This window comes from Capra hircus, chromosome 13 (genome assembly GCF_001704415.2).
Source record: "Capra hircus breed San Clemente chromosome 13, ASM170441v1, whole genome shotgun sequence".
NCBI classification, from domain to species: Eukaryota; Metazoa; Chordata; class Mammalia; order Artiodactyla; family Bovidae; genus Capra; species Capra hircus.
In genome coordinates this window covers 61,650,825-61,793,208 of record NC_030820.1, presented here as the reverse complement: position 1 = coordinate 61,793,208, position 142,384 = coordinate 61,650,825, and the positions used below count along the sequence as shown (strand labels likewise).

General features: G+C 49.2%; 4 protein-coding genes across 6 annotated transcripts; all 4 read right to left on the bottom strand.

Annotated features, from left to right (window-relative positions):
* Positions 26,442–38,927, bottom strand: LOC106502777. Of its 3 annotated transcripts, none has more exons than XR_001296430.2 (4): positions 37,832–38,927; positions 31,449–31,540; positions 28,511–28,624; positions 26,442–28,065 (listed from the first exon to the last, which is right to left on the bottom strand). XR_001296430.2 is itself a non-coding variant. In XM_018057717.1 (4 exons), exons 1-4 carry the CDS (start codon positions 33,005–33,007, stop codon positions 27,898–27,900), a joined length of 411 nt encoding a protein of 136 aa, XP_017913206.1. In that variant the 5' UTR covers positions 33,008–33,051; the 3' UTR covers positions 26,442–27,897. The 3 variants fall into 3 exon arrangements, 2 of the variants coding, with proteins under 2 accessions (XP_017913206.1, XP_017913207.1); XM_018057717.1 differs by lacking the exon at positions 37,832–38,927 and adding an exon at positions 32,971–33,051; XM_018057718.1 differs by lacking the exons at positions 28,511–28,624; positions 37,832–38,927 and adding an exon at positions 32,971–33,051.
* Positions 62,637–88,465, bottom strand: BPIFB4 (BPI fold containing family B member 4). The gene is made up of 16 exons (XM_005688391.2): positions 88,352–88,465; positions 87,284–87,346; positions 86,266–86,785; positions 85,211–85,315; positions 84,319–84,462; positions 83,088–83,151; positions 82,563–82,623; positions 81,463–81,554; positions 79,494–79,697; positions 78,132–78,185; positions 75,398–75,568; positions 73,182–73,249; positions 71,123–71,165; positions 68,860–68,923; positions 66,328–66,404; positions 62,637–62,660 (listed from the first exon to the last, which is right to left on the bottom strand). Exons 1-16 carry the CDS (start codon positions 88,455–88,457, stop codon positions 62,637–62,639), a joined length of 1,860 nt encoding a protein of 619 aa, XP_005688448.2. The 5' UTR covers positions 88,458–88,465.
* BPIFB3 (BPI fold containing family B member 3) lies at positions 96,720–111,602 on the bottom strand. The gene is made up of 15 exons (XM_005688390.2): positions 111,491–111,602; positions 110,617–110,773; positions 110,072–110,176; positions 109,487–109,627; positions 107,991–108,054; positions 105,903–105,963; positions 105,151–105,242; positions 104,836–105,015; positions 103,415–103,468; positions 101,437–101,607; positions 100,518–100,585; positions 99,074–99,116; positions 98,234–98,297; positions 97,553–97,629; positions 96,720–96,749 (listed from the first exon to the last, which is right to left on the bottom strand). Exons 1-15 carry the CDS (start codon positions 111,600–111,602, stop codon positions 96,720–96,722), a joined length of 1,419 nt encoding a protein of 472 aa, XP_005688447.2.
* BPIFB6 (BPI fold containing family B member 6) lies at positions 120,625–135,374 on the bottom strand. Its single transcript, XM_018056898.1, has 15 exons — positions 135,258–135,374; positions 132,844–132,943; positions 131,654–131,758; positions 131,059–131,208; positions 130,837–130,900; positions 130,386–130,446; positions 129,493–129,584; positions 128,398–128,574; positions 127,227–127,280; positions 126,696–126,869; positions 125,878–125,945; positions 122,949–122,994; positions 122,298–122,361; positions 121,826–121,902; positions 120,625–120,818 (listed from the first exon to the last, which is right to left on the bottom strand). The coding sequence occupies exons 1-15, from the start codon at positions 135,355–135,357 to the stop codon at positions 120,786–120,788; spliced, it is 1,365 nt and encodes a 454-aa protein (XP_017912387.1). The 5' UTR covers positions 135,358–135,374; the 3' UTR covers positions 120,625–120,785.

The following is a 142,384-nucleotide window of genomic DNA, read 5'->3' as shown; positions in this document are numbered from 1 at the left end:
TCTTTTTCTAGTGCACTTTGCCAGATAATTGTTTCTAAATTCTATCTTGAGGACAAAGTAGACCCAGGCAACATGTGAAAACCTGAAGCCCCCTTGTGAGTTATGAAATCTAGCTAAAGGTTTTCCATTTCTTTTACATTTTCAATGGAGCAATATTAATTTGGTTTATATTTTGGTTAATGTTTTCTATTATTTTTCTCTTCTTTATTTCAAATACTCCTCCTGTACTCTTTATTGTATTCTTTGAGTGGTAACTTAGGGCTTAATTTATTCTTCTTTTTCTAGTCCTTTAAGGTATAGAGATAGGTTGCTTATTTGGGTTTTTCTTGCTTCTTAATATAGGCATTTATTGCTACTCTTTTTCATATTTTAGATTCTAAACAAATGAGTACTGGGGGTGTAATGTACAATGGATGACTACAGCTAACACAGTGATGTATGATATATAGAAACATTAAGAGAGCAAACTTAAAGAGTTCTCATCACAATGAAAATGTGTTTTTCTTTTTCATTATTTTTTATTGTCTCTATATGAGAAGAGGAATGTTACCTTAATCTATTGTCATAATCATTTCATAACACACAGAAACAAACTGTTGTCTTCAACTGATACACTGATGATGTCAATTATTTCTCAGAAAAAAATAGGAGAAAAAAAGTTTTTTAAAAAGTGTAAACCATAATCATGAGAGCTGACACTTTCTGAACCCTCTGTCTATACTGGACAACAATGACAAGGTAGCTTGGGTAGAACTGCCCGACTCTTAGCGACCCCATGGACTTCAGCCTACCAGGCTCCTCCATCCATGGAGTTTTCCAGGCAAGAGTACTGGAGTGGGGTTCCATTGCCTTCTCCTGGGTAGAACTACCAGCTGGAAAACATGATCTCTTAGTTGGGAAAACATTGAGGAGTGGCCCCCACTTACCAGGAGACAGCTCCTGAGCAGAGTCTTAGAGCTGAGGGGGATTGAGAAGCTGGAGGGAGAGAAGGCGTGATGACCAGGGGGATGGAACAGCTTGGACAAAGGCTCAGCTCTGACCCAAGTGGGCTACTGCTCAAGAGAAGTCCTGAATTCTGAGACCTCCTTGTGTACTGTTGTGGGAGTTGGGATTGTCACAAAATATAGACAGAAAGGAAAACTCTTATCCCTTTGCTATGACCAGCTCTAGAACAGACTGACTTCACATGAAATCAGCTAGCTTTGCCTCTGATCAGCTATGTGACCCTGGAGAAGTCATTTCACCTCTCCTTTTAGAGATTTAGTAATCAAACATTCCCCAAGAGCCATTCACTGCATCAATCAGTACAAATTAGAATCAAATGAGATACAGTGCATAATGATTGAATATGGGATTTCTCAGCACTGTTTGACAGTAATTCCAGTGTGCAGAAGCTGACATTCATTTGCGCTCACCAGTGTCAGACTCTGGTAAAGCACTTTCCACTCTTGACTCATTTAATTCTCACATCAACACAATGAGGGAGGTTTTACTGTTAATTCCATTGGGCAGGTGAGAGGACTGGTTCTGAGAGGGCAAGTAAGTTGCCTGTGATCACGCAGCTGGCAGCAGCAGAGGCCAGGTCATGCTCCGCTCTGTCCAACCTCTCACCTCACGTGTGTCAGCAGCCCCGGCACAGCCTGAACTGAGGTCTCTTGAGAGAGCTGGTTCAAGGCCCCCAGTTGCCCCAGGGGTTCAAGGCCCCCTGTGGTGGCTTGACCTTGTGGGACATCCTTCAGACAGAAGGCCCTTGAGTGAAGTAGCCACTGCTACAGGCCTCTGTGTGACCCTAGCCTCTCTTACCCCGAGTCTCCCTTGAGAACGACAGTGGTTCTTCCCTCACAGAATTGCACACAACACTGAGATTGCTCCTTGGGAAAATGGGCAAATGTTCCCTGGGCCTTTTGGCAGGAAAATCAGATGGCCTCCTGGAAAGGAGAGGCTGGGGGACCCTGAGGTGACAGCCTGGGTCAGTCCTCTGTAGCAGTGACACAGTTGTGAGTAAGGAGTGCTCTGCTTCCCACTCCAAGGCCAAGGGGAAGCTGAGGACCTGCATGTTGAGGAGACAGAAGGGCCATGAGAGGAATCTCATCAGTCCTGGGTGAGAGAGATCAAGGCCAGGACAGCGGGACCTGATTGGAGCTGGGGAGAGGTGGTTGAGTACTGGAAGACGGGGCGTCACCTCTCTGAACAAGGGATCCCACTGCCATGGGTTTAAATCCTACCCCTGCCAGTTGTTACCCTGTCACCTCAATGATTCACTTGTCCTCTGTGAGCCTCAGTTTCCTAATCTGTTCAGTGGGGACAAGAGCAGTGTTCCTAGAAGAAGGGTGCTGTCAGGGAGTCATGAGGACAGGTGTGCTGGTGAAAACAGCCCTCCATCATGGTGGTGGTGTTAGAAGAAGCAGAGTGAGGCTGCCTCTACCTGACCTTGGGTCACTTTCTTGCCCATCTTGGGCCACAGTGGTCCCACTTGAAAGACATGGAAGTGGGGTTGGATAATCCCAAAATTCCTGTCCAGCTTTGGATCCAGGTCTCTGCTGGCCTGATTGCCCATACCTCACCTTTCCTGAAATCCCAGTGGAAGGAATGCCAGGACCACACAGGAGGTGCAGAAATGGCTTTTTATTGCTGGGGGTGGAGGGCGAGGAGCATAGGGTGTCCTGACTGCGAGGAGGTGTATCTGAGAATGTCCTTGACTGGGCTCAGTTGTCACTCCTGGGCGATGGTGGTAGCACCGACCGTCCCAGAGGGAGATGGTACAGAGATTCAGTCAAGTCCCTGGGAACCAACCTGGAGGGAGACCCCGGTGTGAGGCATGGGCATCCCAGAGACCTTACTGGTTCCTGTGTTCACCAGGCACAGCAGCTGGAGTACCTCCCCCCTAACCCTGCGAGCTCAGAGGCTCGGGGAGGGACTGGCACCAGTGGTTTGGGGTCTTTCTCCGGCACCTGGCACTGAGCCCTCCTCATCCCCTCACCCTCCCACCCCCTCATCTTAGCAACAATGGCCAAATTGAAAAGATTGATCAGGGCCCAAAGGAGAAAGGGTTCAGGGCTCAGTGTATGATTGGAATGGATCAGACTGAGATACAGGTCAGCTCTCTATCCATGACCAGTGTCAGAGCTCAGTCAACAACTGCAGTCAAAGCTCAGTCTGACTGTTCTGGACTCTGTCAGGAAACAGAATTAAGTGCAGTCTGAGTGTGTGACTGAAGGTCAGGACTCGATGTGACCAACATCAGGCCTCAGTTTGCTACTAGAGAAAGAGGAGAAGCCAAGCTTTGATTCTGCTTCTCCACAGGCCCGTGTGTGCGTGCATGTGTGTGTGCATGTGTGTGGGTGTGCATGTGTGTGCATGTGCATGTGTGTGTGCATAAGCGTGTGTGTGTGTGTGTGGGTGTGCATGTGTGTGCATGTGCACATGTGTGCATAAGCGTGTGTGTGATTTACTGAAGCATGCGTGTGTGTGTGTGTGTGTGTGTGTGTGTGTGTGTGTGTGTTGGAGGGGGTGTTCATCCTCCCTCAGCCCAGGGCCCAGAGGCCAGCCCTCACCAGCAGGCAGACTTTGCAGCAGTTTTCCTCCTCTGTTCTATTCATTTTCATGTTGGGGTTTATAAACTTCCTCTGAAAGAACAAATCAGTAGCAGTCCTCAGCCTCCAGCAATGGAAGGCTGAATAGAAATCAGACATGCCACCGTCCAGTGGGTCACACTTGACAGCCATGGGACCTCTTACAAGTCACTCCATCTCTCTGAGCTCAGTGCATCTGTAAAATGGGTATGATGATACTACCCTTTAACATTAGCATCCTAGAACCTTAAAGAATCTAGACTTTTAACATTCCAGAACCCTATGCTCTTAGAAACGTTGACCTCTGGAATCTGAAACTTTATAGAGTTAAATGGGGCCCCAGGAACCATAGAGAAATGTTTTTGTGTTTTCTACAGTTTTGTGTATCTACAATTCCCTGTGGATGTTGTTAAAATGTTAATTATTGAGCAGCAGGTCTGGGGTAGAACCTAAGAGTCTATATTTCTAAGATGTATTCATGGGAGGTCAGTGCTGCTGGTCTGAGGACCACAGTTTGAGCATGACTCAGGTTCAGTAAATCACAGAACAACATGGGGGATCTTTTTTAATAAAGCCAGATTCCCATCTGCCTTCCAGAGTGACTATGATAGAATCTTTGGAATTTGGCGCACATGGTACATTCAGTTTTTAATATGATGCTCATGGATCTGAACTAAGGTATGTATAGTTTTTGTATTTAAATGAATTAAAATTGTGTTCAATGAAGAAAAATATTAGCTATAAGGCCAGCTGGCAGTCTGTGGGTATGGTAAATGGTTCTAGTGTGGGACCCAGTGATTTCAGCTCATGTCAGGCCCCTGCTCACCTCCTCCCCAGGCCAGGCTGAGTAAAGGTGAGCAGGTAGCAACTGGCTGGCCCAAAGGAAGTTGGCCTCTCAGAAAGGAAGGTGCCAGAGAGCAGAGCCCACCAGGGAAAGTCACACCTGCCCCCACCAGGCCTGGCTCTGTACCTCCAGCCATGGGAGACTCACCTCATAGTGTGCTACCTGGGACAACACCTCATTCATGAGACTGATTGCAAGTCCACAACCCTGTTGAGCAGTCCAATGTACCTGGAGAAGAGAGGAAACTGATAAAGCTCAGTGAAGTTGGCAGAGCAGCCAAGCAGGAGTAGTGGGAAGAGGGTGGAAGATGGTGGAGCATCTTGAAGTCAGGTGACTTGAGCCTCTACCCAGGGAGATCGTCACTTAGAACCCCATGATTGACAAGCAGTAGCTCATGAGACATTCCCACCATGACTACAGCCACCCCAGTAGCTCATAAGAGACTCATCACAACCCTGAGATCTCTTTCATCCATCCATCCATTGATCTATCCAGTTATCCATTCTTCCACCCATCCATTCTTCTATCCATCCATCCATTCTTCCATCCATCCAGTCATCCATTCATGGCAATCCACTCCAGCACTCTTGCCTGGAAAATCCCTTGGATGGAGGAGCCTGATAGGCTACAGTCTATGGGGTCACAAAGAGTCGGACACGACTGAGCGACTTCACTTTCACTTTCAAATATGTGCTCAGAACCAAGCCTGACTGGGGACACAGTGATGAGCAAAACACAAGCAACTCCTGGTACCTAAATACTGCGTTGGCTAAAAGGTTCATTTGCAGTTTTCTGTAACAGCTTATGGAAAACCCAAAAGACTTTTTGGCCAACCCAATATTAAACATGTTTTCCTAAGGCTGGCTCCTTTCCATTTTTGGCTCTCAGCATCACTGTCACCTCCTAAGGGCAGCCCTCGTGACTGTCTAAAGGATGGCTTTGTGTCATAGCGCCCTGTTAGGTGTGCTATTCTGCCCAGGGATGATTGCAATTGAATATTTTCCCTGTGGGCTCTTTACTGCTGGACTGAATGCTTGCCTGTCTATGTTTCCCTCCAGAGACTAAGTTCCATGAAAACAAGCAACTTGCCAGCAATCACCAGCAAATTCTCCAGAGCTCTCAGTATGGTGCCTGCCTGGCATGGAGCAGATGCTCCACACATTTTGGTTGGAGGAAAGAATGGAGTAAACATGCAATTAAATATATAATAACAACTTGTGACAAGTAGAATCTTAAGCGAGTGAAGAGGAGGAACCTTGTTTCAGACCCTAAACGATGCGGCATACATGGAAATGGGATGCAGGAAAGGTGCCCTAGGTGTCTGCGCAGCCATGCATAGGTCTTGAGTGGAAGGAGTCTTGTCTGAGCCACAGAGCAAAAGCTAGCATCTCTAGAGCAGCGAGGGCAAGGTGTGGATCTAGACCAGGCAGAACCCAGATGACCCTGGGAGGACCTGAGATTCCACCCAAAGTAGAGAGAAAAGCCCCCAGAAGGTTTGGAGCAGCAGAGTGGAATGCCATTTCACAGATACAGACACTGAGACCTGGAAGGCAGAATGGTTTCCCTGCCATGATAGACTAGGCAGTGTCCAACAGGGCTCAGGCATTTGGACTTACATCTCAGTCTTTCCAAATGATGGTAGGCTACAGAGCCTGTCTGTGGTTCTGGGGGTCTGTAGGCAACCAGTGATCGGATCCCTTGTTCAGGCAGGATGAACTGACCTCTGCTCATGGCTCAGCATTGTTCTCTGCCAAGGACAATCTATCCCAGCCTTCAGCTTCCAGACCATTTCTTCTCTCCCAGCCAAGACCAGGATCAGCCTTTCTCTTTCCACCCTCTTCCCTGGGCTAAACATGCTCTATCAAGCACACAGTTTAAGACGTAGATTTAAATGAAGATGATTCAGTTTTCAAGATCTCATTTTGGGAATTTCCCAGTGTGTGGAGGATGATTTGGAGACAATCTGAATTAGAGCCCATAGTAGGCATTTACTACTCCTCTTTCCCTTCCTAACTAGAGGCAAGAAGCTAAACACAGTGAATTATTATTATTATCACCATAATTATTGAGGGACATTATGTATTTATGAGAAGGGTCAGTTCTTCAAGTAGACAAAACAATGTTAAATGTGCAAGCATCTAACAACAGAGCTTCAAAAAGAATAAAGCAAAAACAGATAATGTTGAAAGGTGAAATACACCAATTCTCAGTTATGGTTAGAGAGGTCAACACTCCTGTCTCAGTAAGGGGAAGAACCAAGACACAGAAAGACAGCATGGATATTATTATTACTGAGAGCTTAGTATGTGCCCAGCTGCATGCTAAACACTCGCATTTTATCATTTGGACAACACAGGAAGCTATGTTCAGTTCAGTTCAGTTCAGTCACTCAGTTGTGTCCGACTCTTTGCAATCCCATGGACTGCAGCATGCCAGGCCTCCCTGTCCATCACCAACTCCCGGAGTTTACCGAAACTCATATCCATTGAGTTGGTGATGCTATCCAACCATCTCATCCTCTGTGGTGCCCTCCTCCTGTCTGCAATCTTTCCCAGCAATCTTTCTCATTTTCAAATGAGTCAGTTCTTCACATCAGGTGGCAAAAGTATTGGAGTTTCAGCTTCAACATCAGTCCTTCCAATGAACACCCAGGACTGATCTCCTGTAGAATGGACTGGTTGGATCTTCTTGCAGTCCAAGGGACTCTCAAGAGTCTTCTCCAACACCACAGTTCAAAAGCATCAATTCTTGAACACTCAGCTTTCTTTATGGTCCAACTCTCTCATCCATACATGACTACTGGAAAAACCATACCCTTGACTAGACAGACCTTTGTTGGCAAAGTAATGTCTCTCCTTTATAATATGCTGTCTAGGTTGTCATAACTTTCCTTCCAAGGAGTAAGTATCTTTTAATTTCATGGCTGCAGTCACCACCTGCAGTGATTTTGGAGCCCAAAATAATAAAGTCAGCCACTGTTTCCCCATCTATTTCCCATGAAGTGATGGGACCAGATGCCATGATCTTAGTTTTCTGAATGTTGAGCTTTAAACCAACTTTTTCACTCTCCTCTTTCACTTTCATCAAGAGGCTCTTTAGTTCTCCTTCACTTTCTGCCATAAGGGTGGCATATCTGAAGTTACTGATATTTCTCCCGGCAATCTTGATTCCAGCTTGTGCTTCATCCAGCCCAGCGTTTCTCATCATGTACTCTGCATATAAGTTAAATAAGCAGGAGGCTATGAGTTAGATATTATTACCATCCTCAGTTTACAGATGTGAAAACTGAAGCTTCTAGAGGCTAAATTGATTCCAAAACCACAAGACAGTGGCAAAGCTAGTTTGACTCCAGAGTCTGACCTCTTCTTTACCATACTCTGCTCCCTCCCAGGTAAGGAATAGGGCTGAAATTAAGGGTCCCAACTCCTCTGAGCTCCCCGCTCTGCTGAGATGTGTGGACCTGACCTGCCCAGCACGGTGAGCGAGATGCTGTGTTGGTCATTTCTGCATTCTGCCATGACCACCGTAGAGACACCAATATCATCAGTTTTAATGCTGACAGTAACCTGGAGGACCAAGTTGAGGCCCAGGTGGACAATCTCACCCAAAAGATGCCTGTAGGAAGTAAGATTTACAGTGAACAGAGATGGAGAAGTCCCTTCATGTTGCCCACTTTAGTCTCTCTCTTGTATGGACATTATATGGGATGTCTATTGACAAGGACAGGGAAGTCTGTCCATGGGGTCACAAAGAGTCTGACAAGACTTAGTGACTGAACAACAAATGGACAATGTCAATATTGTCTGTATTCTTTATGGAATCAACATTCTTACATTAGGAGTTTCTTCTCCAGGTTATAAAGTTTTGGCTCATGTGAAATTTCTGTAGAGTATCACACCAATGAATAAAAAAAAATAAGAGTTAACACTTCTTAAGCAACATGTTACATTATATATTTACAAAAAGTATTTTACCTGTGTTAATCCATTTAATCTCGACAGCAATACCATGAAAAAAAGCACTGTCATTATCTCTGTTTTCAGAATGAGGAAACATGGTATAGAAAAGTTTAGAAACTATCTCAAGATCTCATCACTAATGAATGATGAAGTCATAGTGTACTTTTACACATCCTCATTTTCCGATCTCTTTGGATCTTCAAAGTAATTAAAATACTTAGAAATCATATTTTATATGTAATTTTCAGATGATCTTCATTACATAATGTACACTGCTATATGGCCCATACTAGTCACTGCTATTTAAAGAGAATCTTGAGAGACAAAATGATGCTGGAGGAAATTTGCCAAAGAGTTACATGTTCACATCTTCTCAATTCTCAAACTTTATTAGATAAGTGTTATAACTTTGGAAATATATTTCATGGAGGAATTTTTTAACAGAGATTTGGTTATGGGCAAAGTTTCTGAGAACATTTTAAAGGTTGGATTTAGGAGTTGCACAGACCTCCTTATTTTACAGATTTGGAGACTAAGGCAGTGGCTGAAAAATGCCTGATTCCAGGTTGGAGATCTATTGGCCATCCCAAACCTCAGATTCTAAGGCATACTCATGGTTTCACATTGACTTCAGCAGTGATGGGGATGCTCCACTTCAGTGGTGTTTTCAGAAGTCGCTTCTAATGTGATATCCAGGATATGAAGGTTACTGATATTCACCCTGTGCATAAACCACATTCATGCTTGTCATTCCTCCTGACAGCCATTGCTGGGCTCTTCTCTATGCCAGTGTTGTGCTGAGCATTTGAGCCTCATGGACCTTGCCTGCTTTGGTCTCATGAGAAGCCTGCTCAGGGGTTGCATTCTCTCCATTGGATGGTATGGCAGACTGAGGATCAGACAGCTGTGATTTCCCTCAAGACTCCAAGGGTGAATATGTGCCAGAGCCAGCATGTTTATTTAAAATTGATACATAGGTGCTTTATAAAGTTGTGCTAGGTTCAGGTGTGGGGCTTCCATGGAGGCTCAGAGAGTAAAGAATCTGCTTGCAATGCCAGAGACCTGGGTTCAATCCCTGGGTCAGGAAGATTCCCTGGATAAAGAAATAGCAGCCCACTCCAGTATTCTTTCCTAGAGATTTCATGGACAGAGGAGCCTGGTGGGCTACAGTCCATGGTGTCACAAAGACTTAGACACGACTGAGCGACTAACACTTTCACTTCTCATTAGGTTCAGGTGTGCAGCAAAGTGACTCAGATACATCGATACAGGTACAGAGGTATTTTTATTTCAGATTCTTTTCCCTTATTGGTTATTACAAAATATTGAGTACAGTTCCCTGTGCTATAGAGTAGGTCCTTGTTAGTTCTCTATTGTATATATAGTAGTGTGTATATATTTAGCCTATCCCTTCTCCAGCAGATCTTCTCTACCAAAGAATCGAACTGGGGTCTCCTGCATTGCTGGTGGATTCTTAACCAGCTGAGCTACCAGGGAAGCCCTCTGCAAGAACACACAAGGTTTATTCCTCTTTCTATCTTTGACATTAAAATTATGTCCCCAAAGAGATGAATTCTATTTTCTGGAACAAAGATCTCCAAATGAACAATCAACTCACCCTATAAGCCTGTTCACTACTTTTAAAATTCCAGAAATGAATTCTTCCAACAAGTTCTTAGTATCCTCAGTCATCTCCTGGGCCTCCTCAGCAGTATTGGATTCCTGGGGCAACATGAAATCAGTCTTCAATTGCTGAAAGATAGCTGCAAAAACAGTCTCCATTTAGTGTGGAACACAAATTATGAAGCAGCTCCTAGGCACCAGGTACTAAATGAGACTATTTGCCTATGTCATTTCATTTAATCTTTGTAATAACTCCACAGAATAGGTATTACTATTATCTGCACTTTCAGATGAGGAAATAAAAGATCAAAAGTTTAAGAAATGGATCAAAATCACACAGATAGGAGGCCTTGTTCTCTCTACGCTGCCTTCACGCTAATACATACTCAGTATTTATCAACAAGGCAATCAACCAACTGAGCAGGCAATAGGTATTGATTGCACATTGGCTTCTAGTAATGAAGCACTAATGAGCTGGTCATACAAACAAAGTAAACCTAGAATAGAACAAGAAATGGAAAATCAAGAACCAAAGAAAATATATGGATCTAAATTATGAAAGTGGTAAATTGGGGTCCCTGGATGACAGCTTTGCATAAAGCCTCGAAAGAGATGACTCATAAAGGAGAACAAACAAGGACAGAGAGTCCTAATGGACAGAGAAAAGAGGGAGTTGATAGGGGAAGTGACTTGGCCAAGGTAGAAAGGCACATTTGAAAAGTATTAAGAAAATCTCTGTAGAAAATACTTCAAGTGAGAAACAACAAGGAAACAAGTAGCTCAAAGAATAATAAAAGGCTGCAAGAAAAGTATGTAATCAAAGTACTGTAATGTGGCTCTGCAATGGACAGTATTTAGTTAAAATGATGCAGAGATGGAAACTACATCTGGTCCCTTAACTTATTAGGTGACTTTGATGCAGATATTTCTGCTTCTGAGCTCAGTTTTATCTGCAATGAAATTGGAACGTGGGTCCCTCCTGTGTCTTTAAAGTTGCCAGGCTTCCCTGGTGGCTCAGATGTTAAAGAATCTGCCTGCAATTCAGAAGACCTGTGTTCAATCTCTGGGTTGGGAAGATCCCCTGGAGAAGGAAATGGCAACCCACTCCAGTACTCTTGCCTGGAAATTCCATGGACAGAGGAGCCCAGCAGGCTACACTCCATGGGATCGCATAGATCCGGACATGACTGAACGACTATCACTCAGTCACTCTAAAGCCCTGGTAAGTTTTGAAGGGGAGTCATTTTCAGAAGTGAGTTTCTCCTATAAAGAATGCTTAGCAATGTGTAGTAATGTTTCCAAAAAGTGAAAAGAAGACCAAGTTCTTTCACAAAATCAGAATTACAAGGAAATACGATTAACTAAAAAGGCAGGTAATTTTAAAGCTACCTAGGCTAGGTGGGAATCCCTTTCCAATTAGTTAATACAAATTACTAAGAAAATTGAATGATGCAGCAGAAAATGTGATACAAATTAAATAAATATTTAAGTTACAATACATAAATGGCTAATAAAATATGAAAAACATCAGTGAATTCTTTCATAGAGAAATGCTGAGATGAATTATAACCTTACATCTGTGAGACTGGAAAAAATTTCAGTTGACCAAACCAGTGCTGCCAGGGAAGTAGAAAAAAAGATACTCTCACGCATGATTGGAGAAACTATTAACATAGGGGATTATTTGTCAACAAGTGCTGTAATTTAAAATATGCATAACTTTTGAACTTTTGAAATGTCACTTTTAGGAATTTATCCTATGAATATATTAGGAAAGTTTACCACAATATAAGATGCAAATTGATATTCAGTTAAGAAATACCTGTTTCCAGAAAAGTAATGAACAAATGGACCAGGAACCAGTTAGTCACCTCTCTTAGATGAGGAAACAGTGGAAACAGTGGCAGACTACTTTTTTGGGCTCCAAAATCACTGCAGATGGTGATTACAGCCATGAAATTAAAAGACGCTTACTCCTTGGAAGGAAAGTTATGACCAACCTAGATAGCATATTGAAAAGCAGAGACATTACTTTGCCAACAAAGGTCCGTCTAGTCAAGGCTATGGTTTTTCCAGTGGTCATGTATGAATGTGAGAGTTGGACTGTGAAGAAAGCTGAGCACTGAAGAATTGATGCTTTTGAACTGTGGTGTTGGAGAAGACTCTTGAGAGTCCCTTGGACTGCAAGGAGATCCAACCAGTCCATTCTAAAGATCAATCCTGCATGTTCTTTGCAAGGAATGATGCTAAAACTGAAACTCTAGTACTTTGGCCACCTCATGTGAAGAGTTGACTCACTGGAAAAGACTCTGATGCTGGGAGGGATTGGGGGCAGGAGGAGAAGCGGACGACAGAGGATGAGATGGTTAGATGGCATCACTGACTTGATGGAGATGAGTTTGAGTGAACTCCGGGAGTTGGTGATGGACAGGGAGGCCTGGCGTGCTGCAATTCATGGGGTCGCAAAGAGTCGGATACGACTGAGTTCCTGAACTGAACTGAACATAAGTAACAGCCCCTGCTGGCAGCCTTGGGTAATACAGGCATAGTATTTAGGAAGCAAGCTCCTAGGTGCCACTGATCATCCATTGTTGACTCATTGTTGATCATCCATTGTTGATCATCACATTGTTGTACTGTCAAGGCTGTCAAGTCCTTTCTCAACACCAGATTTCAGCTTCCTCAGAACATCCTTGCCAAGACTGTCAAGAAGAGATGCTGAGGTCCCGGCAAGCAGGCCACACAACAGAACAAGTTTCCAAAGCTGAAACACCTCGTCCTGACACCTGGACAGTCATGGGAGGATCAGGAGTGAGAATTACCCACAGGGAAACGGGATCTCGGATGAGCACCTATCACTCTTACACTCAGCAGTCCTTGAAGATAGACGTGGTTATCTCCTCTCTTACAAATGCGCAGCCCAGGTCAGGAAGCCAGAGAAACTTACTTGCCCAGAGACAAACAACCAGTGGATGAAGGAGCTACCATGTGATAAGTCACGCTTGACTCCAGGTCAGTTCTCTTTACTAAATGTCCTTTGCACATGCTGGTTCCTCTGCCTGGAACACTTTCCTCTTCTTTCCATTTTTAGCTGAGTGCCTTCTTACTGATTTTCCAGCTTCAGTAAGACATCATGTCCTCTAGACCTCTCCCCAGAGTCTAAGTTAGGGGGCCCCACTCCACCATCTTGCTGCCTTCATTCACTGTTCAGAGCCCTTGGTACCAATTAGTGACAAGTTTGCTCCCTTTCCCACCAGGATGTGAATTCTTTAGAGGAAGGACTGTGACTTATTTCATGGTTGAATTCCCAACTCATAGTAGAAAATCTGTACCTAATACAGTACAACAACATAAAGTTAGCTGAATAAAAGTATGAACAGATAAATGGGCACCTCATCATGATGCTGCATTCGTCATCAATTTGACATTTCTCCTAATTAAATCTATTTCTTAATTTGCTCTATTCAAAATATTAGCTAATTCAAGTGGCCCACCCCTCTGCCTCCTGCCCCCAGGGCCTTCTAAAGGGCTTCCCTGGAGGCTCAGATGGCAAAGACTACCATGCAGGAGACCTGGATTTGATCCCTGGGTCAGGAAGATCCCCTGGAGAAGGAAATGGAAAACCTCTGCAATATTCTTGCCTGGAGAAATCCATGGATAGATGAGCCTGGTGGGCTACTGGCCATGGGGTCCCAAAGAGTAGAGAATGATTGAGGGACTAACACTTTCATTTTCATCCCTATGCCTCTCGTCCCTAAAACCTTCTGTAGGCCTCCATATCGAGCGACATTAACAGGGAAACCCACCAGTCACAGGTTTGAAGAAAAATATTTAAAAAGTCCTTACTTCTCTACATGGCCTCCTGGAATTCTGCTGGGTGCTAAGGGCCCTTAACTTATATTGGTGCCAATGGGGTGAGAAGCTGCCCCCAGAATCAAGCTGTGGGTGGATCCAGAGCCATCCAGAGTGAACAGAGAGACTTCCAAAGCAAAGGTCACCCAGCATACTTGAACTGGATTGCTATGGAGAGGACTTTTTGCCAAGACTAAGAGCAGGTTCCCATGGAGCTTCCAGCTACCAAGATGGTGGCCATGTGGGTGGGGGGCTGGGGTAAAAACTGAGAATGGATGAATTGGAGAATATTCTGGTAGAAGGATCCATAGTGATCATCTAGCTTAATTTTATCAGCATTTGGAAACAGCTTAGAACGGGAAAGCAGCCAGCCCGTAAGACAGAGATGGAGATGGGGCTAGGCTTGTGGTCCATAGCATCAGGATAAGTGACCAGTGAAGTCATTCTTCCCAGACCTCCTTTTATGTCTGAGTGCTCTCCATAATATCCCTCCCAGTGAAACCAGTCTCAGGACAAATGTTTGCAATAACAGGTTGCTTCACCCTCCCCATCTGCCCACTCCATTTAGTCAGTAGAGTTTCTCCTGAGAGTGAATATAGTCTGCCTCCATATATATCCTCATATATGCGGTATCTCCCTGCACACTTGCCCCTAGCCCCTCTACTCTCAGTGCAGCTGCCAGAAGTTAAAGCTCTCACCTTAAGCCAAAGTCCCCATCATGGCCCCTGTGTCATCTACTCACTGCCACCCCAAACTCACCTACCTCTCTCTCCATGGCCCTACTGTCTTCCTTCTTTTCCAGAAAAATACCAACATCATTGCTGGCTTTGCCCTCTGCACAGACCATTCCCTCTTTATAGAACTCTGCTCTTGAAGCCAGTGTGAGTTTGATCCTGCCATTCAAACTCACAGTAAGTCCTGACTTAACACATATAAGTCCTGACACAACACATTAAGACTTACATCACCTCCTCCCTTTAGACGACAACTCCAGGGTCAACTAACCACATAGGAAACATAAAAGACATCAAAGCCACAGGAGATCTTGGAGTTCCACTTAACCTCCGAGCTGGGAAGACTAGGGTCCACAGAAGGAGAAGGACACATCCAAAACTCCATGTGAATTAATGAAACTTATTCTTCTCTTCCATTGGATATCTTTTAGGCTTGTTGAAATTTTCTGCTTGGTAATACCTTTTTATTTTTATTTTTTCTTTTTAATATGAATCTATTTATTTTAATTGGAGGTCAATTATTTTAAAACAAAAGATTAAATAAAATTATCTAAAGTTTATTTAAACTACAGATGCCTGAGCTCCTCTCTAGATATTCAGGGTCAGGGGCTCTGGGATGGCTGGCCAGAAAAGGAAGCAACTGAACTAGGGTGGCTCAAAGGTACTTTTGACCTTGAGTTCTAACTGTTGTGACCCCCACGCCATCTTCTGGAAACCCACTCTGCCTAGACATGACCCTCACCACCCTTCCCAGGACTTCCTAGGTGGCTCTCATGATAAAGAATCCGCCTGCCGTGCAGGAGACCCAGATTCTATCCCTGAGTTGGGAAGTTTCCCTGGAGAAGGAAATGGCAACCCACTCTAGCATTTTTGCTTGGAGAATTCCATGGACAGAGGAGTCTTCTGGGCTACACCCCATGGCGTCAAAAAGAGTTGGACATGACTGAGTGACTAACATAAGTACGCAAGTATAAGTACAGGTGGCCAAAAAAGGAAGCAACTGGACTAGGGTGGCTCAAAGGTACTTTTAACCTTGAGTTCTAAGAGCTGTGACCCCTACGCCATCCTCTGGAACCCCACTGCTGCCTAGACATGACACAATCCTAGGTGCTTATCCTGCTTCATCTTGTTTCACCTCGTCAGCAACCATGCAGGGGTGTTACTGCACTTATTTCTTGACCGAGGAACATGAGATTCATAGGGGAAGATGACTTTCTCGACAGGAAGGATGAGAGCTGGGGAGTTCACCCAGTTCTGCATCCTCTGCCACTGAGATTGGCTGTTCCTACTCTCAGCCTCTGGGGGCAGCAGCGAGTCGCACTCTTTGGCCCCAGAATCCAGAACCCCGTAGGGGCAGGCAAGCGCCTGGCCTGGGCTTGGCACTGCAGGTGTTCCTTCATCCTTGGCGCTCATGGCAACCCCCTAAGGAGGTTTGGAAGCCCCATTTTCCAGTCGAGGAAACTGAGGTTTAGGAAAGAAAGGTGACTGGCCCAGGTTTCACAAGAACAGGAAGCTAGTGTTTGCATTCTCAGGGAAGGACTTTCACTCAGATCACGTCGGGGCCAGCTGGTGGGGCAGGAAAGTCGCACTTGAATACCGTGTTTAATCCTTGACTCTGACTGAGCTGGTTGTAATGCCTGGTGCACTGGGCCTATGTCAACTCAGAACTCCCAGTCCAGGAAGCCCAGATGGGTGCCCACGTGGCATTAGGCTGGGGGCACCAGTAGAGAGCTTCGGGTCACCCAGAGTCAGCCTCCTCCGTTTACCCACCTGCACCTCAGCAGGGACCTGTAACCCTGTCCTTGACATGACTGCGGCCAAGACAAAGTAGGGATACGGCCAGAGGCTTGGGGAGCTAGTGTTCCTCATACTGACTGTGGTCCCATCATCAGAGCACAGGGCAGGTGCCCAAGCCTGGGCCTGGGACATAGTGGACCCCATCCAGCCAAGCCTTGGACTGGTCAGCAGACTCGCAGGTTGTCTGTGCTCAGTTCTGCAAACTCTGGGTTCCTCTTTCACTTGTTGTGGACACAGAGCTGGGGGCTGTGCTGAAATCTTCTGAAGAGAGAGTTCCCGACCCAGGACCACAGCCCAAGGGACCAAGTGTGATGTAGTGAGCTCGGACATGATGTTGGCCCCAGGCTTCAGCTGCCTCACTGTAAAATGGCAAAACAACTCCATGCAGAGTGGCAAAATGGAAATTCAGTTCAGTTCAATCGCTCAGTTGTGTCTGACTCTTTGCGACCCCATAGACTGCTGCACACCAGGCTTCCTGTCCATCACCAACTCCCAGAGCTTGCTCAAACTAATGTCCATCCAACTGTTTCATCCTCTGATTCCCCCTCTCCTCCTGCCCTCAATCTTTCCCAGCATCAAGGTCTTTTCCAATGAGTCAATTCTTCGCATCAGATGGACAAAGTGTTGGAGCTTCAGCCTTAGTATCGGCCCTTCCAATGAATATTCAGGGTTGATTTCCTTTAGGATTGACTAGTATGATCTCCTTGCAGTCCAAGGGACTCTCAAGCATCTTCTCTGACATCATGGTTCAAAAGCAAAATGGGAATTACAATACCCCAAATCTGGGGTTGCGCAGACTGGGTTGGAATCCTCTTTCTGCCTGTTGCTAGCTGTGTGGCCGGGACAAGGAGCTTCATCTCCCTGAGCCTCAGGTCCCCTAAGTGTGAAATGGGACTAACTATGGGCCTCTCCTCCCAGGGGTGCTGCGAGAAGTGGTGGGGTAATGTGTGTAGGCCCCTGGCAGACAGTTGCTACAGTGATGGTGATGATTACAATTGTTGCTGGTGTCTGGTCACCTCACTCCCCTCCACCTCCGGTTTCTCGTCTGTTTATGACCCCACTGCACAGGGTTATGGAGAGGCTGTAGTGGGTAGATTAAGTAGCCACTTACGCTTAATCAATCGCAACTGCTTTTCCTATTTTTGCATTCACTAAAGACTAAGTGAGCTTAAATGGCCTCAGATCTACAGTATACATATGTCTGCAAATTCTGGCACCCTTGGGTGCTAATATATAGCCCTTGGCCCAGTTGGTTTCTCACTCTGCCCATTTCCCTTCTGAGGCCAAGTTAGGGAGTCTTAAGTAGGACCTTGATTGACTGTAGGGCCTGGATGGAGCTTTCTGCCAAGATGCCCTGCCAGGAAGCTCCTGGGCTTGGAGGGGAGGATGATTGGCGATGCCTTCCATAAATTCAGGAGGAGAGAGTGGAGACACTGCATGTTGGCCAGTGTAGGACCAGGTCATCTTTAAGGTCCCTGCAGCCAGTGTCACCACATGCTCCTGGAGGGTGGGACCCTGGGACTTGCCTGGTGCTGGAGGAAGAAGGAGACCCTGATCTGAGTTCCACACTTGGTTCTGTTAATAACCTGCTTTGTGACTCTGATCAAGACGTTCATTTTCTCCCATGATCTCCATTTCCTCTAACAGCAAAATGAGCAGTGGGTCTCTGCTAGACAGCTGACACTTGAGGGCTCTGAGAGGTGACCAGGCGCATCTGGGGCTACATTGCCCCATTCCCACCAGATGGCGCACCTGGCACTCTTGCTTTGCAGGAATCCCATCCGCTCCTCGGGCACAGTGATAACTGCCCACTCTCTGAGGCCATGAGGACCAGGACCACAGGACATCACCCCCAGGACCTGACACGCACATGCTCAACAATTCTATTACAGCCTGCAGCAGCATTTTTCTTTATTGCTGATTAAGGTGTACATATTTAGAAATGCATGCATTTCATTTATAACAGCACAATAAGCTTGCTTTTAGAGTCATCCTTGGGTGTGCCTCCCAGTCTTTTCTCTTGCTGGCTGTGTGACAGAAGACAAGTGCCCTAACATCTCTGAGCTCTGTTTTTGTTGTTGCTAGTGGTGGTAGATATAAACTATAATTCTTTTTTAAAAAATTTTTACTGTAGGAAAAGTCACGTAATATCAGTTCAGTTTAGTTCAGTCCCTCAGTTGTGTCTGACTCTTTGTGACCCCATGGGCTGCACCAGGCTTCCCTGTCCATCACCAACTCCCGGAGTTCACTCAAAGTGATGTTCATCACGTCGGTGATGCCATCCAACCATCTCATCCTCTGTCATCCCCTTCTCCTCCCACCTTCAATCTTTCCCACCATCAGGGTCTTTTCAAATGAGTCAGTTCTTCACATCAGGTGGCCAAAGTACTGGAGTTTCAGCTTCAGCATCAGTCCTTCCAATGAATATTCAGGACTGATCTCCTTTAGGATGGACTGATTGGATCTCCTTGCAGTCTAAGAGACTCTCAAGAGTCTTCTCCAACACCACAGTTCAAAAGCATCAATTCTTTGGTGCTCAGCTTTCTTCATAGTCTAACTCTCACATCCATACATGACTACTGGAAAAGCCATAGCTTTGACTAGAATATAAAACATACTATTTTAAACACATTTAACTGTACAGTTCAGTGGCACTAACTACATTCACATTATTGTACAACTCTCACCATCATTTGTCTCCTGAATTTTTCACCTTCCTAAACTGACACTCTGTCCCCATTAAGCACCAACTCCCTATTCCTTCTCCCAGCCCCTCCGTTCAGTTCAGTCTTATCTGACTATTTCTGACCCCATAGACTGCAGCACACCAGGCTTCCCTATCCTTTGTTATCTCCCCCAAGTTTGCTCAAATTCATGTCCATCGAGTTGGTGACGCCATCCAACCATCTCATCCTCTGTTGCCCCTTTCTCCTCCTGCCCACAATCTTACTCCTGGCATCTACCTATGTATTTTCTAACTCTATAAATTTGACTATTCTAGGTACCTTGTATAAGTGGAATCAAATAGTATTTGTCTGTACCTAACATATATTGGAATGCCGTTTTCAGATTAGCTTATATGTATATGTCTCAGAGAAGGCAATGGCACCCCACTCCAGTACTCTTGCCTGGAAAATCCCACGGACAGAAGAGCCTGGTGGGCTGCCATCTATGGGGTCACACAGAGTTGGACACGACTGAAGTGACTTAGCAGTATATGTCTTACAAGCAGATTGTACCTTCTTCTTTTTATCCCCTGTGCTATACAGTAGGTTCTCATTAGTTATCTATTTAATTTTATTTATTTATTTATTTTTGCTGCAGGTTAGTTCCTGGATCAGGTATTGAACCCTCACCTCCTGCACTGGAAGCATGGAGTCTTAACTACTGGACCACCAGGGAAGTTCCTCGTTAGTTTTATATACCTAGTATTGCACATATGTCAATTGCAATCTCCTAGTCCATTGCTCCAGTACTTTGGCCACCTCATGGGAAGAGTTGACTCATTGGAAAAGACTCTGATCCTGGGAGGGATTGGGGGCAGGAGGAGAAGGGGACGACAGAGGATGAGATGGCTGGATGGCATCACCGACTCAATGGACGTGAGTTTGAGTAAACTCTGGGAGTTGGTGATGGACAGCGAGGCCTGGCGTGCTGCAATTCATGGGGTCGCAAAGAGTCGGACACGACTGAGAGACTGAACTGAACTGACTGAGTCCATCCCACCCACCTCTTCCGCTCTTGGTAACCACACGTTTGTCCCCTACATCTGTGTCTCTATTTCTGCTTTGCAAATAGGTTCATCAGCACCATTTTTCTAGCGTCCACATGCATGCACCTATACACAATGTTTGTTTTTCTCTTTCTGACTTACTTCACTCTGCGTCACAATCTCTAAGTCCATCCAGGTCTCTGCAAATGGCACAATTTCCTTCCTTTTTGGCCTGAGTAATATTCCATTGTATTTATGTACTGCGTATTCTTTGTCCATTCCTCTGTTGATTGACACTGAGGTTGTTTCCATGTCCTGGTTATTGTAAATAGTGCTGCAGCGAACACTGGGGTGTATGTATCTTTTGGAATTGTGGTTTTCTCCAGGTGTGTGCCTGAGAGTGGGGTTTCTGGGTCTTATGGTAACTCTATTCTTAACTTTTTAAGGAACCGCCATTCCGTACTCCATAGAGGCTGTACTAACTACCAACTTACATCCCACCAAGAGTGTAGGAGAATATCCTTTTCTGCACTCCCTCTCCAGCGATTATTGTTTGTAGATTTTTTGATGGTGCTCATCCTAACCAGTGTGAGGTGTTACCTCATTGCAATCTTGGTTTGTAGTTCTCTAATAATTAGTGATATCAAATATCTTTTCACATGCCTTGCGACCATCCATATGTCTTCTTTGGAGAAATGTCTATTTAGGTGCCCTGCCCGTTTTTTGATTGGATTGTTTGTTGCTTTGATATTGAGTTGCATGAGCTGTTGGTAGCTCTGGGTTTGTTTGTTTGTTTAACTGTAAAACAAGAATAGGAATATCCTCTACCTTAGTAGGGCTGCAGGGGAACTAAGTGAGGACAGGTCAGTAGAGAACCCAGCCCAGTCCTGACTAGAGAAGATACTCCATGAATAATAGTGAACGTCACCATTACTTTGTTGTTGTTTAATTCCTAAGTCATGTCCAATTCTTTTGCAACCCCATGGACTGTAGCCTGCCAGGCTCCTCTGTCCATAGGATTTCCCAGACAAGAATACTGGAATGGGTTGCCATTTCCTTCTCCCGACGCCAGGATCGAATCCGCATCTCCTGCATTGTCAGGGGGATTCTTTACCACTCAGCCACCAGGGAAGCCCGTCATCATTACTATTACTGCAATTAACAGTAGTGAGTGATGACCTGATGCAGCATTCAGGAGCCCAAGAGAACAGTGAGGGCAACAAGGGGCAGTGTGTGCAATTCTTAAAAGTACGATAGGCCTGGGCTCAAATCCTGGCTCTGCTACTTACTAGCCTTATTATCTTTCTCTTTCAGGGACTTAACTTCCTTACCTGTAAAGTGGGCACAATGGGTGTACCTACATAATTGAACTGGTCTGAAAGATATACAGTTAACATGTCTAAACCTGGACACAGAGTCCCTAAAGATGTGCCTTCTTCTTCATCCGCTGGAGTGGGAGCCCCGCAAGGCAGGGATCTCGTCTGTTTTGTTGCCTGATCTGTCCCCTTGTGATCACAATGCCTTTTGATCATGGCTGATGAACACATGTTCCCTGATGTGTTGTTGCTGTTATTATAACTCAGAGATCATTGACCCTGCCCATGGGTGACTTCCCTGAGGGAGAGCATGTTGCTCTGTTTTCAAGTACTTTCCGTGCCTATCTATCTCTCCCCAGACACTGGGCACTTCTGCTGCATTAGAACCCACCCCTCCCTTCTCTCCGGTCCCTCCCTGTTCCAGTGACCACTGGTATGTATAGTGGTAAGAACATGGACCTGGCTGGCCGGGGGCTTCTCTCCTCATTGATGGGCTCCTCTGAGCCTGTTGCATCTGCTCTGGGAGCTAACACCAGGCTCAGTATTTCTCCAGGCTGCTGTGTCTGTGCAACAAGAAGATACCAGTCCAGGGCCAGCACAGTGCGGGGTGCATCGGTGCCCATTTCTGCCCACTTTCCATACCCTGGAGAGCAAAGGGCACAGGTGGGCAGGGAGGCTGTTTCCCTCAGAGGCCATCTGAAGTCCAGGCAGGTTCATCCAGGCCATCCTGGAGACAGAAGTGATGACAGCTCCTCCCGTGCATCCTGTCTCTTCATCCCTCTCCGGGAACAAGGAATTTCCTTGCACGGAAGATATTTGCTTTTCAGGGCCAAAAGCACCAGCCACGAGGGTCGTGAGATGAATTTCTCATTGAAATTTTCCAGTGAAGCATGAAGGATTAGCTGTCCTAGGACTAGGACATCCTACCCCTGGCATGACAGCTAATCCTCAGCCAGGGCAGCTTCCTCATCCCACTGACTCAGCCCTTAAGCTCTGAGCTGGTATCTTTTTCTGAACACAGCTCAGCTTCCTGGCAAGAAAGATTCTAGAAGGTCATCCAGGCTACCGAGACCAGAGAGGGCAAGTGTGGGGTTGAGGCTTCACAGAGGCAGAGGCAGGGCTGGCTGAGGCTCAGGGTTCCCACTCAGCTCCCAGGTTTCACCCCCAGGCACCCCCTCCCCAAACCCTGACTAACACAGAGGTTGACTTACAGAAGTGCACCCTCCTCCCATCCACCAAATGTAATTTCTTCACTTTGCTATGAAAAGAAGCTGAAAGAACTGTCATTTTGCTTTTGAAATCAACCAGACAGGAACAATTCATCCAATTTATAAAAGACTCCCGTTTCTCACACTTGAATTGCCTCCGCAGGAATTCTTGACAAATACAGAAATCAAGGTAACAACTATTTTCAAATGTATTGTAATTTTCATGGCTGCTAAATATAACAATTAATAAAGCTGTCATAATGTTACAGTCTGAAGACCTTTAATTTAAACTTCGAGCTGTTTTGACATTTTTCTGGTTTTGAAGGTAACACATTTTATTTTTTCAGCTTGCAAACATTTTCCTAAACCCTAGGCTCTGTGTCTGGAACACCTATTGGGTTAAACAGCTCTCCCAGGTGTCGGGCCCTAGAAAATGCACAACTGCTTCTCATGGACTGATGGATGGACAAGGAGGTCTCATCCCCCACCCCCAGGCTCTTCTTCCTCCTGCTCTGTGAAAAGCCCCTTGAGCACTTTGCCCAGACCTCCCAGAGAAGAGTCACTACACAGTTGAAAGGGAAGTTCAACGGGTCTGGCTCCTTCCCAAGTCCCGTGAAGCCCAGACACCTTTTCTCTTCCACCCTTGGGTCCCCCAGATCTGGCATAGGATCTGACTCAGAGTAGGAACCAAATGATGTTTGGGGGAGGAAAGAAGAAAGAGAGGATGGAAAGAGTGAGAGGAAGCAAAGGAAGAAAGAGCAAAGGAAAGAGAGAGGGTGTGGGAAAAGGGCATCAGCCATGCCCCGTCTGACCAGATCACTGAGGGCAGAGACCGCAGAGGACCTGGCTTGGCTAACCAGCACTAACGGTCTCAATGTGTGAATGAATGAATGGACGAGAGAATGAGGGCAACAGCCCACTGACCTCCCAGAATTGGACCCCTTGTCTGTCTTCTCCCTGCATCATCTTCCAGATGTCTCCTACTAAAGAGAACTGGATCCCACGTCCATCTATCTAGTCACTCATTCACTTAACAAATGTTAATAGTTTTGTGCTGGGACCAGTCATCCACTCAATAACTGTTTGTTGAGCACCTACTGCATCAAGCCCTGTGTCAAAGATGAATGAATCTTTGACCTCGTCCCAGAGATGGGCCAGCCTCCAGGGCAACAGAGGAGTCATTGAGGTCAGCTCATAACTAGTAGGAAAGCGGGATCTCATTGTTTCCTCCTCCAAACCACCAGAGGCAGGTAATAGTTTGTCCCCATTTTATAGACAAGGAAACTGAGGCACAGAAAGGTAAAGTAAATTGCTCAAGGCCACCCACCCAGTAAGTGGCTGGGATTTGAACCTAGGTAACCTGGTCCCAGAGTCCATGCTCTGAGACATTTACAACACACTGTCATTGTCACCTTAATGATTGGCATCTGTCTTGGACTGTCTGAGCCCTCTAAGGATAGGAAGCACTCTGATTCATTCATTTTTTTGTTTCCTTGGCATCACTCAGCCCAAGTTTTGTTCAGGGGAGGCACTCCATAAGAGTTTGTCGGTTGAAAGAATGTGTATTAGCCCTTTCCCCCCTGCTAGGCTGGGGCTCCTTCAGGTCAGGGACCCTAGTTCTGCCATCTTTGTGTCCCTGGCAGCCACCTAGGGCCTGGTTTGAGGTGGTTTTTGTTCAGTCACTGAGTCATGTCCAGCTGTATGCAACCCTATGGACTGTAGCCTGCCAGGCTCCTGTGTCCTCCACTATCTCCCAGAGTTGATTCAAAGTCATGTCCATTGAATCGGCGATGCTTTCTAAACATTTCATCCTCTGCCCCTGCTTCTCTTATTATCTTCAGTCTAGGTCCCAATGAACACCACATTGAATTAAAGCAAAAAGAGTAAGCTAATCAACAGACCAATTGGCTGACTAGAGAATGTAGAGGAAAGATCCAGAATTCCATCCATCCATCCTTCCTCCCACCCTTCCATCCACCCACTCATCCTATCATCCATCCATTCATCATATATTTTTGGAACTTCTGTTCTGGCCCTGCCCCAGCCAGGCTCTGGGGTCCCAAAGAGCACTCATCTGTGTCCCAGCCCTCAGCACCCATCAGCAGTCAGTCCTTTCAGTCACTCAGTCGCATCTGACTCTTTGTGACCCCATGGACTGCAGCATGCCAGGTTTCTCTGTCCTTCACCAACTCCCAGAGCTTGTTCAAACTCATGTCCATCAAGTCGGTGACACCATCCAACCATCTCATGCTCTGTCATCCCCTTCTCCTCCTGCCTGAAATCTTTCCCAGCATCAGGGTCTTTTCAAATGAGTCAGTTCTTCACACCAGGTGGCCAAAGTATTGGAGTTTCAGCTTCAGCATCAGTCCTTCCAATGAATATTCAGGACTGATTTCCTTTTAGGACTTCCCTGGTGGCTCAGATGGTAAAGTGTCTGTCTACAATGCGGGAGACCTGGGTTCGATCCCTGGGTTGGGAAGATTCCCTGGAGAAGGAAATGGATTTCCTTTAGGATTGACTGGTTTGATCTCCTTGCTGTCCAAAGGACTCTCAAGAGTCTTCTTCAACACCACAGTTCAAAAGCATCAATTCTTCGGCGCTCAGCTTTCTTTATAGTCCAACTCTCACATTCATACATGACTACTGAAAAAACCATAGCTTTGACTACATGGACCTTAGTCAGCAAAATGATGTCTCTGCTTTTCAATATGCTATCAAGGTTGGTCATGGTTTTTCTTCCAAGGAGCAAGCATCTTTTACTTTCATGGCTGCAGTCACCATCTGCAGTGGTTTTGGAGCCCAAGAAAATAAAGTCTGTCACTGTTTCCATTGTTTCCCCGTCTATTTTCCATGAAGTGATGGGACCAGATGCCATGATCTTAGTTTTCTGAATGTTGAGTTTTAAGCCAACTTTTTCACTCTCCTCTTTCACCAGGTGCAGGCAAACATGACAACTATTTTCCCCAAAGCAGGTAACGTTCTTGAACATGTTCTGTACATTGAAAACCTGATGCAAATGGTCAGAATTTTCCCTCTTGCTGCCTTAGCTGCTGTCCCTGGCAGAGCCTGGTCCTGAGGACAGCCTTTCAGAAACACTGAATTGAGTTTAACTGAGCATTTTGGGACTTGAACGAAGAAACCATACAACATTATGATGTAGTTGGAGATAGTACAGATAATACAAAAGACCGATGTTGGCAGAATCCCCAAACTTGGGGCATCTGTGAGTATATTTGTCTCCCACGGGCTTTTGACAATTAGCCAGACCTCAGCTGGAATCCTAGCCCTGCTGCTGACTAGCTGTGTGACCTTGCGCAAGTTACATGGACTTTCTGAGCATCCATTCCTCATTTGCAAAGTAGAGCTCATGATAGTGCATTTGCTAAAACTGGTGTGAGGATTAGGTAAGACCTAAGTCTGAAAGCAGTGGATCCTGTGCCTGGCACATGGTGAGTGCTCAGAAAAGCTAACTCTGCTGAGGGGGGAGGGTTGAGACTGAGAACCAGGACAGGGTCTCTTTCCTGACCCTGCTCCTTAGAGGTGGTGATTTTAGGCAAGTCGGCTCTCTGAACCTCCTCTCTAACATCAGATGCTGATCCTGGTTGGGAGGCACTGGGAATGCATTGAATTAAAGAGAGAATACATCGTCCTGGAGCCTTATGTAGTGGCCCCTTCTGAACTAAAAGGGAGGAAAATGCAGAGACACTAGAACTCTCTGTCTGCGGGGGTCTCTCTCATTGTCGCTCTCAGGCCTCTCATCTCTCTGGACCACCCCCGCCCCGCCCCCTCCCCCCCCCGCGCCCCGCCAGGGCCTCTCTCTGCCTTCCCAGCCCTGCTTTCCATCAACTGCTCCCCATTCTCAGTCCCAGGTCTAAGGATGTCACACCCTGCAAATCTCCCCGATCCTTCACAACACGTCCCGTATGAAATCCTCATTGATCCACCCAGATGGCCCTTCTTAATTTTCTACCTTATAGCTTTTGAATAGGTCTCTTCCTTTTCTACACACACACACACACACACACACACACACACACACACACACAACTTTCAATTCTGGGAGGCTAAAGTCTGAGATTCATCTCTTGTTTCCCAGGATGGCTTACACAGAATGAGCTGAAATTTGCTTGTCAATGGCATCTGTCAGGATTATTGGGTTATTTGTAACGGAAAACACAACCCAAACTGACTTAAGTGTAAAAGGGAGTCATTGACTCATGTTAACTCAAAGGTCAAAGGGTTTCAGACATGGCTGAATCCAAATGCTCAAAGGAAAGTTTCTGGACGGTTTCTCTCTGTGACTTGGATCTGCTTTCTTCTTCAGTGGCTTCATTCTCGAACAGACCCTCCCCAAAGGGTAGTAGAGAAGCCGTCAGCCTCACTTTCTCTCTTAACAACCCTGGCAGAAAGAGCACTATCTCTTTCCTATTATCCCTTCAAAAGTCTAGGTCTGATCCCCATTGGTCCAGCTGGGATCATATGCCAAGCTCTGAGCCAATCACAGTGGTGGGGGTGAAGACATTCACTGATTGGCCAATATGAAAACATTATGCCTGCAAAGGGGCAGAGGTAGAATGCTTAGCAGGGTGGGAGAACAGGCAAGGGGGCGTGGCCGAGGGAAGGACTGATTTCAAGGAGAAGGAAGTGATGTCTGTAGTGCGATCAAGTAAGATGAGGCTGACACGTGGTTTCCTCCACGTGGAGACTGTTGAGTGCCTGATGAGCGCTGAGTTGGTAGGGTGACCAGTGAAAATGGGTGGGTGGAGGTGTGAACGTGTCCCAAACAAGTGTGTTGCTTGAGGGGTGACCTGTGGACTAGCAGTATCAGCTTCTCCAGGAAGTTTTGAGGAAACGTTGAATCTTAGGCGGCAGCCCGGACCAACTGACCAGACGCTGCATTTTTACAAGAGTCCGGGGCTGAGAAGGCTGTTCCAGGCTGAGAAACCCCCGCTCTGGGGAAACTGGCTGTGAAGCGGTAGAGGGAGGGGAGGAGAAAACTGGAGGGATTGTGGACTTGAGGGAGGGACCTTGATTTTTCCATAAAGGAGGGCCTGGAGCGTGTTCCATTGTGCGTTCTTAACAATGAGAAAAATTAACTTTCTGTTCACAACGTGAAACTTCATTCGTATTTTGCAGGACACTGTTTCAGATTTGCATAAATCAGATTCACGTAGATGTGAGCTGAATCTATTCGCTGCCTGAAGGAAGGAAAGTCGTGGTGGGGTTCTCTCCTGAGAGCCTCCCACTGTGGGTCCTTTGGCATCTGGAGGCCTCCCGGGATCACTGATTCTGGGCCAGGGGCTTTGGGTGTTGAGGGCCCCGCAGATACTTTCGCAAGAACCGAAGGCCGCTCTGACCCCTTTGCTCTTCCTTCTTTGTAACCCCATCTGGCTCCACGTGACTCTCCTCCGCGCCCACGGGGATTCTCGGGTTGTTCACAGAGATGTGCTGGCAAAAGGAGATTGACAAAACAAAGGCTGTCACGTGTATCCCTGGGCCAGAAGGGCCCTGAGAGCCACCACAGTCAGAGTGTCTTCAGGCCGGGGCCCCAGGGGCACAAAGGAGAGGAGAGAGGCCTGGGCTCTGAGGTCACTTTATGCGCGGTGTGCGGGGTGTGGGGAGACCCTTGGGGGCTTGGGACCCTCCCGTCACTGCGGGTCTCAATGCCCCAGCCTGACACCTCCAGGACGTGGTCTGCTGGCTGCCACCCTATGAGTCCCTCCTCCCAGGGGGAGTTGTAGAACCAGGGGGTGGTGAAGGGGCCCAGCTTCATGAATCCCAATTCCCTGCAGCACCAGTGGGGAAAAGGCCAGAGCAACATGGGGGACTCAGCATGGACGTGGCAGGAAGGAGAACCTTCAGGGCACCTCTCCTCCCTAAGGCCCTAACACACCTGTCTTCCAGCTCCTCTTGCTCTCACCGGAAGACCTGGGTTCGAACTCACTCTGCCTCCTTCCAGCTGTGTGGGAGTGGGCCAGGCAGTCTCTCTAAGACTCCGTTTCCTCATCTGCAAAACAGGGATACTAACAGCCACTTCCTAGGATGGTTGTGAGGAATACACGGAATGGTCCGTGTAAGGAGCACAGCACAGGACTGGGCATAAAATAAACAGCCAAGGTCTATCAGTAAAGAACCCATCTGCCAATGCAGGAAACATAAGAGATACAGGTTCGATCCCTGGGTCAGGAAGATCACCTGGAGAGGGGATGGCAATCCACTCCAGGATGCTTGCCTGGAGAATCCTACAGACAGAGGAGCCTTGTGGGCTATGGTCCATAGGGTCGCAAAGGGTGGGACACTCCTGAGAGACTTAGCATGCACGCAAGGTCAATTAACTATCATAATGTTGCTATTATTATCCTTGTCTTTCAAAGGGGGAGACTAAGGTTGTGTCCCCTAGGCTGAAGAATTGGGGTCTGACCCCAAGATTTCGGACTCCCAGCCACACGTTTAGTTACATCACTTCTCTGAGACTGTGTTTCCCATCTTTAAGATGGAGCTAAGGATATTGAACTTGAAGTCAAGCTTTGAAAATGAAACAAGATCAAGACCAAGTGCCCAGAACAGGGCTGTGCTGTTTAGTCTCAGTGCTGTCCAACTCTTAGCGACCCCATGAACCGCTATGAACCCCATGGACGCCATGAGCCGGCCAGGTTCCTCTGCCCAGAATAGAGCCCGGCATAAAAGAATATGCTGCTTTATACAAATGACCGTCAGTGTAAGAAACATGAATTTGCAGCATCATGGCTCCCCCTTGTGGCGTGATCTGGGAACTGTTGTAAAGCACGGGCTTTATGGCACGTCGGCTCGTAGTTATGGTGCCGGGGCCCTTTAGTTTGGACACATGGGCTTAGTTGTCCTGGGACCTGTGACCTCTTAGTTCTCCCACCAGGGAGCGAACCCATGTCCCCCGCTTTGGAAGGCGGATTCTTAACCTCTGGACCACCAGAGAAGTCCAACAAATTCCTTTAAGACTCAGAAACCAGTTGGCTCTACTGGAAAGCTTCTCACAATACATGAGTGAAATATCCTAAGATTCTCACCTCAGTGTCCTTTACCATTAAGTGGGATAGGGTGGGGACTGGACCACAACACAAAGAACAGCCTCCAAGGAAAGGGTCTGGCCTAGAAAACTAATGGAATGAGATACTTCAATGAACTGACCACCAGAGCGAAATATTTTAGGAATCCATCATAGTAGTCTTCCCTATTTGGTGACATAGCCTAGGAATCCTATAATACTGATCATCATGGAGTAAAAAAAAAAAAAAAAAATCAGCAATTTCACTAAAAGATTTATCATTATGGAGCAGGTGACTCCGGGAATCTCAGGACAAATCTCTTCACCATGGAGTTGAGGAGCCCCGGGCTGACACTGGTGACTCTGATGTGGGCTGCCCCCGGGACCCACTCACACTCACCACTATAGCATGGGCTGCTCCACACACCTGTCTCTAGCAAGAGTCTCTGTGGCACATGGCAGCCTGGACTCCCACCACCACCATCACTGCAGTGGGCGGTCTCGGGATCCCTACCGTGACACTGGTCCCTGGGGATTTGCCACCCAGGAAGCCAGCTTAGTGCTCAGTGTTGATCAAAGCACAGAATCTATGCCCGGTGGGCTGTCCATGGTCCCAAGATTTTACACCTGCTTTCAGGATTCTTGAGAAAGAACAGTTCAACGTGAAGATGGAGGAAGGGTGGGGGGATTGGGAGATAGTAGTAGGGCTAGATATGAGAAGAAAAAAAGTTAGGTTCAATGAGCCAGCTAATATAAGAGGCCGGGAAGTGTTTGTCCTGGGAAAAACCAGAAAGCCCACATTAACCGAGCACCTACTGTGCCAAAGAGCTGCATCTCTCATTTAATTCTCACAACAACCTTGCAATATAAGGACCACAGATAGAGAAGAGAAGGCTCAGTGGTGTGAATGAATTTGCCCAGGTTAGACGGGGTGGCAGAACTCTTCCTAAAATCTGGACTTTTGACTCTTCTCCTGAACAGCTGAGCGCTGGCAGGCACAGGGGCTATTGATCCCGAGACCCCTGAAATTTCTACTTGTGAAGCAAAGCACATTTCCCATAATTCAGGACTTCCCATTAGTGGGGGAAGGGGAGTTGGCAGTATCATGTTAATGATTAAAAGAAGCTCGGAGGGGAAGAATGCTTTTGAGGCCCCCATGGACTGCTTCTCCATCCTCGGGTCCCCACATATTGTCATGCCAAGTAACTAACCTGATGGTTTTAAATAGTTAGGTCAAGGGCAAAGAGGAGTAAACCGCTAGTGTTTTAGTTCCTCCTCTGCACTGGACACAGATATCTTCTCATCTAGTCATTGTACTATATTTCGTGCACGCCAGAATATCATTGATGATTATTCAATGTGCCAGCAAGAAAATTTTTTAATTGACTGTGGCATACCATTGAATATGGGACACACGCCAAGTTTAGAAATGTTACAATGTGGGGAAAATGTGTGTCTTGGAAGTGATATCTATGATAACTTTATGTTGTACATGCTAAGTCACATCAGTCGTGTCTAACTCTTGGCAAACCTACGGACTGCAGCCCGTCAGGCTCCCTGTCCACGGGATTGTCCAGGCAAGAATACTGAGTGGGTTGCCACGCCCTCCTCCAGGGGATCTTCCCGACCCAGGGACTGAACCGCAGTCTCTTACATCTCCTGCGTTGGCAGGTGGTTCTTTACCACTAGCGCCCCTGGGGAGCCCCTAGGATAACTTTATACAGGTATGATAATCACCCTGATCTGACAGATGAGAGGACAAACGTGGAGAGGAAGGAGGACTTGTGGGGCCACCATTCGATGCTCATACCTGAAAGTCCAGGCAGTAATACGGCTCAGATGATGTGGGCAGCCTGGAGAAAGGAGAGTGGAGGTTCCTAAACAAGCCAAAGGACTGGACATCTGATCAAGAGAGAGGGAGAGTGGTGGCGATGAGAAGGCAGGACAAGAGGTTAAGTTGACTGAAACACAGACTTATAAAACTCATTCATTTGTCCCTGTCATACATAGACTTATCTGGAAGAAGAGTATTCAAAACAACTGCTGGAAGATACATTGTAACCCCAATGTCCTACCATCTTCTAGCACAAGAGGGTACAGCATTCTCACCTTGGCAGGTGGTAATCCACCCATCCATCCATCCATTCATATGTCCTCCTTATCTCCCTTACTGTTATCTTTCTCCTCATCTTTCCACCCACCCACCTATCCATCCACCTAATGTTCCCCTCTCCCTTCCTTGTATCCATTCATCCTCCATCCATATTTATAGTTTTCTTTTTCTTTCCTTCTCCCATTCTGTTATCTCTATGTCATCTGTACACACCTCTCCACCATTCATCTTCCCACACAATAGTAAGAGACCCTTCTTTCCTTCCATTCATCCACTCATCCTCCTGTCCACACATGAACCCTTTCGCCCATTCATCCTTCTACCCAACCATCCTCTCTTCCTTCTTTCATTATTTTATCCATTTTCTTTCCATCCATTCATCCATCTATCCCTCCATCATCTTTCATCTTTCCAGTTTCTCTTATATCCATCAATTATTTTATCTCTCTTTCCTTCTATTTCCTTTTCATCTATTCATCTATCCACTTATATTCCCCTTTTTCCATTTTCCCTCCATCATATTCTGTCCACATTTCCTTATATGTATCTGTCCACCGATCCATCCATCGCTCCACTTATTCTTCCATACATGTTTCTGCTTTTGTCCTTTGCTCCATTCATCAATGTTCTTCCCTTTCATTTCCAGTTCATGTTCCAACAAAGTGTCAATAAATATAGAGTGCCTCCTCTGTGCCTAACTAGGAACTATGAAACAACACCAGAAAGAATATAATGCAGAGGTCCCTGATCTCAGGGCTCTACTGTTCTCGTGGAAGCAAAGAAGCAGACAATTACTAAACAGTCTGGCACAAGTGATGGGTAGGTGAGCGTGGGAGTCCTGAGGAGGGAGTCATTCTACCTGGGGAACAAAGCATCGGAGTCACACCTTGAAGGGCTGCAGGAATTTTCCAGGTGTAGAAGAAGGGCGTGGGAAGTCACTGGCAGCAAAGCTGTAACATCTCAAAAGGGCATGGAGTGTATGGGATGGCTGAGATCTATAGGCTGAAGCAGCCTGAGGGGCACAGAGGAGAATAAGGAAAGACCTGACTCCCAGCCTGGGGGGTTTGAACTTGATCCTCCTACGGAAGACTCTGAGCAGAGAGGTGTGATTCAGAAAAACCTCTCTGGAAGCCACGAAAGGGAGAAAACAGGAGTGGGTAAGTGGCTACTGCGATAGTCGAAGCCAGAGAGCAGGTCTCAGGCCCATAACACAACTTACGTTTTAGGAAGCTCAACTGTTGATTGATGATGTGCATCCAGAATAGGACCACTGGGCACAGCTGAAATACACATGAGCAGAGGCCTGTGTGGCAGGACACTTGGGCCTCCTTCCAGCCCAGCACAGCCCAGCCTCTGACTGGTTGTGTAGAAGTGAGTGGTTCTAGCAGAGTTTTTATAAACACAAAACTAATCTTCCTCTTCTGCAGGTGTCAACTGCTTAGCACACATCAATCTTAGAGTAAATGTCCCTTCCCCCACCACAGGGGCCTGGACAAAGGGCAGGACAACAAAGCCTGGAGAGGCTGGGAAGTCTGAAGATAAAACTGCCTGCCCTGGCTGCCTCTCTGTGCCTCCAGCTGCAAAGCCTCTCCAGGGAATCTCTAGGGTCTGCCCGGGGCCCACTTGGGCAAACTCACCATATTGGGTAGACGGCTGGGCAGGATCTGTCTGAGCATGACTTCTATGACAGCAGAGAGCTGGCTGGGGAGGGGAACAGGGCATTTGAAATAACAGCAGTTATAGCTTGCTGGTTACAAATGTTTCCTCCACTCCAGGGACTTGGAGTACTTGTAATATGAGTACTTAACATATAAGTAATATAAGTACTTGGCATATATTAACTCAGTTTTGTTGTTGTTCAGTCACTCAGTCCTGTCCAACTCTTTCGATCCCAGGGACAGCAGCACACCAGGTTCCACCGTCCTCCACTATCTCTCAGAGTTTGCTTAAACTCATGTCCATTGAGTCAGTGATGCCATCTAACAACCTCAGCCTTTGTCATCCCCCTTCTCCTTTTGCCTTCAATCTTTCCCAGCATCAGGGTCTTTTCTAACAAATCAGCTATTCACATCAGGTAGCCGAAGTATTGGCGCTTCAGCTTCAGCATTAGTCCTTCCAGTGAATATTCAGGGTTGATTTCTTTTAGGATTGACTGGTTTGATCTTGCAGTCCAAGGGGCTCTCCAGAGTCTTCTCCAACACCACAGTTCAAAAGCATCAGTTCTTTGGCTCTCAGCTTTCTCTGTGGTCAAATTCTCACATCTGTACATGACTACTGAAAAAACCACAGCTTTGACTATATGGACCTTTGTCAGCAACGTGATATCTCTGCTTTGTAACACACTGTCTAGGTTTGTCATAGCTTTCCTTCCAAGGAGCAAGTGCCTTTTAATTTCATGGCTGCAGTCACCATCCACAGTGATTCTAACTCAAATCACAACAATATTAAAAACACAAGATCACTTGGCTCCCTGTACCACTACTTCCTGGCTGTGTGACCTTGTCTAATTTACATAACATCTCTCTGCCTCTCATGTATAATACGTAAAATGGAGTCGCTGTGCAATAAGTGAAAGAAAGAGGTGGGCTAGAGGACATTCGACCACCTCACCAGCAGGGCTCCTGGCACCTCATAAATGGGTGGTGTCTTTTACACTGTTCATTTCTTTTTTTTTATGTTTGCTCATTTTTTTTTAATTGGAGGTTAATTGCTTTACAATATTGTGGTGGTCTCTGCCATACATCAACACGAATCAGTCACAATTATATCCATCCATCCATCCATCCATCCACTCACCATCCATCCATCCATCCGTTCATCTGTGTGTCCATCCTTCCAGCTACCCATCTTCCCACTCTTCCTCCCATTCATCTATCCATCCAACCATCTATGCCTCCTTTTCAGTCCTGTTCTCCAATGTATCTCCAGGTACAACTCTGTAGTGGCTGGCTCAATGTTTGTTGAATGAACAAAGGAGCAAATGAATGATAGTTACAAAGCAGCTTCTGTTCCCACACAGCTCACACACTCTTAATTACAGCATAGTGTGAGAAGTGATATACCGGAGATCCCGCCCAGGATCTCTCATGTGAGCACAGACAAGGGACCACGCAATGTTCTCTACAGGCAGGACCACTTTTAGCGAAGACATGTGCTTCTAGTAAGAAGCTACTCTCTTCTGTTTAGAAGCCTAAATTCTGTGGGGGAGAGATCTGAGCAGAAGCTGAGATGAGAGCAGATGCTCTAGTGGCTTGCTGGGATCCAGACCATGGCCCCAGAGAAAGCTTGGTAACCACCACTAAGCCTGGTACAATCCCCAACTGCACCCTGCACAGTGCCCAGCCCTCCTGGCACAGCACTTAGCCTGCTCGCATGAGCATCCTGGTGAAGATGAGCTTGGAGTTCTGTGGAGTGAATGGGACTTGGTTCGACCAGATCTGGGGCATCTCTAAGGGAACCTCAATGGTCACACCCACCTTGGAGCCACCGAGGAAGCTGAATATCTTGGACAACACATACACAGTGAACGGGAGTGAGAGGGCTGTGTGAACTGAGATCCCAGGGAGCCTCCAGAGGGAAGACCAAGCAAAAGGCATAAGAAGTCATGGCCAGAGCACACCCTGGGTCCCAGGCCAGTTCAGTTCAGTTCAGTCGCTCAGTCGTGCCTGACTCTTTGTGACCCCATGGACTGCAGCATGCCAGGCCTCCCTGTCCATCACCAGCTCCCAGAGTTTACCCAAACTCGTGTCCATTCAGTCGGTGATGCCATCCCACCATCTTAACATCTATCATTCCCTTCTCCTCCTGCCTTCAATCTTTCCCAGCATCAGGGTCTTTTCAAATGAGTCAGCTCTTTGCGTCAGGTCTGGGGGCAAATCACGGCTCGCCTTCTCTACCTCTGCAGCTCAGGCAACCCTCCCTTCCCAGAACAAATGTTTAGGGCTGCTCTCAAGGTTTCCCTGAAGCTTGGAAGCAAGCACTGGCATTTGTGGGTGAGAGACGTGGTCCAAATGCATATTTTTTAGTGATGCCTGCTGTTCCATATGTGGGCTTCCTGGGTGGCACAGTGATAAAGAATCCACCTGCCAACGCAGGAGATGCAAGAGACGGAGGTTTGGTCCCTGAGTCGGGAAGATCCCCTGGAGTAGGAAATGGCAACCCACTCCAGTATTCTTGCCTGAAAAATCCCATGGACAGAGGAGCTTGGCGGGCCATAGTCCATGGGGTCGCACAGAGCCAGGCATGACTGAGCAACTGAACACAGCACTCGGCACAGCTGTTCCGTGTGTATTTTACTTAATTTTGTTTTTGAATATATATTTAAAAGTAAGTTAAATGCTTTCACTTTACTTCTGCATAGGTAACACATTTTTATGGCTCAAGAGTCAAAATGCAGAAAAAGTGTACAGTGCCTCCCACCATACACATCTACACTCCCACACATGCAACTGCACTTAATCTCTGTTCTGTAAAATGCTCATGATAGCAATACACCCCTTCTGAGATTATGGTGAAGAATATATGAGATAATTCATGAATGCCCTTAGCATTGGAATATATTGCCCTGGAATATATCAATATTGAAAGTAAAATTTGCTCAGTCGTGGCTGACTCTTTGCAACCCCATGGACTATACGGTCCAAGGAATTCTCCAGGCCAAAATACTGGAGTGGGTAGCCTTTCTCTTCTCCAAGAAATCTTCCCAACCCAGGAATCAAACCAGAGTCTCCTGCATTGCAGGTGGTTTCTTTACCAACTGAGCTATCAAGGAAGCCCAATGTCAACATTAGGTACTCAATAATAGTTGTGCTGCCGTCATCTCATCATCTCTCTGGCAGGCAATTTGGCAATACTTGCCAAAACCTATAAATTATACTTCTGAGAATTTCTAAGTAAATAATTGAGGCTATGAACAAAGATTTGTTAGTCAAGATATTAATCACAGAGTTCTTCATAAGAGTGAAATTGGGAACAGCTCAAGCATCTGACAATAGAAAGATGGTTAAAATGTATCATTGTACAGTGATGTGATGGAAGAGTTACTGACATTCAAAATGATACTGAAAGAATTCTGGGAAGAACAGCCATTGTCTCTGGGTTGTAAATTTAGGTTTATGCTTTAACTTCCCCTTCCCCCAAGTTTGCTATAATAAAGAATGCAAAAGTGGCAGAAAAATAATAGATATACTCTCACAGCTGTCTCACTGTTAACAGTCATCCCGAAGGAGCTGATGTGTTTAGGCAGATACTGTGACGATTCCCTGCCAAGGCTAAACGTAGCCAAGGGACATTGTGCTGATGTTGAAAAACTGTCTACTACCTCCAGGAATTCGCTTCCATGCCCCACTTCTCTAGCTATGAACATTACTTAGTTTGGGAAACTGATTGTCAGTTTTGTCTGAAATTGCAGTTGGAAGTGGTTTAAAGGATAGACCTTCCATGATACCTGGATGATATCAAAGTTGATGATATTGAGCCTACAGAATGAGAAGGGTGAGAGAAAGTGAAAAAGATGTTCCCAGGCCTCTCAGCTCAACATTCAAACTGCAGTGTGACCTTTCTTCCATCCTGAGCCCTCCCATCCTTAATCTAGATTTCCATTCTAAGTCCCATTCCTACTAGCTCTAGATAAGGAAAGCATAAGCCAATAACAGATGGTTTCAGTTAACTGGGGTACTAAAGGAGGCTTAGGACATCAAATCCAAAGCATCAGTTGGTAACTATGGTGTTAGCTTATAATAACGATGCTGTTTTGATCACTGGGGTATTAAATAAGAACTAAGGTTTCAGTAGGAAGGGCTTCTGTTGTACCCCTTTCCAGGGCTATTTGCAATTCAGTAGGGGCTCAGACAAGACTACATAAATCCAAAGTATGACATCGTAACGGGGGGATACTGGGTGCTAGGTTGACAGTTTGGAGAAGAAAGAGATATCTAATGTTGCCTTCTCAATGTCAACCGTCTACACAGGTAAGTGAGATCTGAAACTCACAGCAGAGAGTGATATCTTTCAAATACCTGGAACCTCTACTAACCAATGCTTTGGGGGAACTACTTTATAGCTTAAGGACTCAAACTCACCAGCTGTTGAGTTTCCCAAAATGAACCGTGCTCTTTAGAACATCATTGATGTCATCAAGACTCCCATGGCCACAGACGCCCCCTAGAGAACCCTTGCAGAGCAAGCCTTCCAGAGCCAAGGACCCAGCTGCCTCCAGGAGGTGATCTTCGCCAGCAGGTAAGGCCTTGCTGCCCAGGAGGATCTTAAGTAGACTTTCATGCTCCCTAATCAGATGCTGGTTGTTGAGAAGGATGGCTCCCAGCAGCCCTTCCTGAGCCAAGATGTCTTTGTTGAGAGCATTTGTTTGGCTGGGAGGGTTTCCAGATCCCATTCCAGTGCCTCCTCCTAGGCTGTCATGAGCTGGTGGAAGCAACGCATTGCTGTTAACTGGTCTCCCATGATGGGGAGTCTTGCCATCCACTGGGGTTCCCATGTGGCCAGTGTTTCCCCATTTTACTTCTCCAGTGGAGCCAGGGTGGTCAGAGTTGCCATGTCCTGACTGCCCATGACCTAAGGATGTCCCAGCCTCAGACCTGCCATGATGATTATGTGACCCACTTCCAAAGTGACTGTGGCCAACAGTTATTCCTGCCCCTAAATGACCAGAATCTATGGATCATGAGGTCCCTGAATGAACATGATTAGATACCTTTCCTCCAAGCTGACTGTTTCCTCCTACTGATTCAGCCCCAGATTGAACAGAGCCATCAGATGGTCCAGGCTCAAGCTGACCACTCATCAAACCAGCCCTAGACTGACCTGATGCACCGGATGACCCAGCTCTAGGCTGATCCCGTCCATTCACTGGTCTAGTTTCAGACTGACTAAGATGATGAGATGACCCATAATCAGACTGGCCACTGCTTCCAGATGATCTTGCCTCAAACTGATTGTCACCAGCAGATTTTTCAGGCCCAGGCTGACCATTTGTTGGCCTTGCCCCAGACTGGCCATTCCCTCTAGATGACCCTGTCCCAATTTGACTATGCCCAGTAGATGACCTGTTCCTAGTCGTTAACCCTGTCCCCAGCTGATCCAAACCACCAGATTTCCCTGACTCAGGGTGCTCATGCACTGGCTCTGTGACAGGCGGACTGTAGCCACTAGATAACCAAGCCCCAGACTGTCCATTTATTGACCCTGCCCCAGGCAGACCATAACCCCTAGCAACCCATCCCCAGCTGGATCATTCATTAGCCCTGCCACAGATTGACCCAAACCACCAGATGATTTAGCCCCAGACTGACCATAATCATTAGATGACCTACCACTAATCTGACCCCTCACTAAACCTGTCCCCAACTGACCCCAAACCCTCAATAATTCAGACTCAGACTGACCACTCACTGACTCTGTCCTCGACTGACCATACACTCGAGATGACCCTCTCCCAACTTGATCACGGACACTATGTGACCCAGTCCAAGTTTGAACACTTATTAACCCTGACTCTGACTGACCAAAACTACCAGTTTTCCTTGACCCAAGTTCACCATTTATTGACCCTTCCTCAGATTGTCTGAAACCAAAACCACTAGATGACCCAGCCGTAGACTGACCATAGTTGCCAGGCATGGCTGCCCCAGACGCAAGACCGCTCCCTCGAGGAACAGCTGCATGACGGTCTCTGCCTGAGACGCCCGTACCACCCATGTTCTTACTGTCAGGGTGGGTGAGCAACGTGTGGTCAGAGTAGCCGTGGCTCATCCTACCCTCTCAATCAGTCTGGAGGGATTCCCTTCTTCATGGCCCAAGGATCCTTGGCTGATCACAGGACTTCTGTCAGCAGGGTCTCGGCCACTCGTTTCACCTTGAGCAGGGTTATGTGTGGTGGCCTGATTTGTCTCGAGCATCCTCACGGGTGGAACTGGAATAGGCACAGCCATTCTCACTGGGGGTGTGGTCAGCAGGCTGGGGTTCTGGGGCCAGTCTGGCTGCATACTGAATTTCTTAGACTGGGCACTGTATTCCGCGACGTCTTCAGTGTCAGTGTCCTTCAGATACACGAGCTTCTGGTCATACTCAGGGAAGCTTTGGTCTGGAGTGGATGGCTCCTCTGCTACTGGAAGGACTCCTGATGGCTCCAGCCTGCCGGTCGCTCCCACTGAGAAAGCTGGGGCTAACCACGCCATCACTGCCAAGCACCTGGCCAGGCTTGAGAAGGAGACCTCCACTTCCACTGCCTGCTGGGACAGACACATGGGTGAGTCCAAGACCTCCCCTTCCCCCACAGAGACATAGGACTATGGCACTCAGCTCAGAACCGTTCTGTGGCCACAACCAGGAACCAGGATAAGGATCACCCTCGCAAATTCGGAACAGAGATTCAACCTCTTGCTAGTTTCTTTTTTTTTTTTTTTTTTTGCCTCAACGACGCTGCTTGGGGATCATCAGCAATCAAACCAATGCCCTTGGCAGTGAGAGCACGGAATCCTACCATCTGGACCACCAGGGAATTCCCTCACGAGGTATTTTTGAGCACTTGACCCAGGAGGCAATGACAATTAAGATACAAGGTGACCACATTTGGGCCACCTATGATGGAAGCGAGAAAATGATGATACTGAGGAGTAAGTGCTGTGGCCCCATAGGGTGTAACTATTTAGTGGTTGACAGCCGCCCAGATCTTAGTTTTAGGATCCTGGGAGATCCAAGGGACTTCTAAACTCTGAAATCAGTGGATGACATCTCTCCCCTTTTTATAAATCAATTTTCTTTCTGCTAACGGCTTTGTAGGGGAGGTTGCTGTTTCTTGCAGCCAAACAATATGCTGTGCTATACTCAGTCACTTCAGTCATGTCCAACTCTTTGCAACCCTATGGATTGTAGCCTGCCAGGCTCCTCTGCCCATGGGATTCTCAGGCAAGAATACTGGAGTGGGTTGCCGTGCCCTCCTTCGGGGGATCTTCCCGATCCAGGGATTGAACCCACGTCTCCTGCACTCTTGCATTGCAGGTGGATTCTTTACCCACCAAGCCACCCAGGAAGCCCACCAAACAATCCCTAAAGACAAAAATTGGCACAAGAAGTGAGGTTCCAGATAAGCAGACTTCAGAGAAAACATGGACCAGGCTATGGTCTTGAGGTACACGAGGGGTTTCCAAAGAGCCCTTCGTTAAAGATTGGGAACTGCAAGCCCATGAGGTGTGGTTCCAAAGCAACTGTTAAACTTTCACTTGCAATCTCCTGGGACTTAGATTATCAGAAATTAAAGCTAGAAAGATTTATTGGGAACTAAGTGTAAGAACAGGAGATTATGGTGAAAAGGGTAAATTAGGAGTTTGGGATTAACAGATACACTGTAAATAAAATAAACAACAAGGACCTTCTGTATAGGACAGGGAACTGTAATCAATACCTTATGATAACATACAATGACAAAGAATCTGAAAATATATATATACATAACTGAATCACTTCACAGTACACCTGAAACATTGTACAATAATTTTAAAAACAAAAGAAGACTATGTGAGACAGCAGAGAGGTGATGTGTGGTTTGTATTAAATATATGATCTAGACCCCCAAAGGTGATCTGAAAGGGATTAGGCACCTCTGAGGAAGGCAGTGGGCTTCCAAATGCCTCCTGTATCACTTTGCAAATCTAAGAACCTCTAAGGAACTGACTTGGTGGCAGGTGCTAGCTTGTCCAACAGAGGTGAGTTTGTTTCTTCTAGAATCTCCTTGGAAGGAGCTCCAAGGAAGGATGGGATGACTTACCCGTTTGGGAACTGGAGCCTCCAAGCTGAGCAAGACTGGTACTAAGCAGGCAGCAAGGGAGGAGGAGAGCCCACAGAAACATTCCCATGATCACTCTAGGCTCCTGTGGAAACAATGGTTGGTCAATAGGGCAACACTGATCTGGGATCCAGGAGCCTGGCCATCTCATCCAATCTTCACCATCACTTTCATCTGGGGCTTAATCAAGCCATCAGTTTCTCTGAGCCTCCATTTCTTTATTGTAAAGCTGGAACTTTTACTTGCCCTACCTCTTGAGAGACCTTAGAGAAGCACTTTTGAATGTGCAGTAAATTCTTGGAGACACGTGAATCTAGTAACAGTTGGATTTACCAAGCTTGTTATGTGCAAGATATTGTGCTAAGGACTTTGTCTCCATCACCGTATTTCATCTTCATGAGAACCTTATAAGTTCTATTATTATGCCCTTTTTTTTATGGTTGATAGTTCTATTTTATTTACTTGATTAATAGCTAGTTCTTCCACTGAACAGACATGCACGCATAATGTCTCATATTTGCCTGTTTAATGCAGGGTGGGGTAAATGAGGTGCAAAGAAGTTAAATGACTTGCTCAAGATAAAATGATTTATCTTGATTCTGGAGACTGCCATGAGAGCTCCGCCCAAGCCAGGTTGGCCGATGGGGCTCCGCCCTCCTTGTTGCAGCTAGAGCTCCTGTCTTTCTGAGGGAACAACCTAAACAGATGCTGGGAGCAGCTGTTGGATAATGGCCATCAGCCTGCCCACAGAGGGCAAGTGCATGCATGCAGACACGGGGCACACAGCTGGGAGATGGCAGTCAGAATTCAGAGTCTGGCAGGCTGGCCTGGAGCCCACACTATGGCGTGATGCTTCAGCTGGTCAACGTGGTTGAGGCAGCAGTCACCATTTACATTTACATGTGCTGGTCCCCATGCCCGGTGCTTTCCATTCACCATTTCACATAATCAGATCCTCAGAACAATACTGAGAGGCACACAGTATTAACTCCAATTTGCAGATGAAGAAATGGAAGGGAAAAGATTTGCTCAAGATCAATTGGTGGGTAATGACAGTGAGAATTGTGAGAGATGGTTATTGCTTGAATCTACTCTCTAATACTTGGGCTAGTGGATGAGGAAGACTGCATTTTCCAAAGATAGCCACAACTATGTATTTATCTTGTCTTACGTGTTATTACAATACTCTGGCCAACTGATGTGAAGAGCTGACTCACTGGAAAAAACCCTGATGCTGGGAAAGATTGAAGGCAGAAGAAGGGGACGGCAGAGGATGAGATAGTTGGATGGTATCACCGACTCAATGGATATGAGTTTGAGCAAACTGCGGGAGATAGTGACAGGCCAGGAAGCCTGGGGTGCCGCGGTCCACGGGGGTCACAAAGAGCTGGACGCAGCTTAGCAACTGAACAGCAACGTATTATTACACCTGGGCTTCCAGGTGGCGCCAGTGGTAAAGAATCTACCTGACAATCAGGAGGTGTCAGAGATGAGGGCCCGATCTCCGGGTGGGGAAGATCCCCTGGAGAAAGAAATAGACAACCCACTGCAGTATTCTTGCCTGGAGAAGCCCATGGACAGAGGAGCCTGGTGGGCTACAGTCCATGGGGTCGAAAAGATTCGGACGTGACTGAGCAACCGTATACACACTATACACACGCTATTACAATATTACTGATACTCTCCCCACTGAGAGGTGGACTTATCTTCCCTCTCCTTGGATGGGGGCTGGGAGCTGGGATAGGGAGACGCTGGTGATTGCCAAAACGAATGCAGCATTACTGAAGTGATGCCCTGTGACTTCAGAGCGAGCGAAAGTCGGTAAGTCGTGTCTGAATCTTTGCGACCCCATGGACTGTACAGTCCATGGAATTCTCCAGGCCAGAATACTGGAGTGGGCAGCCTTTCCCTTCTCCAGCAGACCTTCCCAACCCAGGGATCGAACCCAGGTCTCCCTCATTGCAGGCGGATTCTTTGCCAGCTGAGCCACAGGGGAAGCCCCTGTGACTTCTGAAGCTAAGTCATTAAAGAGACAGAACTTCCACTCACTCTCTGCAGGCACTCGCCCTCGAACCTCAGTCCCTGTATTGTGAGGAAGCCCAGGCCAAACACAGACTCCATGTATAGGAGCTCCAGCTGATGGCAGCAGCTCCCTCACTGGAGGTGCCTGCCTGGCTCCTGAAGGCATTTAGCTATTTTTCAAAATAGACACACATACACACACACTGTGGATCCATCCTCAGGACTGCCGGTTGAGAAGTCAAGGCCAGACCTGTGACTAAACTGAGCTGGATGGAGGGGAAAGGGACACAGGGTCGGTATCAGAGGGCAGTGGGTGAGGGCAGACCTCGTTCACCCCGAAGGAGAAGGGAAACAGATATGGGATGGTGGGCCTGAGCTCTCCCGTGATGGTTGCTCATGACATCTGGAACATCAGTGAGGGATTCCAGAAAGAATGGGCTGCCGCGCTTCTCCAGGCCTTGGGCTGATCAGGGTGGAGGCACAAGTAGGACCCCCTGGAGCCACGCCACAGGGCGGCATGCACAGCCATTGCCCAGGCAAGGGGATTTGTTTGGGGGCTGAGTGTACCCCGGGGGGAGGGGAGGCAGGTGAGAGGAGAAGCTTGGGTTCTTGGGGGATTTAATTTGATTTAGAGAAAGCTGATAAATATAACATGGTGGATCTCACAAATACTTTACTTTCAGTAAAAGAAGGCAGTCTGATTCTGCTTACATGAAGTTCAAAAGCAGATGAGACTTACCTAAGGTGACAGAGGTCAGAAGACTGGTCACCTCTGGAGGGCAGTACTGAGCAGGGTAGGTCATAAGAGAAACTTTTGGGTGGAAATACCTTGTCTCTGGGCTGGGTGTGGTTACAGGTAGATACACATACATAAAGAATCATCAAGCTGCATTCTTTACTGCATGTAACTTAAACCTCAATTAAAAACATATGAAATTAGAACTTTCCTGGCAGTTTAGTGGTTGGGACTCTGCACTTCTAACGCAGGGTTCAATCCCTGGTCAGGGAACTAAGATCCCACATGCCATGCAGTGGGGCCAAAAAATAATAAAATAAATTTTTAAAAAATTTTTAATATGTGAAGTAAAGAAAGAAAGGTGGTGGGTAGGCAGGAGTGGTGATCTTTGCCCCCTGAGGGTTTGCTGCCATGCTTCCTGGGCTCTGGGGCATTCGTCTGTCCCTCTGACTCTCTCTGAAGTCAGGACACATCTGACATTGTGTTTTCTTTCTTGGTAGCACTAGTAGGGGGTTGTCTCATACAGCCAATGCACCTGCTCTAGCAGGCAGCAGGTGAAGGAGGCAGGAATTATTCCTCATAAGTGGAACAAATGGAATAAGACAGCCAGGACCACTGTTGCTGCTTGCTGACACTCAGTGTAACAATCCTCGCCCAGCCCCTCCCCTCGGCATCCAGCTGGCAGGAGCTCAGCCCTCCTCCTCACCTGGGACAGGTATGAAGCAGCCCAAGCAGCCCTGGGAGGTGGAGCACCTGTTTTCTTTGGGGCAAACAGTGGGGTCCATGGAACAGCTGGGCCATGTACTGGGCACCTCCTGAGAGCCAGGCCCTGCTCAGCACTCACCTCAGGTCATTTCCAGTGTCCCTTCCTCCCAGGCAGGGAGTGTTCTGTGTCCTTAATATTTACCAGACCTGAGCAAAACAAACCCAGAATGTCCGTGAGCTGACAGACCTTTGGTCTCCGGACAAGTGGGCTTTGAGTTCCCTCAGGTATGACGCTGGCTGTTTCACAGGCATGATATACTCCAGGTTGAGGGAAAACATCTAAGGAAAAATGTCTATTCAGGTCTTCTCGGTTTTTAATCGGATTTCTTCTTTTTTGGTAATAAATTGTGTGAACTGTTGTATGTTTTGGATATTAACCCCTTATCAGTCGTATGATTCGCAAATATTTTCTCCCATTCAGTAGATCGTCTTTTTGTTTTGTTAATGGTTCCCTTTGCTGTGCAAAAGCTTTTAGTTTTGTTTGGCCTCATTTGCTTATTTTTGCTTTTATCTTTTTTGCCTAAGGGGATAGATCCAAAAAGTTACTGCTGTGATTTATGTCAAAGAGAGGTCTCCCTCTGCAAGATATGAAGGCAACCTAAGTGTCCATAAATAAGTGAATGGATAGAGGATGTCTCACACACACACACATATGTATATATGAATATTACTCAGCCTTAAAAGAGAATGGAATAATGCCACTTGCAACTACATGGATGGCCCTAGAAAGACTTTCTATTTCACTTCCTTAGTGAAATAGACAGAGAAAGACAGATGCTCTGTTATCCCTTGTATATGGAATCTAAAAAAATAAAACAAAGGCATGTATATAACAAAAGGGAAATGGATTCACAGACACAAAGAACAAACTAGTGATCACCAGTGGGAAGGGGCAAGAGAGGGGTAAGGTAAGGATATGAGATTAAGGATTAAGAGATACAAACCACTATGTATAAAATAGATAAGCAACAAAGATATATTGTACAGAGGAGAGAAATATAGCCATTATTTCGTAATAACTCTAAATGGAATGCAACCTATGAAGTACTGAATCACTATGTTGTACACCTGAAACTAATATTATAAATCAACTATACTTCAATTTTTGTTGAGGGTTCCCATTTTGCAGACCTAGAAACTGAGGCCTTAGGGTCACCTAGCAGGTCAGTGATGTAACCAAGACCTGAAGCTGGGTTCCAGCTCCTTCCTTACCTCCACCTGGCTGCTCTCCAGGCTTCTGAGTGTGGGGACTGCAGCACCCTTACCTGGAATGTGGCTCCGGTCACCCAGGACCTATGGGCCTCCTCTGCTTGGAGATGAGCTTAAGAAGTAGGAGGGCCAAGGGGTGGGCCAGGGATGGAGGGGCTGGGCAGACGGCCTGAGGAACCCGAGCAGGGCTCTGGGGAGGACTGGCCACTGCTGGTTAATACCAGAATAGGGAGGAGGATGGTGCAGAGCCACGGCTCTACCCTGGAGGCCTAAGGAGGACCGTCCGCACCAGCAACCTGGGTGGGAGTTGTGACTTCCTGAAAACACCACGAATCCTTGTGTGTACGTGCCTGCACACCTGTGTGTGTGCACTGTGTGTGTGTCTACAGACTTGTCAGTGTGTGCACTGTGTCTGAGTATGTGAATACGTGTGTGCACGTGTGTGTGTGTGTGTGTGTGTGTGTGTGTGGCAAGGCTCTCTGGTGTCCTCATGCCTCCAAGGGCACTTCCACTAAGTTCTGGGAAGAAGCCACAGCTTTCACCTGATTCCCAAGGCAACCTTCGCGGGCTGGAAATTTGCTCCCTACCCCAAGGCCACTCTCACGAAGTCTCAGTTTTCTTGCAGAGAATGAATCGCTGACTTGGGGAATAGTATCAGCCCTTCTGTGAGTGTCCCACGGTTCCTCAGAGAAATCTCAGAATTCCTAATGGGAACTGAGGGGACACTCCAGATTCCTGAGGGATGCTAACCTCTCCGTATGAAATCTATTTCTATAAAATAGAGGTCTTTTATTTCCTTCTAAGCAGAATTCTCGGTGTTTCCTGACAACTGGGTGTTTCCTCAGAAATACCATTGTTTCATATTATATGAATACCATTATATTCATATTATATGAATACCATTGTTATTTCATGTCAGAAATAACAAATGCTAGAGAGGGTGTGGAGGAAAGGAAACCCTCCTACCCTGTTTGTGGGAGTGTAAATTGGTGCAGCTACTATGGAGAACAGTATGGAGGTTCCTCAAAAAACTAAAAATAGAGTCGCCATATGATCCAGCAATCCCACTCCTGGGCATATATGTGGACAAAAGATACACATACTCTAATGTTCACAGTAGCACTATTTACAATAGCCAAGATATGGGAACATCCTAAATGTCCGTTGACAGATGAATGGATAAAGAAGATGTGTGCCACTTCTTCGCAACACCACTGACTGTAGCCCGCCAGGCTCCTCTGTCCATGGGATTCTCCAAGCAAGTATATTCGAGCGGGTTGCCATGCCCTCCTCCAGGGGGATATTCCTGAACCAGGAACTGAAACCAGCATCTCTTTCATCTCCTGATTAGCAGGTGGGTTCTTTCCAGGTAGTGCTACCTGGGAAGCCCCACAATGGAATGTTACTCAGCCATAAAGAAGAATGAAATAATTCCATTTGCAGCAACATTGATGGACCTAGAGATTATCATACTTAGTGAATCAGTCAGAAATAGAGAGATGAATGCCATATGATATCACTTTTATATGGAATGTAAAATATGATGCAAATGAACTTGTGTACCAAACAGAAAGAGACTCACGGATGTAGCAAACAAGTTTATGGTTACCAGTCGGGGAGGGATAAAGTAGGTGCTGGGGACTAACAGATACACAGGGCTGTGTATGAAATAAACAACACGGACCTACTGGATAACACAGCGCAGGGAACTATATTCAATATCCTGGAATAAACCTTAATGGAAAAGAATGTGAAAATGAATATATATTTTATGTATAAAACTGAATTACTTTGCTGTTCACCAGAAACTAACACAACATTGTAAATCAACTATACTTCAGTTTAGGAAAAGATGTATGGGGGAAAAGAAAGAAAAAGAATGTCAGTGTCTCTGAGGAAGCCACACAAATCCTGTGGAAATTCCAAGGAGCTTGTCAATGTTCCTAAGGAATCTAGATGTACCTGGGAAATTCTGGTTCTAGCTGAGAGAAGAACTACAATTTATCTGGACATAGCAGTCATGTCAGCACTCTTCCCCTTCCCAAGGGGGCACTGAGGGAATCTGGGAGCCCACAGGCTGCCCCTGGAGTCTACACCAGGATCTGAGGGTCCCCTGGGCTAGGAGCAGGATCTTGAGTATATCCCTTCTCATTTCTGGGTCTCAGGTTCCCACTAGGTACTGGCTTTAGTGGTGCCTCCCTGATGGACAGGGTGGGTAACTTGCGAACTGCAAAGGGTGGTACCCACTGAAGGGGCTGTTGTGACCACGAGGATGGATGTCTCTGTTACTATTCACTCAACTTCACTGGGGGTCTCCCGGGGCCCATGCCCAGTGGAGAGGAATCAGAGGCAAGGCAACTCAGAGGCCCCTGACCCCCATGTGCCTCTTCTCAGCCCATTTCCTTATCCCTCCCAGGCATCCAGGCTGTCCCCAGTGCTCTCAGATGCCACTGCTCCGGGAGCCTGGAGTCGGTCACAAGGACACGTGGGCTAGGTGGGCTGCCAGGGGAGGGCTGGCTGATCTGTGAGCTGCCTGCAGCCTCTTGGCCCATTTCACACCTCATGCAGCAGAAGGAAGACAGACAGCCTCACCAGGGTGGAGTGATCCCTCACCAGGCCCGAGGGATGAGACAGCGTGACCAGGATGAGTCAGGGGTGAGTGCACACAGAGTCAAAGAGCCAGGTGGCCCCCTGGCTAAGTCCCTTCCACCCTGGACGCCTCAGCTTGCACCGTCTGTAAAAGAGACGCATCAGGGGCTGGAGACGGCCGTCTGGGAGGGTTATCCGCTGACAGCGGGGCAAAGCAGCCTGGCCAGCTGCCACCCCCACCTGCAGTCTGTTCATGCCCGGAGTATAGATGCACCACCTGGGGAGGGGGGCTCCCTTTCCCTTTCTGGGGGACTTCTGTGGGCCATCACTCTACAGTCTTGGAAGACACACTGTGCTTTTTAATCAGACCAAGAGTAAATTCCACAATTGTTTTTGTTTGCACTGAGTCATAGAATTTTTAAAAATACCGTGTACTTCTCACACCCTTGAAGCAGAGCATGCAGACAATAAGTGCGCACAGAGAAGCGCAGAGCTGCGGGAGACAGTGTAAAGCGAACCTCCCCATGCGTCGTGGGCTGACTTGTGACCACACCACCCCGCAACTGATATGGTGATGTCTTTGCTCCTGCACTCAGAAAATGACTGCATTTGCAAGCAGGGTCTTTAACGAGATGATTAAGTTCAACGAAGTCATGAGGATCGGCCCTAATCCAATAAGAGGGGCATCCTTGTGTAGCCAGGCTGCTCCATTCAATACTCTGCAATGACCTCTATGGGAAAAGAATCTAAAACTAAAGTGGATATGTATACATCCAACTGGTTCACTTTGCTGTACAGCAGAAAGTAATACAACACTGTAAATCAACTATGCTCCAATAAAAATTAAAGAGGAAAAAAAAAGACTGGTGTCCTTGTAAGAAGAAGAGGTTGGTGCTAAGAGAAAGTCAAGGCAGGGAATATGAAGGGTTGACAGGAAGGGAGAGAAATTTTAGACACAGAAGTCAGAGAAGGCCTCACTGAGAAACTGACTTAGACAAGATAGCACAGGATAAGAGAAACAGCTATAGTTATAGCTAGAGGGACAAGCAATCTGGGCAGAGGGACAGCAGTTGCAAAGGTCCTGGGGTGGGAAAGGTGCTGGTGTGTTGGAGGGATGGCTGGGAGGCCAGTAAAGCTGTCCTGAAGCTGACAAGTGGGAAAAGAACAGAGGATGAGGTCTGATAGTCAAGGAGAGAGAGGTACTTCTTTGCATCCACAATATAATCCACAATGAGAAATAAATTTTCAAATCTCCCTTGACTTTAAGGCACTAAATATTTAAAATAATCTTTTAGGAACTTCCCTGAAGGTCTAGTGCAGGGGGTGCTGGTTCAATCCCTGGTCAGGGAGCCAAGACCCCACATGCCTGGCAGCCAAAAAATCAAAATATATAACAGAAGCAATATAGCAATATTGTAACAAATTTAATAAAGACTTTAAAATGGTCCACATAAAAAAGTAAAATAAACTTTTAGATTATTATTGTAGAAGAGGAAAACATTTTTCTCTACACTTCTAGATTCTTTTGATTGGCCTATTAATTAAACTGAAAAAGGGTAGATTAACAGAACAAAAATGAATTTAATTATGTATGTATGGGAGTTCCATAAAAATATGAGAAAGAAAAAGTGAAAGTCGCTCAGTCGTGTCTGACTCTTTGCAACCCCATACAGTCCATGGAATTCTCCGCCAGGATTCTGGAGTGGGTAGCTGTTCCCTTCTCTAGGGAATCTTCCCACCCAGGTCTCCCACATTACAGGTAGATTCTTGACCAACTGAGCCACCAGGAAAGTCCAACAATACTGGAGTGGGTAATCTATCCCTTCTCCAGCAGATCATCCCGACCCAGGAATTGAACCGAGGTCTCCTGCAATGCAGGCAGATTCTTTATCAGCTAAGCTACCAGGGAAGCCCAAAAGTACGAGAATCAAAGCTAAATGCAGCAGCTGACACCTCTACACCATCCTGAACTAAGGAACTGCATACTGGCCTGGGGCCCAAAGGGGAGGAGAGTAATTCACAGGACAATAAGGAGAGGAGATGTTTGCTAGTTAGATGTATACCCTGCCACAGAGTTAGGTCATTCAGATAGACGTTATCTCTGGTGGGACTTCCCTGGTGGTCTAGTGGCTAGGACCTCGTGCTCCCAAAGCAGTGGGCCTGGGTTCGATCCCTAATCGGGGAACTGAATGCCACGTGCCACAACTAAAAGTTTGCATGCTGCAACTAAGGAAAAAACAGATCCCGTTTGCTGCAATGAAAATCAAAGATCTTGCGTGCAGCACCTAAGACTTGGCATAGCCGAATAAATAAATTAACTAATTTTTAAAAATAACAGTAGATACTATTTTTTAAGTTATCTCTGGTAATAGCTCTCTCCTTGAGCCAGGCCCCCTATTTAATTATTTTAAATAATTAAGGGAGAGGTGAAAGTTTTTCTTGAGTCTGTCTGGTGGGCTTGATTGCCTTCAGTTCAAAATAATCTACACGCCAAAGTGGGGTATTTGAGGGTCACATATTCTGCTCCCCTTTGAGCTTCCCTGGTGGCTCGGTGGTAAAGAATATGCCTGCAGTGCAGGAGACCTGGGTTCGATCCCTGGGTTGGGAAGATCCCCTATAAGAGGAAATGGCAACCCACTCCAGTATTCTTGCCTGGAGAATCCCATGGACAGAGTGGCCTGGCAGGTTACAGTCCATAAGGTTGCAGAATTGGACATGACTGAGTGACTAAAATACTATAATCTATTACATTTTTAAATGACAATTTAACACAAAGTAATATTGATTGAGAAATGGATGTTTTAAGGAAATGGATGGCTTTTTCCCAATTAGCTGTTTTACCTGTGAATTAATTTACTCACTACTAGAAAGCAAGGTTCAGCACCCATCAAAGACCTAATTGAGTCTTCAGAGAGCTAAGTGCCATGAACAATTCTGTATACTTTTTCAGCAAATAAACAGAGAGGCATGAAAGGAGTTTTATTAAAACTGTGTTGCTCAATCCTTTGAACTGCTTTCGATGTATATGACAAAAATCACAAGGGGATGTATTATCAAATATGTTTCTCAATAACTCCAAGTAGGTTAAGACTAGGAGCAATAATAACACTCCTCTTTTGTTGAAAGCAAATTGAAAACCACTTGGCTTGTTACCTGGACATTCCAGGATCACTCACAGCCCATTTATTCCAAGCCCTGGAGGTGATATTCCAAGGCAAAGCTCTTGAGTAGGAACCAGGGCAGAGAGAAAAATGTTTTATAATGAAGTTCCAAAGAAACATTAGAAGAAGGAAAGGTGGTAAGGTTTGTGGAAGAAGCCACTCTTGAAAAGAGGGTTCTGGGAATGAGAACATAGGAAAGTTGGGAATCAGGAAATGGATCCCCATAAAAATCCTATAAATGAAGCCACAGAGAGTTTTCTTATAACTCTGCTGCAACCCACAGGACTCACAACATGGTGATGCTTGGAAGATGCATCTGTGGATTCTGGGTTTAAATCCTGAGTCTTCCTTTTATTATCAGTGTGTTTTCAGACTGCATAACCAACCTACGTCTGTTTCCTCATCTGTAGAATGGGAGCAAGGATAAAGACATTAAAGAATACGAAAATAAAGAGTTTGGCCATGTGGCACCCATCACAAGGCAAGTGCTCAGAGGATCTTAGCTGCTATTGTGATAAGACTTTACTTCTCTCTTTGGTGGTGTTTTATCACCATTTTACCATTTTTATTCTCATTAATTAGACTATCTTGGGAGTGAGGGAGCCCAAGAGGCAGGACTTCTGAATCCCACCCTCCTCAACCCAAGCAGCTCCACTCTCATCTGTTTTTCTATTTGGGCTGTCCAGAAACCCTTACTCATTTTTTCATCTTGATTATACTATACTTGATTATCCCTGATGGCTCAGACAGTAAAGAATCCACCTGCAATGCAGAAGACCTGGGTTCAATTCCTGGGTTGGGAAGATTCCCTGGAGGAGAGTATAGCAACGCACTCTAGTATTCTTGCCTGGAGAATGAATCCCCAGGGACAGAGGGGCCTGGTGGGCTACAGTTACGGGGTTGCAAAGAGTTGGACACAACTAGGTTTAAAGCCTTTTATTATTCCCTGGTGGCTCTGCAGTAAAGAATCACCTGCAATGCAGGAGACCCAGATTCCCTCCCTGGGTCAGGAAGATCCCCTGGAGAAAGAAACGGCTATTCACTCCAGCATTCATGCCTGGAAAATCCTATGGACAGAGGAGCCTGACAGGCTACGGTCCATGGGGTTGCAAAGAGCTGGACACGACTGAGCAACTAAGCACAATGATAGCTTACGGTGAATGATGTCAGATTCATGATCTTCAAAGAAAGAGATTTAACTTCAGGACCAGGGACCAGGCTTGATCACTCAAGAGCTTTTGTGTAGCAGAGTTAACTATGAAAAGGGACAGAGAATGTTCCTGACATAGACATCTGAAGGGGGAATGGAGAGTGCCCCACTCGCTAGTGTGACATGACAGTATGCATACACCTCAACTCACAATCCTTAGTACAGAGTTTATGCTGAGTTGTTTTGTTGTATAATCATCAACTCTGGGCTTAAAAAAAAAAAAAAACAAGTCTGTCCTTTTCTCCTTCTTGAGAACTCCAGACCCCTCTCTCCTCCTTGGGGATCCCGGACTTCTTACCAACCTACCTAGAAATTTACTTTCTCAACAACACAGCACATACTGATTATACTATATTAGACTATAGTGTGATGTGATCTCATTGAGGTTGATTACCTCAATCCTAGTAGGTATTCTCATCGGTAAACTAACCGATGAGACAATTCAGTACGAAAACCCTTTGGTGCAACAATTATCGGCCTTACCTCCACCTCCTCTGGTCACTTTGCAGGACCCTATGTTAGGGTGGGCTTAAATGTCACCCCATCATCTCTGTGGGTTAGGCTGGAAGCATGCGCACCAAAGTCAGGACAACCTGCATTTGAATCTCAGCTCTGCTCTTCCAGCACTGGGTGGCCTCCAGTCCTCTCTCTGAGTCTCAGGCTCCTTGTCTGTAAAGTGGAGTCAGTGGCTGCACCTGCTGTGAAGCGCTGTTGTGATGCCTGGATGAACTGCATCCCAAGACCTCATCTCAGTGCCAGGCACCATCACGATGCTAGGCACAAAGTAAACTGGACCCACTGTTGTAAAGATTTGCACAAAGAGCCCCACAGGCATGCCTGGGGGCCTCAGCTGCCATCGAGCACTGCCTCTTCCTCACCAGGCAGCCCTGGCAAGTCGTACCCATTCCGTGCCTCAGTGCTCCCCTGCGAAATGGAAATCCCAAACCCTATCTCTCACAGTTCCCAGATAAAGGTCAAATGAGATCACAGCTACCACACATACCCCTCCAGTGGGAGAGAGGCTGCCCAAGTCTGGGAAGGGGACCTGGGGCCCATATCTCCCACCCTGGACAAATGACAGGGCCCAGAGGCCACGGGCTGTGTCTGGGCCAAGTTCCCAGGACTCAGCCTGGGCAAGGATTTTCAGGCTCCAACTTGGCTCCCCAAGCAGTAGAGCTGCCTAAATTCAAGGGATGGTAGGGAGGGGAGGCTGTCCTACTCATGCCCCCTGGAATATAGCAACTACTTAGAAAATGATTGTTATATAAAGGATCAGATGTGTGGCTCAAGAGAGGGTAGTGAAACCATTTACCACAGATTGGGACTTGAATCCACGTGCTGAGACTCAAACCCAGCCAAAACCCACGGTACCTGGTTTCAGAACCTAATGAAGCTCAGGTTTTTAATGTCTCATCCCAGAAAGAATTCAGTGAGAGACAAAGTGGTAGATAAGAAGTGGATTTGTTCAGATACAGAGAAAAGCACACTCCACAGAGTGTGAGCCATCACAGAGGGCGAGTGCAGCAGCTGCGGAATGCGGCATTGTTAGTTTTTTTTATAGGCTGGATAACTTCATATGCTAATGAGTGGGAGGACTATTCCAACTATTTTGGGGAAGGGGCGGGGATTTCCAGGATTTGGGCCACAGCCTGCTCCTTGGTCTTTTAACAGTGCCTTGTAACTGTCATGGGACTTGAACCCATGTGCTGGCACTCGAACCCAGCCAAAACCCCTGAGTGTGTCATTTCACTTGCTGATTCAGGATCAAGGTCTAATCTTGTCTGCCATCTCAGTCCCATTTGCTTCTAATCAGTTTATAGTGTGCTCTTGGGCTATGTCTTTCAAAAGTTATGCCCTGCCCCTTTCCCTCCTGTTACAGTAGTGACAGGAGCTGGGAGATTGTCTTGGTCCAAAAACTCGGGAACAAAGACTGAACTTGGACAGGGGCAACAGAACAGTTAGAATGATCCCAGCAACTCGGAGGGGGTGGGTGGAGCAAGTCTGAGATGGAGGAAGAAGGCAAGTAAAGAAGGAGAGAGCACCCTGACAATGGTGCAGCCTGAGCAACTAGGAGAAAGATGCAGAATTCCCCAGAGGAAGAGAGACGGTCAGCTAACAGAGAGATGTCAGCATTCAGGGTGGGGGTGGGGTGGGGCATGAGGTCAGCTCAGGGCTAGGAACAAGAGCTCTTTATCACTGACCCCGCAGATCCCCTAAAGCACCTGCCTGGTTTGTTCTTATAAAGCCCGGGCCATGCCAGCTCCTGCATTTGCTCTTTTCAGAGTCACCACTTGCCTGGAAAGTGACTGGGGCCGGGAGTTGAAGGCTGGCCAACTCTGTCACACTTGGTTCATTCCTTGATGCAGGAGAGAGGGACAGACTTAATGCCTTGGGTGGGGGAGATCTCTTGGAACACCCTACAAAGAGGTCAAGCCCAACCGAGTCCAGGGCTGAGCACTGAATACCAAGCCTAACCCTGGCACCTGCTTGCTGTTTCCCGCCTCAGTGTGCCTGACACTAACCCTAACCCTAACCCTAACCTAACCCCAACCCTAACCCTAACCCTAACCCTAACCTAACCCTAACCCTAACTCTGCTGCTGCTGCTGCTGCTAAGTCGCTTCAGTCGTGTCCGACCCTGTGCAGCCCCATAGACGGCAGCTCACCAGGCTCCCCCGTCCCTGGGATTCTCCAGGCAAGAACAGTGGAATGGGTTGCCATTTCCTTCTCCAATGCATGAAAATGAAAAGTGAAAGTGAAGTCGCTCAGTCGTGTCCGACCCTCAGCAACCCCGTGGACTGCAGCTTTCCAGGCTCCTCCGTCCATGGGATTTTCCAGGCAAGAGTACTGGAGGGTGGTGCCATTGCCTTCTCCGAACCCTAACCCTAACCCTAAACTAAAGCAATATTCCTCAAAGTCTTTCTGCCAGCCTCTCTGTGAAGTGTGTTATATTCAGACTTCAGCCCCCTATCCTGAAGCTACTGAGTCAGAAGCTCTGGGGAGTGGGAGGCCTGGGAGCCTGCATCTGTACACACTGCCAGGGTGTTCTGTGCTCACTGGGATATGAGCTGCAGTCATGATAGAGAAGGAGATTTGACACAGATTCAGAAGACGTGGTCCCAAACCTGCCACGCTACTCCCAGGGTGTGGCCCTGGGCTGCTCCCTTTGCCTCTCTGGGCCTCAGTTTCCCCAGCTCCAACATAGCAAAGGCAGTGCTTAAAATCTGTCAGAGGGGTGGGGTTGCATTTCTTGAGCACCTGCACCCACACCTGGGTTTATAGGTTGACTGTGACATGGAATCACAGACACTGACTCTACTCCAGAAATCATCTTCAAAATGGGAAGTTAAATTATTTGAGAGGGAGACTGGACAACACTGGTGTGAGTGCCTACATCCAGTCAGGGAGCCTCGGGGCCTGGCAGGAAGGAGGTGGTAACGGAGAGCACAGGATGGCCTGCTGTGCCTAAGCTTAGACCTCGGGGCTCAGTATTGGGAAACCTCAGGAGATCAGATTGGGTGGACATCCTCTTCACAGAGGGAAGTCCTGGGAAAAAGAAATGCCAATATCCAGGTGACCAGGCCTCTCCGAGTGGCCTCCTCTCTTTCTCCAAGCCCCTGACTGAGGCTCTAGCCTTTCCTACTGTGGGCTGCCTTGTCCACTTCGGCATGTCCAACACCAGTACCAGGTTCCTCCCCTTCCTCAAGAACCTTCCACAGCTTCCCACTGCCAAGCTCTTTGTCCAAGCTTCCAGGCCCCCATCTCCTGCTGCTCACCTGCTTCTATCAGACCTTTTTCTCTTCTCCAAACCCTCTGGGCTTCCTTACTTCTGTGTCTCTACTCACTGCGGTGCAATGGAAGAGAGCCAGTGAATTTCAGAGGTGGTAGGGCCACTTTCAAGGCTCTGTGACGCTGTGACATTTTGATGAAACTGGAAGGGCCCTTGTGAGTGATTTGACTAAATGAGTCAAACAGAAATGACACCATGTGACTTCCAAAACTGGATCATAAAAACATTATTCAGTTTCCATTCTGTGCCTTTGAATCCAGAACGGGGACAGGCTGTCCACGTGCAGGTGTTCTGGCCAACGGCCACCGTCAACTGCCAGACAGATGAATGAAGAGCCCTCCAGGTGATTCCATCCCCCAGATATCAAGTCACCCAGCCATTATGCCGAGCTGAGGGCTGACACCTTGGAGCAGAGGCTATGTGGTAACTAAAACCGTAATATCACTTTGCTGACTGTGTAGTCAAAGCTATGGTTTTTCCAGCAGTCATATATGGATGTGAGAGCTGGACCATAAAGAAGGCTGAGTGCTGGGGAACTGAAGCTTTCAAACCATGGTGCTGGAGAAGACTCTTGAGAGTCCCTTGGACAGCAAGGAAATCAAATCAGTCCATCCTAAAGGCAACCAACCCTGAATATTCATTGGAAGGACTGATGCTAAAGCTGAAGCTCCAATACTTTGGCCACCTGATTTGAAGAGCCAACTCACTGGAAAAGACCCTGGTGCTGGGAAAGATTGAGGGCTAGAAGAGAAGCGGGTGACAGAGAATGAGATGGTTGGATGGCATCACTAACTAAATGGTCATGAGTATGAGCAGACAACAGGGAGCTGGTGGAGGACAGGGAAGCATGGTGCTGCAGTTCATGGGGTCACAAAGAGTTGGACACGACTGAGCAACTGAACAACAACAGCTAAAACTGTGCTTTAGGACACAAAGTTTTGATGTGGTTTGTTACTCAAGATTAGTAGCAGAAATATCTATTAAGCCAGCTCTTTGAGGGGGACATCTAGCATTTGTTGTTTGTCCACTATAACTGAAATAGGACCTCATGGAGTTACCTGAGAAGTCTCATTGCATGTCCTGTCATGAAAGCTGCTGCCTGCTCCCCAGTGCTTCAGGGAGCCCTCTCACTTACATGCATAAAGCTGGAATCCCTGCAATTTTGAGGAGCATCCTCGGTTTTATCAGGGAACCCTCAGAATCATCCAAAACTGGTGGAGATGCTTAATAAAACCTCTTTGCACTTTTAAATTTAAAATAACAGTTTATTCGGCTTTTGTCATTGTCAACTCAAGATGCAGTGATGGTTTGCTCATCTACCAAGAGCAGAAGGAAGGGCAATGTGACCTGAGGCCTGAACAGTCAGGCCAGGTGTTGAGGATCTTTCTTGAGTCAGCAGGGCTAAGCCCACCAAGCCTCACTCCTCTGTTGTACACCTGTCACTGACCCAGAAGTCCCAGTGTTCTAGGCCACCCATTATCATCTGGACCATCCACCCCAAGCTTCTCTGCCCAAACTCTCATCTGATCCAACCTCATCTCCTTTTCCTTCCCTATCTTCCAGACCTTTCCATCTTCTCACTTTGAAAGAATGCCTGAGCATATCCTTTGACTTCTGAGAAATCACAGCCAATGGGAAATGAAATGAGTTGCTTATGACCCCCAAATGTACCCCCCACAAACAGTTCAATTCTTTCAAAAATTAAATAGCAGAAAAATGTAAACTTGTTGAAGGATGTGGGTGTTCTAATGTCTGAGAAAGATGTGAGGGACGTATGGAGGGCTTCACTGCCCCTTCACCTGCACAGGACCAGCTGTGGGGCTGGAGAAGGGGGTTGGGGGCAGACCCTGCAGGGCCTTGTGAGCAGTGGTGAGGGGTCTGGATTTCGCTCTGGATACCACAAAAAGTCCATAGATGAGCTTGAAGCAGAGGCAGGTGATTGGTCATGCAATTTAAAAGACCCAACCCTCTGGCAGCTGAGTGGAGAATAGGGCAAGACTGGAAGGAGGGAGACCAGTGAGGAGGCCGGAGCAGGGGTTCATCGGAAAGATGATGGGAGGGGAACCAAGGTGGAGGTGGACACAGACACAATGGATCAATTCATAAGGATTTATAGGCGGTGGTTCTAACACTGGAGGTAGGAACAGAGCAGCCTTAGCCACTGGCCTGGGAATCAAGTTCTGGTCACCCTCGAGACACCGCCCTTTAAGGTAGGACTTCCTCCCCTCTAATGCTTCCCAAGGCAGGCTGGACAGGAAGTTCCACCCTACTTCTTTCTGAGCCCACCTCCCAGGAGCTAAGGTTTGGGTGTTACCAAGAGACCAGGAGAGAAAGAGACCCTGGATCCTGGGGAAGGGTAATAGATTGTGAAGGTCCCTAGAGGGGTCTCTGATGATGCTTCCTCCTCAAAGAGGCCTTCTCTGACCACCCAAAGGTGCCTCACCCTCTCTCTTCCCTCCTTGATATGTATCCGTGTTTATCTTTTTAACCCTCAAGACCATCTCAAAATAGCCTTTTTGTTTGCTAATTTACTTATTCTTGTTTTCTTAGAATTTATTGTTAAAGATCTGTCTTGTGGAGTAAGACTGAAGCTCCAGGAGGGCAGAATTGGTAGCCACTTAGTGAATGAGTGAATGATGCAGTCAGGAATAAACCTAATACATTGGGTTACAATAGACTAAATAATAAATATAAACTAAATAATTTAACTCTCTGACATTTAAGTGAAAAAGAAAACAAGACATGGAGGGGAAGTTCTTTTTAAAAATCACTGGGAGGAAGATACAAAAGGACTTAAAAAGGACTTCAATACTTCTTTGCCTCTCAAGGCGATAAGCTGGCATCAAATAATTCTGCGAAAACTGCTCTAAATGTTCTCTGTGGCTTTAACGGAGCTGTTTGGAGGAAAAACTCCTGCCTTCCTCTAGGAAGGACCCATTGGGCATCTCTTGCTAGCAGTGTCAAGCACCCTTCCTTGTTCTCAGTTTAGCTGATTAGAGGTGCACAAATTAATCAACAGAAACTTCAATAGAGTTGGGAGATCAGAATGGGGAACTCTCACACCCAATGACAATAGCCGAGCCCTGACAGGAAGAAGAAAGCCTCCTCTTCTCTCTTGGCAAGGACTCAGCCAATGAAAAGCCATGGACCCTTTGTTTACTACAGCCCTCCCAACTTCCTTTCCCCCTCTACAAAGGTGTTCTCCTTCTCTTGCCATGGGGGACATGCACACAGCTCACCACATTGTGGACCCCAAGTTACACCTTTCTGCTGGTCCTGCATAAGCTCATCTTTGCTGAAGAAATAACTGGCAGTCTTTCAGTTCTAGTTCAACAGAGGTAAGAGGGTCCCAAAGGCTCACACTCTAGAAATTCTAACCACAGCAAGCAGAAATTAAGCACTTACTGTGTGCCAGCCTTGGTGCTAATAAGCACCTCAGAAAACAAAAAATGATCTCATTTAAATAGCCTCACACTCATTTTAAGGTATTATTATTATTATCCATTTTACATATAAGAAAGTGCCAGTCACTCAGTCACGTCCGACTCTTTGCAACCCCATGGACAGTAGCCTGCCAGGCTCCTCCATCCATGGAATTCTTCAGGCAAGAATACTGGAGTGGGTTGCCATTCCCTTCTCCAGGGGATCTTCCCAACCCAGGGATCAAACCTGGGTCTCCCTCATTACAGGCAGATTATTCATCATCTGAGCCACCAGCGAAGCCCACCGATCAGAAAACTCAAGATTAGAAGGCTAAAGGGCCTCACCAAGTCAACCAGTGACAGTGATGGAATGTGAACCCCATTCTCCTGACTCCAAAAGTCTTGCTCTTTAATGACCTCCTGATGCCAGGGTTGAGGCTGGGGATGTATAAAGCTGTCCTGTGGCAGGGAAACCTATCTGTAGAATGCTGTCTGATGGTTCTCAACAGGAAGAGATTGGCCGTTTTCCTCACTGTCTGGCACAGAAGGAGCCTTGGGGTGGGGCTTGGGGAGCAGTTGCTCTGAGCAGACAATACATGGCCAGAGTCTAAGTTTCAGCAGACATACAGTCATTGGGCTTTATTTTTAGAAAAAGAGCTTGTTTGTAAAGAACCGACCTGAGCGCTTCCTTGCTCATTTTGTGAGCTGCTGCTGCGTCCGCGCCTCCTCAACTTGGACCTGAAGATATGAGATGCCTAGTATTTCTGCAGAATCTCTATGGCAACAGGAGCCTCGCTGCCCCTCAGCTCTAAGACCTGTGGTTAGACAAAGAAGACCTTACCATGCTCACGCATATACCTGGTTTCCCCTTCCTCCTGATCACACTTCCCTACCCCTTGAAGTCAAGCTAGATCATGTGACCTGCTTTGGCCAATGAAATGTGAGTGAAAGCGATTCTTCCTGGTGGAAGCCTGGAAGTGCTGGTGCTTGACTCCCTCCTTATGCTTTCTTTGCTCTGGGGACTGTGCAGATTTGGGGACAAATTCAGCCCAGGGCTTCCCTCTGCAGCTTATGAACACAGACAGTGTGGTAAGTGGAGAGGGCTTGAGCCCTGCAGCTAAATCATCAGGTTTAAACCCCAGCTCTGTCATTTTGCAGCTGTGCAACCTTGGGCAAGTCACTGCAATTCTTGATGCCTCAGTTTCCCCACTTGCAAAATAGGGACTATCCTGATACCTACCTCATGGTGCTGTCATGAGGTTAAATGAGATCAAATCCCAAAGTCTTAGTGCCAGGCTCAGCAGGCAGCAAGCACTCCATAAACATCTCTCAGGAGGATGGGCAGGAGGATATTTTATTTTTGCCTCTTTCATCTCTCCCCTGGGACCTGAGATGCACCCATCCACCACCCTTCCGGACCAAGGTAAGTCACATGCTGGGAACACAGAGAAGATGAGGAGGGGAGAGGGCAGGTGAAAGCTGAGAAAGGAGTGGAGACCTTTGTCATCTTGGGAATGGGAGTTAGGCCAGAGGGCAGCCCTCCAGCAGTGTGCAGTCAGTTTAATGACTTTGAACTTGCTACTTCTGAGTGTTGACCCTCCTCGTGCACTGTGGAATTGGGGGTGGGGGACCTGAGGAATGAGAGATCAGCCAAGCCGAGAGCTGAAGAAGGCAGTGAGAACTGAATTAAGGTCCCCCCTTGCCCATCCACAGGTCCTCAGAGGTGTCTGGCATTTTTCAGTCATGGACTGAACCATCTCTCATAGGCTGTAGCTATATCTGCCAGATGCCCCCTGCGAAGTCTTGAACAAGGAAACAAACACCCAGACCCTGAGGGAGGGTCCTTTGGGGAGACTCGTCCCAACTGCAGGGAAAGAGGAATCTTTTATTGAAGGCATAAAGTTCTCAGCTTGGGGTCTGGCGTGGCGTCTGAGAGGCCTCGGTCTTCTAGGAGAACCCTATGCCCCTGCCGGGGGCTGACGATGGATGGGATTGTTCGTCAATGGGGGCAGTGGCTGGACCCTTTCTCAGGGCAGCAACAGGTGAGAAGAGGGGTGGAGGGGTGGAGAGGGACCTGTTGAGGAGCTGAAGAGACTTGGAGCTGGGGACCGTGTCAGGCCAAGCCTTTCCAGGACTGGTTCCGGCTTCTCCCCAGGCTGTGGCAGCATCTCTGCCTCTGTCATTCAGGTGCTCAGCACCAGAAGGTCCTTGGAGGGCAGAACACAGAGCTGGTTAGTGAGTGGGGCGGTTTCTGGCTGCAGCTCAGCGGACAGCCGCCTGCCTTGGGCTCAGGCCAGTCGCATTTCTTGGCAGCAGTAACTCTAAACAGTGGAGACAGCTGGGGTCAAAGGGGCCTGAGAATCACCCTGGCGGTGTCACTAGCTTACTGTGAGCAGGGGATCTTGGGCAAGACACTTCCCACCCTACCCCTCATTTCCTTCTTTTCCAAATAAAGAGAAGCAGGCCTGAGCCCCTCTCCAAACTCTTCCAAACTCCAGTTTTCATAATTAAAAAGATCTACAACAATAATAAAAGCAACAGACTTAATTCATAGCACAAATGAATACCCATGTGTCCATACTGGTATAAGTAATTGAGTAAATAAATAAATGAGGGAGAAGGGGTAACTTTTCTTTATAGCAGAACTCCAATTAATAAGTGTGAAAGGGATTGCAGAGATTTAAAAAAATCACCATTCAGGCAAACAGCACAGTAATAACTGTTGAAGGCAAAAATCATTAATGAACGACAAAATTAATGGGAAAAGTGTGGTGAGAAACAGAATATTTGCATAGTGTTGAAGTTTAGGCCCCATGTGATACTGATTAGTTATAAAGGGAGAACATAGTAACTTGGTGGAGAGACCTGGCAGGATCCACCTTAACCACAAGAGCAAAGCTGAACATTTCCGGGAAGGAGATGCTGACGTCACGTGCCCTGGCGTGGCACCCTGACAAGGGCACAGCATTGTTTGGCAGCATTCTTGCCAAAAATACATAACCTCATCTAATTATGAGAAACTATCAGTCAAATCCAAATTGAGGGACATCCCACACATCCAGCCCAACTCATCAGAAATGTCAAGGTCGCAAAACACAAGGAAAATTGAGGAACTGTCCCAGATTGAAGGGCGCTGAGGAGGTGTGACCACCAGCTGTGAAGTGGAAGCCTGGATCCCGAACCAGACAAAGGACATTAGTGGGAAAGCTGGGAGGTGAGGCCTGTGGATTTGTACTAATGTTAATTTCCTGACTGTGATCATTGTACTTGGATTACAGCAGATGCTGACACTGGAGGAAGATAGGTGAAGAGTGTTCTGGAACTCTCTCTGTACTATTAACCCTCTCTGTACTATTTTTGCAACTTTTCTATAAGTCTAAAATTATATTAAAATAAAAAGTTAAAATAAATGGCTAGACCCTTATAGTAGTAGTAATAAGAAGAAGAATAGCTACCAATTACAGAGGGCCTATAAGACTCTTGAGAGTCCCTTGGACTGCAAGGAGATCCAACCAGTCCATCCTAAAGGAAATCAGTCCTGAATATTCATTGGAAGCACTGATGCTGAAGCTGAAACTCCGATATTTTGGACACCTGATACAAAGAGCTGACTCATGAGAAAAGACCCTGATGCTGGGAAAGAGTGAAAGCAGGAGGAGAAGGGAATGACAGAGGATGAGATGGTTGGATGGCATCACCAACTCAATGGACATGAGTTTGAGCAAGCTTTGGGAGATGGTGAAGGACAGGGAAGCCTGGTGTCCTGCAGTCCATGGGGTTGAAGAGTCAGACACAACTGAGCCACTGAACAACAGAGAGCCTACAAGAGCCTCTGAGTCTTTCTCTTTTTCTCTGAATCTTTCTTTAAACCAGTGATTTTTTCACCTTTCAGACCCAACACCCATTTTTCATTTGATTATAGGTCTTCATATTACTTCCTTTATTCTGAAACAAATCTCATAGATTACATAATCTACTGATACATATAGTTTAAAAGCCAGTATAATTATTTTACTGGAATATACAGAAGAAATAAAAGATAAGTAATTTATAACAAAATAATATGTATTGAGTCAGCCAAAACATTAGTTTAGGTTATTCCATAAGATGTTACTGAAAAACCCAAATGAACTTTTTGGCCAACCCAATATTTTGATATAAAATGCTCAAGCGTGATTATTCAGAAAAGAAAATTCATCCCTACTCATTTTAAAATTCCCTTCAGGTTGGGGAGGTGGATCGCAATACAGTCTCACTTGAAAACCCCTGGTCTGAGCTGTCTCTGTTATTTCAGTGCAAATCCTGCCTCTCACTAGCTGAGTGACCTTGGGCAAGTGGCCTATCCTCTCTGATACGCAGGTCCTTCACCTACGATGTAAGGCAAACATTGACCAGAGCCCCGGAAAGGCCCAAATGCGTATAAAACAGTGCGGGGCGCACCGCACTTGCTCAGTAAATGGTAGAAATGATGACAGCGGTGATGGTGGGGATAATAAATTTCTGCCAATCCTGTTCACATTTCCCAACCCATTTTTAACAAGTGAATGATGACTGTTAACACTGAAATGCTGTATCTCATTTAATCTCTCACTGTCAACTCCGTGAGGTGGGTGGTGGTGTTCCCCATTTTCAGATGAGGAAACTGAGGCTCAGAGTAGTGCTGAGGTCCTGCAGGCGCTCAAGAGAAGGGACCATGACTGGCGCCCCTAAGGACGGCCCAGGGCCGGCATCTGACCCACACTGCCCATCCAAGGTCACTGCCACCTGTCTCGACTCTTCCCCAAACGTGGGGGGAGGTGGGCTGTCCCCTGGGCTGAGGCCCAAGCCTGGCATGAGTGTGAGGAGCTGGGCTCTCGGCACACAGCTGGTGGCTATGCAAATAGGTGCCACCTTTTGAAAAGGACTTCGTCAATCTGGGATCATGTTCCGGGATCATGTTCTAAAGAGCTACATCCTGGAGTCAGAACAGTTTGTGCACCAGGATGCACACTGCACCTTCTTTATTACAGTGATGCTGATAATGACAGACACTTCTAGAATGCTGACTCTGTGCCAGGGGCTGTACAAGGCACTTTATGTGCAGAACCTCTTTTATCCTAAATGCAGCCCTGTAGATACACACTATGATTACCCCCTTTGTATAAAGGAGATAACTGAGGCCCAGAGTCACCCAGCTGGAAACTGACAAAGTCAGGATTTAACCCGAGGCCAGTGGACGCCAGGACCCTTATTCTTTAACTCCAATGCTCTACTGACCAACCCCCTGATCAAGCAGTGTTTAAAAATAAAATTCCAGAGAGACTGGAATGAAAAATAACAAAATGTTCTAAGGGATAATTTCTGGGTTGCAAATATATCTAGGAAGATAAACATGTGTTTGTTTCATCTTTTTTGTATTTTTTGAATTTCAGATATTGAACATATGTGCATTTTGGAAGTGGTAACAAGATCCCCTCCATAGCACCAGCCATGATTCCTATTAGCAATTATTCAGGAATATTTTCCCAAAGGCCCATCTACCCACTGGTTGAAGCTTTGCAAGGGCCAGGGTTTTTGTTCACTACTGTTTCCTCAGCCCCTTGGGCATTGTCTGGCACATATTAGGTGCTCAATAAAAAACTTTCTGATGAACTATGTCACACTTTCACTTTGGGCAAGTCCTTTACTGCTCTGAGCCTCAGTATTCCCATCTGTGAGATGGGGGCAATGATGAAAGCTTCCTTTAAGGCTCCTAGCAGCTTTGTTTCTTGTTCCCTCAGCCCCATTCTTTGAAGGTAGAGGCTGCTATTATGCTGCCCTTCCCTTCCCTTCTCTTCTTCCTCCCAATTCCTGGGTTTGCAGAGAAAGGCAGAACAGAGCTCTGTCTCTCCTTACCTCCAAGATGTCAATGTCTGCATTGCTGAAGTCGATGTTGAGGATTTTGGGAAGAGGGACACCAGAGCCCAGCACAGCTGTGGGGAAAAAAAGTGATCAGGTACAGTCAGCATGGCCAAGAGGCATCAATCTTCCCGAAGCCTCCAGTATTGTGTCTTTCATGCCTCCAGGACTTTGTCCTTGCCCGTCCTTGTGCCGGGAGCACACAGCCTCAGCCTTGCCTGCCGGCTGAGTTCTGAGCCTTCCCTGAAATTCTGTTTAAATGTCACCTCTGTGAGCTCTCCTACCCACCAGGCTGAGCAACCCTGGGCTCCTGCCACTCTTCCCGAACAACTGCATTTCGGAAACCACAACATACTAATGCCCTGTCTTCGCATCTGTCACCACCTCCAGATTGTGAGTTTCTTTAGGCAAGGACTGTGTCCCCAGCATCACCCAGACCTGGGTGGAGCACAGAGGAGGAGACGGAGGTTTGCTGAATGAAGACACGGAAGGAAACACATGGGACCCCAACGAGTGACCTCCGTGGATGGTCTAGATCATCAGATGGTTTAGATCAGAGCCTAAGCAGACCTGCTGATTAACATTCTAGAAAGAAAGAAGAGAGCGAATGAGGAAGGGAGCCAGGAAAGTGGGGGGAGGCTTGTGGGGAACACGGGACTGAGTGAGGCTGAACACACTACCTGACTCCAGCAGGATTTTTCAGAGGACTAAGGACATTGTGAATCTACCCCCGAGGAACCTATGCAGTATTTCCCAAACTTGCTTGGTCATGGAACCCTTTTCTCAGAGTATCTTGTGGGACTGATTTTCTATGGAACCCTTTTTGGGAATCATGGATCTAACCCACCCTTTCACTTTTGAGAATGGTAAATCGCAGTACAGTGAGATTGAGGGACTTGCTGCCAAGTTCCCAGCACCTCCTAGAGGGGAAGCCCAGGTGGGCATCTCCAAGTATCGGCTCCCAGGTCAGCCCAGCCCCATCCATCTCCTGACATCATCTTCTCCTACCAGGGAACGAGCGTGGGCCTGGTGACCAGCGCTTTTCTGTGGTTCTGATTCAGTCCCCTGAAAAAAGGTCTGATTGACATCAAGAGTTCTCCAAACAAATAGCTGGTACAGCTGATGCCACCCTGCTTCATCCCCTCTTCCAGGATGCAAAAGTGGGGAGAGAGAGGTTGGGGTCCAGTAGCAATGAGACCAGCTGGGACTTGGGGCCATTTGCTGCAATGTTTGCACCTGGACATACCTCTCCTCAAGCAAGAAAATACAAAGAAACGGTATGGGACTAAAAATAAGAGTTGGGGCAAATTCTGGACAAAAGATACAAATAAACCGAAAACCTAACTGCCACTTTTGAAGAGCCTGGACCAAAGAAGAGGAGGTCGGGAACACAAGCAGGGTACTGTGCATGCCCTATACACACAATACCACCTAGGGGTGGACAAACCACTTAGGTCACCCCTCCAGCCTGACCACTGGACCACCCTTACCCTCACTACATATAAGAAGCAAGCTTGCCCCACTCAGGGAGACAGTAAGCAAGGGAACCTGTCGTTTGTTCTTGCTCCCCACTTGCTGCAGCAGGGACCCCAATAAAGCCTTGCTTGCATTTCTTGTCTGGCCTCTGATCAATTTCTATTGATTAAGGGGGCCAAGAACCCTGGTTGGTAACAGCTTGAGGGCTGTGGTTCTTGATGGAGCAGCTGACCCAACCTCCTCCTACTGGCCCCAGGGCTCAACAAGGAGCCACAGAGATGGGGCACCACGCTGTTTGATCTATTTATAAATTTGGGCAAGAAAACCCTCTAACTGACCATGTAACTGTCTAGGGGGTTAGGAGGCTGGGAATATTGATAACAGCAACTGTAGTTCTATCTGTACTGATCGAACTTTTTACATTAATAAAATACACATGTGGTCCCTGTGCAAGTAAAAATAAATATACAATTAAAGATAAGTCAGAAAAAATAAGTCAGGAACACAGCCATGTAAATTAAGTTTAAAATGGTTAGGAAGGCAAATTTTATGTTTTATATATATGTGTGTGTGTGTATATACATATATATATATATCTTACCACAACTGAAAAGAAACCCAATGAAAATAAATATAAAAAATAAATCCAGAAACATTTTGGACTGTATTTGAAGAAAAAAAAAAAGAGTTTAGAAGGAAGTATACCCAGATATCAGGATTAATTGCCTCTGGGAAGTGAGATTTTCTTTTCCAACCTTTCTGGACTCTAAAATGTACACACATATAATTTTCGCTTATAATCAGAAGTTTACATAGATAATCAGAGAAATCAGTCAAATAAGGTGGGGCAGGGAAATAATCCAGCAAAAGCAGCAAATAAAGAAGTTGATGGAATCTTAGGGCAATATTTGCATTCAGAGGCTGAGATAAATAAGCTTAGAGTGAAGGTCTCAGGAATGCTACTGAGGTGGAACAGCTGTGCATCAAATATGTCCAACAAACCAGTAACCCCCTGATCCCCAGGCCACGCACCCCTGGGGCACCCTCTCTCACCATTCATTGCAGGCATGAATGCCAGGTCAAAAATCTTCCCGACCAGCACATCCAAGAGGCCAACCTGCAGAGGAAGAACGAAAAGGCAGAGATATGCTCAGGTCCGAAGGGATCCTTGAGGGACCCCCACCACCACCACCGCCCTGTGGCTGGAGAGGAAGCCAAAGAGCATCTCCGGAAGAATCTGGGAGCTGCAGCCAGAGCCCCTTGATTCCAGAACCACCAAGCCTGAGGCACATCTGGTCCACCTGCTCCTTGTACAGATGGGCAGGCTGAGGTCCAGTGCCCAGCAAGTGCTGGTCCAAGGCTCATGGTGAGGCAGAGACTGAGGGAGATCAGGTCTTCCCAAGGGGCAAAGAGCACAGGGTCTTTGGTGGCTTGGAAGGCCCTTGCGCTTTGTGACCAGCACTTCAGGTCCCCACCCCAGCTCAGCTTCCATGGACCTCCAGGCAGCTTCCCTCACCTGTCTGACCCCCAGTTTCCTCAGCTGTAAAATGGGCCAGCAAGTCCAGCTTGCAAGGAAGCAGTGAGGATTAGGAGCAGGTCATATAAAATGCTTGGCCCTGAGCCTTTTCATAGAGCATGTGCGCATGCTATAGCTGTGTCCAACTCTTTGCAAGCCCATGGGCTGTAGCTCGCCAGGCTCCTCCGTCCATAGCATTCTCCAGGCATGAATACTGGAGTGAGTTGCCATGCGCTCCTCCAGGGAATCTTCCTGACCCAGGGATCAAACCCGTGTTTCCTGCTCTGCAGGCAGATACTTCCCCTCTGAGTCACCAGGGAAGCCCTTTTTCATATAGAACCGCTCTTCACTTCTCTAAACCTTGCTTTCTACATCTGAAAACATGAGTGGACAATCATTACCTCAGGGAGTACTTGTCCAAACCAAACGTAAGCTCTTCTGTGCAGAATGCCTGCCATGGCATGGTGCCACGCGATACTATGGTGGCAGAGCATGGGATTCAAGTCCCAGCACTCCTCTCACCTGGTGGCTCTGTTGGTAAAGAGTCTGCCTGTAGTTCAGGAGACCCAGGTTCAATCCCTGGGTCAGGAAGATCCCCTGGAGAAGCACATGGCTACCTGCTCCAGTATTCTTGCCTGTAGAATCCCCGTGGACAGATGAGCCTAGTGGGCTACAGTCCATGGGGTCATAAAGAGTCAGACACGACTGAATGACTAACACCCTGCCTCTTACCAGCTCTGTGACCTTGGGTGGGTCACTTAACTTCTCTGTGTTTGACTCTCTTATTTGGAAAGTGGGCCAATAATTGCACCTACATCATAAGTTTGATTTGAGATTCAATTTTAAAATAAATAAATAAACAAAAGGTTAATGTGGTGCCTGATGCCAATTTCTATTGCTCCAGAAATATTCATTAAATATCCAATTAAGTATTGGTGTCTTTTTCCATTTGGAGTCCAGAGATTTCCATTCTAGTCTGAGCTCTGCCCCAACCAGCTATAAAGCACGTCACTGCCACTATCCGGGTACCATCTATAAAATCTATAAAATCTCTCCATCTATAAAATGAAGTTGATGATACCAATCCTATGAGTTGTTTGGATAAGAAAAGCACCATGACTGTCTCTGCGTAAGTGGAAATCTCACCCAAACTTGGCCCAGAAAGCAAGCATCAATTTCATTGTCAATTTATAAAATCAGTCAGTTTGGTTCAGTCACTCAGTTGTGTCCAACTCTTTGCGATGCCAAATGGGCATTTTCAAAGTCTTAGGTGGAGTGGGGGACACAAGAATGAAAAAACTGATGAAACAGGACCAAATTCTAGAATAAGAGTGTCTCAGATTCATGGATCCTTAGAAAGGCAGAATTCTAGAACGTGGAGGTTTCAAAAGAAATTCAAACCTGTTTGCCTTACAGATGAGGAAATAGTCTCAGAGTGGGTAGGTATAGCCAAGGTCACACAAGAGTCAGTGGCAAAGCTGAGTGCTCCAATCCAGGACGGAAAAGGTCCCAGAGGTCTTGGCTGCCCCCACTGCTACCTGCCCTGAGGCGGAGGATTTGGGCCAAGTGATCCCCGTGGGGGCAGTTAGAACGGGACACCACAGGCATGGTGGAAGGAGCTGGGAGTCAGGACTCTGCCCCTCACTTGCTTTGTGGGCCTCAGTTTCCCCATCTGTAAAATGAGCCCTGACAGCACTGATGCCAATCAACGCTCTGGAATTCACCGCCATCCCAGTCCCCAGCCAGCCTCACGGCGGTGCCATTCCCAGACTTGACTCTGGGGCCTGAGCTGGTACTTACATCAAAATTGCCCACGTTTGAGGTTCTGAGGTTGAGGCTGGTCCTGCAGATGAAGAAAACAGCTCGTCAGAAGGAGCTACTGGGACTTCCCTGGTGACTCAGTGGCTAAGACTCGGAGCTCCGGATACAGGGGCCCCGGCTTCAGCCCCTGGTCAGGGAGCTAGATCCCACATGCCTCAGCTAGGAGTCTGTATGCTGCAACCAAGAGTTCGCAGTAGACCGCAACAAAGACCCAGTGCAGCCAGATAAAGAAAGAAAGAAGTAGCGACTGCCGAGAACCAAAAGAGGCTCACATTTCAGTGTAAGAAGACCGTCCACCAACATTCTCAGGGAGACCCCTCTGGGTCTGGGGGAGTTAATATGAGTAGGGCTGGTCTCCATTACGGAGCATTAACTATGTACCAGACACGATGACAGGTGCATCAGGCTCGCGTCGCAGCTATGTGTCTTTGGCAAAGTACTTAAGTTCCCTGTGCTTCGGTTTCCTCCTCTGCAGAGTGGGTGTCTATAAGCACTAAATAGGGTAATTCAAGTAAATCCCATAGAATCACCCCTGGTAACTGGTGAGTGCTATGCCCACATGAGCATCATCACTACCTGGCAAGATCCTTCAGGAATTCCATGAAGGAGGAACCAGAGGCTCCCAGGAAACCGGCCAAGGCCACAGAGCTGGGAGACAGAGCCCCAGACTCATGCTCTGAGCTGGACTCATGCTCTGAGCTGGACTCATGCCCTGAGCTGCACTCACGGCTGCTGTGCTGTTCTGAGCAGGGAGGCCCGAGCCTGGGTTCAAGGTCTTTCTCTGCACTTTGAGGGCTTCTGTCTCGCTGCACCTGAATCTCACATGCAAACCAGCAGTCCCACCTGAGAGAGGCTGGACCAGATCTGCTCATGGGCAAAGGGACATTGGAGCCACTGGCCTCCAGGGGGAAGAGAAATCAGTGAGGAACAATAGAGGCTTCTCAGGGGAGAAGACTCTGCTTCAGAATGTAGGAGTCCTTTCCAACTTCTCCTCCTATCCCTCCTCCTTCCACGACCGCTCCATCCAGGACACCCAAGCTCTTTCCTGCCCGTGGAAGTTTGCCGGCTCTGTTCTCACTGACTGGAACCCCCAGCTCTCCCCACGGCTGCCCCCTGCTCCCCTTCCAGGCCTCAGTCTCAGACCTCCTTAGATAATGCTGAATGGCTCCAGTTAACATCACAGTAGGAGCAGCTCTCACTGTTGAGCTTGATAAATATTTGTTGTAAGACAAAAACCTTACAATGAACTAGGCACATGCTGTCTTGAAGTGGGACCCTTCAAGACAATAATAGCAATAATAATTACCCTTTCAGCCATAGGCTGTCAAGAATTAAATGAATGAAGACACCGTGAAGGCTTAGCTCAGTGTCTGGCACATAGTAAGCATCCAATAAATAACAGCTATTATGAGTCCTATAAGGTGGAGACAACGATGCCCATTTTCAGATGAGAAAATTGAGTTTCAGAGAGGCAAGGTCACTTGGCTTACATCACACAGCCAGTCGGGGGTCATGGAAGGATCTGAACCCATACCGCTGGCTCCACAGCTGGTGCTTGTAACCATTCGACACAGCTCCAAATCAGACAGACATGAGTTGGCTCACAGCGCACCACCACCACCCCACCCCCGTTCTCATATTGTGGCCTTCCTTGAGTAAATAAATCCACCTCTCTGAGTCTTAGTTTTCTCCTCTTTAAAATGGGAGAATAATCGCCCTGCTTCTGCAAGGCTGAATGACACTAGACACAGCAGTAGCCAGAGCCCGGCTGATCACCAGCAGCAGCAGTGGTATCATTACTGCCCGTGCCGTTGCTGGCGGCAGGTCCTTCTGTGAGGCTCACGGCTCCACCCTTCTTGTCCTGCTCATGCCAGTGGTTTAGGCAGTTATGGCCCATTTTCCCCTGTGCAGTCCCTTGGATTTACCCAGCAGCCAAGTCCAAAGACCTCTAAGCCCTCCCTGTGAGTTGGCACCAGACATAAGAATGCCAAAGAAGTCTTTATGAAAAGCGAGAACCCTCAGCAGCAAACCCTCTTACTTGTCCAGCTTGGCGTCAATCATAAGCTTATCATTCTCCACGGAAAACATGGCCAAGAGTTCTGCATCCTGGAGGAAAGGGAAGGTGAATGGAATGTCACTGCCATGGTACAGCAGTCATTGCTCGCTGGGGTCTCCCTGTGAGACCCCCAGTAACACACAATGTAATGGATTTTCCCCACCTCTGGAGGGAAGGAGCTAGAAATCATAAATTGCCTGCATTAACTGTTGTTCACAAGTAAGTTACAGCAAAGGCTGGAGGAACATTCTTCGGAAAGACAACAGTCACAGGAAGCTAATGATTGGCGCAGGAGTCAGGTATGTTTACTGAGTTTCTCTGAGCTGTCTCAGAGGAGGCGGGCATGGCCTGCAGCCTAGGGGACCTGCTTCAGAACAGTTGTTGTAGATGCGATTGGATATCATCACTGTCAGTCATAACTGCCCCACCCACCCCCCTCAAGAGAGGGCATAAAAGGTCCAGATTCATCCCCTTCTCTAAGCAGAAGCCTGTTGTCAGAAGATCCCTCTTTGCTTCTCGGCCCTCCCCTCCCCCCAAAATAAAATAAAACAATTCTGTCTTGTGAGGAAAGGGAAGCTCCCAGCAATTTCAGGTGATGCTATAAGTAAAAACAATAATTAAGATGATGGAAAAGAAGCAGGAGCACTGGATGTATATAACAGAGACCTATCCAAGTGTGGGAAATCCTCCTAGGGAAATGGCACTTGAGCTGAGGCCTGAAGGGTACGTACGAATTCACCAGATGGAAAAGAGGGTGTGAGAATGATCCAGGCAGTGGGAAGGGCGTGTACATTAGAGCTAGGGCAGGAAAGGGGTTGGCAGAGGGACAGAGAGAAAACCAGAGTGTGAGGAGGGAGGGGACTCCTGGAGGCTGGAGTGGGGGTGGGGCCAGACCAGGCAGGGCACATGGGCTGGAGAGGAATCAGGTCTGATCCAGGGGGCAGTGGGGTCACAGCAGGGTTCTGAGCTGGATCAAATGTGTGGGCTATTGATGGAAAAAAATTCCCGCACGGAAGGGACAAATCAACAGAGGACTGGATGAGGGGCAGCCATCTCCACTCCTGGGTGAGAATCAGCCCTTTTGATTTCTCATCTGACAATGCCTAGCATGGACTCTGTGTGCGCTCCAGCCGACTAGAAGCGGCTCACCACGTCTCCAGCCCTGGGAGGAGAGACTGGGAAGATACAGCAGACAGATACAGGAACAGAACCCTAAGTATCTGAGCCCGAAACTTTCACCAAGGAGGGGGAAATGGCACTAAACACAACTGAGCACATTCCTTCCACAAATATTTACCAAACACCTACTGTGCACCAGCTTCTGTGCCTGGCCCTGGGGATCCTACAGTGAATAAAACGGTCTGTGTCTCTGCCCAGTAATAAACTAACCAATGAATTCATTTAATAAAATCACATTAAGGCTATGAGCAATGTAAAGCAAGGGAGACAGAGAGAGAGATGGGAGGGGTGGGAGTATTTGAGACAGGTGGTCTGGGAAGACCTCTCGGAGGAGGTGACATTAGATCAGAGACCTGATGAAAGTCAGGCTGTGAACCACACAGACGTCTGGGAGAAGAGCATTCGAGACAGAGGCAACAGCATGTGCAAAGTCTCCAGGTGGGACTGTGCCTGGCATATTGGAGGAACACCAAGGGGCTAAAAGGTGACCAGAGGATGCTCAGGAAGGACTTTATGGACGATAGTTGGAGGATGGGCTGTGTTTAAATTTTGATCAAAGGAGTAACATCATTTTAAGAGGATTCTCCTCTATGAAATAATTTTGGAAATTGTTGTATTTGTATCTTTTCCCTCCTGGGTACCAGGGACAAATCTTGTTCCCCTTTCTTCAGCCTCTAGTAGAAAACACAACACATAGTAGGTGCTCAATAAATATTGCTCAATGAATGACTGAGGACTGCTTTGCCATAGGGTGTGGTACACAACCTGTGGGAATAATACCAGCCAGCACTTTTGGCTTCCTTCTGGTGTTTCTGGTACTTCTCTGAGCATCTCATTAATGCCCTGCTGCCACTGCTATGGGGGGAAAAAATCAAGTCCAAAGGTCACACAGCTATAAGTGCCCTTAAAGCTTGGATGTGAATCAGGTCATCTGGCCCCCAAATCCAACTCATAGTCACCGTGGTGGGAACAGTGGGGAGGTGTCTGCAGACTCCCGGAGACCGCCCACCCCCACTTACCACATCAATGAGGCAGATGGTGGTCTCGACATCATTGGGCTGGGAGACCATGACCTCAGAGGTGGCGAACACCTTCACCACTGCCTGGTCCTTCTGCAGCATCACCGAAGGTGGGTTCGGCACCTGGATCCTGATGGTGAGGGGGTGGGACTCAGGGTATTGCTGGAACACCTGTGGGCAGACACCAGGTGGGGTGAGCAGGGCCATCCATGGTGGAGGGGGACTCAGGGGGTCATCAGCCAACCTCTAAGCACACACAGCAGAGGGTCCCACACTGGATCCCTTCAGAATCTGCAGTATCACTTGAGTCCTACAAACCACAGGCAAAGCCTCCATCCACTGTGGGGTTTGGCCAGGGGCTGTCTTCTCCAAGCCTCTCACAAAGAGATATCGTGAGAATTCAATGTAATCATGCCAGCAAAGCTTCAGACTCAATACCTGACACAGATACTGTGGAAATGCTCAAAACCTGGTCCTTAGGGAGGTGGGGTCCTGGAGGGCTGGGGAGCTGGGGTTGGGAGAGGGACACTGAGCTTGGTGCTGGACATTCATGATTTCATTGACTCATCACAACTCCATACATTGCTTTTCTTCTCCATATTACAGATGAGAAAACTGAGGCTCAGAGGGGGAACATCAAGCAAACTGCCCAACGCCAACAGGAGAGCTGAGGTTCTAGGCCAGGTCCATGTGACTCAGGAGCCCACGGCCTCTCTCCCTTCCTACTGACTCCGGATGTCCCACCTGGAATGAGAAAATCTACAATTCCAGGTGCCTTTCAGTGAAATTCCCAGAGCAAGGCACAGCCTGCCCCACCCACCTGGATTTGCTGGGGTCTCTGAAGACACATGGTGGGAGGGATCAGAGCCTGTTTGCTGCTCACTGATTCCTCCAAATTGGCTAAAGGGACCAGTCATCAAACGACCAGCCCTTATATTTACTAAATAACTGCTTTACCAAAAAAGTTTAAGGAACATTTTTCTTAAGTATGTTCAGTGAACATAAATATATAGAAAAAAATCCCAAAGTTACTTTAAAAAGAAACCAATTTAAACATCAGCTTTCTATACCCAGTGCAGGGTGTGTCCTGATCCTAAGAAGGCATTCATTTTCCTGACCACACTCAAGGTGAAACTCTCCTGGGAAACTCTTGATCTAACAGCTAATCTAATAAACATAGCCAACTGACCACTCAGCGGACTCACCTTTGGGCAAATTGACTCTCAACAAATTGATAATTTGGTGCATTGGCTTCTCACAGAAGGGTTTTCAGGATATTTCCACAGAGGGGCCTGGTGTCCCAATCACCTCCACCCCAACATGCAGAATCTCCAAGAATTCACAACTCTCCATTCACAGAAACCCTGAGAGGTTACCCTGAACTCTCCCCACAGCCGCGGAAAACTCAGGCTATCTATCCTGGCTCTGGTCAAGCGTCTCTTGGTAACTCCAGGAGACATTCCTCCGTGTCTGGCCTCAGTCCCTCCCTGCTACAGGCCCCGCCCCATATGACGGCCTGAGTCTTTGCTTCACTGAGCTCAGCGGGGTGGTGTGGCCGCTCTGAGCTGGTTTCCCCACCTGTAAACCGGGTTTCTGGCCCCATGGATGGGAGGAGGATTAAAACCACATGAAACTGTGGAGTCTTAACAACTTTCATGAACCATAAAGTGCAGTGCACGTAAGAAGTGGTCCAATAAATGAAGGTCCAGTTGATTGAGGGGCCCGCCTGCCTCCTGGCGATGCCAGTTTGCGCCATTAATGGTGCCCTGCGATTCAGCTTTCAACCACACGAGGGCGATAGTGACCATTTGTTGAGTGCAGTTTCCTTTCCTTTGAATTCCACCCAGAACGAGATGGGACAGGTAGACAGGAGATGAAAAATGTCTAAAATGGCTGTCAATTACAGAAATCCCTGGCAGCTGTGTAACACCATGTAAGAAGCTCTTTGCTGCCAGGTGCAGGGTAGCATGCCTGGAACCAGAGCTAGGAAGAGAACTGGGATCAGAAAAGCCTTTGTTCCAACTGTGTATGGCAGCTGATCCAAGGCTGCATTTTGCTCTTTTAAAAAATAAATAAATAAGTTAACCAGAACGATCATAGTTAACGTTTATCAAATGCCTACTCTGGGCCTAGATTCAACTCCCAGAGCTGCAGTCACCTTGTGGGGTTGGCATTTTTGCCCGTTTTTCCAGGTGAAAAAACCGAGGCTCAGAAAGAAGTCATTTGCCTAAGGGAGTATGGCTGGGATGTGCTGAGCTGGAATCAAATTCATGTCTGTCTGCTCCAAAGATGTGGCTCTTTCCCCGTAGGCCTCCATGCTCTCCAACCCCACCCCCAAGCTCTGTATCAGTATCTCTGTGTGCATCATCTCCTTTACCCTCCTGGATGAACCTGTGCAATAGCTATTAGCATCCTCCTTTGACTGAAGAGGAAACTAAGGCTCCGAGACATTAAGACTCTTGCCCAAAGACACACAGCAAGAAAGTGACCAGGCTGGGATTGGACCTGGGCAGGTCAGTCCATGGCTAGAGCTCAGGTGCTTTCCACCTCAGCCTCTGCACCCATACACCCCCGGGGGTCTGGCCTCCAAGCCTTTCTCACTGTACTTTCAAGGCGCAGGGAGAAGGTTGGAACACCCACCCTGGTGCTGAGTGTCTTCCCTTCCTACCCAGCTCCTGGGACAGTGAAAGGGAACATGGGGCTGAAGGCAAGGGGAGGCACCACCCATACATACCTTGGGAATCAGGGCTCCCAGTGTGGACGTGGTGAGTGGAGGAAGCTCTTCAAACTGCAGGGAAAGAAGAAGGGTTGTGTGGGTCCCCGGGGCTATGGAGACAGACAGGAATTGCTACCACAGTGATTAAACCTCTACCCCTCTCAGACAACCAGTGGGGGCATGTCCTCTCCCTTAAAGGCCTCTGGGGAGGCCCCACAGGTCCAACAGGGCCCACCATGTGGAGCGTAGTAGCCATTTGGGGGTTAAGTGGATGGGGCAGCCGCTGAAGCTTCCACAGACGGGACTTCTCAGGGCAGGAGGCGAGATCTGAATCTTTCTCCTCTAAAAATGTGAGTCTTCATGAAAACAAGATGGACCTCAGCGGGTCCATGCGTGAAACCCAGTGTCCATTAAGCGCATGATGCCACCACATCCCCGGACTACCTGTGCTATTATTTAGCTAAAGTCTTCCTTAGATGACTAACTTCTAAAGATTATCAAATACTAAGAAATGGAAAGCCAGTACCACTTGACAGAAGGTGACGGCATCTGTAAAACTAAATGCAAGAAAAACAAAACAATGCCCTCACACTGTGCGTGGATACCATTGTCTGTAGTGGGGGTGGGGTGGGGGGCGGTTCTGTACTCCCTGAGTTAAAAGAGGACACCTCAAAGTTTAAGAGAGGGTTACATCATACTGGCACCAAATGGAGACTTGCCTCTTGGTAGACTCAAGGTTGACATAAGGCACATGATGGGGTTATTTTGAGGAACTCTTGTTCTTATGAGATACACACTGAATTTTATGGAACAAAATGTGATGACTCCAAACACTCAAGCTGTTCAACAGCAGATAGAGGGATACGTGGATAGACAGATAGATAGACAGACAGACAGATAAGACAGGTGGATGGATCGATGGATGGATATGAAGCAAATGTGGCGAAATATTAACTGGTGAATCTAGGTGAAGGATATTACGACATTAATTGTATTATTTTGCAGCTTTGATGAAGGCTTGAAATGTTTTAAAAGGAAAGATTTGGAGAGAAAGTGACCCTGGAACATACCTAAAGGTGATATTTTATTCTTATGTCTCTTAATTATGCATTATCAGTGTTTACCAAGCAAAAGGATTCAAAACATTTGTCCTGAGATATAGACATTTGGGTTTATATTATGCTTTTTTAAAGGTTTGGAATAAAATTATGTAGAATTGGATAGGGAGCAACGTTTCAATGTTGTTTAGTGTCATGAGTTTAGGGCTGGACTGTCCATAGTCTTTGCTTTCAAGCCATTTCCCAGGACACTGGGGACCAGAGAGAATCAACAGTGGGCTGTGCGCTGCCCAGCCGCCCCATCCTGGGGGCCGTGACTCACCATGCCATCAGTGATGTCAATATCTAGGGCCCCTTGCTTCTGCAGGAGAGTCAGAACCGAGCCCAGAAAGTTGGCAGAAATGGCCAGTTGGGAGTTGGTGTTGTCGCCCATGGGGGGCAATTCTGGCATCTTCTGCTTGGGAGAGAAGGCTGGCCGCCCCAGTGGGTAGTCGATGAGGTCTCCTCCAGCTTCTCCAACCAAAGTCTGGGGAAGTAGAGAAGAAAGAGGTCACAGGGGAGAGAGGTGCAGAGAGAAGAGTGGAGGAGAGGGGCTGAAGGCTGGAATGAATCCCTGCATTTGCCGACAGGCAGCCTTCCTTGGTTAAACCCACTTTCGTGTATGGTCCCATAAATGCAATTTGTGATGGAATAGCATCTCTTGATGAGATGGTTAGTGAGCATCACCAGCTGGATGGACATGAATTTGAGCAAACTTCAGGAGACAGTGGAGGACAGAGGAACCTCATGTGCTGCCGTCCATGGGGTCGCAGAGTCGGACACGACTTAGCGACTGAACGACAAGCATCTCTTGCAGTTCCTGCTCTATGACCAGCTATAACTGAGCCATGGTTCAGTGCCATGTATTTAGAAGAATGTAAATAGAAGAATGAGAGCCCTCCACTAAGAACGCAGCAAATTGATGCACCTGTACCGCATACACCGGAGTATCTACTCTTTAAAGGCCAGACTACTCCCCATAGCATAAACGGTGCTGTGCGGCCTGCCTCATCTGGAGCCTCTCTGCCTCTCTCACCCCCCTTCCTCGATGCAGCCACCAGGGTCTTGCTTATCTGTACCTCCAGCTCAGCACCCCTGCCATCCATAGATGCTTCCTGCCTGCCGTTTCCTCCCACACTCTCTTCTTTCGCTCTGTCCCACTCCTTTGGCTGGTCTCAGCTCAAGTATCACCTCCTCCAGGAAGCCCTCTGTGACCTCCCTGGGTAAATCATATCCCCTGCTTTAGGCTCTGATAGCCCAGGAATCCCTTTCACAGAGCTCAAGATCTCTAACCGTTTGAGTGACTCTTAGATGGCCCATCCGCTCCTGTAAATGGTCACCTCCCTCAAGTCAAGGATCTTATCAGTCCCAGTCCAGAGTCTAGCCACAGCAGCTAACAGGTGAACATCTCCTGAATCCTCTGTGCTTGTGGATTTACCCGGTGTGCACATATACGTGTGCACAGGTGTGCTGTCTTTGAGGGCATGGGTGTGCATGCTCTGTGTCTGATACAGGAAGTAGAAGGCACTTGTGTGTGCAGCCCAGGGTACGTGTGTATGTGCGTGTGCACGCGCGTGCCCAGTTACAGGCCTGATTCAGTGGTGTGCTTGAGCTAGTTTGCATCAGTTCACAAGAGCCAATTCCAGGCATCTTTCCAACCCTGTGTTCAGTGAGTCATGTTAGTAGCCTGAAATTGGTCAGGGTAAGGGTACTTATACCCAGGAAATCAGCAAACATTACAAATTAGGACTTTTTAAAACAACCATGAAGAATCAGTTGTTAATGTTTACCAGCACACAAATAGCCAGATTCACTCCTCTAACAAACCCAAGCCCACAGCAGCAGCTCCCACAGGTAGAAGCCAGACTGCCTGCTTCAAAGCCAGGATTCACATTTATTAGCTGTGTGACCTTTGGCAAGTGGCTTAACCTCTCTGTGTCTTACTTTCCTCAATAAGAGTGCCTACTTCGGGGTTAATCTACATAAAGTTCTAGGGATGTGCCTGGCACACAGCAAGCACTAGGTGAGTGTTGGCTGTAACTGAATTTCCCAGCACAGCTTCTTGAAGGTCCTCATCCAAACAGGAAAAGGTTTTGTTCAAATGTTGCCTCCCAGGCATTCAGCAGCAGACCTGAGGGTGGGGGTTGAGGGGAGGGACCCTGGGGGTGAGGAGTCAGGGGAGGTAGGGTCCTCGCTCACACCTCGGCCTGTAGGGAAAAGGCCACCTCCCCCACCTGAGCCCAGGCACTCACGTTGAGGTCCAGCTCCAGGAATTCCCCAGTCACGAGCGGGAGGCTGGAGAAGGTGTACTGGACACTTCCCAGTATCCCCAGAGGAATCAGAGCTGCAGGCAAAGGTGGGGGTCACAGGAAGCTCCCCCCACCCACCCAGACACCTTCTTTGTGATCTGAGGGGAGTGAGGCAGCAAGGTTCTGGCTCCAGACACCATGGAAAGAGCAAGCATTCTGGGTTCAAACCCCAGCTCTGCCTCTTCCTTGCTGTGTGATCTTGGTCAAGACCCTGCACCTCTCTGAATCTCCATTTCCTCCCCCTGTAAAATAGGCTTACTAGAACCCCTCGGACAATATTGGTGGTTGGGGGTGGGCAATAAGATTCTGCATATTGATAAGCTTTGTAAGCTGTGAAGTGCCATACTGGGAAGAAATTATGGGGCTCCACAACGTGGTGCTTAATTGAGTTTGGCATTTCTCTGACTGCTTGCGATAAATGGCCCTACCTTCTGGGCTCTTCCAGCCCTGTCTGGCTGTAGAGACTGTGCACTGCCCAACAGGTGCTACCATTATGCTGCGATCTATCTGGATGGAGGACCCTGGAATCATGGAGTGCACGACCTGGACAACCACACGGGGCAGAGTTGCCTTCAGCAATGTTTACTCTGAAATCCTGGACCAAGGGTGAGTGTCAGAGCCTGAATCTGAAGACCTGGACGGTCTCCACGGCGCCCGTCACTCTCTGATCTGGTGCTGGTCACTCCAGTCTCTCTAGGGGTTGAGGCCAGCTCCCCCGTTTTAGAGATGAGGGAACTGGGAAGAGCCTCTCCAAGTCCACACGCTGCCTGGGGGCTGGAAACCCAGTGTCCCGACACCATCACGAGCCGCAGGGCCCAGGGGTCCAAGTGGGAAGCTCCTCCCTCTGGGGCTTGGTGGGGGTGTCCAGGGACAAGAGGAAGGGCCAGGCAGCCCCTCTCCCCTGGCGTCAGACGCACAGCACTGCGTGCACCACAGAGGGCCCTCCTCCAGACATTGCTGTGTCCCCGGCCCCTTCCGAGGGCGGGGCCCAGATCAGGTGCTAGAAGATTCTGGCTGAATGAAGCAAAGAAGGAAGGACTTACAGTCCACGAGACCCAGCTGGTCGTTGACAAGGCCCAGCACCACATCCACGATGGGGCAGAGCTGCAGGGGAGAGAGGGCATGGAATCCTGGTGACCGCGCAGGGCATGGGGGGTGGTGCACAGCGAGAACAATGGTAATAGCGACGGTACTGACTGCCTTTCTGTGCGTGGCCCTATCCTCCCTGCAGCCCTGTGGGGAAGTCTTTCTCATGATTCCCATTTTACAGATGGGAAAACTGAGGCTCAGAGAGGTGATGTGACTGCCACCCAGCTTGGAAGTGCTGGAGCTGGGTTTCCAACCAAGAACTGTGTATATCTCAAGCCTCACCTCTTTATCCCCTCACCAATCTGTCCCTCCGCATCCTTTAGGGCCCTTTCCAGACCCCCAAGGACACGTCCCAGAGCCCGGGCTCCCTCTCTCCTTCTGGGTCGCCTGTGTGCCTGCAGGAACGGGGGCTGCACGGTGGCCCCTCGCTCTGGGGAAAGTTTGTACCTTCTGCTCCTGGTCCTGGGACGGGCTCTTACCAAGTCAGGGAGGACGTTGGCCAGGACTCGATTTACTAAGTTGTCCACAAGATTGGGGAGAAGCCTGAAGAGAGAGCAGATCAGTGACAGTTCAACCAAACAGTGGAATATTACACACCCATGTAAAGGTAAGCAAAAGGAAACTCTTCATGTTTGGTACAGAAAATTCTCCCAAGAGACCAGTGATGAGAGAAAAGTACAAAACAGTGTTTCCAGTATGTGCCCACTTGTGTTAAAATGACAGAGGGGAATGAAATTCACATTCGTGCTTGCTTCATTTGTTTAAAAAGATTGGATGGAGCATCAAGAAACAAATAACCAAGGAGAGCTCTCTGGGAAGGGGGAAGATGGGAGATGGAGAGAGAGGGGGCCATGCCTTTTTATCATGTTATATTTTGAACAATGTACCACCAGATATTTTTCCTTGTGAAAATGTGAATTAAAAATCTATGAAGTTTCTGGGTTTCCTTCCCCCTCCTCATCTCACCAGAACACCAGGGGCTGATTTTTTTCTGCCTCCACCCACCCTGGAGCAGAAAGACTCAGAGAAGCCCACATGAATAGGAAATCTGGGGCTCAAGTTACGCAGTGACTTTCTCTGATCCCACAGTCTAGGTAACATGAGGGCTGGAGAAGAGAGAAACTGATGAGACAGGAGAGGAAGGATTAGGGGGCTTCAGAGAGACCAAGGACAAGGATCTCCCAAGACTAGGGCCAGGGAGTGAAAAGAAAGGGACTCAGTTCTGAGGAGCCCTGATGCGCCCTCATCTGTGACCATCTTCTGGGGGCAGCGTACCGGCCAACATCCAGACACTTGAAAACCCCTCTGGACACAAGGTGTGGACTCGGCCACTTTGTGGGTAGAGTGTAATAGAAAAACCTCAACATCTGATTAAGATCACATTGAACAGCATCAACTGGGAAGTTTCCCTGTGAGTGGGGGCACCATTGGACACAATACCCATGTTAGTCAAGTGACATAAACTCTTAAAATGTGCCGGGTTCTCACCATCTGAATTCTAAAGGGGAAAAATTACCCCCATTTCACAGATAAAGAAAGTGGAGCTCAGAGAAGGTAACAGAACTGTCCAAGGTCACACAGCAAGCAATAGGGAAGCTGAAGAGGTTTGAACCCCAGGCTGCTTCCAGAGTCTCTGTTCTAAACTACGATTTGCCAAAGACAGATCACTCTACCATCTGCCAAGGCACTCCACGGCCCGCTGGTACTCACCCTCGCAGCAGCCTCACTTTGATACCTCCCAGGAGGGTGTCACATCGCTCAATTACCAGCCTTGGGTAACCCGTGCGGTCCATGGTCAGCCGGACTTTGGCCGTGATGTTCACCTCCACTGCGATGTCCAGGAACCCAATAAGACTAGAGGAGAGGAGACCACGGTGCCAGGGAGACAGTGTGTCAACCCCCAGCCACCACATTGCACCTTGGCTTTTGCCCTGGCAGTTCCTTCCATCTACTATGCTGCTGGTTCACGTCTGGGGGTCCCAAACCAGGAGGCTTCCCTGGATCCTCAAGTCATCTGTGAACAAATCCATCCCCACTTAACTTATGAGAGCTTCAAAGGCTGGGAACAGAGGCCAATAAATGAACCTCATGTCTAAATTCTGATTTCCAAGGTGACCACCCAATCATCTTGCTTTGTAGGCATGACTTCATCCCATGGGGATAAATCAATGCAAAGGTCCACCACCTGCAGTCCTCTAATGAGCACCAACTACTTGGCAGACACTATTCAGGGAGACCATCTGTCACAGCGGCTGCAGCCACCTGGGAAAGGATGCATATTGTGCCCACTGCAGGTGAAGACATTATGGCTCAGTGACATTAGGAGAACTGGCCTGACTTCACACGGGCTAAAAGAGAGTTAGGATTTGAACCCAAAGGGCCCCCGAACTCCAACCTCCCAGGATCTTAACCTCTGAGCAGGCCACCTTCACTGCTTGCTGCTCAGATGACCTGAGCCCAAAGGTATAAGCCACGTGTGTGCCGATGACACCTCAGGTATTTTAGTCCCCACATTATGGACAAAAAGGAGAAATGACCTGCCCCAGATCTCCCAGCCAGGATGTAGGGTGGCAGGGACCCCTCTGGAACCAAGAGCACATACCTCTTCCCATTGATGGCCACACGGGTGTACAAGCTCAGGTAGACGCCCACGCCAGGCAGAAGCCGCACAGACACCCGGGGGAGAGTCAACTCCACGATGCGTAACCTGCGGGGGACCAAGAGCAGTGAGACGGCTGCTATCTCCCCTGCCCGGCACCCCACTCCCCAGGGACCGTCCTCCCTGCACCCCCCTCCTCTGTGCCCCATTCATTCTTCTCAGCCCTAGAAAGACCTATGATTCGTGGATAGAGTTTGGAAAACACAGAAAAATTAAAAGCAAAAAATATGCCAAGACCCACTGCCTGGAGGTCTATTGTTTACATTTCCATGTATTCGCGTTGATCTTTTTTTTTTTTTTCATGTAAAAATGCTACTCCTTCTGCCTGTCCCTGCCCAGCTTTGCCTGGTTTCTTCCCACAGAATCTTTAGATTTCAGCTCTAGGTTTTCTTCCTCTGGGGAGCCTCCCCTGATCTCTCCACTGTACGCCTCCTCACTTCTCCATGAACTTCTTAGCACTGTAAGTGTGTAATTGTTTCCAGGCTTCTTTATTGATGCCATATAACCCACCTACCTGCAAGCTCCATCAGGACAAGAGATGTGTCTTGTCTTGGCTCACCATGAGGTTGTGTCCCTAGGGACAATAGAGCGCCCTGCACGTAGTTGGCACTCCAAATATTGGTCAAATTAAATAGTGAATATGAGGAGGAGGCTGAGCATAGTTGAAATTATAATATGTATGCACAATCTTGGGTCTTTTCCACCTCGACTATAACACTATGACCATTCTACAGAGGAGGAAACTGAGACCCAGGGAGAGGAAACGAATGGCCCAAATCACAGGCTAATCTAAAAGGCTGAGCTGGGACTCAACTCAGGACTTTTAACAGCAAGATCCCAAATCACACAAGACTCAAGACATCCAGTCCTGAGGCCAGGTCCTAAAGTGTATGAGACACTGAACACCATCCTTATTCCAACTCCGGGCCCTTGGGGGTGATTATTCCTGTTCGGAGTTCATTAGAGGGCTTGACAGGGAGACCCCAGCCCCTCCTTACCCAGTGATGCCCTCCACGGTGCTGATGATGCCGCCCTCGCCAAGTACGCCCAGGACGCCCCCTCCTCCAAGAAGTCCTCCGTCTCCAAGGAGACCACCTCCGCCGAGCAGGCCTCCTTGGCCTGCTAGGATGCCGTCAGTTGCCAGCATGCCCCCAGTGCCCAGCAAACCACCTGGGCCCAGTGCCCCAGTGGCTACACCAGGCGGGATCTCTCCAGGCCTCAACTCTCGCCGGTGAAGTCTGCTCACGGGCGCCGCGCCTTCAGCAGACCTGTACCGCCCATGGTCCCTGTGGCCGCCGTGCGCATTCTCAGCATTGCGGTAGTTGCTGGTTCGGAGGTCCCTGACGCTTCCATCGGACTCAAGGATCTCACCATATCGGTATTTGCCCCCCAGCTGAGCGGTGTTGTCATTGGCCTCGACGTGACCATACTTGTAATTACCGCCCAGCTGGTGGCCATTGGTATACTTTGGGGGCAGTTCTCGGACGTGGAAGTCATTGTAGGGAACACCACCGACACCTCGGGGCAATTCAGCACGTCTGTAGTCATCGTAACGGTGTCGGCCACCACCCAAAAGACCACCACTGCCGCCCAAGAGCCCTCCACCACTGTGGCCTCCACCACCCAGCAGCCCCCCACCACTGTGGCCTCCACCACCCAGCAGCCCCCCACCACTGCCACCCAGCAGCCCCCCACCACTGTGGCTTCCACCACCCAGCAGCCCCCCACCACTGCCACCCAGCAGCCCCCCACCACTGTGGCTTCCACCACCCAGCAGCCCACCATCACCACTGCTGCTCCCACCACCAAAAAGCCCCCCATCACTGCCACCCAGGAGCCCTCCACCACTGCTACTACCGCCACCCAATAAGCCTCCTCCAACTCCGCCCAACAGGTCACCACCCCCTCCACCCCCGCCACCAAGCAGGCCCCCCAGAAGACCACCTCCCCCACCACCTCCACTTCCACCAAGCAGACCCCCCAGGAGAGGCCCACCACCATCACCACCAGCTTTACCCATGGGCACCTCTCTCAGGGCTGAGCGAAGAACATCGCTTTGCTGCAAGGTGCCCGAGATGGCTGAGGAGAAGCAAAGGTCTCATTCAGAGGCTCGTTCCCCCTCCAGCCCCCAGCACTGCTCGTTCCCTAGTCCCCCTTCTCCCACTGGTAAGCTCCTGAGGTCAAATGGTAAGGCTGCTGCTGACCAGCCCTGACATCCCCATGAACTCGTTAGCTGCTGGCTTTGACCTCGCACACTTTAACCAGATTTCAACACTGTTCAGCCAAACCTGGGTAGATTTTCTTCATGATCCTTCCTTCCAAGCACTCCACACTTTACAGTGTAAAAAACAACAACAACAACAAAAACCCCTACTTCTTAGTGCATTATTCAAATTTATTCCTGGAAAATAGTCAAGGCCAGCATTATTGTCCCCATTTGATGGGTAAAGAAACTGAGGCCTGTGACACTGAGGAAATGTCCCCTTTTTTTCATTCTATGACAGCCTTGGACAAGAATCAGGGTAGGGGACGTATCCTCATTTGCCAGAGGACAAAAGCGAGACCCCCAAGAACTGAAGGCAGGATCAATGACAGCTCCCACTTTTGAGTGTTTTCTATGAACCAGGAACTGTGCCAAGTTTTCAAAAGGTCATTCATTTCATTAGATTCTTGTATCAGTCCTCCAGGATGGGGACCATAATGACACCCTCTTCACAGATAGGAAAACTGAGGTTCAGAGAACTCAAGTCTCTAAAGGCTCAGAGAACTCAAATCATTGGCTATTTCATATATATTTCATATAGCCAATATCTGAATTCTAGGAAGGCTGACTCCAAAACTCAAGCTCTTAATCGCTGCTTTCTACTGCCTCAAGCGTCAACTCCCTAGCATGGTGCCTGGCCCCTAGCAAATGCTCAAGAAGTGGCATCCCACGGAAAAGATGAAACTAAGGCCCAGAGAGAAGCCACCCATCCTTCTGATGTAGAATCTGCCAGTGAGCAGGAGAGTGCTTGGGAATTTCAGAGTCGGCTGGACCTCCCTACTCGCCGCCTGCCACCATTCACTCTGTAGGATTGGACTCACCGTTGCTCAGCACGTCTTTGGTCACCCTGAGGACGGTGTTTGTATCTTGGCGGATGCCACACACAGCCGCCACCGACAGAGCAGCCACACACCATGCCGCCCACATGCTGGCGCTGCTTCTCTGCTAAGGAGACAGCGGGTCACAGGGCTGTGGTTGGGTGCCACCACCCTGCCCAGCAGCTGGGGTTAGCACCACCCCTTCCCAGCCCATCAAGAGTCACACCAAGACCCTGAGGCCCAGAAACAGGGGAAGCCACCCAAGGGCACGTAAGAAGGCAGGCCCAGAGTTCCTGATGCCACCTTCCAAGCTTTGCAAATTGCAGTCAGTTTGGAGACATCATTAACCGAACTGTTCCATAACATGTGTGTTTCATTAATATCTCCCCAGATGAAACTTTACAAATGGAGCTTCAGGAATAGAGAAAAAAATACTCTATTGGGGATTCCAATCAAAATAGCAAATTAGTAGAAGGCAGACTCTAGGGAAATTTCTCCAGAGATTTCTAGAGAAACCTACTCATCTGTTCACCCAGCCGCCCATCCATTCACCCACTCACCAACCATCCGTTCCCCTCTCATTCGTCCATCCATCCATCTATCCATCCTTCTTCCCATCTATCCATCATTTATTCATGACCCAACCAACCAGCAAGCTGATCTTATATCCATCCACCTCTCCTTTCTTCCTTCCTTCCTTTCATACATCCATCACCCATACATCCTTCCATCAGCCCATCCCCCTGTCAACACATTCACCTAGCCACACTTGCATGCATCCAGCCAGCTAGCAAATACCCCTTCCCATCTCTTTGGAGGAGACTGTTCCCTCATCATGTCATTAAGATGAAGGGCTCTGGATCAGACCTCTCTGGATTCTAATCCTTAGAAAAGAGATTTGACCTTTTGAATTTACAGCTTCCTAGTCACCATCCCATGGCTTCCCAGGTGGCGCCAGGGGTAAAGAATCCACTGCCAATGCAGTATATATAAGAGATGTGGGCTCGACCCATGGGTTGGAAAGATCCCCTGGAGGAGGGCATGGCCACCCACTCCAGTCTTCTTGCCTGGAGAATCCCATGGGCAGAGGACCCTGGTGGGCTACAGTCCATAGGGTCGCAAAGAGACAACAGAAGTGACTTAGCATGCACACACATGCAGTCACCAGCACATCACATCTGGTACATAGCAGACACTCAATAAACAGTAGCTATTATTTCACACCCCTAAGAAGTGGATGTGAAGTATTATGAGACTGGAGGGGTGAAGCACGCGTTTGGGGATGAGCAGGTCAACCCCTAGGAAATTTCGCTTTGCTGCCTTCACGTCTAATGAACTTCTCTTACTCCACCAGACCAGTCTACCCATTCACCAGACTCAGAATCAGAGCAGGACACGGTTCCTTCCAGGCCAAACTAAGATATTGTTGGCCTCAACCCCCTCCACATATGCACCCTCTTTCCTTTCTCCTGCCTCCTACATCCCCTGAAGTTCACACAGCCCCTCCATTCTTTCCCTGCTCCCCTAGGAAGAATTTCAGGGAACTCATTCATACTAGAATATTACGGTCTCATATATTCAAGAATTTTTCCCCCTGGCTTCCTCACCTCATCCTAACCCCACTGCCCAGAGAATTCTCTGTTCAAAGAGGGATCACCACCTTCAGTTAAAAAGATGGGCATCAAAGGAGGGATTTCTGGCATCAGCAAACACCTAACGAGTATCAGGGAGGTAGTAAAGGTCCCGTGTACCCAACCCCAACATTCCTGGGGAAGATGAGTGCAGCCCTGCTCACCCATGTCATTCAAGGGACTCAGGCCCTTCAGTTGATCCCTGAGAGGTCTCCTGACTATGCCCATGTTGCAGACAAGATCACTGAGGTTCAGAAAAGGGTCACCCAGGCAGGTATCCAGTCTGGGACACACCTCATTGCCTCCCCAGACCTCAGGCTCCCCCTGCCCAGACTCTGAAGAGGGAAGGTGGCACCTCCTTACCCCCCGGGAGGTCCCTGCAGCTCGGTCTTGAGAGGTCCCGTTCACCGGGGCCCTATGCTTTGGCTGAATCTGGTCGCAGGCTGGACTTATATAGCAGCCGGAGTCTGATCCCTGACCCAGGGAGGGAAACACCATGTAATTATGAGAGACCGGAATCTAGCTTTGCTCCTCACACTGGGCACTGAGATTCAAAACCACAAGGGTTTGCGGTTTGTGGCTAATTCTGAAAACTGGTTCAACCCCGGATGGTGTCACATGAGCTGGGGTTTATCAGCCCCTGGTCTGGGCACATTCCTAGAGACCCTAGCTAGGACCCCAGATGGGGGAAGTGGAAGCACCCCCAGAGGCATCTAGTTTTCAGCTCGAAAGTAGGCACTGCCCACTCCAGCTGGCCAGGGCAGACAACCATGCCCAGACTCAGCATCAAGCCGACCCTGGTTCAGCTTCACTTGACCCAGAACTCACTGTGTGACCTTAGGTCAGCCACTGCCCTGTCCTCTGCCTCCCATCACATATTTCCATCTGTTAAGTAGGTAGAATACCTGCCTCACAGGACTGATTTGAGGATGTGGGGAGTTGAACTTGGACCTGACTCTTCAAACTTGGGGCAGCTGTGAAGAGAACAAGCAGACTGGCTTCTGTTGACCTGCAGAAGTTTTTCTCCCAATATTTCATTATGAAATGTCCACACATCCAGCGAAGCTGAAAAACTGTACAGTGAGCACCCATATACTTGTCGCATTCCGCCCACCAGCTACATCGACCGTTAATATTTTCTTATACTAACTTTGCTGCTGCTGCTGCTGCTGCTGCTGCTGCTGCTGCTGCGTCGCTTCAGTCGTGTCCGACTCTGTGCGACCCCATAGACGGCAGCCCACGAGGCTCCCCCGTCCCTGGGATTCTCCAGGCAAGAATACTGGAGTGGGTTGCCATTGCCTTCTCCGTATACTTACTTTACTATGTATCTATTCATCCATTAATCCATCTTTAAAAAAATGTATTTCAGGGATTTCTCTGGTGGTTCAGCGGCCAAGACTCTGTGCTCCCAATGCAGGGGCCCTGGGTTCAATCCCCAGTCAGGGAACTAGACCCCACATGCCACAGCTAAGAGGTCGCATGCCAAAACTAAGACCCAGTGCAGCCAAATAAGTAAAAATAAACATTTTAAAAATGTATTTCAAAGAGAGTTGCAGTTAACAATATATTTCCCTCTAAACTCTTTAACATGAATGCCACAATGATCCTCTTCTTTAGATGTAAACTTACATACAGTGAAATTCATAAATATTAAGTGTGTTTAAATAGTGACAATGTTATACAGTATGTAGCTTGCACCCTTATCTTAACATATTTTCATCACCCCAGAATTTTCCCTCTTGTTCCTTCTCAGTCAGCACCTGCTCCCACCCCTCAGAGGCAGCCACTGCCCCCTCCAAGACCTGCTAGAACACAGACCAGACCTCTTCCTTGGCACTGAAGGTGGATCTGCCTTCCACACCGAGTGGCGCCCATTCCTCTCACCACCACCACCCCCAGCCTCCCTGTCTCCCGGCCCCTGCACGTGCCCTTCCCCAGATTCTGTTAGTCACACTAGTGCAGAAATGCCAGCTGCTCTGGAACGCTGTGGCAATCCCCAACTCGGATGCTCCCTCTGGACACCCAAGGCCCTCTGCCACCCCACTGAGATGGCCTTGCTCTGGGCAAACCAGGCCTGTGCCCCACTCCCAGCCCAGCACAGGCACAGATGCCAGTGTAGCAAATGAATGAATGAATGCTCTCAATCGCTACATACAACCTGGGGAGCAATCTGAGTCCTCCTTGCTTCCCACTCCCAACCCAAGCCTACGTCCTATCTTCATTTTTTTTCATTTTTTCATTTTTTTTACTTATTGGCCACACCCCATGGCACATGGGGTCTTAGTTGTCTGACCAGGGGTCAAACCCATGCCCCCTGCATTCAAAGCGTGGAGTCTTAACCACTGGACCACCAGGGAAAACCCCCTACCCCCATGCTTAATTGACGACATCTCCTCCTTCCCCACGAAGCCCACCTGAGAAGCTCTCTTGGGTGAGGGGGCATTTCTCTCCCCCACCGAGGCCTGCTCTCAAGCCAGGCTGCGCATAAACAGGCGCTCCCCTGAACTCTGCAGGGAGATGCTTCCTCCCTGCTGTCTGAGGGCTGTGGGGCCTCTGAAGGCAGGCATGGGTGATGTCAAGTCCTGCCAGCCTCGCCAGCGCCACTACTGGACCCTGAGCCAGCGCCTCTCTGGGACTCAGTTTCCTCATCTGCGGCGGGTGCTTTAGTGGAAAACAGACTTTGGAGCCAGAGGCTCCGTTTGAATTCTGCTGTCAGTTTTCTCCAAGCCTGTTTCTTTGGTGTCAAGATGGTGACCAGAATGACTTGGCCTCTCAAAAGGATGTCATAAAAGTCAAGTGATCTAATCATGCAAAGCAGTGAGAACAAGGCCCAGCACCCAGTAGGTGCTCAGTAGGTGGTATTTTTATTCTCATCATCCTGGGTCCCTGTTGGCGCCACAAGGCAGAAAGTTGGTAAAACCCACAAGGGGTGTGAGTGGGTGTATGAACCCAGGCCCTAGACCAGCTGATCTCCTGTGAGGGCTAGGAGGGTTCCAGGAAAGGGACCCCAGGAACCACACACGCCTGTGTTCCCACATCCCACTTGCCCTCTCAGCTCCGGACAATCCCTTCTTCTCTGGGTCCTCAGTTTGGCCATCTGAGAAATGGGCAGAATATCACACTTCTTCAGCAGGGTTTCCAGGATCGCGCAGGAAATGTCTGGAACATGCTTGGAGCTTTGTGGGGCAAAGAGGGCAACTGCGCCTTTCTCCACCTGCCCTTCCCTCCCATCAGAGAGCAGGGATCAACGCCTACTATGAACTGTAGAGGGCGGTGCACACATGAAGGTCAGTGCTGTCTTCAGCCCCGAGACCAGCCAGGTCCTGGCGGTCATGAGGCCAGCCTGCCCCCTGGGGCCCTGAGAGGATTAGTGTAGCTCTGGCGCCGAGGAGATCACCTGGGCTTAGCAGCCAAAGGGCACCTTTGTCTGGAGCTGGTGGGACCAGGCCCTGGGAGGTGATTCATTCTGAAGGTGATTCAGCCTGCAGGGGGCCTTGTGGGGGCTTCATGAAGTGGGGAGTTGGGACCAGGAAACAGACCCAGCCTCACTACCAATCCCTCCAACTCAACCCTTGTCCCCCTTAGGAACTGTTGGTTCGCCGCTGACCAAGTGACTTCCTGCACATCTGGCTGGTTTCATTGCCCACCCTAAATGCAGCAGTTCAGAACCTGGGCTCTGGAGTCAGGGGGCTCAAGTGCTGACCCTCATCACTTCCTAGCTGTGTGGTCTTGGGCAAGTCTCTTAACTTCTCTGGGCCTCAGTTTCCTCAACTCTAGAGTGAACATAAAAACAGTTCTGAGAAAGAAGGGTTGATTCAAAGAGATGTTGACAAAAGTATCAAAAGTCCTTAGGACGGTGTCTGGCAGTTAGGAAGCACACAATAAACAAAGCAAGTGTTATTTTTACAGCACAGTCATGAAAAGCCCAGGCTTTGGATTAAGGGGAAGAAGGATCTGGTTCAAACCCTGGCTTTGCCACTTAGGAGCTGTCGGTTCCATATCTCTGAGCCTGTGTGCTCATCTTTAAAATAGGGTGATAATACCCTATTGACTATGGTCACTATAAAACCTTACTGAGCAAAGGGTCATCAGAATCTAACACAAAGGCTGGTATACAGTAAGCGCTCAGTAGAGGTTAGCTGTTTTCATTGCTACTCTGTGCAACCACGGGACTCACTGGGGTGAACAAAGACCCTCCCTCACCTTGACCTTGGGGAGCTCTTGGTCAAGTGGGAGAACAAGGTGAGGCAGGGCCAATCCAGGGCGGCGAACACGATAACAGAGCCAGTCTAGGGTCTGTGAGGCTGGAGGCACTCTTCTCTGTATTCTGGGAGGACTATCTCATTTCATCCTCAAATGACCTATGAGTGAGTCCTACAGACACGATTCCCATTTCACAGACGAGGAGCCCGAGGCACAGAACCAGCTCTGCCTCCTCTTCATGCTCCAGGAGGATCGGCTGAAGCCACAGGCAGCCTTGATGCCACACCTAGGAGCCTGGATGGTTTTCTGCTGGCCGTGAGAACCCAGCCATGGAAAATCTGTTAGCGGAGGTGAGAGATGGTCAGACGAGGTCAAGGAAGGGCTGAAGGAGGACAGGATGGAAGAGAGGAGAGTGTGAAGAACAGGACAGGCAGGCGCAGTCCTCGTGAGAGAGGAGGAGGGTGTGCTGGGGTCTGGGTAGAGAGGCGGGAGCAGATGAAGGCAGGATGAGGAGGTAGAATGATGCAGCGGTGACATGAGCTAGCAGGGACTGGCGCGCGAGTCAACATCCTGAGTGCTGGCTAACCCTCAAAACCATGTCAACCATCATCCCCAAGTTACTGAGGAAGAAATTGAGCCAGAGAGATTCAGCGACTTGCCTGAGGCCACATGGCAGCTGGGATGGGATCTGAACCTGTGTGCGTGTGCGCTAAGTCACCTCGGTCGTGTCCGACTCTTTGCGACTCTGTGGACTGTAGCCCACCAGGCTCCTCGTTCCACGGGATTCTCCAGGCAAGAACACTGGAGTGGGTTGCCATGCCCTCCTCCAGGGGATCCGCTCAATCCAGAATGGAACCCATGTCTCTCCTGCATTGGCAGATGGGTTCTTTACCACTAGCACCACCTGGGAAGCCCTGGGATTTGAACACAGGCAGCTAAAATTCAAGCTACTCATATAATCACTGTATTGTCCTGGATGGGAGTCAGAAGACACTGGAGGTGAGAAAGGAGACAAGCATAAATCCTGCATGTCACTCAGCACTGGGCCCGGCATGTAGTACAAACCAGTAACTGCAGGTGGGTGGAGGGGAGGTAAAGAGAAAAGAAGGGAACCAGGAGGAAGAAAGGGTAGAACAGTGGACGGATGGACAGACTGGAGGATGAATAGGTATGTGAATGGATGGGTGGGTAAACGGGTGGGTGGTGGGTGGGTGGATGGGTGAGTGGGTGGATAAATGGATAGATGGAAGGGTGAGTGGGTAGGTGGATGAACAGATGGATGGATGGGTAGATGGATCAGAGGATGGTCATCCCCATTGGTGCGTAAACCTCTAGACGGGTTCCAACTCTCCTCTGTTCCCCGCCCCCCACCCAGGTCCTCTAATCCAGTTCCCAAAACTTAATTGGCACCTTTTCACTCAGGTCCACCCATTTGTACCAACTTGGGGCCATTCTCCAGAACCAAGGAGGCCCATCTTGAGCAGCAGAGAGGAGTCTCGGCAAGAGAGTCAGGATCCCCAGTTTCCCATCCCAGCTCTGATTCTGTGCAGCCTCGGCCAGCCAGGCTCCTCTCTGGCATCAGTTTCCCCACCCGCACTATGAGCATTCAGCGTAGCTTTGTCCTGAGGTGTGTCGATGGCAGGTGTGCAGCAGCTATTAAGTGACCCCTCCAGGGCAACACCTGTCAGGAGTCTCACCCATCTCTGCTTCCTGGAGTACTGACTCCTTTACTCCCTGGAAAACTCTCACTCAGCCTTCAAAATTCAACTCAGACATCGCTTCTGAGAAGCGTCCCAAAATCAGAGAGACCGAGACAGACACAGACTCAGACTCAGAGAGACAGGGTGAAAGATGGAGGCGTTTAGAAAAATACAGAGAGGAAGGGACTTCCTTGGTGGTCCGATGGATAAGACTCCATGCTCCCAATACAGGGAGGGGGCACGAGCTCGATTCCTGATCAGGGAACTAAGATCCCACATGCCACGAGTGGCATGGCCAATAAAAAAATTAGAAGAAAAGAAAAGAAATAGAGAGAGGGGAAGGAAGTGGGGAGGAGGGACACAGAGAGCGCCACACAGAGGCGGAGGAAGGCAGGACAAGACACAGAGGTTGCCAACGTCAACCAGTTATGTTTGGGACACGAAGCTACAATGACTAGGCCCCAGGTCCCCTCACCTCCCAGGAGCCCTGCCTGGAGCTGGGGAGGGCGCTGGAGGCAGAGGCCAAGGCAGGCTCGGTGTGACTGGAGAACAAACCAGCCAGGAGGTGCTGAGACGACTCATTTATTGAAAGCTCAGGACTTGCCAAGGAGGCCCTAGATCTTTCTCCAAAGCGGAGTCTTGTGGCTAGCCCTGCAGTCCCCACTCCAGACTGGGGGCAGAGCTGCAGGGCCAGAGCACCCGGGGGACCCTGGGTGGATAAGGGACACTTATACTGTCACAGACACAGGCTAGAGCCTGGGAGGGAAACTGAGGCAGATGGGCAGGTGGGCAGGAATCTGGCGGTCAACACAGAAGGATGGCAGCCCTCTGTCAGCCTCAGGATGGCACAGTCAGCACCACGGCATTCTGCAAGGAGCAATGGCTCTAGGTTAGGTCCTCTGAGCCCTTGTGCCCCACACCCCGCTACACCCCCCACCCCTGCAGCCACTGTGTCCCCCACCCCCAACACCAACCCCATGCCCTGGGGTGAGTGCTGTACTGGGAACACAGCTTGCACTAAGTGAATGAGGGAACAAATGAATGACGATGAATAAATGACCTTCAGTGTGGGAGAGGCCACTGATTTTAGAGACTTTAGTTCAAGTGTCATTTTTCCTGTGAATTTATTGTGTGACCTTGGACCAGAAGCTGGGCCTCCTACAGCCCTGGTCCTTATCTGAGAAGTAGGTCCAGCATTCCCTGAGCTGCCCACCTCCCAGAGCTGCTCCAAAACTCAAAGGCACACTGGACTGAAGAGGACTGTGAGACCATGTCCATACTCAGCAGGAAAAAATGTCCTGGTCTATTAGGGAAGGCTGCCACAGGCACAGCACAGGGGAGAAACAGAAAGTGTACCTGCTACCCCTGGACCAGGGGAACTGTGATTCTGTGAGGAAACCTGAGATCCCCTCCCATAGGCCAGTCCTATGTCTGAATTCAACAAGAAACAGCTCTGTGACTGCTTGACAATATCCGCCTTGGGCAAGTCAGGAAGGGGTGCTAGAAAGTATGTCATATATTTGCCATTCCCAAGTTGGGTAGTTTATAATCCCTGAGCAACCTAGAAAGTGGTGCAGCTACAGACCTTGTCAGAGGCAGAGCAATCCCCTCTCCAGAGACAAGCTTTAGGCCCATCAAGGCTTACCCTCCGCCCTCCATGGGAAACTCACCTCTATGATTGCCAGGGCTGCATTGGCAAAATTGACATTGAGAACCTTAGGCAGGGGGATCCCAACATCTAGGCTCACTGTGAAGAGGACGTGGTTGAAAGCAAAGATATGTGAGGGGCCAAAGTGGGACCTGCTGACCCTATTCCATAACTTTGAGCTAGCCAATTCTCTTCTTGGAGACGCAGGTTCCCGTGAGACTCCTACTCATCCTACTAAACCCAAATAAAAATGCCCCTTTTCTCTATTATCTTAAGGGGTTCCCTCAGCAGAGCCTCCTTGAGGTTCTCTCAGTCTCTTGCACAATCTGGGTCATTTATATTCTATTCATTTGTTTATACAACTATTTCCATCTGGATTGTGAGCCTGAAGACACGATCCACATCAGATAGCACTTGATGCCCAGAGTTGGGCATGATGCAGGAGCTATCCATATTGTTTGATTGGAAACAATCCTGGTTTCTGCATCTCAGAAACGGGGATCAAGCCCTCTCCAACCTCAGTGTCTATTAAGAACAATGGAGAATGATCAAATCACTTTGCTGTACATTTGAAACTAACACAACATTATAAATTAACTATACTTCAATTTTTTAACAAAAGAACAGTGGATAGAGGCAATGGATTTGGCAATCCTGAGTTCAGACACTCTGTGTCCAAGAAAACACTTAAGGCTGCGCTTACCATTGAGCTTTGGCACATAAGCTAGCCGAACCACATTGCTGAGCCATTCTTCTAAACGGGATGCCTGCAACAGAGCATGCAGAGGCTGAGAGGGGTGGCTTTGCAGGAGCAGTACCACCTTTCCCAGGAAGAAAACTCCAGAGGTCCAGCTGCCCCAGCCTCCCCACAAGCCTGACGACATAGCTCCTAGTGGGCACAGGAACTGCTGGGGTGCGCAGTCCAAGAGTGACCCAAAGGGGACTCTGATTTAGGCAGGCTTCACTCTGGGCTCCGTGAGCTTAGAAGGGCTGCGCTCCTGGAGGAAGGATCTGGGGCGCCTGGTGGGGGCCTGTGTCTGAGAAAGAGGGAGGAAATGAGCCCAGCTCCAGTAACTCTGTGTGCTCTGACCTTAGATTCCTAGGAGTTGAGAAACACTTAGATCTAGAATCTGAAACCATCATGAAATTCTAGAACCTCAGGACTTTGTAAGAAACAGGAAACTAAGGGCTCCGTGAGTCTCTGAAATGTTAGAATCTTCTGAGTTCAGGGACCTTATTATTTGTGTGAAGTTCCAGAATTTCGAGCTTGTGAGGTTCTACACATTTACAACTTTGTAAGGCTCCAAGACTGGAAGATGGGGAGATTCACTTTCCTAAGACAATGACTGCTTGACAAGTGAGTGCACGTGTGTGCACACACACAGAGACACATGCCGGCCTGGATGTTTGTCCACTTCGTCTTTTGGGGGCAGGGCCCAGACTGGGGCCAGTTCAGTCATACGGCCTGACTCATCCTGCCTCCTTTCCACCCCACCTGTAGTCCCTCACCACCGCCAAACTGTCCAGCCTCCCAGGAACTTACATCAAAGGTGTGGGCAGAGGAGGATGCCAGCTGGACGCTGAGCCTGGCAGAGAGAAGAGAGATGTTGAGGGGCCCCAACACCCACCATACCCCAGCCTGCCCCATCCCTAGCTCTCCAGGATCAGGAAACAGGGTTACAGGCCCAACTCTGCCTCCATTCAGCCTTGACTCGGGGTCTCGGTTTACCTACCTGTAAAATGGGCTTGGAGGGAGGTGACCTCCTTCTGAAATGTCATGACTGCCACCTCCAACTCCACGGCCCTGGAACCTTGATCTGACTCCCACTTGTTTCACTGACACTCTCTGAGGAGCAGCCCTCCCATAGACTGAGCCCTGGACACAGGGTGCTCTGCATCCCACAGCTGCTCACTAACGGCAATAAACCGCCAGTGGATCACAGCTGGCCCACAAGAAGGTCCAGGGCCAGAGTCCGGACACACATCTCTTCTCCTGAAGACCTGAGGCTTCAACAGCCACCAGAAAGGGGAGATGAACCCTGGCAGTGGGTGAGGTCTTTGTCAAGTATAGAAATGGAGTGGCGGTGGAGCCTTGCGGGGAGGAGGCGGGAAGGAGGGGAGGCAGCTGCAGCCTGAGGGGCCGGCAGGGGTCAGATGAGCGCCGGGTGCCTATGGCCCAGGGCAGGCAGATCAGAGTCCACTGGGAATACTCCTGCATCCTGCACCCAGGGGAGGGACAGAGAGGCCCCAGGCCCCGGGCCAAGGCAAGAGCGCTGGGCCTGCAGGACAGAGGCCTAGACAGAGGACTTGCTTCCAGGGACAATGCACTTTTGGAGCCTGGGCTTTGCAAACTGTAAAGTGCTGTGCATGCGTAAGGAAGGATTGTCATCAACCTCACTATCTCGGTTAGTATGATTATCATGAGGCCTAGTTACCAGAGATGGGGAGAAACTAGAGAAACAGCTAGTCCACATGAATAACAAAGCATCTGACCACATTCAAGGACAGGTATCTCCATGGCCTGCCTCTAGGGCTGATAACTCAGAAGTCTGGACTCCACTGCAGCAGGTTTGTCTCCAGGGCCAGGTTTTGAGCAGGTGCAGTGGAAGATGCCCGCTCTGGAGGCAATTCGCTGAGATCTAGTTGCCTCATCTGTAAAATGGGCCAAGACCACCCCTTCCCAGCAGGTTCCAGAGGCAAGGAAGACGCTGGCGAAGCAAACACCTGCAATTCAGTTGCCTCTCAATAAATAATGGGGTTTCTGCTAGTCCCTAATTCTTTTTTTTAAGTCTTTATTGAATCTGTTAGAACATTGCTTCTGTTTTACGTTCTGGTTTTTGGGCCGTGAGGCATGTGGGATCTTAGTGACCCAAACAGGGATCCAACCCACATCCCCTTCATTGGAAGGTGAAGTCTTAACCACTGGACCACTAGTGAAGTCGCCCTAATTCTTGTTCATAAAGACAACACCCAGGATCCCACGTTACCGTTCCAGGGATAGCGAGATGTGCAGTTTGGTAGCCGAGGGAGCCAGCTGGGCATTTAAAGTCATCACCTACATGAGAAGAGCAGGCAGAGAATATACCAGTTCAGCAAAAGGAGCTTGAAGACAGGTCTGCCTTGGCCAACAGGTGACTTCCCACCATTCATTTCCTCCACTACCCCTTGCTGAGGCCCTACTGTGTGTTAGTGTCCATGCTGGGCTACAAGGAAGTCATGTGAAGGTTCTGGTGCTCAGAAACCAGGGTACTAAGGGCTGTCAGTGTTGGATGCGAGGGGCGGCAGGAGCTTGGACAGACCCTCAATCCCGCCTGCAGTGGGTGAGGGAAGGCATGGCCCATGAGGTGACCCCTGTGCCGAATCCTGGAAGACAGGAGTTAGCCAAAGGAAGGGGAGAAACGTGGTGGTCTCTACACAATCAAGGGCAAGGTGGGGGAACCTGGCAGCCCTGAGTAACTGGCTTAGGACACAAGGCTGGGAAAAGCAGGAGAGTGAGGCCAGGGGTGGGGAACGCGGCAAGGAATGGTATCTGGCCATGTGGGGCCCAGGCAGAGAGTGAGCAGGGTAGGGACTGCCTCTGCCCACATGTATGGTTGGGGAAACTAGCAGAGGTGGGGTGGAGGGGAGCAGACTGGAGGTGGGGGGCTGGGGGGAACTGGAGGGTCATCCAAGAGATATCTGAGCACAGGGAGGCTAGGGGGCGGGGACAATTCCTGAGATCCTGAGGAAGCACCCGGGACACATGTGTGATGAGGGAGCCGGCGGGAGTCCAAACAGTCAGGTTGACAGTGGGGGCGGGCTGCCTGCACGGTGCCCCATGGGATCCCCCACCCCAAGATCCACAGCCTGGAGCAGGTCAACCCTACTCAGAACCCCAGTGCCGCCTCCCACCCCTCAGTCACTCACCCCATTCAGCTGGAATAAGGCCTCATGGGCCCCTTGAGGAAAGTAGGAGAGCACATGGATGGTAGTTGGGATGGAGACCGTGGCCTTGTGGCTCTGAAGCGTGACTGTGGGCGCTTCCTTCACCCGCAAGGAGAGCAGGAGCTGCTGGCCTGGGGGCCGCTTCCTCAGGGCCTGGAGAGAAGCAGGGCAGAGCCGGGGGCACGGGGGCATCTTAGATGCCCCACTAATTGAATCAACTGGTCAATCAGTCAACAAACACTCACTGAGCGCCTAGTGGGTGCTGGTACTGAGCGGGGAGCTGTGTTAGCAGCCTGAACCAGATAGGTCTGGTCTCGGCCCCCTTGAGGCTGACATTATGGCGCAGCCCAATCAGAGTCAAAATCGCCCCTAAGTAAGTGTAAGTGTTAGTCACTCAGTTGTGCCCGAATCTTAGAGACCCCATGGACTACAGCCCACCAGGCTCCTCTGTCCATGAGATTTTCCAGGCAAGGATACTGGAGTGGGTCACCATTTCCTTCTCCAGGGTATCTTCCCAACCCAGGGGTCGAACCCAGGTCTCCTGCACTACAGGCAGATTCTTTACCGACTGAGCTACAAGGGAAGCTCAAAATCACCCCTAGAACACACTTTATTACACAACATAAAAAAAGAAAACAAAAAACCTTCCTATGCCCATGATCCATCCTCTGCCCTCCTATCTAGCCTCCCACCACTGGCCCCTATTCTCTTCTCTCTTAGACTCACTGACCACTCTGCTGTTCCTCCAAGCAGCCAGGCACACTCCTACCTCAGGGCCTTTGCACTTGCTGTTCCCTCTGCCAGAAATGTCTTCTCCAGACACCTTCACCGTTCCCTCCCTCCCCTCTTTCAGCCTTCAGCTCACATATCACCTCCCCAGTGAGGCCTTTGCAAGGTACCCTCCTCCACCTTCTGACATTGTATATTTTCTGTTTATTTATTTGTTCAATGTCTGTCCCTCCCATCACAATGGCAGCTCCTGGAACACAGAGACTTCTATCTACTTTTCATTGTCTGCCCCTTGCACATGCCCAGCACCTAGCCCAGGGCTGCCATATAATTCAGATTCCCACGTCTAGAAAGAAGCTGTTTAGCCCCAGTTGTAGGAATGTTAAAGCTGAGGGCCGGGTCCTGTAGCCACATACTGACTGATGCCCACTAGTCAAATCTCCCTGAATCTTCTCCTTTCTCTTATTTTTCCAAGGTCACTGCCCTGACTCTTCTCTCTGGGGACAAGAACACTGAGACTAAGATGAAGTAAGGCAGTGGCCTAAGAATTGATGCTTTTGAACTGTGGTGTTGGAGAACTCTTGAGAGTCCCCTGGACTACAAAGAGATCCAATCAGTCCATCCTAAAGAAGATGAGTCCTGGGTGTTCATTGGAGGGACTGATGCTGAAGCTGAAACTCCAATACTTTGGTCACCTGATGCGAAGAGCTGACTCATTTGAAAAGACCCTGATGCTGGGAAAGATTGAGGGCAGGAGGAGAAGGGGATGACAGAGGATGAGATGGTTGGATGTCATCACTGACACAATGGCCATAGGTTTGGGTGGACTCCGGAAGTTGGTGATGGACAGGGAGGCCTGGCGTGCTGCGGTTCATGAAGTCACAAAGAGTTGGACACGACTGAGCGACTGAACTGAACTGAATTGAAGGCAGTTGGAGGGAGGGGGCAAAAGTCATTTGGAAAGAAACTCCTGTCCTCTGCTTGACAGAGGAGCAACAGACCGAGGACAAATGCCCAGTTGACTTCTGGTGCAGTTAAACCCTGGTCCTTTCCTCTCTAAGCAAAATCTACTATCAGGAAAGGAAATGGTGTTAGTCAATCACACTTCAGTGTGAATTTGAACACAACATTCAGTTGTGACTGCAGAGCTGTATTGAGAAAGATTCTGGAGTCCATTCAGGGTCATCAGGAAAGACCCACCGTGAATAAAGTCCATGAGAGGGTCACTCACCTCAGGGACCAAAGCTGCCAGGTCTGTAGTTGTCAGTGGGACATTGCTGGGAACCTGGACCGGAGACCAAATGGGAAGGGGGATAAACACAGAGCCAAGATAGGGATCCCTCAGCACAAACAGTAGCTTCCTCCCACCCGACTACACACATGCATCTCCACAGACACTCATGTGCCTTCTAGTAACCAATGATGAGTGCTTGCTACATGCCAGACTCATGCTAAGGGCTTTCTGAGCCTTCACTCATTCCACCTTTATAACTGCTCCAGGAAGTAGGTGCTATGATTACTCCCATTTTACAGATGGAAAAACCTGAGATTCCTGTCCAGGCTCATAAGCTGGTAAGTGGTGGCACCGGGCTTTGACCTGGGCAGGCTAATTCTAGAACTTTTAAACTTTCCTCCCAATTTGAAGGCCCAGGAATCTGACCCCACATATTTTTGCTTTTTACCCCAAAATATTCCCAAATGCTATACATTTGTTTCTATCATTTACAAATTAGGACATTTCATATAAATTTGCAGTTTCTAACTTAAAAAATATGGAAAATCTGGTCACATCTGGCTCCCAGCTCAAGGCCCTATTCCAACCACCCCACAGGCCTTCAGCATGCTCTTTGGACCCCACATATAGGAAGTGAATGATCAACTCCTGCTCCCTTGGGCTGAGCCGCAGGTGAGGGGTCCAGGTGGCTTGGAGTTAACTGCTTTTAGACAGGGCTGAGACCAAGGAAATGTCACTGGGTAAGGCTTCTGGGCTGGGGCTTCCAGACATCTGTGAGGGTGTGAGAGGGGCCAGAAGGGAAACAGACATCTCTGGAACTTCAGAATAAATGTCCAATGTCCAAATGTCGTGAAGAGCACAGTCGGTGACATCATTAACTCCCCCAAGCCCTGAAACCCCATCAAGGTGCCACCCAAAGAGGATCACACATCCCAGGTGACTGCTCCTCTGTACCTCTTTAACATTGTTCGGGCTCTATATACCCTTGGTATAGTCCACCCTGAGTTTTCTTCTCTTCAACTCAAATATGCTCTTGAGAAAGTAGTAGGAATGTTAAGCCATTCACACTTTAGTAAAAACTGAGCATTGACTCTACAAGAGCTCGTCTGGTGCAGGGATAGAAAACTGGCTACATTTCACACGCCAATTTTGACCAATTCAAAGTAACTTCCTAAGTGTCATGTTCAGAAGTCCCATTCAGGTTTAGCCAAGTAGAGGCCATTATCAATTAGTAAAGTCTTGTAGACAAGTAATGTCATACTTATCTACAAGGACAAGCATGGACATGTACCTGCTATAAAACTGTCCAAGTCTCTCTGATTATAAGAAGAAGGCTCATCAGGGCTGAACAGTGATGAGGTTCAGCTAGGTTACAACTAGCATCGCTAAGACCCAGCAGGGCAGGTTGCCACACTTACCAGCTCAGAGGTGATGTCCAGGTCAAGGGCACCGCTGGTCTGAAGGAGCCCAAACATGGTGTTAAAGAGGAACAGAGGCACAGTCACCTGGGATGTGTGGTCCTCCTTGGGCGGCACCTTGACGGGTTTGCGGGGCTTGGGGAAGTCAATGATGTCACCAGCTACGCTCTTCACGATGGGCTGCAGAGGTGAAAGTCGGTGAGGCAGGATCTCAGGGCAGCTCACTCACCTGGCTCTGAGCCAGCATCCCCTTCCTGGCCTCCACTGAGACCTCACCCACCCCCAGTGGTGGGCAAGGCCTTGGTGGACACTTACGTTGACGTCCAGCTCTATGTACTGGTTGGAGATGAGAGGCAGTGTGGCCAGAGTGAATTCCACGGACCCAACAGCCCCGAGGGGCACCAGGCCTGGATGAAGAGGGGAGGAAGAAGAAAGGCCCCATGAGCCCAGGCCCTACTTCTATTTATTGAGCGCCTGCTGAATGCCTAGCACTCTACCGAGTATTCACCTGGACGCTACTGTCATCCCCATTTTACAGATATGGAAACTGAGGCTTTAACAGAGGAAGTCACTAGCCCCAAGCCACACAAGCCACAGGGTAACAAAGCCAAGATTCCTGTTTTCCAGTGCTGGTGCCACTAACCACACCATTGCCCTGCCTCTCTCATATAACACCACACACAGAGACACATCTGCCCCCAGGTTTTCCATCCTAATTCTAGTTAAGCATTTTTATACTTTTTTCAAGGCCCATTTGTGAGTACAAAAGGCATCCAAGTCTCCATAAGGCTCAGAGAGGCTGGGGGCCACTGTGGCTGAGGGGCCCTGGGTTCCTTATGTAAGCTCTGGACCTCAGTCATCTTGTCTGTCCAAATAATAATAATATTTGCCTCACACTTCTGACAGTGCCAGACACCCCATTGGTGATCAGCGAGTGGCCTGAAGCCCCGATAGATGGAGACCTGGATGGCTCCGCGTCGCCTCACCCTGTTGAACCGGCCTCAGCCCAGAACTCCAGGAGAGGTAACAGCAGGTGCAAAGGAGGAGTAGGGTGGACCCCAACTTACCCAGCACAGCCCCCAGGAGCTCATTCACCACGCCCAGCACACTGTCCACCACGGGGCACAGCTGTGTCCAGAGGAGACGGGTTAACAGGAGCATAAGAGTGGGCCCCAGCCTGGTGCAGAGAATGACTGCATCTTCTTTAAATTATTTGCTTTGGGGTCCCGAGGACCCCAAACAGGGCAGACGATAGAGATGGATGGGGGGCACACAGGTGGGAGGCATGGATGGGTTGGAGCTTGAAGTGCCAGAGGGCAGAGTGGGTGGTGTAGAGGGCCAGTTACATGGGCCCCCTCAGAACACCTTGGAGGATGCTGGGGGGACATGGGGACACATTCCAGAGGCTCACTGGGGAGTGGGGACAAAGCCTTCCCCAGAGGAAACAAATGGCTGTTTTCTCCAAGGTCTCAGGCCCCTCCTGCCATCCAGGTGGACGCCCGGAGACCTACAATCTGGATCCCACATAACAGCACCTCCTACCCTCCACCCAGAGTCAGGCCTGGCCCGGGGCGTCCACTATAACACCATCCTGGGTTTCCTGAAAAACCCCTGGGCTTTGACAACAGGGAGCAAGCAGTTTGGATTCCAGAATCCTATCACGGAATCTGAGTTCACCACAGCAAGAACCCCAAAGGTGGCCCAGCCCAGCCCCTTCTCTCACTCAACCCCTTCATTCTACAGCTGGGGCCAGAGGAGAGAGGCGACCTGTCCAAGGTCACAGCTGTTCTCAGAAAAACAAGAGAAGGCTGTCTTTTCATTTAAACGTGGAATCCCTAACTCCGGGGCTTCTGGGGTCAGGCACATCACAGAAAGGAGAGGAGACCAGAGGGGCTGCGATGGGTGGGGGTGAGCAGCCCCTTGGAGACCAGCTAGCTGTGTGCCGCCTGCAGGAAGGAGGTGCAGGCAGCCAGGATGGCTGCCGGCACAAGAGAAGCCAGAAATCAGATTGCTGAGAGAAGCCTCCAGTCTCTAAGTGCCAGTAATTAACTCTTATTTTTAAAACCTCTTTGAGTCACATAAATCCTGTCTTGCAGCCAATTGTCCAGAGACCCCAGTTACTGGCTGTGACTTAAATATAGCTACACCCCTTGTTGAAATCCACTTGAGATGGGCCTGGGCTGCTGGGAGCTTCTTTTCTCCTTCTGAGCTGCTTTTCTGATTGGATTCTTGAAGCCCAGGGCAGTTTTGTCAACGTCAGTCTCCCATACCCTTGCCATCTCCACAGGTGTTCTTAACAAGGCCTCACAAGAGAGGTCCAGCCAGGACTGGCGACCAGAAAGCCTGACTACTCTTTGCTGGCTGTCAGCAAGCCGCTCCCCTCTCCATCCTTAACAAAATGGAGCTTTGGCCAGACCAGCTTAAGTGTGGTTCAAGAGATGGCAGGGGCAGGCAGGAGCATCCTGGAGCAGTTTCATCATATTGTGTTTAACGTCGCACATTGTCTTAACATATGGGCTTTCCTGGTGGCTCAGCAGTAAAGAATCTGCCTGCAAGGCAGGAGATGTGGGTTCAATCCCCAGGGTGGGAAGATCCCCTGGAGGAGGACACGGCAACCCACTCCAGCATTCTTGCCTGGAATATCCCATGGACATAGGAGTCTGGCAGGCTATAGTCCATGGAATCACAAAGAGTCGGACCTGACGGAATGACTGAACACACACACACACACACACACACACACACACACACACACGTCTTAATATACATATATGTGATCTTCTTAGACGTGTTTGCTAAGCACAGGGCTTTTTTAAAAATCATTGAGTGACCCAATTCTAATTCAGATCTAGTTACAGGAAAATATAGAGTCAATAACAATACAGGTGGCAAAGAGAAAGAGACTTGGATTGGAGAGCAGGTCACCGGAAGCTGTAGATTCAGGGTTCAGAGGTCTGGGGACAGACTGTGCCAGCCCACCTACAGACTGGCAGGCGACACCTGGGAGGCCCATGGGCAGGCCAGGATGGGATTACCTGATGGGCGTGGGAGGAAAGACCAGCCTAATCCTGCCTGGCGCCCAGATTAACTCAAAGCCGGGGAGGAGGGGCACAGCCCAGGGGAGGGGGTGTGCCTGGTCTGTGGCCCCCACTCACCAATTCTGGCAGCACCTTGAAGAGAGTCTGTTCCACGACCCCAAAGAGTGGTGCAGGTAGCAACCTGGGCAGAATGAGACGCGTGAAGTTGTGGCCACCACACAGGGACAGCGCCAACTCGGATGACGGGGCAGCGTGAGCACTTGGGACTCAGGACATCACCCATCTCCTCTCCTGGTGGGCTTGACTGGGACTTAGGGATCTGGGTTTAAATCTTGGCTCTGCCTCACCACGGGGCCCAAAGAGGGATTTCAGTTTCCCCATCCATACAGTGCCTGCTTTAGAGAGAGCTGCTGCCTCTGAGATCAGATGAGAGCGTACACATGTCTAGTGCTCAGTGAAAGTCTGTTCCCTTCATCTCCCCCAATAGTTATAGACAAGTGACATTTGGGCCAACAACAGCACCTGGCTTAGGCTGAGGGTTCAGTAAGTATTTGTTGAATGAATAATGAATGTCTGAGGTGGTGGCCTGAGGATGTGCATGGAGATGGACTTAGGTCTGTTTGGAGATGATGGGTGTACAGAGGGAGCGTGACAACCACAGAACCACAGCCAGCACCCTCCTGAGCTCCACCCCCTCCATGCCACCTCTAGCCCAGAGGAGCAGGATGGAGCCACTGGGATTTACGGAGCCCAAGACCCTTCCTGGAAACCCCTTATTAAGGCTCTTCTGCAGACAGAACCAACCCTGGTTCACCCTATTCTTGGAAACTAACACAGAGCTATCTGATCACCCACCACTGTGCGGGGGCCACCCAGCAAAGGTGGGGTGTGGGTGTGGGATTTGGTCTGGAATGGAGAGACTAACAGGGGCTGACTCAATGTTGGAAGGGGTGGGGACGGACAGCAGATGACAGTAGGGGCAGGTGCACAGTGCTGCAAGACCTGAGTCCAGAGACCAGTTTATCTCCACACCTGCTGCAATGTGGGTGTGTGACCTTGGGCAAATCCCTAGCCCTCTTTGGGCTTCAGTTGCCCCATGGTGGAAGAGTCACTGTGTCCTGAACATCTGGAATAAGAGATGGATATAACGGTGCCAGAGACTTTGGGATCACTGAATTCAGGTGCTCATTATACAGAAAGGGACACGGAAGCCCAGACAAGGGACGGGGATCCCCTGGGGTCACACAGCAAGTCAGAGGCTGAGCTGGGTCTCTGACATGCTACAAGCAAAGACTCAATTCCCCACAGATGGAGGGACCCCCATTGGCCCTTGTTCTATCTGGAAGAAGGGAGGCAGGTTTTCCGGGGCTGGAGAAGAGAGACGCTCAGGAGCGGGAGTTGCAAGCTGGGGGCTGCACCAGAGTCCTTGTCCGTGGTGGGCCTCAGTCTACAAATCTGTGCAATGGGCTGATGTGGTGAGAGGCACAGAGTCAAGGTGAACTCAAGCCCCGCCCAGCTGGCCCAGGAGACCCCGGGTGCGCGCAAGCGCGATGAGCCCCATCAGGTGTGGAAGCCGGGAGCCGCCCAACTAGGACTTCAGTCCGCGGACTCACCCCGTGAGTAGGCTGATGTGTCCCAGGAGTGTGCTGCAGCGCTTGAGGATAAGGATGGGCGTACCCCGCGCGCTCACGCCCAGCGCCACCCGCGACGACACGTTCACCTCGGCGGCCAGCTGCAGGAGGCCTCCCAGGGGACTGAGAGACAGGAACTGGGGGCGTGACCAGGCAGCCAAGGGCCCACCCACCAGGGCCGCCTCAGCCGCGCCCATCCCCGGGCAGCAGACCAGGGCTCTGATGGGCGGCGGATGGGGTAGCCTTGCAGGGGTCTAGTCCCACCCCCTCCTCACCCTGCTGCCTCCCCGCCCCTACGTCCCTTCCCTCACCCCGACCAGTAACCTCTCTCAGGGAGAGAGATGGAAGTCCCTGGAAGTCCCTGGACGTCCGTGGGGTGGAGATCCCTGGAGAGGGGTAGAGAGGTGGGACCCAGGGAGGGAATAGGAAAGCAGGAGTCCCTTGGGAAAGAAGTAGGGTGGGAGGAAATAGGGGTTGAGGGGCTGAGCCTGCGGAGACAATAGGGTAGGAGGTCCCCAGTGGGGTGGGGTGGGGAGCAGCAGTGTAGAGGCCCAGGGGCACACTCACCCGGAGCCGTGCAGGCCCACCTTGGTGTGCAGGTTCAGCTGCACCCCAAACCCTGGCAGCAGCTTCACAGACACCTTTGGCAGTGTGACTTCATCCACCTTCAACCTGCGAGGAGGACAGGGCCACTGACATCCCCCCGCACCGGTCCCTTAGTGCCTGGACCCACCCAGACCAGCCAGGTCAGGACAGAGGTCTTTGGAGCAGACACTTGAAGAGGAGGAAGGAGAGAGCCGTGAAGATACTTGGATTAGCCTAGAGAGACTGAGAAACTTGCCCCAGATAACACACTCACACAGTTATTGAAACTGATCCCACAGCTGGAACCCTCAACCACAGGGACCTGCTGCCTGACAGTCAGTAGACCCCTTATTTCCTGACTCGGTTTCTAGGACTCCCTGTCTAAGGCTCCCCATGATATTCCCACTGCCTTCCAATAAATTAAAAAAGTCAACCTCTTCTCTATTCCCTGAAACAAAGAAAAGACCAGGCTACCTGAACAGCACGCAGGAGATAGGCAGTCACGCAGCCACATTGTGAGGACTCACCCAGAAAGCTCCTCAACAACGCCAAAAACCCCTCCGTAGCCCAGCAAGCCACCTCCTCCGAGCAGGCCCCCAGAGCCCAGGAGGCCCTGGTTCACAGAAGTAACTGTCCCCAGCACATTCTGCAGAATGGGCCCACCGACCAGCGAGTTCTGGATGGCTGCAAAGAGGGCAGGTGGGGCGTTGGGGTGGGGGAGGGGAGGAAGGGTCATATTACACATGAGGAAACTAGGGCCCAGAGAGGCACAAAGTCACACAACAAATCGGGTTTGGGGCCAACAGTATGACTAGGGCTCCTGGACACTGGACCACCTGGAAGCATTGAAAGGGGGGAGCAAAAGTAAAGGAGGGAGCACCCAGCCACCAGAGCTCGAGCAAAAGGGAGGAGGCAACCCCTCCTGGGCACGACTGGCCTGACTCTACATGGATTGTGAGAAGGGCAAGACGGAAGGGACCGCCTTGTGGAGGTTGGGACAGCCAGGGGAGCTTCCGGGAAGCATTTGCTGTTCACAACCATACTCTCTCTGGGCCGTTGAGCCCCTGGGGCCCCAAATACCTGATAGAGTTCCCCCACCGCAGAAATGGGCGGCAGAGAGGCTGGCCCCGCCAGCAACCTCCCCTGGACCTCGTCAACCCTGCCCACCCCCATCCCTGAGGGAGACTCAAACCCTGCTTGCTCATCCAGTCCAGTTCCCCTCTCAGAAGAGAGTGAACCACCCATTGGAGCCTGCACACCAACCTTTAAGCCCCTGAACTCTACACAGTTGGGAATCAAACCCTGTTCTCGTCTACCCCTCAAAACATAAGCATGTAAGTCTACCTATGAGACAGTTTATACTGCAGCTGGACCCTCACACCCTGCCCACCTTGGGCTCACCTTTGCCGAGTTCATCCTGGTCGATCCTAGCGAGGGTGCCCACCGTCTCAAGCAGCCCCTGGCACGGAGTCACCAGACCCCAGAGGAGAAGGAGGGACCACATGCCCAACATTGTCGGCGTCACACCTACCAAGAATGGAAGCAGGAACCTGGGGCCGTCCTTGTGCCCAGGCCTTCTCTTCCCTGTGCCCCTTCACCAGCCTGGGGCCCTCCCACCCACCTGGCACAGCTTGAGCCCAGCTTCAGTCCGGAAAGCCCTCTCCCTCCAATTTGAGCAGCAGCTAACACATCTGAATTTAGTTGTCTGTGGTCCCAGGGAGCCTGGACCTGGCTCTGAGAGAGAGCCGTAGAGGGCCTTCCTTTCCAGAACAGCAGGACAGGATCTCTCTTTCCTGAACCACTTTCCCATTGGCTCAGGGGGCCGTTTCAGAAGGTGTGGCTGATTGGAGACATTCAGCAGATAGATTTAACAAGTCCCATTTCTCTCCTGCCTCCCTTGCCTCTTGGACTGCAAGGAAATCAAACCAATCAATCCTAAAGGAAATCAACCCTGAATATTCATTGGAAGGACTGTTACTGAAGCTCCAATATTTTGGCCACCTGATGCGAAAAGCTGACTCACTGGAAAAGACTCCGATGAAGGGAAAGAATGAGGGCAGGAGGAGAAGGAGGAGACAAATGGTTGATGGCATCACTGACTCAATGAACATGAGTTTGAGTAAACTCCAGGAGATAGCAAGGACAGAGGAGCCTGAAGTCCTTGGGGTCACAAAGAGTCGGACACGATTTAGCGACTAACAGTAACCGTAAACCCTGCGTCTATCCGGGACCGATGTTGAAAGGAACAAGACAGGAAGTGACAGCATAGCTCACATTAGTTTCATAGGTTGGGATTTTTCTGTATGAAGTTCCATATCTGCCAGCCCAATTACATACCCATCATCACCCCTGCTTAAACTCTTCAGTGATCGCCCACTGCCCTGGGTATAAAACCCAGGCTCCTTCCTGTTACTCACAAGGACCCTACCTGCCTCTTTACCTTGTCTGTCTTAACTGTGACAAGCTCCTTCCACCTCAGGGCCTTTGCACATGCTATTCTTTCTGTTAGGGAGGTTCTTCCTCTGGACTGACTCCTCACCTTTCAGGTTCTGAATAAATGTCACCTACTTGCAGAAGCCGCCCTCCTTCACTTTGTCTAAAGACTGTCTGTCACCAAACACCACCCAGAATATATACTTGAAGGCAGTTTGCAACCACGCATTGTGTTTGTGGTCTCATGTGCCATTTCTGTGAGTTCCCTGGGGGCAGGGACTGTTTCTAGGGTCTCCGTGCATGGTTGTGTGTTGGAGCAGGTGCTGGCTGAGGGGCCAAGAGTAGATGGAAATCCAGCCCCACTGTGTTCGCCAAATCTTTGCTCTGGCGCAGGTTCTGCCTCCCCAAGAGGACACCTTTTCCTCTCGCGCAGAGGTGCATACGGGCTCTGTAGGGACCCCGCTATCAGCAGGACTGGTCCCAGAGTGGCTCCCTGTAACCTTGACTCTCTCATAGAAGGAAATATTCCCACAGCGGGAAACCAGTCAGGATCAGTGGTTCAGAGAAAAATGGGCACCTCTTGAGCCTAAGAAAATTTTGCCCTCAGCCCATGAATCCCTGCCCTTGCTCCCTCACTGAGTCCCTGTTTTCCCATCTGCAAAATGGACTTTTTCTCCCATCACCTTTCATGTACCCACAGTGTTCTCTTAGGGAGAATTCCTTCTGGGCCCATTATTCAGACAGGACAGCAGGATGGTTACAGGGTCAAAAACTGGGGATCTGGATAAAGTTGGGGCTCCGCAGGCTGTCTTACCTTCTCTTGCAGCTTCACGAGGAGTAGATGGGGGCTCCTGGCCTCCTGTCAGCTCCTCCACCCGCTCAGGCCCGGGGGCCGCCCTTATATGACCACAGTGCCTCTAGGGACACAAAGGGGGCGCAGCCGCCAGAAACCCGTCAATGTGTCATGTCAGAAGCAAATTGTGGTTTTCCCTGCGGGCCTGGGCTAAGCCTTCCTTTTGGGGGTAGAGTGAAAAGGGAGGACTGGGGTCAGTGCCCAGGGTGGGGGGAATGAAAGCCTGGGGACTGCAAAGGCAGCCGCCTCCTCCTAAACCTGGGGGGTGGAGTAGGGCATTCAGCCCACCTATGGGGTCTCCCTTCAGGGTTCCCTAATGGCCACATGCACCCTGATGGCACAGAATCCACCCTGCCTCCCCACCTACCCCACCTGAGGCCCAGGGAGAGAAGGAAGGAGCTTAAAGCTGCAGGGTCTTCTGTCCCTCTGCCCACCCCCACCCCAGGTCTGGCGTGGAGACAGCCATGGGCCCTGGAGAGAGGAACTCTGGACGGACATGGGGAGGGCCACTAACTCCACCCCCATCTGCCAAGACCCAGTGTCCCCTGGGGTTCCAGAGCAGTGTTCCCCTCCTGAGTCTGGTGCAGGTGATGGTAGAGAGAAATCCATCCGTCCATCCATGCATTATTTCTTCTGCAGGCACTTGTGCAGCACCTACTGTCTGCTAGGTGCTGGGGATAAGACCTGGAAACAGAAGGAACAAACCACCCACCCTGATGACCAATAGAAATATGGTGCAATGAAAATTTTTTCCAGTAGCCACATTTTTTATTTTTTATTGAAGGATAATTGCTTTATAGAATTCTGTTGTTTTCTGTCAAACCTCAATATGAATCAGCCATAGGTATACATATATCCCCTCCTTTTTGAACCTCCCTCCCATCTCCCTCCCCATCCCACCCCTCTAAGTTGATACAGAGCCCCTGTTTGAGTTTCCTGAGCCATACAACAAATTCCCATTAGCTATCTATTTTACATATGGTAATGTAAGTTTCCATGTTATTCTTTCCATACATCTCACCCTCTCCCCATGTCCATACGTCTATTCTCTATGTCTGTTTCTCCTTTTGCTGCCCTGTAAATAAATTCTTCAGTACCATTTTTCTAGGTTCAGTATGTATGTGTTAGAATACGAAATTTTTCTTTCTCTTTCTGACTTACTTCACTCTGTATAATAGGTTCTAGGTTCATCCGCCTCATTAGAACGAACTCAAATGCATTCCTTTTTATGGCTGAGTAATATTCCATTGGGTATATGTACCACAACTTCTTTATCCATTCATCTGTCGATGGACATCCAGGTTGCTTCCATGTTCTAGCTTCCAATAGCCACATTTTTAAAAGTAAATTTTAATAGTATAGTTTAAATTATTGTCCATGAAGCATATATGGCTATTGACTATTGCTATACTTTCAGCTCCTCTACAAGTGAATGAGTGAAGTCACTCAGTCATGTCCCAATCTTTGTGACCTCATGGACTGTAGCCTACCAGTCTCCTCCGTCCATGGGATTTCCCAGGCAAGAATACTGGAGTGGGTTGCCATTTCCTTCTCCAGGAGATCTTTCCAACCCAGGGATTGAACCTGGGTCTCCCGCCTTGTAGGCAGACGATTTACCATCTGAGCCAACAGGGAAGCCCCTCCTCTGTAGATCTGAAAACTTTCAAAACCCAAAATGGAAAAAATAACTTAAAAAATTGTATAGCTTTTTTAACCCAATGTGTCCAAAATATTATCATTTAACATTCAATCAATATAAAATTCTCAATAGACACCCTACACTTGTTTTCTCATACTAAGTCTGCACACCAAATTTGGATTTCCCACCTTTCAAGTGTTCAATCAATCTCCTTGTCTGGCTGTTGGCTGTTGGCCATGGTACTGGTCAGCATACCTCTGGGGAGAACAGATAAGCACATGATGAAGTAAGTCAGAGGCTGATGACAAAAATAAAAAAGGGAAGGGGATCCAGTTTCAGTATGGTGGTCAGGGGAGGCCTTGTGTGACTCAGCTGACAAAGATTCCACCTACAATGCAGGAGACCTGGGTTTGATCCCTGGATTGGGAAGATCCCCAAGAGCTTCCCTTGTGGCTCAGACGGTCGAGTCTGCCTGCAATGCAGGAGACCGGGGTTCAATCCCTGGGTTGGGAAGACCCCCTGGAGAAGGAAATAGAAACCCACTCCTGTAATCTTGTCTGGAAAATCCCATGGATGGAAGTGCCTGAAAGGTACAGTCCACGGGGTCGCAGGGTCAGACATGACTGAGTGACTTCACTTTCACTTTTCATATTTGAACAAGTGTGACTTTTGACCTGCAGGAGGAGAAGGAGTGGGCCAGGTGGTTACCTGGGGAAGAGCCCACCAGACAGAGGGAAGTTCAGTTCAGACATTGAGTTGTGTCCAGCTCTTTGTGACCCCCGGGGACTGCAGAACGCCAGGTTTCCCTGTACATCACCCAACTCCTGGAGCTTGCTCAAATTCATGTCCATAGAGTCAGTGATGCCATCCAACCAACTCATCCCTTCTCCTCCTGCCTTCAATCTTTCCCAGCATCAGGGTCTTTTCCAATGAGTCAGTTCTTCGTATCAGGTGGTCAAAGTATTGGAGTTTCAGCTTCAGCCTCAGTTCTTCCAATGAATATTCAGGACTGATTTCCTTTAGGATTGACTGGGTTGGATCTCCTTGCAGTCCAAGGGACTCTCAAAAGTCATCTCCAACAACACAGGTCAAAAGCATCAATTCTTTGGCACTCAGCTTTCTGTATAGTCCAACTCTCACATCCATACATGACTGCTGGAAAAACCATAGCTTTGACCAGATGGACCTTTGTTGGCAAAGTAATGTCTCTGCCTTTTAACATGCTGTCTAGGTTGGTCATAGCTTTTCTTCCAAGGAGCAAGTGTCTTTTAATTTCATGGCTGTAGTCACCATCTACAGTGATTTTGGAATCCCCAAAAATAAAGTCTCACACTGTTTCCATTGTTTCCCCATCTGTTTGCCATGAGGTGATGGGACTGGACGCTGTGATCTTAGTTTTCTGAATGTTGAGTTTTAAGCCAGTTTTTAAACTCTCCTCTTGGACAGAGGGAAGAACCCCATGGATGGAGGGAAGGGCAAGTTCAAAGGCCTGAGGTGGTATGTTCTAGGAACACAAAGAGGGCTGTGCAGTTGGAGGTGTGGGGGCCACGGGGTCAAGGAGGTGACGCAGCCCTGCAGGTTACTGTACAGACTTACAGACTTTGGCTTTTGTTTGCAATTCTTCAGCAGGTCCAGGCTCAGGCATTCCCTCCTCTAGGAAGCCCTCCTGTCTCTCAAGCTGGCTGTGACCCCACAGCCTCCTGGGATCCCCTCTGTCAGAATCTGTGACATGCAGGGTTGTAACCATGTTTCTGGGTACTCGTGGGTCTGTCTCTTGCTTGGGACCCTGAGACCCAATCTGGCGAGATGGGAGAAGGGGTGGTATTTAGCTGATTCACCTCATAACCCCTGAACCCCTAACCATACAATATTCATCCTATGGCTTTAGACACTGAGCCAGGTTACCCAACCACACCACTTTTAAATAAATAAATGAATATTTTCTTGAAATATAAAGTCCAAACCCTAAGTGTACAGCTTGATGAACTTTTACAAAATTCTTTTATTTCAGAAGCCCTGTTTTGTCCCCCAGTCCTGACCTCTAACACAGCGATGAGCTCAGTCTGCTCTTGAGGGTACTATAAATGGGATTGCACACGTGTACTCTTTTGTGAATAGCTCCTTCACACCTTGTGTCTGTGCACTCCAGTCATGTTGTGAGAGGCAATGATTTGTTCTTCTTTGCCCTATGCTATTTCATTATGTGAACACACCCAGATCGCTTATCCATACTCCTGGCTAGAGGCACCCAGGCCTTCAGGTTGGAAGCTGCTCTGAGCATTCTTGTTAAGCCTCTTTGTGGACGTGCATTCCTTGTTCAGGTCTCTTGCGTGGCCAACTAGGAGAGGGATTGCTGGGTCCTAGTAGTGCCTGTGGGGCTTCCCTGGTGGCTCAGTGGCAAAGAACCCATCTGCCAATGCAGGAGATGCAGATCTGATCCTGGATTGGCAAGATTCCCTGGGGAAGGAAGTGCCAACCCACTTCAGCGTTCTTGCCTGGGAAATCCCATGGACAGCGGAGCCTGTGGGGCTCCAGTCCATGGGGTCGCGAAAGAGTCGGACCCGACTCGGTGACTAAGCAGCAACAAAATGAAGAGGCACGTGTCCACAGTGAATTTTCTTAGGTTTTCTCACAGGGCTCTCCCAGTGCTCCTGCGCATATTCTTGCACACTGGGTACTGCCAGTATTCTTAAGACTCTTAGAGGGAGGAGGAGGGAAAGATAGCACCTAGCTTTCATAGAGCAGTTATTGTCTGCAAGGCACTGATGTGTACAAATCATTCCAGTCATCATGATGATCAGGAAGGTCAGCATATCATACAGTTCCTGTCTTACCCTCAAGGAGCCAAGGCTCTCTCTCCAAGGAGAAGCCACTGGCCCAAGGTCACACGAGAGTCCAGCTGACCTGTCTGACTCTGACACTCACCATCCCCCTCCCCCTTTAATTTTAACACAGTAGATTTACAATGTTGTGTTAGTAGCACTCATCCTCTTAACCTTATCTTCCCCAATTCCTTCCAGATCCCACTCCAGTGGAAACCCCTACAACCTCCCCCCACCCCCGTCCAGCTCCCTAGGCTCCTGCAAGCCACCTCAAGCACCAAGACCCAGTCAGGGATTGGGCTTGTCGATGGTAAAGATTAATGAAAATGCATATCTCCAGGCCCTACCCTGCAGCCCTGGCTCAATAGGTCTTGGGTGGAAGGCTCAGGAACTGGCATGTTTGACCTCAGTCTGATGTGCAGCCCTTCTGAGAACCATGGGTGACGTGGAGCCGTGGAATGCATTAGTGAAGGGGAGGGACTGAATGGCAAAGAGTACCCCTGGGCATTAGGACCTAGAGGGAAGCCCCTGTAGCCAGAATTCCTGGGTCCAATTCCTAACTCTGATCATTACCATCTCAGAGCCATAGTTTCCCCAACCTGCAAAAAGGCTGATGTTAATTAAAATTGTCCACTCTCACCTGACTGGTCTGGCTGTGGGTGCAGGTATCCAGGAAATAGGCCTTAGAGCATTAAGGACAGGCTGCCAAAGGTGCCTGAGAAATTCAGATGATGACAAAATCCCTGGGAGGCTTTCTTGAAGTTACTGCAGCTGAGAGTCGGCTGGGAAAGGAGAAGGCAGGCTGGGTGGTGACTGGTGTGGACACAAATCTGGGGCACTGGTGGGTGGTCTTCAGTTCCCCCAGGAGGCTGCGTGGTAGGCTTTGGGGGTCGATAGTCATGAGTCCAGGATCAAAGACCTGGCTCTCCTCCCTCCTTGCTCTGTGACCTTGAGCTGACCACACACTGTCTCTGGGCCCCAGTTCTTTAAAGAATGGTGATACATCTTGCTGCTGAATGTGGTGTGAAGAAGCAACGAGGCTTGGACTCAGGCAGGCAGGGTTCAAGCCCAACCCCACATGCAAGTGTGCCCTTGGGCGCTGGCTTCATCTCTCTGAGCCTCCACTTCCTCATCCAAGGTTAGGAATCTTGGAAGTTGAGCAGGGCCCATGGGCAGAAAACCCCCATCATTGCCTCTCTAGAAGCTGGGGTCACAGCACAGGGCTCCCCTTGCCAGCCCAGCCCTCATTTTCTGCACAGAGTAAATCCAGGGTAACTGATCATTCAAAGAATGTTGCAATGAGATTAGAGGTCAAAGTGATCAACCCCTTTCTTATTTCCCAGATGGGAAAACTGAGGTCCGGAGAGGAGCTATGGTTTGTCTAAGGCCACATAGTGTGCCCCTGGTTGTGCCAAGGCAAGAACCTGGTCCTCCTGACTCAGCCTTTCTGCCTTGGTTTCTCCATCTGTGCACTGGGCTGGGGAGGGGAGCAGTGAGTGTACTGTGTGAACATCTAAGGACAGGATTAGGGGAGTGGAGGAGCCTAGGCACGCCTAGGATCAGGCATCAGCCACCCGCAGATTACCCAGGCGTCTGTATGTGCCAGCCAGTCTCAAGGCCACCATTGTCCCAGAGCCGGGAGATGATGGGTGATGAGATTAAGGTCGACTCTGAGGGAAAAAAGGACAGCCCAGGCACCCAGGCCAAGGCAAGGGAGGGGCCCTCCTTCCTCTGTGACATGGCTCTGGGCCAGACTGGTACATAGACCCACCCATGGAGTCAGAGACCCTCCGACAGACACAAACAGCAACACATGGACCGTGGACACGTACAAGGGACCACCATCTCAATACTTCCCAGGGCTGGAGCAACAGCCAATCAGAGGGGCTCTGAAGTAGCTTTTTTTTTTTCAAAGTTACAGGTTTTGGGGGGTTTTTTCCAACATTCTAGCAAATGATACTGGAGAAGGTGGTGGCACCCCACTCCAGTACTCTTGCCTGGAAAATTCCATGGACAGAGGAGACTGGTGGGCTGCAGTCCATGGGGTCGTGAAGAGTCAGACCCAACTGAGCGACTTCACTTTCACTTTTCACTTTCATGCCTTGGAGAAGGAAATGGCAACCCACTCTAGTGTTCTTGCCTGGAGAATCCCAGGGACGGGGAAGCCTGGTGGGCTGCCGTCTATGGGGTCGCACAGAGTCGGACACGACTGAAGCGACTTAGCAGGAGCAGCAGCAGCAGATGATACTGATTTTGAGAATCCACTTAGAATACATTTATTTTAGATTGTGTTTTTAACTTTGTTATATATAAAAATACATTCACTTTAAAGAAGGGTCAGTTTGAAGAACAGCGTCAGTAGGTGGCCCAGATGGTAACGAATTTGCCTGCAATTCAATCCCTGGTTGGGAAGATCCCCTGGAGAAGGGAATGGTGACCCACTCCAGTATTCTTGTCTGGGAAATCCCATGAATAGAAGAGCTTGGTGAGCTATAGTCCATGGGATCACAAATAGCCAGACATGACTGAGTGACTGAGCACACACACACACACACACACACACAGTGGGGATGGTCACCCTCCACTTATAGGGTTGCTACATAGATTAAATGAGATGGTACAAGTAAAACTCTGAGCATGGCATTCAGCAGGTACTCAATATATGCTCAAGCCTGACCCTCAGACCCAAGCTGCTCTTAGATCCCAAAACCCATTGAGGAGGAAGTAAAAACACACATCAATTTTCTGCAAATAAAGAGATCAAAACATCAAATGTTTGTTAGGGCCTTTCTGCTGTTTATTACCAAGTCCCCAGCCCCGTCCTGCCCTGCTCACACCTCATCAGCCCCAGTGGTAGGGGGCCAGGCCCACCCAGTTCCAATCAGGCTCCTCTGCTGGGTGTAACTAGTTGACGGTGTGCAGGCAGCTGGCAGGCAAATCCTGTCCCAGTCAGTCCAGCTTCAAGTTCAGCACCAGGGCATCCTGGCAGGAGAAAAAGGGCCAGGAGCAGGTGTGGGGAACAATGAGGGGCCACCCAGACACAGCCTGGGGTGGACAGGGGTGTGGTCAGGAAAGAAATCAGCTCAGTGTTTAAGAGGAAGGATGGGGCTTCCCTGGTGGCTCAGTGCTTTAAAAAAAAAAAAAAAATCTGCCTGTCAATACAGGAGACACAGGTTCAGTCTCTGGTCCAGGAAGATCCCACATGACACGGGGCAGCTAAGCCCGCGTGCCACAACTCCTGAGCCTATGCTCCAGAGCCCGGGGGCCGTAGCTGCTGAAGCTTGTCCACTCCAGAGCCTGTGCTCTGCAGCCAGAGAAGACACTTCAGTGAGAGGCCTGTTCACTGCAACGAGAGGGTAGCCTCTGCTCTCCGCCTCTGCGCGCCGCAATTAGGGAAAAGCTTGTGCAGCAGTGAAAACCCAGCACAGCCAAAAATAAAGAAGGAAATGTTTAAAAAAGGAAGACTGGCCTTATGACCCTGCACCTCGCTGAACCTTGAGTTTCTCAACAATCAAGTGAGGAGAAGCACCCCTACCTCCCAGAGCAGAGAGATCAAATGAGATAAATGTCCACTCAATGCTCCAAGTGCAGTGCTTGGTGTGCAAGGCAAAGCTAACATTTATGGAGCACTTACTGTATGCCTTTAAGTGAATTATCTCCATAAATCATCACAACAGCTCTCCAGAGTGGATACTATATTATTCTCTCTATTTGAGACGACAGAAAAATAGAAGCACTGAGAAAGAGAAAGCAGTTCGTCCAAGGCAGCAGAGGAGGACAGTAGCAGAATTCATGTTTCCTTCGGGGGATCCCTGGCTAAGGGCAGCCTCCAGATTCTGAGGGGCAGGGTCTTGCTCAGGGGATTGGCAAGACTGTACTTATGGCCGCTGCCCTCCTTAGTCCAATGCCCACCAAGATGAGAATGGCAGGCTCTTGCTCATTGGCCAAAAACATTGGCTAAACTGGCCTTTCCCACCTCCTTTCCTCACCTCAGTTATGTCCAGCTCTGCCAGGTTATAGTTCATGTCCAGAAGGTCAGGGAGTGGGAACCCGACTTGGAGTACATCTGAGAAATATAGGAAGAGTTATTTCAGCCTAACCTGCTCTGCAACTAAGTGGCTGCCTGGAGCCACATAGTGGGAAATAGTGCAGTGATTGATTCATAATGTCTGCCAGCTGCACAGGCCTAGACACCTTCAGCTGGATCACCACTGACTTGCATCCCAGGGCGGGGTCAAAATCTGACTTCTGGTATGGGGTCAAAGGTCAGAGTCCAAGTTGTTGAAGGGGCCCTTGTCCCCAAGCAAGTGATATTAACATGACATTAGCCTCGAAGACTCACTATTGACTATCCATTCCCTTTTAGGTTTCCTCATTTGGGGCCAGTGGAGGGCCTTTGAGACCACCCTTGTGACATCCCTTTCTGCTCAGAGTGCTTCTTGGCACCAGCAAAACCCTCACCATTGATGACTGGGATGTAGGCTTCTTGGAGAAAATCAGTGATGAAGCCAATCAATTTCTTCTCCTGGCAAGAAAGAGAGAAAGAGAAGGTACCCTCATCCCATCATTCCATTAATTCAACAGATTTTTTTTCAGCTCTTAGTCCAGCTGAGTCCAAGGACCACAGGAATGAATATTAGAGACATCAAGTCACGTTAAAACTGCATCTGACTGTTACTTTGTAGACGGATGCCCTTCATTTCTGCTTAGCTCCTGTTCAGTCCACGGGGTCGCAAAGAGTCAGATAACGACTGAGCAACTGAGCACACACTACTCCTAACTACATCAGGTTCTGGGTTGGGCCCTGAGGCTACAGAAAATAATAAAAATAGCACCTGGGCTGGGCAAACAAGCTCAGGGTGCAGCTATGCACAACAATGCTTTTAAAATCAATCTAGGGAGATGTCCAGATTCTATCCAGAAAAGAGAACAGAGACTCAGAGAAGCAAAGCAATTTTCCCAAGGTCACACAGTCAGGAGCCCCAAACCCCACAATGACCTACTCTCTTCACTCTGCCTCCATTTCAGAGCTCTACCCTGAAATCCCAAGGTGAATAGGCGCAATTTTTTTGCTTTTAAGCCAGACCAGGCAGAAGTACTTGGGATACTTACCTTGAAGGGGCCAATCGATGAGGACCCCCGGGACATGCTCAGTAATCTGCAGAAGAGAGGGAACCAGGGAGGAGGAAGGGCAGTCAGAGCACTGGAGAAAAGGCATCTCAAATACCCCCAGCTCCTCTCTGATGGGGAAGTCCCCTTAGCCTTCACACTAGGCGCTCCTAAGTCTGTTTACATGCTACCTGTGATGAGGCACTTACCGCTGTTCCTTACCACCCATGTTGTTTCCCACAGCTCAAACCACTGACGTCTCTCATTGGTCCTGACTCCTCTCTTTGGGACCCAAGCTCTGTCTATTGCACCTGCCCAAGGCCAGATATGCAGAGGTCTGCAGCTCAGTTAGCCAGTCTGCAGCACACAGAGCTGGGGTCCTTCACAGGACCCCCGCCTCTGCACAGCCCCTGGTGGCACTAATGCACCTTGGCACCAGAACAGGCCATATGATGGTCATCTACTGGTTCTATCTTCCCAACATCTATTCTTTATTCCAATAACAGACTCTCCATTTCCTGATCCTCTCTATCCAAGGCATTACAGTGGGGTGAGCACATCACCCAGACCTGGCCAATCAGAGCATTCGATCTCTAGAGTCATCAGTTCAGTTCAGTTCAGTCATGAGCTTAGTTTTCTGAATGTTGAGTTTTAAGCCAACTTTTTCCCTCTGCTCTCTTTCACTTTCATCAAGAGGCTCTTTAGTTCTTCACTTTCTGCCGTAAGGGTGGAGTCATCTGCCAGGAGGTTATTGGTGTTTCTCCTGGAAATCTTGATTCCAGCTTGTGCTTCATCCAGCCTAGCATTTCACATGATGTATTCTGCACATAAGTTAAATAAGTAGGGTGACAATATACAGCCTTGATGTACTCCTCTCCCACTTTGGAAGCAGTCTGTTGTTCCATGTCCAGTTCTAACTGTTGCTTCTTGACCTGCATGCAGATTTCTCAGGGGGCAGGTGAGGTGGTCTGGTATTCCTATCTCTTTCAGAATTTTCCATAGTTTGTTGTGATTACACAGTCAAAGGCTTAGTCAATAAAGCAGAAGTAGATGTTTTTCTGGAACTCTCTTGCCTTTTCAATGGTCCAGTGGATGTTGGCAATTTGATCTCTGGTTCCTCTGCCTTTTCTAAATCCAGTTTGAACATCTGGAAGTTCACAGTTCGTGTACTGCTGAAGCCTGGCTTGGAGAATTTTGAGCATTACTTTGCTAGCGTGTGAGATGAGTGCAATTGTGCGGCAGTTTGAGCATTCTTTGGCATTGCCTTTCTTTGGGATTGGAATGAAAACTGACCTTTTCCAGTCCTGCAGCCACTGCTGAGTTTGCCAAATTTGCTGGCATATTAAGTGCAGCACTTTCACAGCATCATCTTTCAGGATTTGAAATAGCTCAACTGGAATTCCATCACCTCCACTAGCTTTGTTCATAGTGATGCTTCCTGAGGCCCACTTGACTTCACATTCCATGATGTCTGGCTCTAGGTGAGTGATCACACCATCATGGTTATCTGGGTCATAAAGATGTTTTTTTGTACAGGTCTTCTGTGTATTCTTGCCACCTCTTCTTAATATCTTCTGCTTCTGTTAGGTCCATACCATTTCTGTTCCTTTATTGTGCCCATCTTTGCATGAAATGTTCCCTTGGTATCTCTAATTTTCTTGAAGACATCTCTAGTCTTTCCCATTCTATTGTTTTCCTCTATTTCTTTTCATTGATCACTGAGGAAGGCTTTCTTAACTCTCCTTGCTATTCTTTGGAACTCTGCATTCAGGTGGGTGTATCTTTCCTTTTCTCCTTTGCCTTTCATTTCTCTTCTTTTCTCAGCTATTTGTAAGGCCTCCTCAGACAATCATTTTGCCTTTTTGCATTTCCTTTTCTTGGGGATGGTCTTGATCACTGTCTCCTGTACAATGTCATCAACCTCCATCCCTAGTTTTTCAGGCACTTTGTCTATCAGATCTAGTCCCTTGAATCTATTTGTCACTTCCACTGTATAATCATAATAGATTTGATTCAGGTCATACCTGAATGGTCTAGTGGTTTTCTCTACTTTCTTCAATTTCAGTCTGAATTTGGCAATAAAGAGTCACAGTGATTAGCTTAGAGTCGGTCATGTGATCCAGACTAGACCAATGAACACAGCCTTTGGGATTTTGTTAGAACGGTTAAATAAAACGTCTCTCTTCTTGTTGGGGTCACTTTGCCACCAACTGGGGAGCAGCTGCCTGAGAATGTCCAACAAAGTAGACAGCAAAAACCAAGGGAAGAGAGGGATGCACTTTGCGGATTCTTGTGCTCCTCGGCCCAGCCGCGCCTGAAAGGGGAGAGCCACTGCTAGAGACTTTGGCCCTGTGACTCAAGAGGCCCTTTAGGGTTTAAGCGAGTTACAGTCAGAATCGTCTCTTACAACCCATAGAGCCTTGGTACCCAACACATCAGACAAGAAATTATGACGAATACAAAAAGTATTCAGCAACTGAATACAGAACGAGGCATGACACATAGATAGAGCTCTATAATTGTTGACTGTTATCAGTATAAAGAAAGTGTTCCTAGAGAAGGTAATATTTGAGGTGGGCACTGACTAGCAGGTGGCATTTGGATGGCATGGGTAAAAGCCTGTTTGTGAAAAAGGGAACATGATCACAGGATCACATGATCAGACTCACTGTGCAAGAGCCTAGTGGATTGGTGGGAACAGTGGTGGGAGAATTTGAGAAGGGCCTTGAGCGCCAGGCTAAGATTCGACAAAAGATCGTGCATACAATGGGGAGCCAATGAGGGTTCTAGAGCAGGCATAGAGACCAGAGGGGCCTGGCAGTGTGGGCTGTGCTGGCTGGGTCAGAGGAAGGCCCTGGAGCAGGAAACCAAGTGGTCTTGGTGGTGCCTAGGCCGGGGTACAGGGATGCCAACCTGGGCAGCAGACTCCTACCTGTCCAGAGAGGTGGTCATCTGCAGCCGGTCCTCATGAACTGAGTACTGGATTTTCAGGTTGAAGTGCTGACACAGAGTGGGGGTAAAGCAGGAAGAAGGCAGTGGGTCCCCCATCAGGTTTGGTAAAACCAGGGGCTCTACGACCTTCCCAGAACCGCCACCACTACCAAGACAGAGCAAGAGTCTTCCTCTCTGACCACCTCACCCTCAGGAACTGAACACAGCAGTCTCCCCATTCCCCTAGCCCAGGATCCTCATCCTCCCTGTACCCAGCCCACGACAGCACTATCAGAAATCCTGGCATGTTTGTGGGTCCCTGAACATACCATGTTTTTGCTCCAGGCCACATCCTGTTACTCTATGTGGAGTACCCTCCATCACCAACCTCCCCAACCTCAACCCTTTCCCTGGCCAGATCCTGCTCAACTTTCAAAACATAGCTCAGGCATCACCTCCTCTAGGAAGTGCTCTGTGATTTCCTCAAAATAGATTTGCAATCTCTCTAGGTTCCTATAGTTCCCTGAGTGAGACTTTCACTGCCATTATAGATGCTAATGAATGTCAGAGGGTGGGAAGATGAACAGGAAAGAGAGGGATGGGGGGAGGGAAGAGAAAGAAATGATCTTTCTAGTCACTTGGAGGTTCAATTGCAGAGCCCAAAATCGGACAGTAGGTGACAGTGCCCAGAAGGTTATGACCAAATAATCAAGATTAACTAAGAACCCTTCAATCCATTGCTTGACTATGAGCTAAAAGCCTACCCTCCAGCTTCAAATGTCCATAAGTTGGGCTTAGCTGGGAAAAAAATCCACTCACAGTTTCCAGGACAAAGAGGGATACAGGCGGCTTGCCCCGCCGCCGAGCAGCAAACATCTCCAGGGTGCCGTGGAGGTGCAGCAGGCTCTTGCCGGTCTTCATGGTGACCTTGGGGGGCTTGTTTATCCTGATCTGGGTCACCAGGGGTTTCGGCTTTGGGTAGGCTTCAGCCACCTACGGAAACCAGGAAACTCCCTCAGGGCCAATCCTCAGACTGGTGGTTTCCGTTGAAACCAGGAGTCTGACATGAAATAGGTGATTTCTACCTTGGAAGTACTATATGCAAAGGCTGGGATATGTCGATCGGGAAATAAAGGAAACAAAACAGAAAATCCGGCTATTTCTATACTGGACATAGAAACTACAACACACAAAACCTGGGCGTTCCTGTGGGGGGGCCCAAAGACTACTTTACGGAGAAATTGGGATGATTCCACACTGGACAAGGGAGACATGGTATTGAAAATACATTTGCCTGGATGCAGAACAGGGCAGGTGATTATGGTGATTATGGAGAGCTGGGGCACTTACTTTAGGGATGAAGCCAGCCAGTGTCACAGTGGTTTGGGGGGGCAGCTCACCGATCTACAAAATAATAGTCAAAGTTAGGATTGCTGAAGGCTTCCCTGGTTCATCCTAACAAACCTCTCCTCTGACTTAAAAAGACATGCCCTCTAAGGTCCTTCATCAAAATAGTTATCACTCTTTGATTAAGTAGATAATGAGCTCCTGGATAGCCCAGACTGTGGCTCACACATTCCAATGCCCATACCTCTGAGTACAAGATCATGCACTAAGAAAATTTTGTTTGATGAAAAAGTAGACAGAGAGATGGGAGAATGGGTAAATGCAATGGATAAGAGGACGTGGGTGAAGGGATTCACAGATGGATAGGTAGATGGAGAAAAAGTATAAACAGATAAGTGGGTGAATGGATGGGTGGATTGATGGATGGGTGTTTGTGTAGGAGAATGAATAATAGATAGCAGGTGGATGGCTGCATGGAGGCATGAAAGGAATAATGGAGAAGGGAGGATGGGTAGGTGGGAAAATGGTGGAATCATCTGATAAATGGATGGGAGAATGGATGATGAATGGATTGATGGGTGGAGGGATGAATAGAAAGGTCCACAAATGGATGGTGGGTGCATGGATGCGAGAATGGGGATCAGTGGGGATGAATGAATGAATGGATGGATTGATGGCTGGCTGGCTGGATCAGTAAATGAGTAGGAGGATGGATAATGGAGAATGGATGAGTAGATGGGTGGGTATCTGGGTGTTTTGGTGGTAAATGGCAGATACATAGATTCATTCATTCAATAGTATCAGCCCCTGTTCTAGGTATGGATGGTATGGAGGGTTGCGTGGATTCTAGCTAAAAGGATAGAGTCTAGGACATGACTACATAGTAACAAGGCAGACTGGAAAAAAAGAAGGTGGATGGATGAACAATGCAGAGGAGCTGTAGGTTGGTGGATAAATGCCTGGTGTATGGACAGTCGAATTGACAGATGAATACACAGTGGCTACATGGACAGAGAGGTGGTGGATGATGGGGTGAAACGACGATAGAAATCTGTCCTGGCCCCTCCCGGTCCTAGCATTACTCACAACCCCAGGATAATTCTCAGTCTGGGCAGGGACTGTCATTACAGGGGGCAGATGCAGATATGGGGGGTGTGGTCACTGGGCAGCTCACCATCGTATCCTTGACTTTTACATCAAAGGACTTCTGCAGAAGAGCAAGCTCTGCCGTGAGGAAGGCGGCCGAGAGCAGCAGCTGCGAGGAGCCTTCAGCATGGTCCTCAGGGAACTCAGCCCCTCCAGCATCGTCCGCAAGCTGGACGGCGCTGCCCTTTTGCTGCTGCACCACAGGCTGCGGGACAGCCAGGGGAGAGACACTCAGCCCTGACCATGCGCAAGCCTCAGCCCTCCAAACGAATGGTGCTCAAACCAGCCTAGTGTTAGTAGTCGACTCTTTGTGACCCCATGGACTGTAGCCCACCAAGCTCCTCTATCCATGGGAGTTTCCAGGCAGGAATACTGGAGTGGGTTTCCTTCTCCAGGGGATCTTCCTGACCCAGGGATCGAACCCAGGTCTCCTGCACTGCAGACAGACTCTTTACCATCTGAGCCACCAGGGAAGTCTGTGGTGCCCAAGTCAGCAAGCAAGTCATAAAATGGTTGAGCCAGAGCAGTGTGGAGTGGCTCAACTCTCCCAGCGTACAGATAGGTAGACTGAGGCCAAGGATAATGGAGTCAATCACTAAACCACTGGCAGCTCCACATAGGATTGTGTAAGTAACCTCAGTTAATCTGATTCTATATGATTAGAGCCCTCGTTTACTATTTTAACCTCAAGAGAAAGAGGTAAATGGAAGACAACGTGCAGCCTGTAAGACCCCCCCTGGAGGAAGACTTCACAGGCAGATGACGACTTGGGATTCTTCTTTCCATTCCTGGGAGATGCAGTCACCTGGTCACCAGGGTTCTGGAGTCCTGGGTGAGGCCCTAACCAAATCCTGCCTCCCTGCTAGGCTGGGTGCTCTCTTCTATACAACGACAGTGGGCAAGCCACTCACTGGGAGAAGCAGGCAGCCTCAGGGGTGTGGGTGTGGACTTGGCCATCCCAGAAATTAGCTCAGGATTTGGGGTTCGTATTGAGAGCAGAAAGAGAAAGAGGCCCTTCCCACCCTCTGCAACCCCAGCCCAGCCACCGGCCCTGGCAGAAGCAGCCAGCCCCCACCACTCAAGCCAGTGAGACCTCTGCCGGCTGATGCCTTTTGGTGCTTACACTGAAGTCCACTTGAATGTAGCTGGGTGTAGTGGTCGGTACGGATGTCAGGACATATTGGACAGTGCCCATCTGGCCCACAGGCATGGGGGCTGCACAAAGATGAAGGTTCACTCAGAGAGACACCAGCCCAGGGACAGTCTGGAGAAGCCAGCTCCAGCCAGCTGCCACCTGAACCTGGCCTGGATGCCAGGACCCCGGCCCTCTCTGTGATACAAGGCAAACTGCTTAGCATCTCTGGGCCTCAGTAGTTTCATCTGCAGAATGGAGGCAATGGCGCCTGATCTAGAAAATCATGCCACCTCACATCACCCTGTAAATACAGAGCCTGAGAGTTTACCAAGGGTTGTCCAGCTCAGTTCTCACAGCAGATTGGTGGCGTCAGGATTATTGGTTCCAGTTTACAGATGCACAGACTGAGAACTGGAGGTGTGAAATAATGTCCCAGGCCACTCTGCTGGGCACATGAACCAGTTTTCCTCAGTCTCAGCCACTGGGGTTTCTCCTCCTGGTCTTGGGGAGCCCTGTGGACCCCACAGTGATAGAGGCGGCTGTTTTCCCTTGACAAAGAAAAGGGTGGGGTTACTACTGGAATTACTCTTCGTGGTACAAGGTTTGTGGATGAGCTGTTGTAAACAAAGGCTGCTGTCCTTGGAGTCTGGGAGGGTGATAGATAGAACGCTGGGTGGAGGGCTGAGAGGTAAGGACAGCCCCTCAGGGCCTAAGGCTCCCCCTCTGGACATTGCGGGGAGGAGTGGACTCCATGACCTCAGACCTCCTCTAGTCCCAAGGCCGGGCCAGGAGCAGGCACTTGAATGGGGAGTGGGACATCCAAAACTTCTAGCCATCCTGCTGACCCCATGTGGGAGCAAGGCATGGCTAGGGCTACATACCATTCAGGCTGGCCCACTTCTTGTTCACATACACCAGAACTGCATCAATGGCAGGGCACATCTGGAAGAAGAGAAAGCCCTGGGCTGAAGGGGGCCCTGAGTGGAGGGCCCCATTCTCACAGCTGAATGTTACTCCATGGGGAGTCTCAAGGGCCCTGGTGGGATAGGGACTGGAGGGGGAACCAAAGCCACAAGTCATACAGAAAGTCAATGGCAGAGTCCCAGGGACCAGTGCACTCAGCAGGGTTGGCAAGCTGTGCGGTACCAGCTGCCATTTCCTCCCCCTCTGCTTATGGCAGACATCACTAGCTGATCACTGAGCCAGCCACAGCCTCAGGAGCCTCATCAGCCGCCAACAGTCGATCGAGATCAGCCTAGATGAAACGCACTTGCCAGCCCTGGTCTAAGCAGTGCCGGGGATGAGGGGCGGAGGCTCACTCTGGGCACTCACCAGACCAGGAAGAACTTTATGTAGGGTGCTGTCCAGGAACTTGTTGACCACCTTGGGCAGCATGCTGGACACAGAGAATGGGGACAGAGGCATAGATGGCAGGAAGTTAGGCACAGGACATGCAGGGACATGGCTAAGGAGTTCAGTGGCTCAGGAAGTGGGATGCTGGGTCGGGCTGGCAAGGTGGACCAAGCCTTCCTCCCCAACCACAGAGAACCTCACTTGCTAGGCAGGTTTGTCTTCACACTGACCAGGATGACCTCACAGCCCTCACTCTTGAACATGGGGAGGCCAGTCTCCTCATCCTGCAGAAGCCGGTTGGTGGCTGTGATGTTCAGGACCACGATGATCTCCATGTTTCCACCCATGAAGCTGGAGGTGGGGGGCAGGCAGACATCAGGGCACCACTGCCACTGTGGCCACAATCTCAGCCTCTCTGAGAGGGGTAAAGGGTGGGAGACCATGCCATGGGACAGAAAGAGGGATGGGACCTGCCCACGTTCACACAACCAGCCTTTCCTCTCCTCTCTTGCTTTGGTGAACTCCTACACATCCTTCAAAACCCTGCTTTGCTCAGCTGTCATCATCTCCCCAAAGCCTTTTCTAATCCCCAGCCCCTACACCCTGTCAATATTTCTTCTGTCCCAGGCCAATCTATCAGTCTGTGATTATCTGTGCTTAGGTCTGTTTCCCATCAAAGGTAGGAAACAACTTTGCATTATCTCAGACCGCAGCATGGTACACAGTAGGTACTCAATCAACGGGCATATAAGAGTGAGACAAAGTCCTTTCCTTCTCTTCTCCCTGCCATACTCACCTCTTGCCAGTGATGGTCATGCCCGTGGACACACACTGGAAGACGCCCACCCCAGGCGTGAAGTTCATTGTGATGACAGGCAGCAGCACATCCTTCACTTTCAGACTGGGAGGGGCAGACATTTGAGCAGTGAGAGCTGGACAGGTGAGACCCCTCAACGCACTCCTCCACCACTTTGCTGGGAGGCCTTGGGTAAATCCCCCATCCCATGTCATAGGGATAAACCTATCTCTGGGGCTGTCGTGAAACGCAAACAAAAGGCTGAACATGAACCAGTCTGTACACAGAAAGCTCTTCTTGTGGGTTAGATGATATGTGGCTTAATTTGTGACCCTGGGCTGCTCCCTTCCCTGTTGTAGGCCTCGGTTTCCCCACTGACAAAAAGAAGAGGTTTGCTTAGATCCGAGTTTCTCATCAGTGATGCTATGGACATTTGGGGCAAGACCATCCTGTGTTGTGGGCTGTCCTGTGCATTGTAGGATGTTTCATAGAAACCGTGGCTTCCGCTCACCACAGGGACTGGATGCACTCCCCCTCCCCCACTCTACAAGTTGGGACAATCAAAAATGTCTCCAGACATTGCCAGATGTCGCCTGGAGGCAAAATCACTCCTGGCTGAGAACCACCAGTCAAGATCTGGGATAACAAAGTTGGGGCACATTTACTTCACCTGCCCACCCAGAGCTCTTGGCAGACACTGTAACCGATCACACTGCTATTTCCTGCTAAGTCCACAAAGTGTCTCAGAACCCTCCCCAGTACATCATTCCAGACAGCCCCTACTAATCAATCCCGTATGATGCAAGCAACGAAACTAGTTTGCCCCTGTCCTTAGATGATTGTTTCCATTCAGCCACTGGAGGATTTTTCATTCAATTTCACGTTCATTCAGCAAACTCCTGCTTCGTGCAGGGGGTTGGAGTCTGACTTTCCAACTTCACTTCCTCCTCCCAATGGCCCTGCTCACAACAGGACTAGAATTGTCCCCAGTGGGTGACTGAGGGGACTGAGGTCCAGGCAAGAGCAGTGACCTGCCCAAGGTCACACAGCAAGCCAGCAGCAAAGCCAGAAAGAGGCCCCATGTCCTGTATCAGCTCTTTCACTCAGGTCCTGGGCATAGCGTTACCCACCACCCTCTGCCCTAACCACCACCCCCTTCCCCCAGCTCATGAAGCTCCTCCCTTGCTCACTCAGTGATGCCCTTGATAGGCTTCATTCCTGGGCGTTTTTGGCCCGCCTCAGCTGCCATCTTCTCCAGGATATGACTCTCATCCATGGCATTCTGGACCTCTGGAAAGGAGAAGAGTCAGATAGACCCTCACCTGGGCTCCTCACTGCTTCCTTCCCTGGCCAGTCTCTCAGGCATCCCAGAAACAAGTCGTGTGCAGACCCTGCCCTCTTCCAGCCTCACGGGGGAGACAGAGTCACCAACAAAAACAGCAGGGAGTGACGAGAGGAGGGAGAGGGTGGGTGAACTGAGAGTGCAGCATCGACATACAGACGCTACTGTGGTAACAGATAGCTAGTGGGAACTCTCCCCCGGAGGATCCCGTGGACAGAGGAGCCTGGCAGGCCGCAGTCCATGGGGCCACAAAGAGCTGGACATGTCTGTGAGACTAACTTTCACTTTTTTCAGGGGGAAGCTGCTGCATAACACAGGGAGCTCAGCTCCGGGCTCTGAGATGACTTAGAGGGGTGGCGTGGGGAGAGAGCGTGGGAGAGAGGTCCAAGGGTAGGGGGGCATATAGGTATACTCAGAGCTGACTCACGTTGTTATGCAGTAGAAACTAGCATAACATTGTATACTGCAACTAAAAATACAATAAACAATACAGTGAATTCTACTGGAAAATATTTTGGCAGAATCTATGAAAGCTGAATAGAATATATTCTATAACCGTGAAATTCTGCTACTAATTACATACCCAACAGAAATGTGCTCGCGTTCAATAGAATGCATATTTTGGAATTAGACATTGTAAAATAGCTGTATTTTTGAGTACCACATAAAAATTCATCATTAAAAGAAGAAAAAGTGATGAGAGCCAGGACTGCCGGTACTGTGGTTAAGACAGTGCTGTGGTTAAGACTCCACGTCTCGTTGCAGAGAGTGCAGATTCAATCCTTGGTCAGGGAACTGAAGTCCCACGTGCCGTGGAGTGCAGTCAAAATTTTTTTTAAAAAAAGCAAGCAAGAAATATATTGTAAATAAAAGTGATAAGAGCCATAAGAAGTTCAAGCAGCTAGAGGAACCGCATGACAGGTTTGGGCCAGGAAAGGAAGAGCTGGGGCAGGTTTCCAGGAGGAGGTGACCTGTCAGTTGGTCCTTAAAGGAAGAATAGGATTTTCACCAGGAAGCAAAGGGGTAAAGGAGGTGGCTCAGGGCAAAGGACGCACCAAGGGCAGAGGCGGGAAGAGGGGAAGGAGGTGGCGTGGCAAGAGAGGAGAGAGGAACGCAGGGTGGCTGGAGTGGGGAGGACAGGACTGGACTCTGGAGCAGTTTCCAGGGCACATCCCGGAGGCCTTGAACCTCAAGTTAGAGGGCTTTACGCTGTAGCCCAGACACTCTCAATCCGGGGTGGTTAGGGAATTCAACTGGGAGCTTGTTAAAGTAGAGATACTGTGCTTGAAGCCAAGACATTCTGATTCCCCAGGCCTGGGGGCCCCCACCCCAAATGATACTGTGCCAGAAACACCCTGTAATAGTCACAAGCTAGTTCCCAGAGAGGGGACAAATTCTGAGCTGACAAAATCGTTAGCTCTTTGCGCCTGGATGTGACTTCCCTGAGGGTCACAGAGCTGAGGGTGGAAAATACCTCTTAGTAAAGAACCCTCAGAGCCTTTTCATCTCAATTTCATCTGAAGTGTGTTAGTTTCTCAGTCGTATCCAACTCTCTGCGACCCCATGGACTGTAGGCAGATTCTTTACCTTCTGAGCCACGGGGAGTTTGTATCACAATTTCATTTGATCCTGCCCCAAAAGGACAGTTTACCATTTTACATTTTTAAATATATATTTTTATTTACTTGGCTGCACTGACTTAGTCGCAGTGTGCAGGGTATTTAGTGACAGCAGGCAAACTCTTAGTTGTAGCCTGTGGGATCTAGGTCCCTGACCAGGGATTGAACCCAGGCTGCCGGCACTGGAGTTCGGAGCGGCCTCTGGACCACCAGGGAAGTCCCACTATTTCACATTTCTTTACATTTTACATCCACTGATGAGCACACTGGCAACACAGAGAGGTAACTGGCTTGTTTGAGGTCACAGAGTAAATTGTTGGCAGAGCTGGGATTTGGCTCATGTCTGTCACCCCGATGACCCACTTGTGGACACCAACCCCTGCCATCAGGGCCAAGGAGAGGCTACAGGAGGGAGAATTTCCAGCTCTGCCTTCAGCTTGTTGGGGGACCTTGGGAAGGTCATCCTATTTTCTCTAGGTCTCAGTTTCCTCTCCTCTCTCTAAAATGGAAGAATAACACATTGCTTATAAGTTTACTCTGAGGATCACAGAGCCCTCAAGTCTATGTAAACATGGGCAGTCACTACCTAACCCCAGTCACACACCTCTCCCACACTCCCTGCCAACACCCTGCGCCAGCTCACCGCGATTCAGGATGTCCATGCCCAGCCGCAGCAGTGCCCCAGGGTCTGCTCGCGTGGGAGTCAGCAGGCTGCAGAGCACCAGACGCAAGATCCACAACATGGCTCCACCTGTGCCATAGGGCCTGAATTGGGTGCAGCTCAGCAGGCCCTGGTTCTCCCGGGAACCTCTCGTGCTCCAGAGCAGACAGTGCCCCCTGGATGATCTCAGAAGTCTAGGAGCCTTTGGACTCCAGCCAGTTCAGAGAACCTCATGCCTGCCTCCTCCCAAAGGGCCCAAGGGTGTCCGGATGAAACACCAGGTCTTTTGGAGTCACCCCGAGCAGGTCACTTCCCTCTCTAAGCCTCAGCTTCCTCATCTGTGGGCCTGATGCATTCTGATCAGCCTGCCTGATAGGGTTGGTGGGAGGTTTAGCTGCAATTTTTCATGTGTTCAAGTTGTGGCTCAAAGAGCAGTGCCCGGGCCACAGAGGGAATTCCCTCCTGGTCCTGATCCAAGAATTCCCCATGCAGTGCAGTGTGGGAATGGGGGAACCTCCACTCCCCTAGCCCTCACACGACAGCCCAGGGCATCCCCCACCTCCCCCAGCTCAGCCTCCCTTCCAGGAATCTCAGTTCACAGCCCCTTAAGGCCCCTGAAGACAATGCCTCACCAATAGGGAAATCAAGGCATAGTTTGAACCAGCACCAAGGTCTCCCAGTCAGTGAGTATAGAATCAAATGGTGACCTCTGACCTCAGATCCTTCAAAACTCCCAGGAAACCCCCTTCCCATCCCTGGGCTCCCAGACAACCTTTCTTCCTGTGGACTACTTACCAAGACCTGAAATTCTTCCAACCAGAGGCAGAGTGTTTATTTCAGGTTTGAGCTGCGGCTGAAAAGAATCAAGGTGGGGCGGCCACTGAGGCAGGCCTGTGTCACCGAAGAGGAAGAGTTCCCGATGGGCTCCAGCTTGCTGACAGCCGGCCCAGCCACTGACCCAGAAACAGAAACGGGCACCTCCTGGGGGCCCTCTTTCCAGTCGAGCCCACGCCTGCCCGTGTGTGTTTGTCCATTCAGCTCACACTTACTGAGTCCCCGCTGTGTGTCAAGCAGGCCGGGCTACAAGGCACACACAGCGGAGACAGTCCTGCTCGTCCTGAATCTTGGCGAGGTGAAATCGAATGGGATGCAATGTGTATGAGGGATTAGGGAGTGGGGGTGGGCATCAGGGAAGGACTCTCTAAGGAGGAGATGTTTAGGCTGAGGCCTAAAGGATGAAAAGCAGCCAGTGTATAAAAAAAAAAAAAAACAAGGAGACCATCGAGGCTACAATCAATATTTGCTAAGTGAAACTGTGTTCTATTTGTCTCTCGTCCCATTCAATTTTTAGATATCTATCTGAGCTTGAAAATAATCAATCACGGTGTTTCTTCTATCCCTGTGAACAAACCTAGTGCCAGATCTCTGAAGTTCATCCTGTGGGTGACTATGGAGTTCAGCACTCGGCAGCAGAGCTTGAAGGGGCTGGGTAAATGTCTTCTCTAGCCCTGCCCTACCCCTAAGGTGGGGAGACCGAGCCCCAAGACTGAGCGCCACCCCAGTCCCCCCATTCCCAGACCAGAACTGATGTCAGGTGTCAAGGCCACTCAGAGCAGGGATTTTTGCCCTCTTGGAATAATAAGCGGCTTGAGGAACACCCCCGCCAGTATTCTTGCCTGGAGAATTCCACGACAGAGGAGCCTGGTGGGCTAGAGTTGGACACAACTGAGCAATGTCACTCACTGAGGAACACAGTCAGACAGGTGTTTCCGGGACAAAGGGTCAGTGCCAGGGTTTTGTTTCTGGTTGTGTTTGTGCTTTTGCCTAAGCCGTCCCTCCCTCAAACACCTGCCTCCTCCTTGCTTATCCCTCAAGTCCTAATTTCAGCCCCTGCCTCCTCCACCATGAAGCCTCCCCTCAACCTCCAACTCTCTCCAGCTTGAAGACCGTAGGCAGAACCTGAGCATGTATCTGATCCATCCCCCCAAGACGAGTGTTTCCTGCTGCCCAGCCCCATCTTCTACTCACACTATTTCCTCCATCTGGAGTCCTTCGCTTTCTTCTTGCCAAATGCCCCTACCATCACCGTCCCCCCACCCGCTGCTGCCTCTGCTCAGCTCTGAGCTCCTGCAAAGCAGAGCCTCCCTTGTCTCCCATTGGCCTCAGATGGAACCCAAGGAGGCACCCCAGATCTGCTGTCTCCTTGATCTTGCCCAGATCCTACAGCATCTGAGGTTTGTGAATGTCTGGTGGCTTCCTGTCAGGTTCAGAGCACTAGGTGGGAGTCAGGACATAGATCCAAGCCCTGGTCCTACCACCCAGTTACTGTGTGACCTCAGGCAAGTCTCTCGCCCACTCTGAGCCTCAATGTTTTCAACTGTAAAATGACAGGGCTGAAAAAGACACTGTCTGGGGAGAGGCCCACGGGTGGAGCCTGTCCTTACCTTGCCGAGCCTGGGGATGTCCTGCTGATGACTGGCCCCTGCCTCCCCACCCTGCGATGAGGAAGCCCTTATATTTGGGAGCCTGATTAGCTGCTTGGATAATTAAGGGTTTAATAAGGCCCAGATAATTATCTAGAGGCCCAGAGAACAGGAGCCCCAAAGCTCACGTGACGATTCAGCCTGTTCCAACATAAATAGCACAGAGGACACGGATGGCTGCCCCAGGGCGGGCACTGGGGAGGAGATGTGGTCACCAGAGCAGCCACCGGGGCTCACACTTCCCCTTCCCGAGACTCAGTGCCTCCCACAGGACTGGACACACTGTTGGCACTCATTCCTTTCATGTTTACCTAGGACCCACTGTGTGCCAGGCCTGTGCAGGGGCGAGAGATGCCACACCAAGCAAAGGAGCTGCGTTTCCTATCCTAAGGGCGCTCCTGGAGCCTGGGGGGACAGGCCATCTGCAAGTGGAAAGCACAGAGCCGGGTCAGTCCTGGGGAGCCAAGGGTGGTGGAAGCCAGTGAACTGGGAGATGGGACAGGGAGAGAAGAGGGGGTTATTCCAGAACAGAAGAGCCCTGGAGCAGAGGGTGTTAGAGCTGATGCCTGAGGGGCAAACACAGCCAGCGCTGCAAGGCAGGGGAAGGTGTTTCAGGCAAGGAGTCGGCGGGTGCAAGGGCCTGGGACGTGTGGGCTAGACCATCACGACTGGGCCCCCTGACACTCACAGAGGGCAAAGAGCTATGGCCCAGTGGTGCATCCTCAAGGGAGACCCTCCTGGAGGAGATGCCAGGAGGTGGTAAATGCTAGCATGAGGGCTTTCTCCAGATCTGGAGGGCAATGAAGGCAGGTTGACCCCAGGGCCACAAGATCAGCTGGCCACAGAGCTGGAGTTAGACCTGGGGCCTCAGGGTGCCCAGCCTCTGCTCTGCTCCTGGTGAGACCCTTGAGGGGCATGGCTGGGGGCACCTTGAAGGTGGTGAGTCCCAGGGGGCTGCTGGAGAAATGGGGTTTTGTCCTCCACCTAAAGGGAGCTCACAGGTGTGGAAGATCAAGGACACTTCTGTGCCCATTGTGCACAGGGGACTCCTGAGGCCAGAGAGGGGTGAAGGCCTGCCTGAAATCTGCGGGGCCAAACCAGACTGGAGTGAGGGAGAGAAGGACCCAGGTCAGCATAGCCAGTCTCCATCCTGATGTGGGCCCTGCACTGGAGGAGCCAAACCACAGACAGCATCACTTTATCCCAGCAGATCCACCCCCTACAGACAGAGGCACCAGCAGGCTCCACCTCCTCCTTGCATGGAAATCCACCCGGGTGTGCCTCCGATCACCCAGCCCTCCCTGCCTCCCCCAGGGCAGTCCTGGGTATTGGGGGGAAGGCGGAGGCAGGAAAGACATGGGATGGTTGGGATGGGGGAAGCTGAAGAAACCCCTTAGCATGGGTTTGGGGATCTGGGCCTCAGTCCCAGCCTCTGCACTCACAAGTTGTGTGTCCTTGGGTAGCACCCTCAGCCTCCCTAGGCCACATTTTTTATCCTCTTTATAATGTGAGGGCACAAATAATGATAGCATTGCTCAGAGGGAAAAGGAAAGTCATGCCATCCTCTCTTTCTCTAAGGTCAAAGTGGCCAGAGAGGAGCCAAGCTCCCTAAAAACAAATTCTTTTAGGGACACAGTGAATCTTTTCTGGGGCCCTGGGTCATTACATGGCTTCAGTGTACCCTGGGAAGCCTGGTTCAGCCAACCTGTGGCTAGAGCCTCTGGAAGCACTTCCGACTCAGCTCTTATGATGGTGATAGTAATAGTAACAAGAGGGCCCTTTTACTGTGCACCTGATCTGTGCCAGACAGTGTGCTGAGTGTTTGATATGCACTAGTCCACTTAATTCTGAGGACTACCCTATGAGGTGGGCACTCTGACAATTTTTTCCATTTTACAGACTGAGAAACAGAGGCTCAGAGAGATCAAGCCACTTGCCCAAGTTACAGCAAGTGATGGCAGAGCCAAGAGCTCCAGAGCCAGGCCAGACATGCTAAGGCATACCCAAGGGGGCACTGCCTACCTGCCGACCTCCCTTCCCTGCCCCATGCCGCAGCATCGTCCTGCCTGGTCCCTACCAAAGCTCCAAATCCTGCCATGCTTCCAGGACCAGCTGCAGCTTCTTCCTCCAGGGAAACTTCCTCTGCCACCTCCCCCCACACACACCCCTCAGATACTGAAGATCAGACCAGTCCTAAAGATCAGCAAGGGTGACACCCAGTTCAGCCACCCAGCCTACAGGGACTGGACTCCACGCGGCTTCCCAAGCTCAGGGCTGGGTAAGCCTGGGCCAGAGCTCCGGCATATACACAGTACAAGCAGCTCACCACATGCTTATTACACACTTGCTGTATGCAGGGCTCTGGAAGGGTCAGAGAGGGGTGGTGCGGAGAGAAGCCGCAGACACTAGCCACGGTCGTCAGAAACTGGAGGGCAGCAGAGTCACCAGGGCAGAGGGGTTTGCACATGGCCAGGGAGACCGCCTGTGAGCTGATGGGCAGGGTAAACCAGTTCAGGTTAAGGTGGCCCAGGCAGGGCATAGAGCCCGAGGCCTAGAGGGAAAGTGTGCAAGGTCAAGGTCAGGCTGAAAGGTGGGCCTCGAGAAGGTTCGTGAAGGAACCAGACCTGAAAACGCACCCTTCAGTACAGGTCTGTATACAGGAGTCAATTCTGAATTCTTTTCAGCACATCTCCTTTAGCATGAAGCTAACCAGAGGGCGCATGGCGGGGAGGCATGAGACAGGAAGGGGCTTCCTGTGATTTCCGGTGGGGTCGAGGTGAGCCGTGTGGGGAGGAGACCATCCAGCAGAGCTCGTCTCAGCCACCCGCCCAGACTCGACCCCTCTGGCTCAGCCTGGGGGCAGCCTTTCTGCAGCCCTTTCCAAATAAGCCAGCGCCCTCCCCAAACCTGCACCCGCCTGCTGTCCACTCGCCCTGAAGGCCACTGGCCCGTGACAGTGCCCGCAGTCCCGCGGGCAGCTGCTCTGCGTGTGGCTGCCACATCTGCAACTCACAACCGCCACCGCTCCTCTCACGCCCTCCCCTCCCCCGTGCGGCTTGCCCGGTAGTGGGGGCTCTGGAGGTCTTCCCTGTGACCACGCCACAGCTTGTGGGATCTTAGTTCCCCGACAAGGGATTGAACCCAGGTCCTTGGTAGTGAGAGCATGGAGTCCTAATCACAGATCCACCAGGGAATTCCTCTAGGTCTCGGTTGCCATTGTTTGCCCAGCAACCTCAGGCCAGCTCCGACCTGGCAGTGAGCCCCCCTGCTACCCAGAAAGCTGAACAGCACCCTCCCCATCAAGATCTGAGCCCTTCCAAGTCTTTCCTTCCAGGTACTCCCCCTCAGCCCTAGCGAACTGTATAGCATATCCTTCAGCTTGCAGTTACTCTTTTACCATAGTTAATTATCCTTCAGAGTGAGAGTCCCCTGTTTTAGATATTATGTGGTTTCTACCTTCTGATTGGACCCAGGTTGCCATGCTCATCTGTGTCCCCCAGTAGCCAGGGCCCAGCGGGCTCCTTACTGAAAGGCTGAATGGGGCCCCTCAGGGACTAGGCCAGTTCTCTTCAGACCGACCCCGGCTTCCTTCTGGGTAGAGAGCTTGACTCAGCTGTTTCATCCCCCTCATCTTAAAAGAATGTATATTATTGAACCAGGAGCATCATGGGTACAAATAAGATCTAGACCACATCACTGGATAAATGGGTAGATGTGTGGATGACAGGATGGATGGATGGATGGACAGATGGATGGGTGGAAGGAAGGAAGAACAGGAGGAAGAAAGGAATAATAGCTGGACCACTGGACTGATGGCTTAATGAATAGATCTCACATGTTGATCTTTTTCTAGGTATTAAATTTATGGGCTGAGTCTGTGTCTCAAAGTTTTTGTCTCTCCCATATTCCATACCACCTAGACTTGGGCTGAGCTTGTGTAAAGACCTGCTAAAGTAGGATTCATGAATTAATTCACCAAACAACCAAATGAAATAAAAGCCATGCTGTGCTGGGCGAAATCATGAGGTGGGACTTTATAGCCTGGCCCTTTCCAGCTTTCAGGACCACCCCCACCTCGTCCCACTAACACTCCGGGCTTGTTCCAGGCCCCTCAGCCTGTCACTCGGAGCCTTTAGGGTTGAACTTATAACCATTACAGGGGGAAGATTAGTGTACCGCTGTCCCAAGGGCTTTACTTACTGATGGTGGAAATTTGGACACCTTACTCCCCAGAGAAACATAAATGTAACCTGAATCCAGTGTATCTGGGAAGAAAGGAATATGATCTCTGGCTAAAAGATTAGCTTATCAGAAAGAGCAAAATCACATGGCTTCATCCTGCCAGCATTTGCACCCCTCAGCTTCCCCTAGGTCATCTTGTCACCTGTGACCTGGTGGGTTTGAAGAGGTTTCACAGCAAAAAGGAATAAGACATGGACAGTGTTTGACACAGGCCCAAGAAGCAGATCCTGTCTCCTTTAAACAAAAACTCGCCTGTGAGCCACGTAAACCGAGATGGAAAAGCTGCTAGAGAAGACGGTGAGTGTCTGTCACCTGAGGCTCATGACCTAAGGTCCAGCCCCAGGTGGGAATGCTGGTGATGGAAGAGAGGACTGAGCATCTTAG

Excerpts from the sequence above, each read along its gene's own strand:
- LOC106502777 (XM_018057717.1), bottom strand. The coding sequence starts at position 33,007 with ATGCACATCATCAATCAACAGTTGAGCTTCCTAAAAC. Across the intron at positions 31,541-32,970 it reads ACAGTTGAGCTTCCTAAAAC|ATGTCCAGTCCTTTGGCTTG; the intron begins GTAAGTTGTGTT and ends TCTCTTGATCAG. Across the intron at positions 28,625-31,448 it reads ATTACTGCCTGGACTTTCAG|ATGAGGAAACGGAGTCTTAG; the intron begins GTATGAGCATCG and ends CCTGTTTTGCAG.
- BPIFB4 (XM_005688391.2), bottom strand. The coding sequence starts at position 88,457 with ATGTGGGCGGCATGGTGTGTGGCTGCTCTGTCGGTGGCGGCTGTGTGT. Across the intron at positions 83,152-84,318 it reads AAAGTGAGGCTGCTGCGAGG|GCTTCTCCCCAATCTTGTGG; the intron begins GTGAGTACCAGC and ends CTCTCTCTTCAG. Across the intron at positions 79,698-81,462 it reads TCCTGGAGCTGGACCTCAAC|ACTTTGGTTGGAGAAGCTGG; the intron begins GTGAGTGCCTGG and ends CTACTTCCCCAG.
- BPIFB6 (XM_018056898.1), bottom strand. The coding sequence starts at position 135,357 with ATGTTGTGGATCTTGCGTCTGGTGCTCTGCAGCCTGCTGACTCCCACG. Across the intron at positions 131,759-132,843 it reads CCTATCAAGGGCATCACTGA|TCTGAAAGTGAAGGATGTGC; the intron begins GTGAGCAAGGGA and ends TGCCCCTCCCAG. Across the intron at positions 127,281-128,397 it reads TAAAAGTCAAGGATACGATG|ATCGGTGAGCTGCCCCCCCA; the intron begins GTGAGCTGCCCA and ends ATTATTTTGTAG.
- BPIFB3 (XM_005688390.2), bottom strand. The coding sequence starts at position 111,602 with ATGTTGGGCATGTGGTCCCTCCTTCTCCTCTGGGGTCTGGTGACTCCG. Across the intron at positions 110,774-111,490 it reads CCAGGATGAACTCGGCAAAG|CCATCCAGAACTCGCTGGTC; the intron begins GTGAGCCCAAGG and ends CCCTCTTTGCAG. Across the intron at positions 97,630-98,233 it reads TTATGTGCCAAAGCTCAATG|TGAGCCTAGATGTTGGGATC; the intron begins GTAAGCGCAGCC and ends TCCTCTTCACAG.